The sequence below is a fragment of the Melanaphis sacchari genome, unplaced genomic scaffold (assembly GCF_002803265.2).
Source record: "Melanaphis sacchari strain LSU unplaced genomic scaffold, SCAv2.0 Contig32_pilon_pilon, whole genome shotgun sequence".
NCBI classification, from domain to species: domain Eukaryota; kingdom Metazoa; phylum Arthropoda; class Insecta; order Hemiptera; family Aphididae; genus Melanaphis; species Melanaphis sacchari.
The window spans coordinates 521,520-643,415 of NW_020271199.1; the positions used below are offsets into that span (position 1 = coordinate 521,520).

Below are 121,896 nucleotides of genomic sequence, written 5' to 3' on the forward strand. Positions count from 1 at the left end.
TGTTTTTACAGTGATGGGAAAGTTATTTTTTTAATTAGCTTATCAAGTACATAATTTTCAAAATTAATTAGTTAAATTTCAATTCATAAAATTTAAATAGTCGTAAATTATATAGTTGAATGTATTATTGCAAACAATAGAGATCCAATTTTGTGATTGTGTAAAAATACACAATAATACATAAAAGTACATTAAATAAAATTAAGTAAATCTTGTATTTACCATAATACTATCAATAACATAAAATTTATTTTTTGCATATGGAGCTAGTTCATATCCAATAAAAAATATTATAAAAATAATTCTAATTTAATTTAACTACATGAGTCATGCAATGTGATATTTTTTAATATTAATATATTATTTTATCTTATATCTTTATTTGCACTATTAACTACAAATCAATAAAAATACAAATATTCCGTTGACTGAAACATTTAATTTCTTCAAAAAAATATGGGCAATATTTAACGACATTTTCTATTTTAATCTATTCATTTAAAATATATTTTATTTATTATGATTGTTAGTTTGTTAATGAATAAAAAAAAAACTTTCAATTTATTAAGTAATAAGAGGTTAGTTTTTGTTAATTTCTAGTAAATTTAATCTGTTCATAACATTAACGTGCAGTTTACAAAAAATCAACATGTTTTTTAGAATATTGATTCACATGTCAAAATAAATTTAATTTGTTCCACAAATATTACAAAATGCATAATATGTGCTTGACTGTATGTTTTTAATCTGTTAGCTACTCTTACTCTTAGCCAAAGCTGGTTGTTTTCTTTCTGATCTGTATGTATACAATTTACTTTAAAAAATAAATAAAACAAATAGAACATATACAAAATGGGAGTATTTTAATTTATACCAAATATTGACCCTCAACTAACATACGTATGGTATTAAAGTTTAAAAATTTGTGTGTAACAATATTTGTTCTGCTTATAATTTATTTTTTTCACTAAATTTTTATTGAGAAACTATGATCTAATTTTTTTCAGTGGTGTTGCAACATTTATTACTGAGCTTGGATCACCTTTAACTCCAGATAGTCGAGTTAGTGAGTATTCTATTCCTTCTCCAGATGAATGTGAACCTGTAATGCCACCCCCGCCACCTTTAGCAAATTCTGCTGATGAAATTGATTTAGCATGTTGGCCATGGAGTGAAGAATGGGCAGCTGATTGTTCTAATATTGAATTATTTTCTGATGCCTGTGATACTACTGATTATTGCAAGACAGATACAAACATTGCCAACATTGAACTTGACCAAAATGCAATTGAAGATGTTTCTTGTAATGACAAATTAAACATTTTTCAAAATTCATCAAAAATAAATGACTTGTTTAATTCATTACCATTAGCTCAGTGTAAACTTATAGAGTCTTCAGATATTAAATCTGAATGTGACTTTGTTCCTGATAAAAAGTTTCTTGTGTCTGATGAAGAATCACCAACAAAATTTACACTTCGTAGTTCTGATGAACATTTTTCTAGTGACATCATTACATCTCTACAATCCAATATCTTAGATAATAAATGTTTACTAAAAGATGAAGAGTCATTGTTATCTTTACAATTTCCATCTTGTACCCCCTCGACGTGTTCAGATAGTTTTGATGAGACTGATTTTAAACTATGTGAAGATCATATGAATAACAGTATTTCAATCAAATACATAAAAGATGAAAGTGAAAAATTAAGTTGTAAAAGTTTAATTGATACACCTTCAACCAAGAATTTCAAATTAAATAATAATATTTCTGATGATGAAAATGACTCTAATAGTCCACATAAAAAATTGTGTGTAGATCAGACAATTAAACTACAAAATAAGGGCAGGTATTTTATGAGATCTTCTTCTGGTTCTTCTCATGATTTATTCAAATCTAAAATTCCTCACTTGCTGGACCAAAACAAAAATGTACAAGATAATTTAAAGTCATCATCAACAAGATTGAATTGCTCTATTCGAAATCCAATAAATAAACATCAGCATTGCGACATTAATGGTTCAATAAAAAATAATGAACAACTTAATTATTCCTCAACTGAATTAACTTCAGTTGGTTTTGATTCTAATAAAATTAGATTTCCAAAGTTGGATAGTCATTGGATTTCATTGAGAGGAAATATTATGTGTCGTTGGAATAATTGTGATAGTCATTTTACTGCTACTGCTAAGCTCATTGAACATCTCCAGGTTAGTAGACATTTTATTCAATGTTTTTTTTTTGTTTTTATATTTCTTAATTGTGTATATTAATAGCAAAACAGATAAAATATATTTAATGTAAAAAAATTATGAAATACATTTAATCAAAGTACTTAATTTTATTACATTTTACTACCATAATTATTTAACTTGATATATTTTTACTTTCAGGTAAAACATGTTAATTCTCAGAAGTTTAGTGAAAGTTTTGTATGTTTATGGTCAGACTGCAAAGTATTTAATAAACCATCTTGTTCACGTTCATGGCTTGAGCGTCATGTATTAAGTCATGGGGGTAATAAACCATTGCAGTGCATCGTTCAGAAGTGCAGACAACGTTTTAGTTCTCAAGTAATTATAATTTATAATTTACTACTAAAAATAGTATTCAATCTACTTTTTATTTTTAAAAATTTAAGTCTCTAGTAGTGGAAAAACTGAAAACTTTCATTCAAAAATTCTTTATGTAAAATTTAATTTATCTTACTTGAAAATACTAATAAAACCAATTTATTTATTTTAACTAAATGTTATTTCATATTCCTTTTTTAACATTATGTTGATATTGGTGTTTGAAATACTCATAATTAAATAATATTATTAATAATCAATATAATTTTGATATATTTATTTATCATAAAATATTTTTAAATTTTTTAATAACTATAATTTTAATATAATTTTTTTAATTTTTTAGATAATGCTTGAAAGGCATGTGAATCAACATTTTAAGACTTCTAGTAATAAAGAGGATGAAGGTGGTATAAATGGTAAATTAATAAGAAGAAAAGGAAAGAAATTACGTCTTCGTAGGCAACCATTCACTGGTAAATATAATTTAGCTCTTAAGAAGTAAAATTAATTTAAACTTTAATTCAACTATAAAATTATTATTTTTTTAGCAAGAAAATTTGATTACTTTGATCAAGCTACAATGATGGAATTACAAAACCAGTTATTTTTAAGTACACAAAACAGTCAACAAGATTTTATTGATTACAGCAGAAGAGCTATTAAATTTCAACCTAATGTAAGATTATTTTATCAGAGCTACTAATTTTGAAGAGTATATTACATATCCTCATTTTGATAGTGTTACAAATTAATATTTAATTATTTTAAAAATTTAAACATGACATTTTTAAAATACTAAACTGGTAGGTGATATTTATCTTAACACTTGTAAATAGTGTGATATTTAAAATTTAATATCATATTATAAAATATATAGTACTATTTAACAATTGCAAACTACTTTTAATGTGTTTTATGAGTAAAAAAAAAAATCAATGCATGTCTATTATTTTGAAAATACTTACAATACCTTCATTTAAATTTATTTGAAATATAAATTGTATTAAAGGAATATCCTGAATTATCTTATAACACTTCAAAGCTAGAGCTTAGAAGTAAACAGCTGTACCAAATGTGTTTAATACTGTAATTTAAGTAAAGTTTAATTTGTTAGTATTTCAAACCTAATAGAATACGAAAATAGTTATAATTAATAACTTATGTTTTTACAATTTTATTATACTGTTATAAATTTATTATTTTTTAGATTATTGCTAGAAGAGTATTAGAAGGAAGTAAAAAACAAGAAGTGCTGATGCGATGGTTTCCTCCTAACATGTATGTTTCTGCTAAAATCAATTTATAAATTACCTATTAAAAATATTGATATTAATATTATTTTCTTTAACTATATTTAATACTAGATATAGGCATATAGGATACTAATTTTATAATATTGGTTATTATATTACATATAAATTAGTTTTCATAAATGTATATTTTATTTTAAAAACTAAATATTGATTAATAGTGGATATTCTTTGAGTATGGTCAGATGACTGTATTTGGTCGGCCTGTCACCAGGACTTCATTATTTGTTATATTTAAGAGAACTTCACATCCGTATGTATTATCCCCGTCTTACACACGTACGACATGGTAAATTTTCGTTCACTAGTTTCAATAGTGTGCTTTTAGTTTTGATATTAGAGTAAATTGACCTATTATCAAACTTTTAGGTAAAAACATTATCTGTGTTTTCTTCTTTTGTTGGTTTTTCACGATATTTTAATTTTTAAGTGAATTGTGAGTATTTTTATATATTTCTATTTTTCATACTCATAACTCACTTAAAAATTAAAATATCGTAAAAAAAACAACGAAAGAACACAGATAATGTTCTTACTTAGAAGTGTGATTATTGATAATTGGTCAATTTACTCTAATATCAAAATTAAAAAGCATAATATTGAAACTGGTGAACGAAAATTTACCATGTTGTACATGTGTAAGACGGAGACAAAACATGCGGGTGAGACGTCCTCTTAACATTACAGATTAGACAATGAATATATTAATTTATTCTAGTAGTTTGGTAACAGATATTAGGCATTATAAGGTACACAATTCAAGCAATAAACGTTTTAAGTGACATTAAATATTTATGAAAAATTAATTTTAGTAATATCAATTATTGGTTAGACTTTTATAGACTTGTGTTTTGTCATTGTGCAAATTACAAATCACTGTAACATTGCAAGTAGAGAAAAACAGATTTCTGGCCAAAGAAATTCTTGAGTTAAGATCTTATGAACTGTAACAACAATGTTACATCGTTTTAATTAACAAAATTAAAGTTTTCTACCTTTTAAAGTCATAAGTTTTTGTTATTGTAACCGAAGTATAAAATATAGATCAATGAGATCTCCAAGTACTTATTAAACAATTAGATATAATTAGGTACTTAATATTCCCAATTTTATGATAGTAAACTTTATAATAATTAATATTCTCTTTTTGTACATATTAATTATTAACTTTAATTTCTAATTTTATTATAAATTTTGTATTTGATAACATTTATCAAAGTTTACTAGTGATTGCAGACAATCATTAGTGTTATTATTATTATCTTTTTTTTTTTATTGATCCTATTTAAGCCTGGAAACTAAGGCCATTAGCGGCATTAGCTGTGGATAGGAACAGTAGGTTTTTTTTTGTGAAAGGTTTTGTTTGTAAGGTTTGATTAGTAGTGTTAGAACACGTGTGTTTATGTGTGTGTGCCATCAGAGGTGTTCCCATTAATTTTTTGAGAGTATACTAAATTATCAAATATCAAAATATAAACATTTAATATAATAAAAATATTTTCTTATGGTTTATAAAAGTAAAGCCGGTAAAGAGCATGTTATTTAAAATGGAAAAATTTTAAATATCCTCTTTATATTATTTCGTCAATATTTTCAAATATTAAAATAAATATTTAAGATATGTAAATAACGTAAATATGGAAAAATTATTTAATTAAAATTTTTTTTGTTTTTTCCTTTGTATATGATTTGAGTATACTCATAATTTTGTAAAAATGTTTTGAGAGTTAAAATTGCAAATCGATTGAGACTTGAGAGTATACGTATTACATCCATAATATTGAAAAAATATCTTGAGAGTATACGGCGTATATATAGTATACCCTATGGCCTATGGGAACATCCCTGTGTGCCATAGAATCGTAACTAAATCCCAAGCTAGTGACGCCGGCTGATGCTTGATCTCATAACACATTAGTGACTGAGGCCAATCATCGCGCCGTACCAGGCCACTGTGTTATTATTAATGCTATTGAATGTATCACTTTATTAATTGAGCATTAAGAAATATATTATTCTGAATTTCACCAAATTGGCTGGTATTAAATCAGCTCTCACCTAACTATAGATATTCACTGAAATAGAATTTATATTATTATCTATGTATTACTGAAAATATAATTAAGTAGGTACTATTTTGAGGAATGAGGGGCTTATATTTTATTAAATTATATACTTATGAGGATATTTAAAACTTAAATTTTAAAATGTTATTTTTTATATAGGTAGTTATTACAGTTTTATAAAAATTTATGATCTTATAATATTTGCTTTGATACTACATTATTTAATTATAACATATATTTTTTATATTATAGATTAGAAGACGAATGGATCACTTGTGATAAAAAAACAAATTTCAATGTGATTGAACGTGTTGTGCCTATTATGTCAATGAGCACAGAAAATCGGGATTCAATTACTAAACTGTTTGGTAATATTTTCCCACCTTCATCTCGACGTTCACGTAAATGAACATTTTAATATTTCTACTCTTTTGTAAAAGAATCTATTTTACAAAAGATGTCCTTAGTTTTTATTCTTCAACAATTCTTGTGATATTTTAATTTAGTACCTAAGTAATAATTTTAATCTACCTATGTGTCTTGGTTATACAAATTTTATAGATAAATAATGGTACAAATAAGTGCCTCGAAATAGATAGTAATAATTATTATGTGATACAAATGTGTTATCACCATAATTTAATTGTCTATAAATACTAGTTCATTTAACACTATACATATCATTGTGGTCAATCAGGCAAATCATTAGTATATCATAATATACGACCGATAAATGCAGAGTACTTACATTTATTTTTACTCTAAAACGTGTATTATATTAGTCATTTTGTTTTGTATATACTAGTCTAAATGTGCTCTGTAGTAAAAGGTGTATATTGTTATATCTCATGCATTTGTCTACAGACGTGAAACATGCAATAAGAGTGACCATAAATGAATCAAGATATATACTAATTTTGTACTTTAATAATTATTATATCTATCACGTTATTCGTATCTTCTGTTATCTAGAATCATAACATTTATATTTTTATAAAGATATTTAAATATATATTTTTTTCTAAAAACATAGGAAAATGAATACAGACTAAATATTTAAATGTGGTACTGACTTTTTAGTGCCATTAAAATTTCAATGACTGATGGAACTATTTCTTAGACATTTTTACAGTAAAATTATAAACCATTTGTCAAGTATTTTAATTTATTCAAATGAAGACATTTTTGTATTTATTTATTTTTTTCGTAAAAGAACATTGTATTACTAATATTTAATTTATTCAAATAATATTTCATGACAGATCTCAGTTAATTGTATTTGAAGTAGTATTAATGAAATAATTACTCATCAATAATTTGAAAAATTTATCATACCAATTCCATGGGTTTTATAATTTGCTTATTAAAATAATTTATTTTAAAAATAAAATACGATATGTACCTAATACAAATCAGATTTTTACTAATAGTATTATTGTTTATTTTCTTAACTACATAATTAGTGTGTACAGTATAGGTAAATAATTTGTTATTGATTAATTAGAAAATGATATTTTCATTAAAAATAAATATTTATGTACAATACATGGGCGTAGCTAGGATTTTAACAGGGGAGGGGGGCATTTGATAACCTTTTTTTTTTGCTTTTTCCATTTTATAGTAAAACTTATACGTTTCTTATAAGTTAAAGACTGAATTTATATACATTTTAAATCGTGAAAAATATGCAAGAAAAATATGCATAACATTCAAAATTAAATTTTATATTTGATATTAATTTTGCAGTGATAATTATTTATTATTTTACTTAAATTTTCATAAACAGTTTATGATGTATAATATAGCAAATATACAACACAAAAATGTAATTTATTAAATTGTAATTTAATTTTTAATCATTAGGTAATACATTGTAAAAAATATTTTATTAAAATTAAATAGTAGATACATTGGTTTATAAATAGGGAAAAAGTACGGTTTAATGTAGTATGTTAAATTGAAAAACAATTAGTTATCAAAGATTATTTTTTAAGACGTAAAATACTTGATATTATATAAATGTACCTATAATCTGTTTTTTTGCTCAACACCTTTTCAGATCGTTTGGTGTATATTTGTACGATTTTTTGTGAAGATATACAAAAATATGCAGAATATGCATTAACGTTAGAATATGCAAAAATATGTAGCATACAATTTTGATTTTTAATCATTTAATGATTTATGTACACTCATTGACTGCATGTATATGAAAATAGCAACATGCATTTTATGCAAAACAAGGTCTTTAGGTATAAGAAATAGAATTTATTTTAAAGTGCATGGTGGCACTTGTCCTCCCCTGCCCCACCTTTGCTACGCCTATGATATAATATATACGGTTAAATTTGTTTACTGGGACTAAACCAATTTAGATAATATAATAAATAATGTAACGTTTTAACCATACTTCTATAAATAAAAAAATTAATATGTAAAGGTAATATTCAATAAAAATATATTTAAGATAAAAATACATAATATAATCATTAAATACAAAATTGGGATTAGTTCATTTGTTGATCATTTGTTCACTATTTTAGTCACATTTTATCAAGACTGCAAAATGTATCTTATCACACTAATCTCATTGTAAAAATTATAAGATAAACAAATTTTAATTGTGTAAGCTATATATGAAATTACTCTGTACAACATTTTTAGAATTTAATTTAATTCAGACACTATTTTTTGTGTCTCATGATATTTTATTTATAAACATTTCTATACCAAATGAATTTTTAATTAATTATTTACATACAAAAAAAAAACAACATCACATTATTTTGATTTATGTTTTATATACATTTGAAATAATTAATTTTTGGTCAAACTTTATTTGGCTGCTAATTTTTCATAGAATTTAAAAAAAAATTGTAGGTATTAATTAATTTGTTAATTTTTTAGTGATTTTTTGATTTTTTTTCAATCGTAAATATTTTAATGGAAAAAAATATTAATTTAATTTTTGTTTACTTATATTATTTTTAGATTTAATTGCCAGATTGTATTACCATAATATAATCATTTTCATAGATCAATAATATATAATTTATGTGCAGACACTTTCCTATATATTTTAACACCAATAGTGTAAAATAAATGGTTACAAAAATATATTATTTGTATCCATGACAAAAAATGTATTTAAATTATCTTGTTAACATTTATAATGATGACAATAATTCATTTATTAAAAGTTTATTTTCATAATTTTTTTAACGAACCGTCTCTAAAAAACATTTTATACACAATTTTGTTGAAGTGACAATGGATTTTTTTTATATATTCATGATTTATGATTATTGCATTTATCTTATTTTGAGTTAGATTTCTAAATTAATATTAATTGCTTATGAAATTGTATTTATTATTTTAAATGTATGGTATTCAATTTACCAGTCGTACCATGGCCAAATGTAATGTTCATATTATAAGGTCATAAGGTTTAAAAATCATTTTAAAATCTATAATTTAAATTATTTATTTATATTTAAGAAAAACAATTATTAAATTAGGTTAATATTTATGCATCAAATATTAAAATTGTATGTTTTGAGTCCTTTTGATTTAACTAAAGTAATTTTAAATTTAATAATATTTTGAGTGAATTTAGTGAATTATAATTTTTAAGTGTCCAGTGTTTAATGGTTTTAGTTTATTTTCGTTTCTTAAATCTCTATACTTTTCTGTATTTTTTTTTTTTTATTATTTATTTTTTTTTTTTATTATGTAGTAGTATTTATTTTAATCTATTCATTTTTCATTTTATATTAAACTATAATTCTAGTCTTAGTTAAAATTGTAATTTAATTACTGCTTCATTAGATATCTTTAAATACTATAACATTCAATAGTATCTTAACTATATATTGCTTGACTATATTGATTATTAATGCCAATAACAATTTATTAATATTCTTCTATAAATTTATAAAATACAATAATGACAAACTAATAAAATTTATCCATGTCCTACATTTTAATAAATAGTGTAATTTTACTATTTATACTTAAAGACTGAATAACACTGCCAAATTTGTTAAAGATCTTTAACGTAGCTTAACTCAATATAGTTATAAAACTATACTAAAATACATTTTATTATGATTGAACGATAGACTCTACAATTTCCAAGGTGTTCATTTTTAGTACATCAAAATTATTTTTAAACATTTAGTATATACTAATTAAGTAGATGATTAAAAATTATATAATTTTGTATTAATTATATTAAATTTTTTTTTAAGACATTTAAGACTTGCTAAAAAAAATTAAAGTATTACAAATAGGTATAAATATGATAAACAGTGAATAAGTAAATTAATTTTGGACAGGTTCTTATCATAAATTTGTTCAAAATGTAATGAAATGAATATTTTATTTATGTATTTTTAAGCTTTGGCAAAAGACATGTTACATCTGAAATTATTTAGAATAATATTGTATTCAACATTTCTTCCTCTGTATAAAACAAATTGTTTAAATATATTTTCATGAATATGAAATTTTATTTTGTATTGAAATATTTTTTTAAGCTGTGTGATTGTTTTATGTTACTTGTAAACATATTAAGAACTTAAATATTGTCAAAGTAGTAATATTAATATATAAGTAATGGTGTGATACATACTTTACTGATACTGATTGTATATAATTATTTATAAATATTAAACATGTATGTATTTGTATACATATTTAGTTAGTTGTGTTCAATAGTAACAGTAATTATTTTTATTTTTAATTTGTAAGAACTTTATTAACATTAAACAAATACAAAATAAATAATGATAGATTTAATTGAATGTTTTTTGATGTTGTTTTTTATAATTCCTTTCTATATTAAACTTTTATTAAATTCTAAGTTTGGTAATACATTTTTAAAACCAATTATTACAACATGACAACAAAGTGTTTTTAACTAAAAAAATATTATTGTTAAATAGTATAAATCAATTTTTTTTTTTTTTTTTTGAATATTTCCAAAGTTCATAAAAAAATTTATATTTACAGTCTCAATAAATATCTATGTTTCATAATAAAATATAGATTATGACACTTAAATCATCAAATAAAAAACAATAAATATGTGATTTTTTAACAAAAATAAAGTTTCATGTTTTTTTTTTTTTAAATTGACAAAATATTATGTAATTTTAAAACTCATCATTATATAGAATAGATATCTAACCTAAGTCTGCTATAAGCTGAAAGCATATAAAAAAACAATGAAAATTCTACAGAGCTTTACTATTAATAATTATTCATTTAAAATCTTAATTCTACCTTATTTACCGTTGACTGTATAATGCATCTGATTAATTAGGACACTTCATATTTAATGAATTTCAATATTTTAAATTATTAAATTATGCTATATACCATATGTGAAAATTAATTTGTGTAATCTTTATTAATATTATTTTACTTTTCTAGATCATACATGATTATTTGTTATTTATTGTATCATGAAAATTTACTGTACTATTAAACCACTGTCTGTAAAGGCTGTAATATATATAAAATAAATAAATAAGTAAATATCTTCAGTAAGGAAATATTAAATTAATCTAATTATAGAATAATATTTACATACTAGACTAATATCGTACTTATATTATTGATTTATTGTTCAGCAGATGTCAAGTGAAACTACTAATAAAAAACCTCGCAATATCAATTCATATTTTATAATTTATAGAAGTATATTATTTTTAAGGGCTTTAATTCAAGTTGATTAACATTAAAGTACTATAAAGTAAAAAGTACAACAATAATAGCTGATATACCATTCATTTCATATTTTTATACTGAATATTAGTGATGAATAAATGGGAAAGAAATAATCATCAATTGAGATAATTGGATTTTATTTTAATATTTTTGCCTTAATTTAAAATACAATAGTTAATTTTTCTAATATGTTAGGGATTTATTTAAGTATATATATTCATTAGTCAATTTAATAAAAATTAAACTTTCAAAAATAATTATTAAAAAATTAACATAATTATTAAGATGTATAGTAAAAAGTTATGATATCCATACTCGGGTATTTAACTGTGAACAATGAATACTTAGAATTTAAAATTAAAAATAAAATACATAATAATGTTTAGGTATTTATTATTAATTTTGAGTTCATTCTCATAATATTATACTATGACTAGAACGATAAAAAAATTTGAACAATCCATAGTTTTATTGTAATAAGTAAATGTATTTGACGAAATAAATGTTAGTTTTATAGTTTTAAATAACAATTTATAAATATTTGATATTTAATAACTATAATTAGGACTTGGAACTTCAAACATTTGAATATTTCTTAAGGAAACTAGGTACCCATTAAAATTTGATTTATAATAGTAAAAAATTTCAAAATTGATGTATATTTTTACATATTATTTATATTAATGCATCATATTAATAAATTTATAATTTATTATTAATGTTAATTTATAGACATTTTGATTTTTTAAATCAATATAAAATTCAATTTAAAATAAGAAGCATTTATGGTCATCTCTCATCTCTTTGTAATTTTGAATCATATTATAGATTGAAAAATAATTTTTTGTTTATTTATATATTATTTAATTTAATATTAATATTTAAAATTCAATTAAAACTAATGGGTAATAGGGTACAGTAGATATGATGGATGTGTTAAACTTGAATTGAATGAGGTATTATGATAAATGAAAAATAATTCTAAGTGGAGACAGTTTAACAGATTATACCTCTAAGTATATTTCATGTTATTGCTATTAAAGCAATAAATTAAAATAATTTATTTTACTATTAGTTATATAGTTGATTGCCTTAAGTCTAGGTTGAATATATTTTCACCAAAACGTCATCATATGTAAGAATAGGTAGATATAGGTATTTAAGTTTTATGTTCTCGAAATTAATGAATATTTTTATTCATGTTTTAAATATATTGGTTCAAATTTGAAATTCAAATGTCTTTAATAAAAATGTGTTAAGATATTTTTAAATTTTTTTGTTTTCAGTATGAACACTAATGAAAGATATTGTTAATGTACTAAATTTTCAAGCTTTTTGACAGAACAAACAAATTTATAGACATTTTTAGAAATAAAAATAAAACAAAATGAAAATATAAAATATTTATAAATAACTCAATTAGAAAACGTCTTACAATTATGTATTTTCAAGTAACTACAAAAAAAGGGAAAAATCGATTTTATCAAAAGCTAGATTTACATAAAATTCGGAATTTCTTATTCATTTTTTTGTTATTTTGAAAAATACTGGAAATTTTTAATTTTGCTCTCTCTGAAGTTAAAATACGAACTAATTTCAATTTGTTATTTGAAACCACACTCAAAATTGAAAGTCAAAGTACTTTTTCGACTACTTCAAAATATTTACATCATTATAAAATCATTACGTTTAAAATCTAAAATATAATCCAATTTTTTTTTTTTTTGGTAATAATAAGGATAATGTATATTTTATAAATAAATAATTGTATGTTAAATTGATTTTATTTATTCAGTGTATACCTAGGTACCTACCTATTATATGTATATAAGTAAAATAAGTACCGACTACCTATTTATTTTTAATGCTTAAGGTTATAAGACTTGATTACATCACTTATGGAAAAAAAAAAATTGATGATCTAAAACAAGCGCCTCAAGTCTTTTAAGCTCTTTTAAAAGAAAATAAAAATTTTAAAAAATAATTGTAAATTGTAATATTATTCTTTGTAGTTTGTAGTTTGTACACGGGCGTCAGGCAATGAAGTATAACTCGTTTCTTCCATGGCGTGTCCGGGCAGGGCGCGATAACGAGGTATGCTGACTACTGATAACGAAAATACCGACCGCCGAATCGTCACCCGTCGGTCATCGCGCGCGTACGTCTCGATTTAATTTAACAATTTGTCGGTTTTACTATTTAATAATACTTATATAATTATACGCGAGCAATCGGGTAGAAGGCTAACAGAGTAAAACAAGACAGCCGCAGATATCGCCATGATCGGTGGTCTGTTTATGTACAACCACAAAGGTGAAGTATTGATATCGCGAGTGTACCGCGATGACATCGGCCGCAACGCCGTGGATGCATTCCGCGTTAACGTTATACACGCGCGCCAGCAGGTCCGCTCACCGGTAACCAACATCGCGCGCACCTCGTTCTTTCACATCCGCCGGGCCAACATTTGGCTTGCCGCCGTCACCAAGCAAAATGTCAATGGTGCCATGGTATTTGAGTTCCTCATACGGTTCACTCAGGTCATGCAGTCGTACTTCGGCAAGATCAACGAGGAGAACATCAAGAACAACTTTGTGCTTATCTACGAGTTGCTTGACGAGATACTTGACTTTGGCTATCCGCAGAACTGTGACACAGGTGTACTCAAGACGTTCATTACACAGATGGGCGTCAAGTCACAGAGTAAAGAGGAGCAAATGCAGATCACGTCCCAAGTCACTGGCCAGATTGGATGGCGCCGCGAAGGCATAAAATACCGCCGTAACGAGCTGTTCCTTGATGTGCTGGAGTATGTTAACTTGCTAATGTCACCCCAGGGTCAAGTGTTGTCAGCTCATGTTGCTGGTCGCATACTCATGAAGTCCTATCTAAGTGGCATGCCGGAATGCAAGTTTGGTATCAATGATAAGATAGTCATGGAGTCCAAGGGCACCAAGATTCTTGATGACACTGGCTCAAGAACAGCTTCTGGTAAGCCAGTTGTCGTCATTGACGATTGTCAATTTCATCAATGCGTGAAGCTTTCAAAATTTGAAACCGAACATTCCATAAGCTTCATTCCACCTGATGGTGAATTTGAGTTGATGCGTTACCGTACCACCAAAGATATATCATTGCCATTTAGAGTTATACCGTTGGTAAGAGAAGTAGGTCGTACTCGCATGGAAGTTAAAGCCGTATTGAAGTCTAATTTCAAACCCTCCTTGTTAGGACAAAAAATTGAAGTGAAGATTCCCACTCCCTTGAACACGGCTGGTGTTCAATTGTTATGTCTAAAAGGAAAAGCCAAATACAAGGCTTCAGATAATGCAATTGTATGGAAAATTAAGAGAATGGCAGGTATGAAAGAAACACAGTTATCAGCTGAAATTGATCTTTTAGAGACTGACACTAAGAAAAAATGGACAAGACCACCGATTTCAATGAATTTTGAGGTACCATTTGCTCCTTCAGGATTCAAAGTTAGGTATTTAAAAGTATTCGAGCCAAAGTTAAATTATTCTGATCATGATGTTGTTAAATGGGTTCGTTATATTGGGCGAAGTGGATTGTATGAAACTAGGTGTTAAACAAATTAAACTACTATACTTAATTTATTATTCCAAAATTGTATACATATTGATTAATATAAAGTATAATATTATATCATTATTTTATTTTTAATTTATAATCCATTTCATAGACGTGCGCACAAGAGCATATGCTGCCCCTGGACTTTCTTTGGGGCTACTATGACCTATAAATTTTAGATTATGGGCCTCGGTAAAATTATATTCTACAAATAGATGATCATTGTAGATAAGAAAATTATAAAAAAAATTTTACTTAGTAAAGTATAGATAAATATTTTATCATTATATAATTTACTAGTATAAAACTAATAAACCTGTTTACTATAAAAATAGCCATGATTTTAAATTGTAAATATTATTATTAGGACTCTGATGTTTATGCACTTAAAATTACTGTAATATGCATGCATTTATGCACTAAAAAATTATGAAATATGCAATCAAAATATGTGCTAAAAATTATAAAATATGCATTTTTAATCAATAAAAATGCCAAAATATGCACAAAATTTTTTATTGTTTATTTTAATACCATTTCAAGTATATTTTTTAAATTTACATAGAGTTTTATTTAATTTACATTATTATTTATTAATTAGGGATTACCATTATTATTTATTAGCATTTTACTGTGCTACTATAGTTTTTTTAATTTATTCAAATTTCTAATTGTGTCTATTATCATTGAGTTAATTTTTATAATGTGAAAAGCTTCGTTCTACATCAACTGATGTTATCTTAGACTTTGTCCAATAAAATACTGTAATTCTGAACAAACACGACAAGTTGATAATAAACATTTATGTTTTACGTCAATACTTGGTAGATTATAGACTGTAGTTACCATCTATAAAATTTATTAAAATTGTGAAATTAATTGTATAGTTCGTTAATTAAATTGTTTAAAAAAAAAAAAAATGTTCTGAAATATGCTTTTTTATTTTTAAAATCTCAAAATATGCAATAAAATACGAAACCATAAAATATGCAAAATAAAAATAGTATTATTTGATTCAGTATAACATGAATTAAATTTGTATCCAGGTTAGCATTAAATTGGATAAATAGAAAAAAATATGCAATTTCATAAACATCTGAGCCCTAATTATTATTTACTATAATTTATAATCAAGAAATCTTAAAAAACTGAATTTTTAACGTTATTGTCTAGTGCATCGTATACTAATATGCTATGATGCTTGCAAAAAAGTACTCCTTTAGTGGCTAGTACCTTAGTGTACAAATTTTTAAAAGTAACCAATATAATTTTAATTTTGATAGCCAATAATAAAAAAGAAGTAAAACTATGGGCTAGTTTTAATAGTGAATTTGAAAAATGGGTGGAATTAATCTCCTGCTACCTCTGAAACCAGAGACTGCGCACACCTATGGTCATTCAGTATATATTATATGATTAAATACGTTTGTTATTTAGGCTAGTCATTTTATGTACATTTTAACTAATATTTACATTTAAATGTAATAAGTTTATAAAAATATGATATTTATTATAACTATTATTATGGATACTTATATAGTTGATTTATAATTTTATATAATTTTTTTTCTACTTTATTTGATCTGCGTTTTTTTTTTTTTTTTAGATATTTATTATTTTTAAAGCTATGGTTTTTAACCAAGTTTAACATTTAGGTACTTTAGATGAATATAAATTAATGTAATAATTGAATATGTAATAAACAACAGTTGATTCATTACTGTTAAAAAAAAATATTGATTCTATTCAGGTAAATATAATATGTTTTTATGTGATTTATTATAATATAATATTATATAAATAATTTTGTATTTTTATTTATTTATATACAATTTCTACTATTATGTGCTGTTAAGCAGTTCGTGGGTTGAATTTATTTATATTACTATCATTGAGTGACTAAACAATTTTAAATAAACAGGAAATACTATTTTGTTGTCACTTAACAGTATTATAATATGTTTATGTATAATTTGTTTCATTTAATATGAAATACATTGGTTGGTTTATTAGAAGTATAGTATTGCTTATATAGGAATACATATTGACATAATATAATAAGTATTAAAATTTATTTCTAAAGAATTTAACTAATTCTTTTTAATATAATTTAATATTTTATTATATTGAAAATAAACTTGATTAATTATAATTTATAACAATTATATTATCTATACAATCTCTATGGTAATCAAGTATTTGTGTAAATAATTTTACAAGATGCTGTAATTTTAATAAAAAATATTAATTGTTTTGTTAAAATAAACCTTTAAGTAATTTATATTAATTATAATTTATGAATGTTACTATCAGTTAGCTTTAACATGTTGTTAATTTTACATCACACCATACTGATTCTTGTGTGGAGCACAGTATAATTTTTAAAGGTAGAATGAAGACCCCGACATTCTCAATCCTCAAAAAAATATTCAATCAATTAATCAGTGAAATTTTAGGAAAAATATATTTGATAATATAACATTAACAATAAGAAAAACTTTACAGTTTATATTTAACATAAATAAAGAACAAATAATAATTTAAATTAAGGATTTTTTTTATTAAACATAAATATCACTCTGTTATATAGAATATGTATTTCTTCATCATTAATTAGGTCACTGTACATAGCAATGAATTAATGAATGTGTTAAATTTGAATTCAATGATATAGGACTAAATAATAAAAATAATTCTGAGCAGAGGTTGGAGATAATGATCAAATATCAGCTATTATTATTCAAAAAATATTTAAATTACTCATTAATATTATTATAATTTATAAAATAAGTAGATACTTAACTAATTTTGGTAACATATATATTATTAATTAATAATTATTTTGATATTGTATCATACAATGTTGTTACTAACTTATAAGTCAATACACACATACCATAGGTTGATGTAAGTAGTTTCATATTAAATAGCTTGAAATTAGTAAAATTATTTAAACTTAGTATGGTAAATATTGTAGAAATTTTCAAGTTTACATCAATATAATTAAAAATTATTAAAGAAAAAAATCTTAACTGTTACTTTTTGTTTAAATGTGTAATTTTATCAAAACTAGGGTTTAAATTGCCTATTAACATTTAATAAACATTGTAACTATAATGGTGATTTACATTTAATTAATTTATCAGTACCTATGTGGCTATGAATTATTATTTATAATTTTTTAAGGTGAACTTAATGTTAGTGGTTCATTATCAAAATTTATTATCAGTTATCACTTATTTATTTGGTTAATACTTAATACAAAACATTTACCAAACATGAGCATTTAAATATTTTCAATATTTTTAGTAGGTATATAAGTATGAAGTGGTTCAACATTAACATGATATATTAAATTAATTTAATAATTTACTATTTGATAGGCTCAGTCCTTCTCCCTGTCCATGGGGTTCGAAATTTTTAAAAGTTAAAAATAATATAATTTTATATAATATTAATCATGTAAAAATATAAAATCCTGGCTATATGCCTGATTAAGATTCATCGTTTAAAAATTATTGTGTTTGGAGTATACATAGCACAGTATACAAAATGACATAACACAAACAAATTCTATTCTATATATAAAAAGCAGTATAAATGTAAAAATAGGCACCAGTTTTAATCAAATCTTCCGACAGTTCCGACTTACATAATATAGACACGTTTCAAACATAAATAGTAATTTTTTGAAAATTATAAATTGAATGATTTATAAAAAGTTTAAAAAACAACTTTACAATAATACACTAAATTGATATTAATTATTTTAATAATTACGAAACTGATAATAAATAATTTTTTGGTAAGTTATTACTTGGAAGATATTAAGTACTTACACATACATTAGTAATTTTAATTTGAGTCTAGGAAATGGTTAAAATTTATCATTTAACATCAAAACGATTGATCGATGGCACACACGCCTAATGTTATAAATGTTATAATTTATTTATGAAATTTTTTAATGAATTATAATGTCATATCAATTAAGACACGACTGGCATCAGTAGTTGTGGCATCAGAATTCCAATGAGATCCTCTGGAGAAGTCTCATTGGCGTAACACGATTAATCATTAAAGATCATTAAGTTACTTCATCATATGAAATGTAATGGTTAAGTTGTAACCACTACTGATGCAAATGTACAATTGGTCGTCAGAGTACTTAAGCAACAATATTCCAGAAGTCATCATTAGAGTTGTATTCTAGTTGCAGTCACTTTTATGGTTATAATCACGCTGGCATATCGTGACCAGTGGTTCAGTTGAATCAGTAAAACTTCCAAGTTGTATTAGTGACTGGCGTAAGTAGGGCTGTGACTAAAATTCCAAAACTGACGCTGAAGCTTTGCGGTCGACGGCTGTCGATGTACTGTCGTTAAGCCAACGCCATCTATTAGCATCGATGATCGTCACGTCTTCCAGAATTATTCAAGACGGCGAGAAACGTCACTTTGGCGCGCTCTAGTGTTCATTATTTGATATTACTTATTATTTTCAAGTATGGGAATACTTGTTTTCAAACAAAACACGAATCGATTTCAAAATAATAGAATCAAATTCTTAATTGTTGTTCTGTTGTAAAGAAATATTTACATTTTAGTGAGACATTTAAACACGCAGTAACTATTTTTATTTCTTCACTTAATATTATATATATATATATATATATATATATTATAGTATTATTACGTACTTATTATTTAAGAAATATTGATGGGCAATAACTGATACTTGGATGGATTAATTTTGTACTACTCATGAGCAATGACTCTGTAATTGGTGAATTTTTATTATTTTATAAAATATCTGATTTAATTCTACTTTTTTAATCATTATTTTCGAAGACTACTTCACCGAGCAGTATTATTGTAACAGTCATATTGATGTAGAGTAGGTATATACAAGCTATAACATCGCAATTTTGCAGTATTTCTAGAAACAATATTTGTATTTTTACCTTTGAATTTTGATATTATAACGAATTGATGATTAATCTATTAAAATCTAAAAAAATCTAATATGACATTAGATGAACATTTAATCTTTTAAATTTTTAAATGAAATATTGACATTAGATTTTGAGCGGAGTGATGAATGTAAGTATTGATTTTATAAGTGTGTTTTTTTTTAAATTAATTTTTATTTCAGTCATTATCTTTTGGAGAGGTAAATATTTTAATATTTATCTTTTCGCATGATTTCTGGTAGCAAATTGGATCTAGTTAATACTTAGGAGAAGATAAAAATCTAGAAAATTATGATTTTCAAAAAAATATAGTCTTGTATTACATTATTAAATACGTCCCTGCTTACTGCATTAACAGTTTTTTTTATACTAAGTAATAATTATGACAACATAAAATAATTTTATGTGTATTCTATAAATGTTAGGTATTGTAGTTTATATGCAGACACGCAATTAGGTTAACTACGGATAAAACTAATTATAATACAATAAAATGTTGAGAAATATAACGATTTTTTATTGTAAATAAATTATTTATTTAATTTGTCATTTCCGCTCTATACAACATATATTTAAAATATTAATGACTGATAACTAATAAATAATGATCTTATTAATACTAAATGGATATTTGATTACTTTAATTAAAATTCTTTTTATATATTAATCATAGATTAGTATGAGATGGATAAATAAATCTCGGGAAGTAATTAAAAATTGAATATATATTAAGTACGCTATTTAGTTTTTTAAATTCTGTAATAGACAATTATATATTATTATTATTTTAGGCTTTGACATTTTGTTTAATTTCGCTCTAAACATCTAATAACGATCAAACATCAGAAAACGGTAAAACGTATATCGGTTATGATAATAATGCAATTAAATATTTTCCTGAAAGGGTTCATAATATTATACATATTTTTGTTTTGTACTTATTATTATTTCTCAGTAAGAGTATTAAATACTTCCACTGACAAACTTTTTCATTTTTCACGAACTGCTTGTGCCGACGTTAATTGCCTGCCACTATAATTTTGAATACAATTATAAAATATACGTTTAGATAAAACCATTGCCGATCGTCATGGTAATATTGTGATCCAGAACTATTCGAATGTACATATTATTATAATGCAAATATTGAAATACACGTCGTAACCATTTTAGTATTTTACGACAAACAAATCGTGCATTTTCGAAATGAAATAACTCGTTATGAAAAAATCATAACACATCGTAACGATGTTTTTATCGTGTTCAGTTATTTGTTAAGATGTACGTAATAAGCTCTTTCACCCTTCCCACTAAGATCGCGTCTATAATTTCCGCCTAAATCATCCCGCCGCGTATTACACACGTGACAATTATTAATATTTTCCATTCGAATACATTAGGTCGACCTGTCGTATTAACGATATCAGATCGTTCAGTTTTAGTTATTACATTCATTATATTCCCTCAATCGTGGTGTAGCCCGTGTAGGTATGTACAGTTAACGCGTGCCCGGTGCCGCCAAAGAGGTCGACCGGCGGGCGGCGACCTTACAACCCCATGCTTTATTTACACATGACTTGCCGGGCGCCGCGAAAACAACTCCGCACAACCACCGCCCCTTAGAACTCGTCCGTGTGTGCGTGTGTGTGTGTGTGTGTGTGTGCGCTACCGCTGGGCGTGAGCGCGTGCGCACATCGTCCGCGCGTACCGTGCGGCGACTATATTTTGTTATTTACGGTTTGTTGTTTACATTTGGCGCGTCCATAGGGTCTCCGTCGGCGGGCCCGCCTTATCGCAAAAAAAACAGATTTGGAATTTTAAAGAGCGTGAATAAGTATAAAAAAAAAAAACAAAAAAACGACACAAAATAAAAGTAGCACAGTCCTGAGAACCGTGTACGCTTGATTATTGTTGTGAATGTTGTGATACGTTCGTGCGACGCAAGTCGTAAGAAAAACTATCACGCCGCAGTCGTTGACAACAACATTATTATAATGCACAATACACCTCTGACCTCTATCCGGTGATACCCCGTTTTGTTGTTGTTCCCGACTCGCTCTCGCTCGTCTATTCACGCTCGCTCGCTTGCTTGCTCGCTCTCGCTCTCGCTCTCCCCCTCGCGCCGCTTCGCGGTCCCGCGAGCACACACACACATACACACACACACACACGCACACACACGCGCGCGCACACGCACACACAAACGAACGCACGCACGCACACGCACACCTATGTGCACGGACACACTCGCGCACGCGCACGCGACGGCGCACACGTACGCGGCGATGACTGATGACGTATAACAGAGACGACCGCTTTTCCTATGATAATACGATATTGTTTTTAAGCGCACACGCCGACGTCGCCGACGCGTATTTGTACGTGAATTTTTTTTTTTTTTGTCGTATCTCTCCGCTGTTAACCCCTAACTCGTCACACAGTCCGTCACCCGGTTATCGGGCGCCCCTACATCGGCCGATAGCGCGACCGCGATGCGTATGACCCGTCGTCGTCGTCCGTCCGTCGTCGTCGTCGTCGCTGCCGTCGTCGCCGCCGTCGCTGCCGCTGCCGTTGTCGTGTAGTAGTGTGTACTAACCGCTTCGGGCAAGGAGTTTCGCGCGCCCCGTCGACACCGCCTCAACAGACGCCGCCGCCGCAGCCACGCTCCCGGAAACTCCGCCGTCTTCCGATGTGTCGCCGTCCCCGGTCCGCACCATCCAACTGATGCGCGTCCATCGCTTCTCGAAAACGATGATCCGTTCCCGTTGAAAACTTCGTCGGACTTCACTGCTGTTGCTACAAGGTACGTGTTACACACATTTGTCCGTCTCTGACCCGTTTTCTCGACGGCGATCCGTTTCCCGTTTTAGGCGTAGCCCCGCCGCCAACAGTGGGCGTCGCAGCATGTGCCCTAACCGGCCTCACGATTAATCCGTCCCGTCGTCAATTGTTGTTGCACGGTATATAATATCCTGTCCCTGTGTCCGGCGACCCTTTGGCTGCTGCGTTCTGCCTTCATGACAATCCTATTGCACCGGGCTTGACTTCTGAGACTGCACTGTTTTATCTGTGTTAATTTCACATCACACTCCTCCTGGTTCTAATGCTACCCATGTATCTTTCTATTTTTAGATCACCTATTCGACAATAGCCCGTAATGGCATGAATTACCTAGACATTTTTTTGTTTTCTGTTCATTTTCACTATTGATCCACACGAGAATGTGATCTTATGTTTATAGACCAAGTGTTTTTCTCCAAAGATATTTATGATTTGAGTATACTGTTTATGTTATTGGCTTATTTTATTACAAATATACGAACACGATCATATTCAGATCAGTTAGGTTTTATTTTTAAATATAAAATTTAGTAGATGTTTTTTTGTAGTGACCAACTCCCATTAATGAATAGGTACCTATTTTGAATAGTTATTATAAGTTCAATCTGATTTAAATCTATAGGAAATATTTCACATAAATAATAATAATTACATTATGATGTAGTTATTTAACATATTTAGTGTAGGGGCAACTTGCCAGACCTGAGATTGTTGACTGGGCCCTCAGCTTATTGGGTCCTAGTGCCGTCTTGATGTTAAATAAACATTTTTATAAAATTTTTAATTCATAACTTAAATCAATCTTCTTTCCTTTCTTGATTAAAAACTAAATATCAATTTTTAAAATAATTTGAAATATAATGCAGTAGATATGTATATGTATATTAGTAGCTCCATAGGTAGATATAAAGAAAGTATTACTGTATTATTTATAAATTAAATAGATACATTATAAATAATACATATTTAACTACTTTATTTGAGTAGATATCTATGATATATACCTATCTATAAACTGCAAAAATTAATTTACCCCCACTTTAATCTTCAGAATTAGATAAAACATTTTGAAAGGCAAAAAACACATTATTAATCATTTATGGATAATGTGTTTACATAGCTGAGTATTGTATTTTACAACTTAAATTTGTATAGATAAGCCAATATCTGTTTTGAGTCTAGAATTTAACTTAATTTTTTTTTAAATTTTGTTTTTGAAAAATCATTATTAAAATGTAGGTACATTGTAATTTAGATATATTAAAAATTTTAAGTAAAATATCATTTCCAGATTAAAGTTTTCTTTCTATCTATTATATAAGTGTGTAACCTTATCTAAATTATTTTATAGATTTTTCATAGTTTGTTTTGGCAAGGGATAAAGAATATAACCAAATTAAAAATTGTGATTAAGAACAAGCAATTAATATTGATTTACAATTATAAATAATTTAATTAGGCTGAGCTTTATCTTCACCAATGAATACTTATAATGCTAGGCTTTTTTATTTTTCAGCAGACCAATTAAAATTTAGCTGAGCTAATTTAATAATCAATAATCCGTGTACATTAAATTGAGTATCTTTTTACCTATAAATTGGTATTGTATACCTGCAGTGTATTCATAAAAAATATTTTTAGTTATATGCATGACCAACCTAATTATCTGGACATAATTTTAACTGTTGTAATTTAGATTGATATTTATACTTAAATATCAGAAATTATAATGCATGGTGGAACAAATAAAAATTAGAATGTAAATATTCAGATAAATATTTAATAATTGTTAGCTTCAAATAAACATGGATATCAAGTTTATAGTTTATACTGTTGACTCATAATCAATTATATTAGTTGATATTAACATTATTACTCTTTAGAATTCTGTCTGAACCTATCTACATATTATATATTTTTTATAATTTTATGGTAAAAATCATAAAAATCACAACTAAATAATATTTAGTAAAATAGGTAAGTAGGAATTTTAAATAGTTTTTTTTTTTAATTTAATCAAATATAATATTATCTAGATGAATATTTTAGGCAATTAACATAATTTAAAATTTCTATGCTTTCATTATTATTTAATTTTATGTAAATAGAAATTGATTTACATACCTAATTATTATTAATATTTACACCTATTTACTCACATCACCTTAAATGTGACAAATTTCTTTTTGATTCAATGTTTTAATAATAGAGTATATTTTATTGGATACACAAAAAAGTAGACTAAATCTTATTTAAAATCTATTGATTTACTACCTATCTTACTTTTATTTTCTTATTTTTGTTTATACATATTTTATTAAAGTATCTAGGTAGTTTTTGATTATTTTAATAGTTACTTTTTGTGATCTATATTAAACTGTTGTGAGTGAAACAATCTTTTAATTAATTGTTTATTACCCATGCTTACATAAACAATTTTATATCTGGAATTATGGTAAAGAATGTGCTATGTGGACTAATAAATAAGGACTGCTGAGTCATTTAAAAAAAAAATTAGTTCATCGGTTTAATATGGTCACCATTTATCAGTATAACACCTACATAAGTAAAATATATTTAAAATGAAATTTTAGCAATAGATATCTAAATCAATAATTGTATTTTGTAACTACCTATCTAAAGAATGTGTGTAATTAATTGTATATAATATTTATATTTAGTATTATATTTATATTGCATTTGTAGAATTAAAAATGATATATTTAAGCTATTGAGTTAATACTTTTTAATGTTTATAAAATTATTATAATGAATTAATATTATTAAAATATTAGACAACTTGATAGTAAATATAAAATGTTGTTTGATGATAAGTTTTAAAAATTCTCATTTATTATATTTATATATATTATATATCATTATTTAATAACCATGGATTTTTTAAATGTGTTTTCAGGCGTTTTAAGTGTCTAATTATCAATGAGTAATCAGCTGGTCGACTCATGTTTGTAAGTATATTTTAATGGGAATAGTTATTTTTTTAGTTTTAATTTATTTTATACAATTATTTTAAGTTCTATTTTGCTTACAAGTGTATACTATATTTCATGTAAGATAATATTAAAAGTATATCATTAATTAATTTTTATAAATCATTAAAATAAACTATTAATTATTTGCTTTTATCATAATAATAATTTTATTTTACAATGGTATTTATCAATATAGTTTTATTACTAGCATTCATACATCATATTACATAATATTGTATTTAATGTATAATAATATATTATTACCTATTTCAATCTATTTATATTATACATTATTTAAATGGTATATTTATCATTAAGACACTAAGTATAATGCAAGTTGTACTTCATGGTTTATGTAGGTACACTTTAAATATAAACTTAAAATATTAATTACTTAAAGGGTTTGCGATTATAGATATGTAAAAATTCATATTTCTATAAATATTTATTTTAAAATATTCATTTTAACAATTATCACTAGCTTCTATCTAATATCATAAATTAATATTTTATAGAATATGAACTATTTATGTACTCTATCCAGCGAGAGAATGTGTTGATTCTGCTCATCCTCATGCGACATTTTGCCTTTGTGGAACTAACGTCAGTGGTTGGATGTCGCATAGAGATGCATGGAAGAACCGATTTTTGCCGCACAGTAGTGTGTTCTCTCGCTTGATAGAGCATAAATAATTGCAATAATGTTGAATTGGCTTGTGTAAATATAATAAACACATTTGTTTCAAATTTGCTTGGGTGACAGGTTGGTGAACAGAAGGGTGGAGAAGCTTCAAGAGCAAAGCTTCACTTGCACTGAGATTACACAGAGGTATATTTTTCTTACAAAAAATTGCCATAATTTCATGACAATTTTTAATTATTTCTTTTTGGCTTCTATTTTTATGCTTTGTTTAGACATTTCATTGATTTTTGTTTTTACTTAGTCTTAAATATTAGCATCACTATGTATTATTAGTTATTTTTGCCTTTTTTTATTTTAATACATAGTAAATAATAAATTTAACGTTCAGTATTGTTAATAGTTTATGAAGGATATAATTATATATTATTTGAAGTTGTATGAATTTTATAAAAATTAAATGTGCATGATATTTTACTTAAGAGCCAATTATCTAATATATTGTATTTATACATTTACTAATACTTATTTTTATACTATTATTTATATTATGCAGTAGTTTGCTTTTATTTCAAACCAAATAACAATCAAATATTATTATACTATAAAAAAATTGGCTTATTTTACAATTGGTTTGAAAAAAAATTAAGTCAATGATAAATATTTGCCATAAGTAGTATTTGCCATAAGTAGATACACACACAAATGTAGGTATTTGCTTTTAAAGAAATATTTTGTTGATAGTTTATGAATATTAGCCACATTAGGTATATAGTCAATAATATAAAATATCTTTGAAAATTCATATTGCTAGAGCAAACTGATAACAGTAAACAGTAGTTAAACAGATTAAAATTAAAATAATTATTTGAATAATTTAATATTTAAAATATGACTAGTTGTAATAAATAAATAATAATTATACTGTTATTGAATATAACATTTCATACTTTAATTAAATTAAATGTTTCTAATTGTGTATTAAATGTGGATTATAAATTATAATTATATTGATAATTTCAAAAAAAAAGATGTCTCTAATGTGAGGTTTCCTACTATGCCATCCTTCATTCTTAGATTTTCTTATTTATCATAAATAATTACTTAATGTACACCTGTATAGATTGTAATATTTTTAAAATAAAGTCATATTTTTTTTTAAATATACTTTTGAGTTAAATATTATTAAAGCTTTAAAATTTTTAGATATTTAAAAGGTTTGAAAATTAAAAATTTTATTAGGTGAAAAAATCGTTTTTACGTGTATTTTATTTTAACATTTCTAGAAATTGTATTTGTTTATAGTTAATTAATAATTACAGTAGTCGGTAAAAATATGAAAAAATGGATTCTATGTAATGTTTTGGTAATAAACACAACAGAGATCAAATTCTCTTAAAAAATTAAAAATATATACTTAAGAATTATATTGATAATTTGTATTTCATTTTTTGATAATATTGAAAAATTTTGTTTGATATAAGAATAACCATAGGCAAAACTAAACATTTATTTAAGGGTAGGTCAAAGTATTTTAAAATTGTGTATCTCCGTAAAAAAATATTAACTATTAATTAATGAGGTATTTGAACAATTATTAATATTTTGAACTTTATTTCTTATATTATTTAAAACAATAAACTGATAATTATTAAACATCTTACCCTATTTGTAGTACGAATATCGTGTCACCGTAACGAAAATGCGGACTATAGACGTCGGCCATCAATGCTATTCTTTTACTTAGATATATCTATAAATATGCGTATATTTAAGAATAAAAATTGGTATAAATCTCTCAAAAATCGAACATTTTACATTATTGAAATAAATATAGACAATTAAATTAAACAGAAATAAAAATACCTAAAAATAATTTTTATTTGTTGAGTTTTATAAAATATTTCATAAACATAACATTATTTCTTATAATTTATTAATAATTACATCTAGATCTGATAGAATAAGCTTAATAATATGCGTCCCATAGTATAGCAATGATAAAAATCTACTGTTTTCGTTTCTATCACAACATTTTGGGAAAATTACTACAAAAACGCTATTTTAGATATTTTTAAATACACATTTTTAAAACAATATAATATTATTATGTAGGTAACCCAACTGAATTATTTTTTCTATGCTGATAAGCATTTGGTCAGGCTATAATCTTACTGGTTTGACCCGTAATTTCGCCCATGAAAATACTATACTTATAATATGTTTGTCTGAGATTGAAATTATTTCGTTCATATAAGGATTCTAAGGGTTATATTTCTTATCTTAATAATATTATAACAACAACAGAAAAATTCTTGATCAAGTACCTAATTATAGTACGATAATTTATGAATTATTATTAATACCACAAACACTATTGCATCTATCTAATGTATGAAACAACTTGTTATTTGTCGAAAAATGTTTACCAGAAAACTAATCTTTTTACTAAAAGTATAAAGATATGCTTAATAAAGTTAAAATATGAAGTTAATTCTGAAAAAGTTGTCAAAACGTTTTTTAAACTGAAACATCAAAATACGCATCTTAAAAATTAGTCATATTAAAATTTATGAAAATTCGTATCAATTTATCCTCAATTTATTTCGTTTATTCAAAAATATATTTTCTGTTCTAACATTTTGAACTAAATGTTAATTGGCAATTTCAAGTCTTAATAGTCATATTTCCTGAACAGACTTGTATACAATATTATGATACACTTGAGTGATGACGTACCAATTGGTATTTCCGGGCTATGGGGTTTTACATTCATAATCAAACTTTAGATTGCAAACTGACTGTTTTTAAATGTATCTATTTCCGCTTAAACGTACCGATCTCTCTATGGCCTATGGGCATTGGGCGCAGTTTGGATAATGAAAATAAATTAGAATTTTTCACACATTTTATTATAAATGACTCCATAGTTTTAGTAATTTTAATATCAAAATTATCTGCATTTTATTTAAGAAATGTATAAATTCACGAATCTTGTACCATGGATTACATTAATTAAAAATGAAACAATAAATAAAAGTCGAAATTTCGTTGTTTTTAAGTAAACACAATGAGGAATTCTAATTTATTTCCAGAATCCTTATCTGTTACATGAGTGGGAGTGGTACATGCGGGTGAGTCACTTTCTAATGATCGTTTACTACATACAGTATACGCTAGCAATGTACGTACTACGCACACACACACACACACACACACACACATACATTAGATATTGCTTATACAAAACTCGCGCAGTGGCTACTTTTAAAATGCACTCTGTTCGCAATATTTTTAACACATCTTCCTCAGTTCTCTAATTATAAAAAAAAAAATAGGTGTTGAAATTTACAAGAATTAAGAAGAATAAACTAAAATAATTTAATTGTCATTGTATTTTTTAACAACTAGGTATTTATTAATAATTATAACTTAAATTTATTATTTATCAATATGTACGCAATTATTATCTTCTTTTTATATTTTTCCTTAACAGTCGTCTTTGCGCTTGTATTTAAGTTTTAATATTCGTATTAATGATTCTTTAGTGATGACATTTCTTTATTATTGAATGTTTTATACTAAATAAATCATAAACAATGTGGTTATTTTTTTTTTAATTGTATGGATTAGAACTTAATTTCAGGTATTGACATGTAGATGGTCCAGCAAAAATTTGTATTTTAGTGTTTAAAATTTAAATGCAAAAATAAATGTCATTATAAACCTGTTAGGTTTCTAAGCGGTGCTGTGTTATTTTTTTAAAATTTTTATCCCTTATTATAATATATTAATTAATTGTGATTTGAATTTAATTTAATTTATATTTTTAGTTTATTGTATTAATTATACTCTCAAATCACAGACACATAAAACATGTCTATGACTATACTATTTGTAGACTTGGTTCAATTTCTAAAATACATTTATGTATATAATAAAATCATATATGTGTTAAATATGTCAAAAACTGTTAGACATGCATGCACTTTTAGATTGAATATGGTTAAAATTTAAATTAAAAACTCAAAATGTCTAAAACACATTTTTTAAAATTAAAATCAGACAATAGTTATTAATTATAATACAAATTTATTTTTAATGTCAGGTTGTATAAATGTTCATTAAATATTTAATGAATCAATAACACCTAGCTATTAAATAAAAAATAAGTTATTCATTTATTAAACATTTATTAAATGTACGTTCAATAGCATTATTGAGTCATTAAACTATTGGTTACTTGTTAATTAAACTAATTGTCTGATTTTGACTTATTAAATTTAAGTTTTAAAAGTGTTGTCACTTTGCGCTTTTACCTATTCTATTTAAAACAGTTGAAAATTCTCTATATCACTTTTCTTGTGATAAGTTCAAACTTCAATATAAACTTTGGTATTATGTTTAAAATCAATATATTTTTATTCAACTGTTTGTGCAATTCAAATGGCTCAATAAAAATATTTAATTGTTCAATAAAATATTTCATTAAATAAATTTAAAGAATGGTAATTTTATTTAACCATACATTAATATTGTTTATTGATCTATGTTAAATAATAATAATTAAATTCAATGTATAATGACTTGTATATTATGTAATTTTATTAAATGAAAATTGATAAGCACTATTGGCTACAACAAACTAAAAATATTTTGGCATGTATAAAATAAAAATAAAATTACTTGTCTGCATTTGCAAAAAATAAATTTTTGGGTTAAGAAGTTAATCATAGTTTCCAAATTGTAGAAAATAAACTTTTTTTTTTTGTTTTTTGAATTACTACATTGAGGGAAATAGTGTGAGAGTTATATCTCTTCCATTCAAAGTAAATAAATAAATAAATTTGAAAATAATTTGTATTCTATTATGTACTAGAAATTTAAAAACAATTTTTGATAAAAGTTTCCTTCCATCTAACAAAAAAACTAAAACCATCTAAGTGCACAGTCATGAATTTGATTATATTATTACTATAATAGTAATTGTTAGTAAAATTGAATAGGTGACTTTACAACATAGATGGCTAAATTTTTCTAATTATTTTTTAGAGCTCAGTCAGACCTCTCTCAAAATAATTCATACCCAAATGACGTCACATATTCAAACAACGGCCTTCAAGAAAATCATTCATCTAATTCATCTGCTCAATGTAGTGAAAAACCTGTATTAGTATCCCAAACAAAGAAACATCAAACAACACAACAAGTAAATAATATTATTTTATTTTTTTGATTGAATAAAACTTTTATTCAAATTTAATGTGATAATTGATGCTAAATTTTAAAATATTTTTTTAATTTTAGGTTACAACTGTGACAAAAGTTGTCCGAGAAGTTCATCATATGATTCCTAATGGTCATTCATTAGATTACATCCCTTATACATTAGGAGTGTCATCTTCGTCAACTTCATCAACTCAACCAAATAATCCTGCTCATATGTCAGAATCTGGTTTGTACACATTCTATTTTTTAAATGACATAGTAAATTTATAGTATTAATTTCTAATTATTTTTGAGATATTATTGATTCATTTATTAAAATAAACCATAGTAATATTTTTTGATTATAAACATTAAAAACATTAAAATAAATCTAGAAAAAAATAAATAGTTAAATAATAAATTGATTAATGGTAGTTAAAAATAATATTTTCAAAAGTGTTTATATTAAAGATTTTATTTTTATTTTAAATTTTAGAAAATAATTACGTGGTTATTACATAGTAATATTTGTATTATTTGTTTATCAATTTTAAATTCTTGAAGATTTAGCAAATTTGATTACTTTTATAACTGTAAAATACATTATTGTTAAACCAATAGATTTATTCAGGTGCATAGTCAGAGTTATATTAAAACACCTAAAATATTATTAGACATTTTATTGATATATGATGTTGTGTCTCATGGACACTGATAAAAATATTTTAATGATTTTGTATTTTTATTAATATTTAATTTTATATCAAAATTTATGTTATTTAAAGAAATATTCAAAACTTAAATGTATTTTATAATAGGCTCCCTTTCACCATATTTCTTTAAATATTAAATTAAAATACTTCTCTTTAAAATTTTTTGTCTATGCCTTTGGAACTATTACTTATTAAACAATTTTAAATTTAAATAATTTTAAGTTCTTTAAATTTCTAAAATTAATAAATATTTATACATTTTTATACATTTTGTTTTGTTTAGGACATTATAATAATGACTACCAGAATTACAATCCAGGTTGTCAGGATTATGACCATTATGTTGGCGTACATCCTGGACTTTCGTATTACAGTTCCAACAATATACCTGGACAGCAAGGTGCTAAAATAGATGGAAATGCCTACCATGTATATGACACAGGATCATCCCCTAACCAACTGGGGCATGAATATAATGAAACGATACCCACACCACCAAGTCCTAGTGCGTGCAGTGAATCTCCTCCACCACAACAGCTCATGGCTCAAGGTAATTATAATTTAATGTTAACAAAATTTAAAAATATCAGAATTTAGAACAAATTAATATAGTATATTATGGTTAATATTTTTTGAAATTGACCTATTTTTAGAATACATGAGAAAAGGATTACCATATCCTCCTTCTGGCTATGAAGAACTTGATGCTACTCAATTGCATCCAAATCATGATCATTATCATCGAATAACACCATCACCAGGCGATTGTTATGGTTAGTATTAATTTTGTATATTATGAAGTAAATAATTAAACATGATATTATGGATGTTTCATTAAAAAAATAATACTTGAAACTTTTATTTATATAGATCAAATGAGTGGATCATGGAATATGGATGAATGTGGAGATCAAATGGGTCAAGGTATATTTTCATTTAAGAGTTACTATAATATTCGTGTTTGTTATATTTTTTTTTTTATTAATTTTTTTTTTTTTTAGGTCTTAGATGGAGAGATCCTAATTTGCCTGAAGTTATAACATTCTTGGCTAACCCAAATAATTTAATTAAAGCAAATGCTGCTGCTTATTTACAACATTTATGTTACATGGACGATCCAAACAAACAAAAAACTAGAACATTAGGTGGAATACAGGCTTTAGCAAAGCTCTTGAATCATGATTGCCCAGATGTTTACAGAAATGCGTGTGGGGCTCTTAGGTATATATTAAATCAAATATTTTGTTTGAATTGAAATCCAATAGTAGGGTACAAGTTTTCTTTTTTTTTTTTAGAAATTTATCATATGGAAGACAAAATGATGAAAATAAACGAGCCATTAAAGATGCTGGTGGAATACCATTATTAATCAATTTATTACATAAATCTGCTGATGCAGAAGTTAAAGAACTCGTTACAGGGGTTTTATGGAATTTATCATCATGTGAAGTATGTATAAAAAAAATTAGTTAGAATTTCATATTTATTAAATATTTTTTTATTACAACAGGATTTGAAAAAATCAATCATTGATGATGGCCTTTCGACTATTGTGAATCATATTTTACTACCTCATTCAGGGTGGAGTCCTACTGTTTGTAGTGATATCTGTTGGTCCACTGTATTTAGAAATACTTCTGGTGTATTAAGGTATATAATTATTTTAAATGTTTGATTGCTATAGTTTAAATTATGTTAAACATACATTTTTTTAAATTAGGAATATAAGTTCAGCTGGTGAATATGCACGAAAAAAGTTACGTGAATGTGAACATTTAATTGATTCGCTTCTTTATGTTATTTCAACTGCTATTGAAAAGTCAAATATTGGAAATAAAAGTGTTGAAAATTGTGTATGCATATTAAGGAACTTATCATATAGGTGTCAAGAAGTTGAAGATCCAAATTATGATAAACACCCTTTACCAACTCAAAGTAGAGTTGGTCCTCAACCAAAAGGTAAGCTAAAAAAATTATTCATTATAATATTTGATAAATTATATTTATATTACCTTTTCTGTTTTAGCAGAAAACTTGGGGTGTTTTGGAGCTAGTAAAAAGAAAAAAGATATCCAAGTGGTTTCACCCAAAGAAAACCCTAGTAGTCGTATAATTCCTAGATCAGAACCAGCTAAAGGAATGGAGCTTTTGTGGCAACCAGAAGTATGAATTTGCATTGTTACTTTGTTTAAAATCTAACAACTTTTTAATATTATTTTAGGTGGTTCAATCATATTTAGCGTTGCTTCAGAGCTGTTCAAATCCAGAAACTCTTGAAGCTGCTGCTGGTGCAATTCAGAATTTAGCTGCGTGTTATTGGCAGCCTAGTATTGAAATTAGAGCTGCAGTTCGGAAAGAAAAAGGTCTCCCTATTCTTGTCGAGCTCTTACGAATGGAAGTTGATCGTGTAGTATGTGCTGTAGCCACGGCTTTAAGGAATTTAGCTATTGATCAAAGAAATAAAGAACTTATTGGTTTGTTTAATTGTTTTAAAATATTCTAATTTATTATTGAATATGTTCAAATTTTATTTTTAGGCAAGTATGCAATGAGAGACTTAGTGCAAAAATTACCATCAGGAAATGCTCAACATGATCAAGGAACTTCAGATGATACTATAGCAGCAGTTTTAGCTACACTGAATGAAGTCATTAAGAAAAATGCTGAATTTGCTAGGTATTTAATACTAGGGATTGAATATTATGATTTATGTTTTATAAACATATTTATAGAGTATTGTATAGTATTATTTTATTTGTGTTATGAATTATAAATAAAATGTACTGCATTCATTTTGAAATTGTATTTTTATATCTATATATACATTGTGTAGGTCATTATTGGATTCAAGTGGAGTAGAAAGATTAATGAATATAATCAGACAGCGTCAGAAGTATACATCAAGAGTTTTGAAATTTGCCAGCCAAGTTTTATTTGCTATGTGGCAACATCAAGAGTTGAGAGATGCATATAAAAAACACGGTTGGAGAGAACAAGACTTCGTTACAAAAACTATTGCAGCTAGAAATGCAGCAGGTGGAGTAAATTCACCAAATAATGCAAACAGTACACTGAATCGCCCAATGGCGAGTCAAGGTGGAACTCGGTATGAAGATCGTACAATTCAAAGACAAAATCCAAATCTTTCACAGATAAATCATTCACTGTCAAACTCTAATTCAAATTCTACTTACCAGGCTGTAAGTTAAAAGATATAATATTGTGAATATAAAGAGTCATCCAATTAGTTACATAACTTTTGAGAATTTTAATGTATACATCCCAGTCACTTTTGTAACACAAATTGTGGATGGCTCTAATATTTTTTTTAACTAGTATAATATGTTTTTTAAGTAAATAAAAAATTTTACTCTTTGAATATTAAAGTATTGTATATTTTAAAATTAATTGAAATAGGTGATTTTATTGATAGTAATTTTTTTAAACTTAAATGGTAAAGAACTTTTTTATTAAAAAATATACTTGGTGTACAATGGTTTTTGATTCATACGCCTATGTTGTGATGATTTCAGTTCACTGGTCTACAATAAATTTATTTCATTTGCCATTAAATATTATTTATTTAATGTTAAATGATGATAAATTCAATATAATGGTGGTAATATCCAGTGAATATTGTAAATCTTACTTCACAATTTTTTTCCTAAGATGTTAATGTTAGTAACTAAAAAGTGTATGACAACTGATTGTAAAAATTATATTATTTTGCTGTAATTTAAATAAGTATTATTTTATAAATTTATTAATTGTCGAGAAAAATTGTTTTTACAAAATCTAATATTAATAAAAATAAATTTCATGTTCATTTTGTTTAAATAATTCAATTTTATACTTTTAATAATTTTATGCAGTTTTACCTTATTAACATTGTCTTAACTGTTTATTAGGTTGTATTTAAATGGACACTATTCTTGCATTTGTTATTTATTTTCTTTTACGTGACATACTAATTATTATGTTCTAAATTTTTGCCATGTTATTTTTAACATAGAGTAAACTTATCTTTTATGAAACTTAAAGATGAAAAAAAAAAGAAACATTTTTTACGCTCTTTTTTTAGTTTTTTTTTAAAGATATTTTAATTTCAAAGTAAGATATATGTAGATAAAACATATTAATTAAATAAAAAAATGTTATTATCTTAAAAATATTGAATAAAGCTTTTCATGTTTGATAATGGGTTAATTCATTAATAAAATTATTGGAAATGTAGAAGGTAAACTTAGTGTGTGTTGGACAGAGACAATGAATGCATTAATAGTGTGCTTTTATAATTTTATTTATCTGGGTAATTAAGTTCATGACAGGAACATATTAAAATTCCCATTTCATTAAATATTTATAATATTCACCTTTGAATATATAATTAATAATCTACATTTTATTTTCACATTTACATTAAATTATAGCATGTATACACTAACTTGTTAGTTATATTTTAAAATAAACAGATTTCATAATATTTGAATAAAAAAGTCTTATTTTTTCATTTAGTTCTTTATTTTATTTATGTACTTGATATTTTCAGAATGAAGATATTCCATTAGCTGATATGCCATATCCTGAAGTGTCTAATCATACTCCTCCAGCTGGTGGAGTATTAATATATCCTCCTGGACATGTGAGTAGATGAAGTGTTGGTAATTTATTGGTGTTGTTTTCATATTTTATGTGTAGTATTCATAGTTACACGAGAATTATTATAGTTAGATTATTTGTTTTACTTATCTTATTACTGCACATATGATTTATACTATGTATATTTATTTGCATTAATTAATAGAAGTATTAGAACAAAGTTTTAGAAATATACCAATATGCTTAATTAAGTTGAGCAATTTAAGATCAAAACTCACTTTCTAATTAATTGTATTTAATTATTTATGAACATTAATGAACTCATCTTTATTATACAATTTATTTTTAAATATAAACATAATATTCTGCTATGGTTATTAAGTCCTAAAAGTATCAAAAAAGTGAAATATTCCATGATATATATTTATGATGATTTTATTATTATATCATGCATTATTGAATAATAATTAATAATAAGACATTTCTTAATAGTAAACTAGATAGTTAATGAATATATTATCATGATTCATTTTATATTTTATTGATTGTTTAAATTAATAATTATTAAAGTTTGAGTGTTGAAGATTTAATTATTTAACCAGCAGGTGCATTGATATGATTTTCAATGGATTAGCATTAGTATTAAAGAGGTAGAGTTACCTATCTTGTAATAAATTCAGGTACATAATATTTTTAAAGCTTTATTGAATCTAAGTTTAATATTTTATTGAATTAATAACTTTTCTAGAAACATCTTTGTACAAGTTAAGACTTGTATTTTATCATGCAATTAGTTTTTCAAAACTTGAAATATTGTCAATTATGTTTGTTTCCTGTGTTAACTTGTTTATTATATTACATATTATGTATATTTTGTTTTTACTAAATTTAAAAAAGTAAAAGTTAATTGCTTATTTGTTAATATTTCTTTTATAAAATTTGTATTTATTAAAATATGGGAAAAAAATTTGGTTTCCTATTTTTAAATCTTATTTAGTGTATATTTAATTTATGTCTTTTTTATAGAATTATAGTATTAAACAATAAATATTAATGCTGTTTGATAAATATCAATAATGTCCTAGAATATTCAAGTATTTCAAGTATATTTTTTTTATTTAATTTTTTATTTTTAGCCATTGAGACCAGGTGAACCACTTTATGCTCAAGTTAACCGCGAGAAAAAGAAAAATAAACAATATGACCCATCTTGTTCAATGGGTGAAATGTGGAACTATAATGAACAAGCGCAACCAAAAGTATCATCTGTTGATGTATCCACTGCTCAAGGTGGTGATTCATGGGTATAATAACCATTTGGCTGACTTTTTATGCATTTTTTTTTTTTAGTATCTTAAATATACATTGTAAGTATTTGTTATTATGACGAGGTGATATTATTATTATTTCCGCATTTGTGACACAAAACCATTTTTATATTTAATTAGTTAATAAGGATATGTTAGTTTTTAATAATTTATAAAATGTAAATTATAACATACATATTTATCCATTATATACACACATAACACATTTTTAATTTATTATTTTATGTACAACTTAATGCACACAATATTTGGAGATAATGTTAATGTGCCAATAATATGATAATGATAATTTTAGACTTAGTGTTATATCAGTTTTTACTTGAATATTATTAAGTGGGGCTCACATATCTTTTCTTACATACTGATTTGTACTCATGTTATTTTTAAAATAACTAACTTTGTTTCTTCAAATAATGAAATTAAACTGATAAAAAAAAGTGGTTTAGATTTGGAGAGTTTTGTGTTAGAAGTGCATTGTGTTAATATTGGAATATATATGTAATAAAAGAAATGTTAACTTTGCTTAAAGTAAGTCAATTTGAAACCATTATGTGCAATGATTGTTTGTATTTATCATTTGTTTAAAAAAACTAAGGCGATATAGTTACTCAAAGTAACTAAAGGTATATATATATATAAACATATATATTTACCTTTTTTTGGGAGATTTTATGTCTACTGAGTATTTGGTAATGACCCACTATTTTTGGAATTCTTGATAATAATAGAATATATTTATATACATACATAAAATAGTGTTTCTTTGAGGACTTAATTTAATTCTCTCATTAGTAAATTGATTTTATGAATTTTTTCAGGTTCTTAGAGTATGATACAGATGATAAAAGAGAGAAATAATTAAACCAAAGTAAAAATATTAGTAGATATAAAATTTCCTGAAAAATAATTGTAAAAATACAATGTAAAATTTAAATGTTTATTCTATAATAATCTGTTTGAAAATCGAAAAGTTTTTTTTTCGTATTGTTAGAAGAAAAAGAATAAATGGCAACCAAATAGTTGTAAGTGCTTTTATGTTCCTGACTTTAATATTTTTGTTATACATACTTATTGTGGAAATTTTTTACATACATACATTTATATACTATTATAATAACATACCTACTATTAAAATAAATTTAAGATACTTATACAATATTCCCCATAAGAATTCCAATTAAAAGTATACAAATATATTTATGTACCCTAATTAGTCAATATACCTTTTGTCAAATCATTGGATAACTATTATTGATGAGTTTTATATATTCTCATTGGCTTCATTATTATATTATAAGATATATTTTGAATGTTTTGGTGTCTCTTTTGGTTAATAACTTTACCAGTAAAATACAATTTAATTTATATTTATGTTTTTTTGAAATACTTAAATGAAATTTAAACCTTTTTTTAATGACAATATTATTAGTTTTCAGATGTAGAAAAATATTTAAAAAGGCCAAGTGTCATATCTATGTTAATTATTATTATTAGGAATAATATTCTTTATAAATATTAAATACACATAAATGTCAAACAGAATCAATAAAGTAGTCTGTATAGTGTCTGCAATCTGGATTTATTTTTTTTTATTTTACAAACCTTTTATAGTTTAAAAAATATTTTATCCATAATTAAATGTTTGGTAATGGACTTGACTTATGACACACTAAGTCAATTTTGGTTGCTGGTATAATGGTAATTGAATTATTCATATTATTTTAGTTAATTGCATTTGTATTGCAACAGTTTTTTAATATGAATATATTTTAGGCCTACTTTATAGTATCTTGTAATATGTTTCTTATTATTTTGTTTTTACCCAACAAAAAATAAATAAATATATAAGACCTATTCTTATCCTATACCCAGTATACCTACAATAGTCATAATAAAGTATTAATATTATTAATAATAGGTAGGTATTAATTTAAATAGTTTAAAAGATATCAAAGTCATGAATAAAAACATTTTTTTTTCTTACTGTTTTTTGTGTACATATGTATGTATATATATAAAAACATCAATATAAAATCAATAAATTCATTGTTCCGTTCAGAATCTAAAATGTAGCGAATAAGACTTCGAGCATATTTAATAAAGTATTTTAACTGTAGATAGATACATTAGTCATCAGTGTTACTATGATTAAAATTAATGAATAACATTAATTTAAAAAAAAGGTTCCCCTTCTTAGAGTTTCTCTTTGCTGCACAGTTTAAGTATCGAGTAATGGATGCATTAAATTTAAATTCAATGATATATTATCATTATGTACAAAAAACGATTCCTAGCGGAGACAGTCTATCAGTCTTTATTACTAAGTATATTTCATGATGCTTTTATTTTATGTCGTTATTAAAGTTAGCCATTAGTTGAAAAACTTTGTAATCATTTTATTATTTATATTAAATTATTTTAATTATTTTAATGATATATATAATATTATTTTAATTTTTATAGGTACCTGTTGAGTGTTGAGTCAATTCCATCTTATTTTAAAATAATGCGAATAAGTTCATCTTTATCTTTATCATTATATATTACTAAAACGTAATGCGATTTCTTAGGATAGTTATAATTGAAGACTTGAAGTTCTACCGAAGCGATTTGCGTGATTTTTATTTAACGTAAGTGTTAAATGTACCTACAGATAAACTATTTAATGAGAAAAGTTGTTAATTAAAAAGTTATTACTTATTAGAAATATTAGTTTCCTGTATAACTACATAATGACGTGCGTTGCCTGCCGTATGGCATACTCGTAACATCCACTATGTCTACTATTATCTTGACTTCAGAATGGGTTTTCTAAATTCTAGTAACACCCAAATTAATTAAAATTTTAATTTGTTAACATTTTTAAGTGAAATATTTTCAATGTTTCCGATAATTATAAGCATTATTAAAACAATAGAATTCAAATTATTATTATTTTATTTTTAAATTTAATTTGCTATTTAATATTTTTATGTAAGGCAACGACGGGTATTTCAGGTAGTGCGATATAGAAAGGCAACAGCTCAAAATTAATATATTTTAAAAATGTAATTATGCATAGTAAAATTCATAATATACGAAAATATAATGTTACTATGAATAATGTTTTTAAATTATAATAAAATAAACTAAAATCTTTATTATTTGTTTAAAAATGTCATCTAAATTCAAAATTTAACTACATTTAAAAAATAATTATGTTTATTTATTATTTTGATTTATTGGTTCCAACATGAAAAATTTTTGAGGAACATACATTATATTAAATTTTTAAATCTTGGATATAAAAATTTAAGAGCTTATAAACTTATACTACAAAATAGTTTGTATATTTTGTGAATAATGAATTTTGACAAAATTTGAATTTCAAGTGTATACAAAAAAATATTATGTTTATTTATTTTTAATGTTCTTACATGGTTATTACAAGAATAATATAAAGTTAAGTGGGATATTGAATTTAATTTTCTAGGTATTTTCTTAGTAACATTTCTGAATTCTGATAATATATCTATAATTCACTTCTATAAAAAGAAAAAATGAAAATCTTATGAATAAAAAATGCTAATACAAATATTTTGCACCCTAAGTTATTCACTTTTGAGTTCTATAAAAAACAAAATTGATTTTATTAAACACTGGTTTTGCGTAATAATTTTCCTTTTTTTACATTTTTTTCTTGCTATTTTGAAAAACACTAGGAATTTAACCTCCATAATAAGATTCTAGCAAATTTGAGTTCAATAAAACTTTGTTTAGTTTGCTTTAAATTTTAATGATATAGATTATAGTTAATTAATCTATTATAATAGCGGTTCTCAAACTTTTTATTTCGCGTACCACTTAAGTATATTATCAATCAGTCGCGTACCACTGAAGATTAAAAATCCTACCACCATGCGGCCTTCCGCAGTTCCGCGTACCATCATGTAGTCTTTCGCGTACCACAAGTGGTACGCGTACCACAGTTTGAGAACCGTTGTATTATAAGATTTAATAGTAAGAATATTTTGTGTATTAATGTTAAATTTTCTTATGGTATTTCAGTTTGTTTTCTTTATACAAGTTCATTTAAAATTTATGTCTTATTTATTGCATAAAAATTGAAATATTGTGTAAAGGCCAACGTTTAAACGCAGATAACGTTATGGACTTTTGTTTGATAGTAGGTCAATTTCATCTAATAAGAGATTTAACAACACAAAATTGGTACTGCAGATTGCAATTTTCAAATTTGCTATGCTGATATGTAAAAGTGGGCCAAAATGTGATACCAAATGGTGTGTTTACATCACTACTCTTAATAATCAAAAATATAAATGTGTTAAATTTATTAATATCTCTGGTCTTTTTTTATTGCAGTTTTCAACGGGTTTACTCTACAAGCGTTACTTATTTGTTTCACATTTTCACATGCGTTTTATTGTCTCAATAATACAGTTTTATATTTTTGTTTATATCAATGACGATTAAGTGCTAAGATTTCGTACAACATCTATAGGTCGATTGTACTCTTGTGATCACGAGCAATTGGAAATTAAATGACTGTAAGAGTTACGTAACTAAGCATCGATCTAGAGACCGGAAATGAGAGAAGTCTACATATTTTAGAAAAAATACAAATGGAAATTTATAATAGATCCACGGATTCATATCTGTACTTAACCTAATATTTTCTTGGGCATGGATAATAGATCTTTTTTAATATTATAAAGAATATTCACGGATCCCTCCCTCTTCAATATTTTTGTTGAGATTTTGATTTTGATTTGGTATTATTTAATAATTTCATTTGATTTAGTTTTTATCGAGAAAACTTGATTAGAGTGGAAAATCCAGACTCGCAAAGATATGTAGGTTAGGTATAATGACAAATAGAACAAAAAAAAATATAATTTCCTTGGAAAATAATCCGCGGATGTCTGTGAAGATATTTTTATATTTTTATTTCAGAACGAGTTAAAAGTAGGTAGATATAAAATAGTTCATTTTTTTTCCAAATTTATATCACTTGCTGAAAAGTAGATTTATGAACATAACGTCAAAACCTGTTGCTTGGACACTGTATCCATATTTTTCTCTAAAAAGTCGATCAATTATAAACTTAATCTAATATTAATTTATCAATAAGTTATAGTCTGTAGCAAGAATACAGTACGTAGATTTCTTATATTATCTGTGTATAAGACATATTAGTTTTTATTGTTTGTTCATTAATATTTTTTGTTACTGCTGGACAGATCCTTAGTTATTCCTTTGTAGTGTTATCAAAATGATTAAGCAGAGGGTTGCAAGTTTTTAAAATGAATAATTTGAAATAAAGATAAGCATCACGAACAAAGTAACGTTATAGTAACACGTGATTTTTGTCATAATATATTTATTATGTAATACGTAATACGTTTCGTGCCCTCGGTAACAACGGTTAGTCAAAACGGTGCCATCGGATCACACTATAAATGGGTAAAACAAATTCAAATGTAATAAATTTTTATTAATCGTATCCTCTGTTGTTTTCTAAATATTTTTTTGAATCGATCACAATTTTGTTGACCAAAAATATAGTTATATAAATATCTTAGTATCTACGTATTCAATATAAGCGAGTAAGTACATAATGTTAGTTATATGGCTAATTACATGTTTTGTCTTTCTTTAACAAGGTTAGTAATAGATTAGTTTGAAAATCTATTTGTAACATTTTGATTGATGACCAATTATTAAATGTAAATAATGCAATGTATGGACAAAAATAATCTTTCACAATATATTCATACAGATACACGTTGCATATATTACTATAAACATAATTTTTTATTAGATTTACTTTGATAGTTTGATAATGTTTATTTATTTATATATTTTATATCTCACACTCAATACTATTTGATTATTTTGATTACATATTGGGTAGTTACAATTTTTTAAAATTTTTTTCTAGTTTTTCAGTACTATGCAAATTGAAGATGCTATTTAATAATAATTAATTCAGTTATGAGTCAGGTGTTATAGAAAATATGAGTTAACCAATTTCTCGAAACAAATCAATTATTAAACTAAAAATTGAAAAAAAAATGATTCGTTGATTATTCTACTTTATTTTATTGAACGAGAGATAATATCTTCAGTAAACAGTAAAAAGGAGTTTAGTTGAATTTTGAGATTTTATCGTTTTTAATTTTAATAAATGAGGTAAAAACAGATTTAGTTAAAGACTTTTCTTCAAGATATAGCATTTGTTTTTTTAAATTTAACTAATTTTATTACATTTATGGTACATACATTTGATTTAAGTATCAATATTTTGTAATCTATACAATATGATTTTAATAGGTTTAATTAACAAATAATTGTGTTATTCTTCTTATATGCAATTGATATGTTATGATAAAAATAGATTAAGCCACATAACGTAGAATTATGACTTGGTGGATTAGTTACTAAAATTAAATAAAAAATATTGACGGTTTAAAGTATTGAAACTGTATGTATATCCCATAATATTATCTAAAACTAAATTATAAAAAGCATAATTCAAGTTTAAAAATCTATTTATTATGAATTTTTTTAAATTTTAATGACCATACTGAAAACTTTAATTTGTTGACAGGTACTTAGTCCTTTTAGCTAGAGCACTGAATTGTCATTTTTGATTTTATTATTGTTCAAAGTTTTATAATTTTATGTTGTTTAAATTATACTTATACTTAGGTACCTATATTATACTATTTAATATTTATATTTTCATTGGTTTTCGATTGACGATTGATGAAATAATGAAAAATTAGAGAAATACGAAAAACATTACGTCTATTATTATAATTAAAAAAGTAAGTACTTTTGAACCATTAAAAGAAAAAAAATATTCAGTACTCTTTAAACTATTCAGGAAAATAAAAATATTTACGACATCAGTTTTTGATAAAACCAATTTTGTTTGTTTATTATAATTTAAAAATGAATAGCTGTGTAAACTTTAAATATTTACTAAATATTTATATAAATATTTTCCAAACATAATAATACATACAAATATCAAAATATTTTGGCTTTTTTTAAGTTATTAATATGTATAATTTTTTTTTTTTTATTTATTTCGATAAAAAGATTTGTAGGTATAAGAAAAAAGCTTAAAAGTATAATACAATGTTCCTCATAAGTTTTTTTTACAATAATTAAAATATAAAGATACGATATTTTATAAACTTTTGAAGTTGAAATTTCGTCAAAATTTATAAAATTTTCAATTTTAGTTGTTAAATCTTTAAATTTTTATAGAAGGTTTCATAAAAGAATTTCTTACAAATTTTAAAAATATTGTAAATATGCAGGTATGTATATTTTTTTATTAACACGAAGTTTAAATTTTGACGAAATTCGATAATCAAATAAAAAATAACGCAATTTTTCTTGCAACAATTTTAGTTATTTTATTATTTAATTGTAATTTGAAAAATATAAATTTTAGGGGCTTGAAATTATTCACCATTACGTTTGTATCGTTATTTTTTATACAAAATTATTCTTTTTATTTTTTATACTATTTTTAAACTATTTTTAAACTATTTATTTACTTTTTATAAATTCACAATTTTTCATTTGATGTAAGTCGGTATCGATTTATTATAACTTAATAATAAATATAACAATATTTATTTAGGTACCTATTCAATATTTTTAGAAACATTTTAATCTACTGGAATACTAATGTTTAACATCTAACAATAAAATAAATTAATGTAATATAAATAAAAAAAAATATTTAAAAACATCCTTAGGAATAAAGTTCGTCTCTGCTTAGAACCGATATTCGATTTGATTTATTGTTAAATTCAAATTTAACACATCTATTATAGTGACCTACTCAATTACAAGGCACACTCGCAAGTCGTGACCTACACTGTACAGCCAAATGACTTTACCAGGTTTTACTATTTTATTTTTGAGACATTGATTTTTTTATTGTGTGCAGTTTAAAACACATTAACCTAGCTGTAACAATTATTATATTGTTGTCTTATTAAAAGTGCAATAAATCCTCGACCCCTCTATATTGTAGAAATATTATTACAGTACTATTATTACTATTATTATTATTAAGTATTTACGTTATCTGTGTATTAAATTTATCATTGTTGTGCTAATTTATTCCCTATAACCCTATATGTTAAAAATGATGGGGTAGATTGAATGAAAATTAAATTTTATTTTTTCTAATTTTAATTTTTTTACAAACATTTCATTTGATAATTATATCTTGTAGTCTAGATGTTTGTAAATAATATATGACTTATTACAACCTTACATACATGCAATAATTTTTACGATTTATAATTTTAAAGTTTAACTTATTTTTATTTAAATGTATTCTACCAGCAGATTTAAATTTTTAACATAAACTCACAGTAAAATAAATAAAATTGTTTCTTTATATCAAGTATAAAAATAAGTCAATTTAATATAGGTAATAATAAATTTTGGGCAATTGCTTAAAAAATTTAACAATTTAGCCTATAAGAACATTGTTTAATCTTTGTAACAACTCTGTGCATTTTATAATAAATAAGGTACCTATATCTATTTTTATTTAAACACAATTTAAAATACCCTTTAAAAATTCAGGATAAAAACTTTAAAAAAGGTTATGTTTAAACAATATTTAAATCCATTTCATGCCAAAATTATCAATAAATAACATTATACAATATATATTTTAATATTTATAAATAAAGTATCTTCAGTAAATAAAATACTAAGCAACACAATTTAGGATGAGAAAACATTTTTCAATATTTACGGTTTTTATATTTATAAAAATCTTATGGAAAACAAACCTTATTTTTATTAACAAGTAGATGAGACATTATTTTTATTTATTATAAAATGTCTGATATCAAAACACTGTATGAAAAACAGTGTGACTGTATTAAATTATTTGTTGTATTCATTTAATTCATCAATAACGAAATATATCAGTAAAATTCAAATGTACCCTGCTTTTGAATCTGCCTCATTTTCCCCACTAATAATATATTTGTTTAGCAATTATGGAATGTGTTCGTTTATGGATAAATTATGCGGTCATAACTTTTTGTCAGTTTAACTTCGTCATTATATATAATATATAAACTATGTAGAATTTTAGGTAATTTTTTATGTTTGTTTTTATTAAACGAATTAATATTGAAGAGATATTTCATGCTTCTTATAAATAGGTAAGTATATAGATAATATTGCGTTATTAAGAGTATCACTAAAACGAATGTTTATTTAAAAAATAATTTAATAAAATGTACATAATATATAAAAGTTTATTTTTATTACTAAAAAGTAATAAATATTAATAATTAAAAATATATTCACAATATTTATTCCGTTTGTTACAATTATTTTCATTTTTTAAATATTCCTCCTCCTTATTATTATTATTATTATTTATTATCAAATTATATATGGTGAAACGACTGAATAGCCGATATTTCACGATATCGTCAAATGGTTTCTATCATATAAATATTAATTATTAAATTATTATAATTCAACTAATACGCGACGTATTGGTTCATGATCGAATACCATTTTCTCAAATTTCTATACATTACACACACAAATTGTACCATAATATTATAAATTATATTATTATTATTTATCATAGGCATTCTATACTGTCAAGTGTTAAGGGTTCCGCAGGTAGGTAATGTTGTCACTATCCTTACTCATCTACTGGCTACTATTATAACGGTTTTGAGAATTTCTTTTTTATGAGTAACTTTAGGTTATGTCGTTTTATTTTAATTTTATTATTAAGATTTGTCATCTTACATTAGCGTACATTAATCTAAATTATATGATTGTACTTAATTGACTTAGATTAAAAAATGTATGCAGAAATATTATTATTATAATTAGGTAGGTGTAATATAATTTATATTTATATTATATTAATGTTTTTAATGTTAACTATTGCCGCTGTGCGTGGTATGGTGTAATACTTAAGGGAAAATGGTAGAATTAGCTGCGTTATAATTTTAAACAAATTTTAAGTTAAATTAAAATATATCTTGAACTATTATATTGACTAATGAGTTTTGACGTATAATTGTGTAAAGAATTCAAATTATCAAAATAGAGGGGGATGTTAACTTGTACTGACTGATATTGTTAACTAATCTAATTGAGACGTTTGTAGAATTAAACAGTTATTTTTTTATGTTTGTATAAAAACATGACTTTTAATCAATGAAATGTATAAATATTATAAAATAATAATTTGCCACGAGTAATAATTAAAGTGGATATTATTATTATCATTATTACTATACATTTTATTTAACTATTCATAAACTTCAGTAAAACCTATCTACTTATTAGTTATTAATAATTGTCATAGTTATGTATCGAATAGCTAGGCAAAATTAAACTCAACAGTAAAGTATATACAGTATTTTTGTATAGTGATCTTGAACCGAATATAAATGTACATAGATTGACAAGTGTATATTATTAGAAGTATATTGGCAGCCATTGTAAAGAGTTTACTTGACAAATTTACATTGTGCATTTTGATATAGTACTGCATTCATACTTTCACCAAATACAATTCAATATTATTTACTAAAATCTTAAACCTATATTATTATGTTTGTAATAATAAAAAAAAAAATAACCAATATTTTTTTACAAATATTTATATATGTTAATAATTATCAAACTAGGAACTTGTCTACTTCATATTGTACTTGGTTAGTACAAGTATTCAAAAAAATAGTAACGCGTTACCTATATTTTTAATTGTTAATAAGTATATTAGTAGATTCAAATTGGTAAATAACAACTGATGAAATTAAAAAAAAAAAAAAAAAAAAAAAATTAGGACATAAGTTATAATTTTAATTTGTATTTTATATTTTGAAATTCTTATACTAAAAAGTAGTATTTCAAATATTTTTAAAAATTAAAGCGCAAAATAGGTATTTAAATACTCAACAAGTATAAAATAAATAATATCTTTAAAAATAACAATACTAACTGTACAAAATAAGATCGATTTAAATTTTTTGGTTTCATTTATTTTCCTTAACTTTATTTATGATTTATGTAAGTGTAAATGTATAAGTGTAATTTATAATATTCTTATCTATATTAAAAGCTGTTTACTTACTTCTTATGTTATATTATTATCTCCAATGAATTTTAGAATTGACATGTCAAATATTGATTTTTGTGTGTTGTATACTTGTGTCTGCTTGCTGTTGTATTTGTCACATTTCACTTTAGTAAATAAAATAAATATTCGATTGATTGTCAATGACAAGTTGAGCTCTTTAGACTTTATTATTGTAAAGCTATATGATTATTAAACCATCATAGTATTTAAAATGACAGTTATAGTACAATTTTATATTGGTGTCTATATAGATCTTGGTAAAAATATTTTATTTTTTGAAAATATACTTACATTTATGAAAAAAAAATTAATTAAATCTTTGGTTTAATTATAATTTGCCTGAAAATTGAGTATTTTTGTTACAATATTATTTGTAGTTTTTACGGGTTTTTTTGTACTAATTGAAAATTTAAAAATTAGCTCTTTAATCGAAACGCCTGAAATAACTATTTCCCATCTTGAGAGCTCAAGTGCTTTACTGTTTCAAAAAGTGGTGAAACAAAGAAAATAACAAATCACCACCATCATAAGTACAATATCATTTCTCGTTCTACTAACTACTTCAAGTCTAAATAACTTTTTTATAGTATAAAATGGTTTATTTATGAGCTTAATAAAACCATTTGTTACGATTAAATTCTTCCTTTGTGAAAAAAAAATAAAAAACAAACCATGACATAGAGCGTTTTTAACAAGTGAATATCAGTGGTGTTATTTGAATTTTATTTTTAATACGAACATTGTCGTGCAAGAACTTTGAACATACGCCACAGATGAATTAAGGTGAAATAATTTATTCATTTTACAACCGTGTATTATGTTAATATATATACATTGTTTCATGTGCACACGTACATTCGTGTTCTCAGGAAGAAGCTAAAAACCTATTTTTATTGTTGGCTTTGAAATGGAACGGGTATCACAAAAATATCTACATTACCTACTAAATTTTTATGGCATTGTGATGTTGAAATATGTGTTCAAATTGCTGAAATAAAATTTTGCACACTCTTTACTTAACATATAATATAGTTACATAAGTACTTACATATCCAGCTGATTTCATAAATGACACAACTGATGAATATTCTTGTGTGGTTTTTATTTATAATAATACGTGTTTACTTACCATAGGTAATATTTGCAAATGTATGATTCTTTGGATATAGTATTCATTAAAATATTTTGGGATTTGGCAATCGTTGACGCCTTAGACCAGAGAAATACAAATTTTCACGTCAAATTATATGCATGCCTCAGCTGTAGTTTGTCAAGAAAATTACGTTTGTTAGATGTTAGATAGCTAGATAAGTGATTCGTAGCTATATTTGAACACATTTGCTATTATTAATAAAAGTTTGCATACAAATGAGGTATGTACAGTGTATACGTTCATAATAATTATTATTATACATTTGTTTTTACCCGGCTTGGCATCTAGGTATAGGTCACCATTTTTCAAACATTTATCTATTTATATCGATTCATTTTGAATCTATTAAAAAGCGTAAGACAGTTAGAATAATTAAGTGAAGGTACTAATAAAATTACATAAATCTACTTACATAATGACAAATTAAACCTACTGGTTATTCGTATAAAATAATTAAGATGACAAATATTTTGCAGTTTAAATTTCGAATAAATTTTTATTAATAATTTAACTATTTAGTATTGGTATGACGAACTGAAAATTTCTATTACTAAACTTAATAAAATTAAAATTTATGCTGAATTTGATGAAGAATGATAGAAAAATATAATTGATTTATCATCATTTGGGTGAATACAATATACATTTTATTTGTATTTTTAGTTTAGTACTTTATATTGACATAATGATCTTAATTTTTATTTTTTAAATTTGTTTAACGATTCGATTTATATACGGCGTGGTATTTGAATAGTTTTTAAACAATTAGGTTTGAGTTTTTAAACGTATGAAAAAGTTCAGTCGGGTTTGATTTGTTAATTTGTCATTTTACAGGTATCTTGTACTTACTTAAAACTTTGGGCTTGTAACATCATTATAACATCGATTTATAATTTATTTTGAGTTATAAAATATTTTGACATAATGTAATAAATTACTATTTTTTTTTTTTTTTTTTTTTTTTGGCTAAAATATATTCCAATAATCCCTAGTCCTTAGAAGATTCAAGTAAATCCCATATGAGATAAATCATTATTTATTTTTTTTTCGGATTATACAATATTTTATTTAGTTAAGACCAATATGATCAAAAAGAAATTCGTTTTATAAACGTCCATAATGTTTTTCGTTGTGTTCGATTGAAATCAACATCATATCTATAAGGGCTCAGCTAAATTGTAATTAAATCGTAATAATATACACAGAAATTATTATTTTTCTTATGATTTTTATTTAATCTTGTATTATTTATAGCAATATGTCATTTTGTATTGTAATTTAATTCTGAAAGAGGATAAACAGTTTTTCATGTTTTACTTATCTACTACCGTTAGTCCTTTTATTTCATAGGGTTCACAAAGTATTGACATTTTTCTTAATTTTTATCCATGACTATCATTCTTGACCTACATCCTTCGGGTCTTTTCTTACTTTACTAAACCATTATACCTATACAGTGAGAACACTTATCTTATTATAGTTAGTATTTTTAATTCAATATTTCATAAAATCTTTCCACTCATTTTTAAGTGTCTGTATCGACATAGTCTATCATCTAGCTATTTCCTAAAAATTATATTTCATAATCAATGTTATTATATTACATTTAATTGAAGGTGTAATGATGTAAGGTACAGTAAACTAAAATACTATAATAGTATCAGTTTTATAGGTATATTATAGGAGCGACATAAGTAAATTCTTTTTTTTTTTTAAGGAGTAGGTACTGCTATAAGCCATATCTAATTTTCATATGTATTTCTATTGACTATTACTATTACCATTTATTATCACTGATATATCATTTTATTATTCATATTTTCATACTTTTTTTCATTCATATATTTTCCACAGAAACTCCAAAAAATAATATTGTAAACATTTTATCTTTTGCAAGTTTGTAGCACATAGTTTTAATTGTGGTATATGTTTATGAAATTATATCATAAGTAATAAAAATAAATAACACATGTTTGCGATGATAGATTTGTATTCTTCAAAAATAATTAAGAAATAATTATTTACGCGAATTTTTTAAAAACCATATTAATTATGTAATTTAAATTTTCAAGCTTATTTTTTTTTTTAATAAAGCTGTAGAGATATTCAGAAATTTTAAATAATTATTGATGTAGATTTAAGTCTATAACAAAATCATACATTAGGACATTAGAAAAATTGATAAAATATGTGAGCATGTCACATCATGTCACATGTAACATGTACATAAATTACACCCAAGTACTTACTTTACTGAATGAATTTTCACTTGTTTATATAGTATAAATATTAAATACATTTATAAAATAAATGTACCATGAACAAATTGTAGAAAAATGACTCGTCATTCCTAAACATTTTGATACATTTTAAATTTAATATACCTAGAAGAAAAAATATTGAAAAATACTTTTGTGCGCGTTTAATAATATGAAGAATAATATTTAATGAGGAAATTAGAATTTATGAATAATTTAATAACACCGTAGTATTATATTGTCATAAAATATAAAACATGGAAACGTGGAGTAGTAGAAAAAACTTTTTATTTATAATTATTTAATCAGACAAGTTTTTAATTTTAAAGTTTATATTCAGTAACTACCTGACGATAGATGGTTAATACCGTTCGTGAAGTTGAATAAAACACTGTAATTTTAGTGGTCTTGTAAAATTTATATTTAGTTATATAATTTTTATAAAAATTCATCAAAAGTGTACAAACAGGAAAAAAAGTTTTGTTATTATTTGCTTTTTAGCTTATGTAAATAAATAAAAAATAACCTTACAAATATGTTTACACATGGAAAAATAATTTTCATCGTTGGTTTAGTTTTTAATATTTTAATTTATTACCTATTATTTAAGTATTATGTAGAGTTATAATTAATTTAAATTTCATTATAATTATGTAATACTTAAACCGTTTATTTTTTTAAATTTAACACTGGCTAATTCTAAATTAAAAATATTTAATGGATTCAGTCGTTTAGAGTTGGTGGTATAGATATGTAAAATAGTGGTATAATTGGTTATTAATTAATTAAATTAAATTATTTTATTTTTAATAATATTAATTAAAAGATATTATTTGATAATTATTTACTGAAACTTATAGTAGAATTTACGCAACATATAATCTAAATAATTAACAATTACAATATTATAACTATTCAGTGAAAAAAGCTATGTGATTTTCTACAAAATTGATAAATGTATAATATATTTATTTACGTAGTATCTAAATAAATTATTCAACGGTTTGTTCAGCTATAATATTTTTCAAAATTTAAACAATGAATTTATATTATATTTATAGAAGGTTCTAATTAAATTGATATTAAATGTGCGTAGGTATGTAATTGGAATTTATTTCCGTAAATAAATTATTATTATTATATTTGTTCACTGAAGCTAAAATTTCTGTATTGTTTTAGTAGCTATGTAGGTACCTACTATAAAATATAAATCAAATATAACTTAATAAAAATATGAATGATAAAAGTAGACAGAACATCAATTATTTTATAAATTTAAAAATATCATTATATAGTTTTAAGAATTATTGTATTTTATGTTTAACCTACCTATATAAAAATGAATAGAATTTTAAAATTTATCATTATCTGTTTATTTAAATGTCCGTGACTTCGTTTGGGATAGAAATGAAGTACACAAAAAATTGTTTAATAAAGCCTCATCAATCATCACTTGTCAGTACCAAATTGGTTAAATATAATATTTTATAAAGATATTTTTTTTCAATTTTCAAATGTTCCAGGAAATTGAAATATATTTATAAAAAACTGCGAAACAGTGAAGGTCACGAGAAACCCTTCATAAAACTTATAAATATAAACAAATTAAAAATTATGTTAATAATCTAGGTACTATTTAAAATAATTGTAATAAAAAAATAACATTAATTTTTACTTGATTAATTATAAGAATGAAATATTATTTTTATTAATAATTCATTATATTTGTAACATATTTTAATAAAATAATAACTATAGTAAACGGGATCACTCAAAACTAATTTTGAATGTGATATAACTCTTTCTCTCACACACACACACACACACACACACACACACACACACACACACACACACACACACACACTCACACACACATAGTTGGTTTAAAATTTAATATGATGGCTGGAATAAATATTCCTAGGGTCTTGAAACATTTAACATTGCAGTGGTCAATAATGCGTGCGCAGGAAGTCAACTTCATTTGTTTTTATTTTGTTCGGAGCAATATTATTTTAAAATGTCTCTGAAAACTATGAACAACGCTCTTCACATTTTCGGAATTCCTTAGCACAAGAGAAATAGGAAAAAAAACAAAACTGAAAAACGAAAATAAACGGTTCATATATAACCACGTGCCGCATGGTTAACATATTACAGAAAACTGATTAATTTTGTATCAAAGTCCTTCTAGCAATAATCGTGGTACCACAATGTTTAATTTCGTTTCCGGGGCTGTTAGTATTTTTAACTCTTTCAATATATTGGACATTTTATTGTCGAGTCAAGCATTGTACGTAGACGCATAATGTTCGATACTCGTATATAATATATATTATATATATATACGAGTATGTAATATTGTATAATATATGCATAATTAGAATCGAGTATAAGATACAAATGTAACTAAACATTAATAATTTTCTTGTCGACCTAGTTGTTAGCCAATTTTAAACACATTGCATAAAAACTAATAAAGGTTGTGGTTATCCATACTTACTTCAATCAAAAAAGGTTGTGATTATCCATACTTACTTCATCAAACAATAAGCTGTGCTTATATCCAATAAAACACAGAGTACGTGAGATTGTAGTATACTTTATAAATTGGATCGACAGGTTTTCCAACGATAATATCTTACACTATGTTATGATATCACGCGGTTTTAAACCATTTTATCTGAAACGATCCAATAAAATAATTTTCAAGAATTTTTACTTGAAAAGAAACATGCAGAGGTAAGTACAAAATAGAATATAACAACGTTTTCAGGAATTTTTTTTATTAAAACGAAATAACCACTTCTAAATTCGCATTTTTAAAAACAATCTATACCATTTAGCTGTTGTATAATATATTTTATAAACAATTTGTAATTTGCTTATTTATAAAAAAAACATTTTTTTTTTTTCCATTTAGTTTTTTACCATGCTTAAACAAATTGAATGTAATACAAACGACTATATTGATGAAAAATAATCAGAATGGTCCGAAAAGATGACTGACAAATGTATGTCACATAATTTGATCAATTAACCAATCATTAAAAATAATAATATGCAGCACGTTTGATCAAATTATATAAATTGAATATAATGATATAAAACAATGTTAAACAGTTTTATTAACAGTTATTTGATTAGATTTTTAATGACGCTCAAAACTTTTCGGGCCAAGCTGACAAATGTTTCAGACGATCCTGGCCAAATTATACACGAAGACAATTTAATTCATTTAGAAATTATTAGATTTAAAAAAATATTCCATAGATATCTATTTAAATCATAGAGTATAAGAATGTAAGGTTTAAAAACTGTTATAAAGGGGTAATGCATGAAGCTAAGCAAACATTAACGTAGAAAAGTAACTTACTGGTATTTTAAACTTAAATTGCACATATAATTTAGATATACTATAGCAGTATAGGTATATATTATATACACACACACATATCATATATAAATAAAAATAAAAATAAATGGTTTTATTTACGAAAAAATGTAGGTAGTATATAATACACTGAATTGGATCGAGTGATAAAAACACGTTTTATTTGATAGGTATTTGATAACAAATAAAAATCCATAAAAGGATATATGCTTTTAAAACCGATGTTGTTAAATAATTTGGCCAGGATATCTCAAAACACCCTGATACAATATTATAGTAGTAGTAATAATAATAATAATAATAATAATAATAAATATAATTAATTGTAACATTAATAAATTTGTTCGTCTTTCTAATATTGTTTAAAACATAAATGCATCAATATTATCTGTTAACAATAATAATTATAATAATTAATGCACTGTTAAAAATTAAATTGTTCTCTTATTTAACTGTTTTCAAATGTTATAGGCATATAATAATAATTATTCAAGATCCATTATTTTTATTAATATAAATCTAAAAAAGATTAACAAATTTTACTTAAAAGATGTTCAATTGAACAATCGATGTCCAATAAGACAATGGAAACACACCTGTTGGCTGTTACACGTTTAAACTGTTTAATGATCCAGGTGATCTATGGCTAAATAGTATCTATCTATAATACATTCATTTTATGTATTATTCATATTAATATATATTTTTTTATCTATCCGAGAATTAGCGCAAGTAATAAAAAATACTAATAAGAAAAGACTAACGATTTTAAACAAGAACGATGACAATTATTATGATATATATGATATAAAATGTTTGTTATGAATAGTATTATACTTATTTTGAGGTTTAATTTAATTTCATATAATATAATAATATATAATATATAATAAAGACCCTTTAAAGGTCTAGAAGACTCAAATATATCGTACAACAAACTCGTAGATATGGACAGACAGACGTTACGTTCAATATCAATAATAATAATTTAAAAAAAAAGAAAGATTTAGAATATTTTCATTTAAACGCTTATTTTAATCTACTACACACATGCTTCGGCACAATTATAGATGTTTAAAAAGGTCGTTTATAGTTTGGGATCCAATTCAATTGTTACGTAGCGTCGTTATTTATTCTAATAATATTATGATTGTGTTATTCTATATCAATTCGTATAATAAGTGTTTTCCCACGTAAACTGTTTCATTTTCTTTAAAAATAGGTCGTTTTTTTTTTGGTTTTTTACACATTTGTGTAGATTTTTTTTTAGCAATAAATTAGCCACTAATTAAAAATAAATATACCTCTAATATTACTGTTCGATATGATCAAAACATGGTGTTTTTAATTTGTCATTATTGAGACGTATTATATTGACATTTAATAATATTAGTATAAGTAATAACCATCATTTTGACCTATGTGTTCAGGGAAAAATTTCTAATACATACAAAAAGTATAGCATATAATATTATATTATTATGTTATATACGATTATATCTCGAATTTTAAACATATTAATATACGATATACCTAATTAATATTATTTGATTACAATTGTTTTAATCACAAAATTTGAGTAGGTAATTAGTTGATTCTATAATCGACGAAAATGTTTTATACTATTATCAATTAAGATATTATAATTACGAAGTAAATATTTTACTGTGGTTCTATTATTTATTATAGTAATAATATGACAACTGTACAGACTTATCGTAAAATTAATTATTATTATTAGGTTTGAATGTAGGTATATTATAAATATATGTTACAAAATTTTGGTGAATATATTATAATATAGGAACAGCTATCGGTAGGTATGATTAAAGTATTATGATAATAAATATTATATGTTTTAATAATATCGAGAACAAATAGGTCGAATGATGCTCTTGCAGTCTTTCGCAATTTTCTAAAAAAATTCTTGGGAATTTCTCACTTTCAATAAACACACATGCAATTTATGGAGCCTTAATAAAAAAGAAAGCGTATTTGAAAAAAACCACATAATTGTAAAACTAATAGCTTTTTTGCTCCCGCTCAGGATCTATAATAAAGATAATTGATGGTTTGTATTAAATCGACGTTCAAATTCTCATATGGTCGTAATAATTTAATTTATAAATAAAGTAATAAAAAAATAATAACCATAATATATTTACAAAATATGGACAGCCTAGTAATGTAACAGAAACATTATATAACTGGTGCCCAGAGTCCTTGGCGAGAACAGGTGTTACATAGGATAAGTAAAGTAAATTAAAATATGCATACCGAGGGCAATGTGCCAATAAACCACATTGTTTTGGAATTTTTCCCAATTTTTCACTCTAGTCGATAACATTTTGTGGATCGTGTAAAAAAAAAAAAAAAATATAAAAAGGGTTCTAAATCGATTTTTGTATATCCAAAGAGCACTTTTAAAACTTGATAATAATATACAGGTAGCTATTATTAACAAATATAAATTTTCTTACGATACACTATTATTGAAGGAACATATCGTTTTCAGTTTATATACACTCTAATTCTAGATTTTGTTAGATCATCAGCAAATCCTCGCATGCTCATATAAATTTAAATGATATACGATATAGATTTAAAAAATTGACGGTTAAAAATAATTTCTCTGCACATTAAAAACGATATAGACTATATACTCAATTCTAAAATATAATATAATTACGTTTGGACAAATATATTTTATGAGTTTAATTTAATTTAGACTACCTTTTATGATTTTAAAGTTAACAAATATTTAAAAAAAATATATCGCTACATATTCAACACGTTGAGGCTTCAGTAAAAATTAAAAACTAGAAAAGTAATCAGTTATATTTTAGATAACGCCAAAATTTTGCTATTACGCAAAAAACAATCATTTTACTATAAATTACATTCATTTTTGATAAAAGACGAACATGCAAGTTAGTAAATAAAACGTAAGCTGATTGTCCAATGGCTCAATATATTTAAGTATAGATACCTAGTATATAATTTAATAATATATTGTAGTTGAAAACATTTTTAAAATTTAAAGAAATCAATCATAAGCTACAAAAAACTTTAGAAGTATCTATTAATTAATTTTAATAATGTGCTTTTTTGAAAAACATCGATTTAGAACCACATAACAATAGACCTACGATTAAATGTAACATATTAATAAAAACAGTTTCCAAAGTTTACGTATTATCTAGATAATTCTTAATCGTTAATAAATTTAGGTTCTTTGAAAATTAATCTCAGACGTTTAGGTACCGTCATTAGGTGTATAATATTTAACATTCGCTGGTCGCCTCTGAAATAACCCACCGTAACTTAGAAACTAGCTTTTTAAATTATACTTAACAGAAAATTATTATTATTTACATCTTACATTGTTGCATATGGTATTATTATAATGCGGATTTAGTTGGTTTATCATCATGCTTATTTAATTGCGAATCTGTGAATCTTATACCTTTGCTTATATATCTATTATATGTTACACAACAACAGTAAAATATGTCCACACCTTTTCAATATATATTATATATATATATATGATGTGTTAATGAGAATTTAACCTATGGTAAGAGCATCTATCTACAAGACTTATATCGCAATAAGGAGTGCGAAGGCTGATTTTAATGGTGGAATGGAAAGACAAATCAAATCGTCCTGATATTATATTGCTATTACATTGTCGAGGCGTAGAGTCTGAAACTGACAGAAATAAAATTGTTTTTTAATACTTTGAGTTATGTTACTGAAAAATATGAAAAGATGTGTTTGAGTCAACAAATTTGAATTTTTTTTTTGAACCAATAACCTATTCTGTTATTGTTACTTTTTAAATTGAATTTTTGTTTTCACATTTTTTCACAAAATAATCCTACGAGAAGGGAATGGGATATTGCGATACGTTGTAGGTACCTATACTGATTAGTTTATATTATCTACAGGTTAAATAACAGTATTAAATAATAATACGGCAGAAAAATATTGAGCTGGAGATATGATGAGTGTGCGTTGTTTAAATACATTTTAATAGTTTTTGTTTTATAATTTTGAACAAGAATCATTGCTATTAGCGTTTCGGTCATTAGTTTAAATATGAAAATGAAATCATTGATTTTTCCCGATTAATGTATGAAAAGATTGTTTGTAGTAATTTAGTAATTAGTAGTTCGGTATATGTTTTCGAATAGACCCTAATAACGATTAAATATGTAATGACGCGGAGTAGTCCGTCAACGGGTTTCAGCTGTTACTCAACGCATTATTATTTCAAACCCCGCTTTATTAGTGCACACACCACTCGGACTTTGCTCGATTAAAATTGCATGTACGCAGAACGAATAGAAACTGTTGATGTGACCGGGACTAAGTTCGACTAGATACCACACGGCACACTGTATTTCTTTGCGTACAAATAATAATTGTATATATCATACGTGTTAGACGTGTTCATTATTCGGTTCGCGCACAAGCCTTATTATTATAATCACTGTTTATATACGCAGAAAGGACGGTATGCATAGTCAGTAGGCAAAACACTCAATAGAGTAGAGGCGAGAGGGAGAATAGGGTAGCGGGTTTGGTCTGGTGGCGGAATGAACGACTTTACGCGACAAACCGTTGTTCGTGTGTGTGTGGGTGTTGAATGTTGACTGGATAGAATTTATGACGAGCGTAGGTAGCTACAGGTAGTTAGTCACTAGGTACACAAAAAAGGCGACAGTGTCACAAAGTTTGTTTTTCTTAATAAAGTAATATTAGCATAAATTATTATACTTCGATCATTATACAGGAAGTAAAACAGATTAAATGTAAAGCCCGTGTTTTAAAAAAAAAAAAATATTTAAAATTCGAATCATATACCTACGCATAAGCCAAGGCGTCTTATCATCATCATAGTCGTCGTCTTGCAGATCATCGTAATAACGTAGGTATTGTACAATACGCGAGCGTTTGTGTGTGCTTGGAAAATTGTTACGAGGACGCCACACCCGAATATGTTGTCTCCAGTCGTGTATTGTTCTAGCTTTGATATTAATGCGAACAGATCTGTTATCAACATCAAAGGCAAGAATACTGTTCTCCGTGCTCGAGCTGATGTTTGAAAATTTAATTCGATTCACTCCAACGCATTGACGCAAACAACAGAAAATCTGTTCTACTCGATCCGAATTCGCCTTGTCATACATTATTAATTATTACATATATGTTTGTGCGACGGCGACAACAGGTCTCGCGGGTATAGCGTCCTCTTAATACGGCATACTGTTTTTGGATTTCAAACGGAATCGTATACGACCATCGGCGCGCTGGACACACGATGTGATCGGACGCCTTGTCCACAATCATGCCTGTACAAACGTATGAACACTCTGAACAGTGTCTATACCTTAAAACGACGAGTAACGTAGTTATTATCGCGGCGGTGGAGGTGGAGTCGACGGGGTTGGAGGTACATATTTTAAGGACATATTATTATTATCATATAAGTACACCAAAATTGCAGTTTATGACGTTTACACGCGTACACCCTCGACGGGACTGCAGGTCGGACTAATGACTTGGGGGACGCACGCGCCTATAATAATACACTAAGGGTTAGCCAGGTAAGTATGTACACACATATTACATATAATATGGCGGTAACAACGATCACAACGACCATAAAAACAACATCGACAACGATTTTAACGAATGACGATTATCATAATATTAATATTGTTATTACGTCGCCGTGAATTAATGTACTGCGACCGTACACGGCGCAGTGCAATGACGGAACAATTTCATTAGTGTGCGCGACGACGGACAAACCGCGGGAAACGACGCGCGCAACTGCAAAAACGGAAACGGAACGGTTAATGTGTAACAAAAAAAAAAAAATAAAAAAAATATCATAATAACATTACAACGTGGTTCGGAGTCGGACGGCGGTTAGAGGAACGTGATGCGCACTTGCGGCTTGTCGTTGTTGGAGGACAGCGACGGGGACGGCGGGTACGAGGCCGACCCGTAGTCCATTTCCGAGTTTGGATAGGACGCGGGCAGGTTGACGACGACGGACGACGTGCTCGAGTTGGGGTTGTTGCAGCCCTGCACGGACACCACGGAAGTGGATCCGCCCGCCGCTCCGGCGCCGACGCCACCGCCGCCGCCGCTGCTTCCGGCCACCGCCGTGGTCGCGGCCGCCGAAGCGGACGCCGAGGACGGCGAACCGGCGGCCGACGACTTGTGGCCCGCGGACGCGGACGGCATTTCGCAGCTGTTGTAGTCCAGTGAGTTGCTGGACTTGCCGCCGCCGGGCGCCGCGGACGCGGGACGCTGCTTCATCTGCACCTCGATCAGCTCCTCTTCGTTGATGGGTTCGCCTATCGAGTCCGGCGAACTCTCTCGCTTGTGCTTCTGAAACATCAATATGCGATCCGACCGTGTTAAATACCAAATATATGTATTATATATATATATCATCATCATCATCATAATATATCTACGCATAACAAACGCCTCGCGCGCGCCTTTGAACGCGGATGTGCGCCGAGACGCGACTTTTGCGCGTATAACCACACGTCATTATAATAATTAAAATAATGCGTAGGCGTAGGTATGATATTACACTACGTACGTCATAGAACACCACCGACGTCATACGTTTTTGTCCGGTGGTGTCATGGCGTGTACACTAAATATTATATTACAGCCGTGCATCTAGGTATATGATATATGTGTATATAATAATAATTATAATATGTATAATGTACATATTGATCTACCAAACGTGTACAGCGAAACGCTCAAATGCTACGTCACCGTCTACGCCGTTACAGTGGCATTTTAACGGTAAGAGTGTATACGATGCGAATAATAATTATTACACCGGACAAACAGATAGATATTCACACGAGCTCGTCGTCGTGACGGTGTTTATTATAATAATATAACTTATAACAACTGTCGACGTCGCCGGGGGACGACGTCCGGTCTTATAAACGCGTTTACGCGCGCACACAACGGTAGCCATTCAATATCGTGTTCCGGTTTAGCGAGATGACGGTCGATAGTATAATGAACCGGCCGATTATTTTGTCGAACGGCACACGTCGTTTCAAAATCTATTGGCGCTTTTGAAAATGTCTCGCCCGGCCACCCCCTTCTCTCCCGATTTTTAGTCCGAGTAAAACGACATTTTTTTTTTTCAATAAATATTTTATGTCGTTATGTGTATATATATATTTATTAGCTTATTACTTTTTTTTTTTTTTTTGAATGATTACATACCAACATTTTTAATTTTGAATACTTTTCGGAGTATTCCGACACGTAAAAATCGAAATTCGGACGAGTGGTTTGTGAGTTATAGCAATAATATTTAAAGTTTAAAATTAGCGGAGTGTAGTGGTACGTGCGTACCTCATGAAATATTGGTTTACTACTCGGATCGCCTATATTTATTTTTGACTATCAAAATACTTAGAAAAATATTCTGTCCCGGAGTATGAAATTAAAAATGCATGTTTTCATTCAAAAAAATATTTAAAAAAAAATTTTGTTTTATTTTGACTGGGAATTATGTGAGGAAAACATTTTCAAAAACGTTGATAGATTTTAAAATAATGAGCGTTCGATAAAAGGATTGCCCTCTTGGATACACATTTACGCATTCGCACTATAGACCGTAAAACAATGTTATTGACGAAGGTCTACGTTGAAATTGCAATACGTAGGCAACTATATTATTATTATTATTATTATTATTACGCCTAAGGAACGCATATAGGTATTGTGAATTGTAAACATACGTGTTGTATTATGTACGCTTGAACGTATTATAAGTATTTATTTTTTTCGAACGATTCAACACTATTCGAGTGTATCGATTAAAATATTAAAAAGAAAAGAATTATAATTTTCAGAACGAGTTTTTATTATTAGCAATTTATTACGAAAAGAAGCGTTATGGCTTAATCTCCATGCCAATCATTCATACACCACTTTAATTCAAAGTTCTTAAATATAAAATATATTGTGTCTGGCAATTCGAGAGTTCGATTTTTTTCGATCGTTGCGAACACTTTATTATACTGTATAGGTATAATTTTATTGTTCTATAATACATATATCGATTTCAGCAATGCATTTTGGTGGGATTCGCGTTGACTTTTTGTCGACAATAATTGTTGCCAAGTCAAAAGTTAAGTTTTTGGCGAACGCCGCACGTTTATAATAATAATAATAATAATAATATATTATATACAACTCGGCGGATCTGCTAATGCATACCCGTAATTACGCCAACACCTGCGCACGTTTATATAGCGTACATAGGTATACACGTATATAATATATATTATTCGCTTGTGAACGAGTTTCATATATTCTTATATAATGTCCGTGTTACTGGGCCTCTCCTTGCTTTTGTTTGTAACCCTTTTTTTTTTTCACCGTCGAAAATACTCGCCACATTTTTTTAACGTATACGCTAGCTATATAATATTAGAACTTTATAGCGCTTTAGGTCCCAAAGTCACCGCGTACATGGCACGACGGGATGCTTTTTAATCCGTGTTATCATCATATCTACATGTAGACCAGTGGTGTAAATTATTATTACAACCAAAATACTTTGGTTTTTTTTTTTAAGTATTAAAAATATTACTTTAATTATGCAATGTTTGCGGAATGAATTTTCTGCGGTACAATACGCATTTTTAATTAGAGCGGTTATACTTATAACTTATAAGTAATAACCTTTTTCATATAAATTAATTTGTATGTAGACTATATAATGAAGTTTCACGTTGTACATGTAAATTTCTAAGCATGATATGGAAAATAAAATCAACATATTTTATACATTCTTAGAATGTATAATATGAAGTAATCAACAGTAGAAAAAACGTACTTCATTTACATCGTATGAAAGAGGGTTATAATATTAATTTCAAATACTTCTTTATTTATTGTCATAATTACATAACAGTAACAAATAAGTCATAATTAAGTTAAATTCATAAATAATATCAGCTATCGCTATTCACTATTCCTGATTTTGTATTTTTTTATTGTAGTGCCATAATAATCATCACTGTATCTACCTATTTATAACAAGTTAATTATTAGCTTAAAAACCTCATATTTATAGTATATTCTAAATTATAATAAAATTATATTGTTTCTAAAAAATTAAAATAACAATTTTTTTTCTATTATTAAATAATAGTTTTCGGTATAATATTATAACTAAAACGTCTAAATTATGATTTTTTTTTAAATTCTTTTTTTACATGTTAGATTAATAAGATAAAAAAAAGTAAATAATTTTTTTAACGTTAAAGACATTAATTCAATTCTAATTAAATTGTTTATTAATATCTTACAAAAATAAAATAATTTTACTAAAATGTGACTCTAGGCATTTTTAGTATGGTGGTTTTGATTAATACAGTTAGATACAGCTATATAAATAATAACTATTATAGGTGATGTTTAAGAAAAAAAAAAATACTAACTATATTTTTTTAAATTTCTATAAGCTGTTATGTATTAGGATTTATTTTAAAACATGCAAATAGTTTTTAGAAGTATAGGTATTCGCATTTTTAAAAATAACTTATGAAGTACAATAAAGTATAATTATTCAGATCTACAAAATTTTACTACTTCAATTTATTTAGAAAAAAACTACTAATTACAATATTATGCTTTAACTACCTATAATTACATAATAAAAATCTACGTTATTTCATGTAATTTATTACTAAGTGGGTACCTACCTATTCATAATAACTATTAATAATGTGTACTGTTGGTATTTGTATTGTATTTTATATTAAGTATACGATAAACATATTGTTCCATAGTGTTTACAATTAAACCTATTCGTATAATTATATTTAATTGACTAGAAATTTCTAATACAGCATAATCAAATTTAAATAGCAAGTGTATTGTGCTTTGTTATTTAAACCGTAGTTTCCCAAACTTTTCATGATATGATTTATCAAAATAAAAATATTTATTTTTTTTTTCAAAAAGATAATTTATATTATATTTAATAATAAAATTGTAAAAAGAATGATTTATTTAATAAAAATAAATAAATAAATATATTAATGATTGTTTACTGTTAATTAATTTAAAGTGAAGGCTGCATTTTTTTGGGTACAACACGATTGCGAACGTTTTACCTTTTTTATAATACGATTGCGAACGAATGTCACTTATCAAAAAATTTGTTTTTTTTAGCCGAAAAACGAACGATTGTGAACGTTTTTATAGGCTACGTTGCCAATTTTATAATTTCTGAATATGTTTTATTTTGTTTGGGAATTCAATTAAAATTTTTTTTAAATAAAAAATATTCGATATTAATAGTACAATGTCACATAATAATTACATTACAAACTAAAATAAAATAATATGAAGTGTTTAAAATGTTGATAAATTAAAATAATTTCGGAGTATAAATATTAATAATATTATTACATAATGTATAAACTGAAATAAATGAAAAAAATAATAGTTTTTAAAATTTGTTTCTACATTTTTTTATCATTTTTTTCTTATTTAGGAATTTTCAGTTTTTTGTAAAAATAAAATTAGATCCTTGTAGATTTTATAAATTAGAATCATTATAATTTTTTAATGTTGATTCAATTTTAGATTTATCTTTTTTGGCCATAGAGTTATGTAAATTGTTTTGATAGCGTAATAGTAGAAAACTGTTATACCTACTATTCAATTATTTTAAAAATTTGTAATTGACTAACACCAAATCTGGCAACACCATTAAATGCAAGTAAAAACGTTCGCCATCGTGTTACGGGAAAAGGTCTGTTCGCAATTGAATGTCACCCATTTTTTTCATAGATTTTTTGATATTTAACATATTATTATTTAATATTAATTCCAACTCGCATATGAGCATTATCTTTATAGAAAAATAACATTAATTAATTGAATCCAACGAAAGTATACCGAAATTCCGAAATATATTGCGACAGATTTTTTCACATAAAATAAATTATTTTTTTCTAAATATTTTTCAATTATATATTATGAATTTTATAATACAGGTCTATTCAAAATGCATCATTCGATATTTTGCATCTGGCTTCCTGGGTCACCTGATCTTACGCCATGCGACTACGTATTTTGGGAATATGTTAAAGATACTGTATATTTATTACTATATCATAAACTTAAAAAGAACTAAAATTTAGAGCAATAATTTACAACGGATATGTATGGAATGAATTAGAGTTCTGACTACATAGTTGTTATTTATGTGATCAAAGGAAGCCACTGAGAATATTTATTGTTACCATTACATAAATTTGAAATATTATTATTTTATTTAATCTATCACATTTACACTAAATCTAAAAACTAAAAACATATAATCTTTTGAAATCAGATGAATCATTTTGAATAACCCTGTATTCTAATTATTATATTTAAAAAATATATACACTAACATTTTATGTAACCCATAGTTTGGAAACCTTTGGTTTAAACTAATTCAGTAATTTATAAATGAACTTTAGTATCAAAAATTAAAACAATTCTACTTTTATGATGACTATCGACATTCAAATGAACTTTTTACTAAAGATTTACCTAATATAAATGAAATAGAAACTATCAAACCTGATACCGTTGATTACAGCATCTTGTACAGCATGAGCTTAAGAAGTTCACCCTGCTTAATGCCGAATGGCTAGGGCTCAGTAGGGGAGACGGTGAGCATGGCCTTTTTGATTGACCATTATATGGCACTTCGAGCTCCACAAACTCTCTATCCTAACATAAAAAAAAAATTAATTCTAAAAATAATTTCTTAAGTGAAAAAAAAAAATCGATAACTAAAAGAATAAATATAACAGAAGAAATATCGAGTATGAATATTACAAGTATGATTAAGCGCCTAATTAACATATAGAATAATTAATTAAAAAAGTTTTGTTTTATAATAATTCGTTATCAAAGAATTTTATTTTCTATAAAAGTTAATCTCATTTAGTACATTATTACGCTGTTTTTACAATTTGGTATTAGATAGATACATAATAATATTGAAGAGAAAGAATTTATATTTTATATTTTGTTAGTACTTAGCTTAAATCAATTAAAACCTCAAATAACAAGTAATGTTTTCTTTTCATACAAAAAATAAAATAAATTGTAAGGGTAAATGTATACAATATATGAAACAATATATATATATACGTACTGTGTATGTATCGTATATACTATTTACCTAAATTTATTAATATAGTATTAATGTTTTAAAAATGCATTAATGCATTTGTAAATACAAAATGTGTATATTATATGTTTGAAAAAAATATTCTTTTGGTTTTTTGATGGAGTGATTAAAATTGAATTTCACGTTAAATTGATACTTGCATCACTGAAAAGCTTATTTTATAAATTTAAGATGTAAAAGTATTTTCAATATTATTAGAATAGTATGGAATAATATATATAGTTACAAATACCTACGTCACTTTAGCTTTATTCAAATAATCTCAAAAATATATAATTGTAAAAGTTCAAAATGTCTAACTTACATTTTTTCTAAATTGTTTATATTTATTTTGAAATACTAATTGTGTTATTATACTCGTAATATTTAAATATAGTAAATAATCAATTTTATATACCATATTACATCTAGTTATTTAAATACAAAAAAGATTGTTTATTCTGTATAGATAAATGTAAAATTGATTCATTTTTATTTATATCTAGATAAATGTATACATACAGTTATTTAAAAGTAACTAGCCACTTAAGAATCTTATCATGATGAGATTATAGTTTCATATTAATTTTAACATTGTGTTATTTTGTTCGGTTGTTTTTTGTTGATGATAGATTAATTGTTTATAAAAGATTATTTTATACGTTTTTCAAGCTTTATTAAAAATTAATTTTCTTTCGGAAAGTATGATTGTTTGAAATTGAAATTTCTTTGACAATGTATATTATCCCGGATAATAATTAATTCTTCTCAAACGATTTTTGTTTTAATTTAAAAACGAATAACCGTAGATACTTGTAATTTTATTTTTATACGTGGTATTGATTCTTTTTGAACTACTTGTTGGCATGAGAAATTTTCGATATTTTTAAATTTTAGATATAAAATTGTTTGCTAGTTTAAAATTCTTGATTATTTAATACAAAGTTTCTCATAAGTATTTCATTCTGGAACTAAAATCTGAAAAATATACAACACCATTATTTTTTATAGATATTTGTTGAAGTTTAAATGTGAACAAAATTATGTATTTCAACAATGAATAACGATTTTAATTATTTTGTTATATGAATGAATAAAAAATATTCGTGACGACTTAAAATTTTACGTACTTAATATTATTATGAATTTTTCCACACGAAATGTCATTTTTAATTTATTTAAGATAGTATATATTTATATTATAGTATAGGTAAACCTATTTTTACTTTTTTATGGTGTTTATAAAAATATATTATGACATTTTAAGTTAAATAATCGTTTTTAGTATACAATGATATATCATTGAATTGAAATTTAATATACTCATAACAGCTGTTATCCACTCTTAATTTTAAGTACAGCAGAGTGGTGAAAATTTGCTTACCTTTTTTTTTAAATTTGTCATGTGATAAGCTCTTCATTATGGTAAAAAAAAAAAAAAAAAAAAAACTAAACTAAAAGTTCTTTTCGATTTATTCTTGTATAAAAACTATACGTTTCATGAGATAGGCTCTGTATATATATACGTTTTTATATTTTAACATAAATATTTTTATAGTAGGTAGTTGTTATTAATATATATATATACATATATAAATATAAAAAAATAATTTTCAGTGTTATTTGATGTTATAATGATTGTAAAAAAAAAGGTGTTCGAGTCAAAATTAAAGCTCTATTATCACCTTACCTAACATATGAGAATTATATACAATATAAATATGTAGGTTTTTTATAAACAAAAAAAAAAGCAGAATGTTTGTTTTAGTAAAAAACATTTAAAAACATAAAGTATATAATTTTAAAATGCCATTGCACGAATGTAAGAGGTTTAAAGTGTATTAAACAAGGTAAAAGTTGGTATCTAAACTTCTTAGATTTAAAACTAATGAATTTATATTTGTTAAATTGTTAATACTTATATAACTAAAATCGTTTGATTTCTACATAATCAGAAACTAGAAACTTAACATAATTTAATGACAGCAAGTGTAAATTAAACAATAAAGTAAAAAGTATTAAGTGAAAAATTTTATTATTTTGATTACGTTGCATATTTAACAACAATAACACGACAAACTGAGTTAAGATCACACAATACAGCCTTTTTGTTTTTTTATAAAACTATAAAAGACGTTACTTTTGTTATCGATAACTTGTTCCTCAGTATGTGTTGAGTGCACTTAATCAATTTTTAAGCTTTTTAATTATTAATCTAAATACTTTTATTTTTATCTTCATCAAGATATTAGGTGTCTGAGTTAAAATTTATTAATAAAAGATTTATAATTTTATATTTGCTAAAATTATGAAAAATTAAATATTTGCTCAGTTTATGGAATTAATTTGATAGATATTACACGAACTGTGAAAAAACTGCTGTTAAAACATTGACATTTAAAAAAAACGGAATGTAAAACATGAATAAAAAACATTTAAAATGTAAATTCTCAATAACATGCAATTATTAAAAAAATATAATTGACCCAATGAGTGTTCTATTTAAATTTTTGTTTTATATAAAAATATGTTACTTACGAGTCTATATATAATATATATTATACATACAGTATACTGTAAAGTTTTGCTGATATATATATTTTGAAGATCATAAACTGAAAGTTGTTAGGTTATTTTACAAACATTGGAAAACAGAAAAACACAGATGATAAATTATTAAATTAGATAGCAAAATTAAATAAAGTTGATAATAGTAAGTAAAAAAAAAGTATTTATGCTATCATGGGGAAAACAAGTTTTTTTTAAATAAATATTATGTTCTTTTTAATATAAATATAAGAATATCTGGATTACTTACATAGTATTTGGCTTTGAAGTAAAATGTTGCGTATCTATGGCAGGATTATAAACTTAAAATAAGTAATTAGAATAATTAATTATAATAACTTATAACATTAAAAGCATAAACATTTTTTTATGACTAAAATGTTTTTATTAACTGATCAATAAATACGAATTATTCTTTTTTTGATAATTTTTTTGGTTAAGTAAACAACTGTTATTTTTGTTTTTCCATGTAGCAAGAAGTCAGCTTATAAAGATAGTAAAGTTATGACTTATGATGTTATAAGTGTCAATTTTTTGTGGATATACTTTCTTAATTTTTTTCTTTTAATTGTACCTAATTTTATTTTAGATTTAAAAGGCGATAGTATAGTTAAATGCATCAGCGTTACTAATATTAAGGTTAAAAATCGTAGTACTATTCTCAATATTCATAAAAAAATAGGTGGTATAAACCATTACCACAAGGCATAGCTATAAGTCTATAATATATTATTTATTTATGATAGATTTAAGCTAAAAAGTGTTTTTTTAATATGTATCTTCTATCGACATAATTTTTTTTTTAAAGTTTGTATTTTTAAAAAAAAAATAACAATAAAAACTGTCGAGTATTAATAAATAAATTTAATATAATATTTAGAGTTAAGACTTAGATGGGAATATGTATTGAGGAAGACGTGGTTTTTTTTTGTATATTTAAAGCAGTAAACGTTGTTTAAAATTTCATGTAGACTCTGTAAATTTTAAATCGACAATTGTAAACAGATGGTTAGGTACTTACAAAAAAGTATTGTGAAATCTCAGTAGTTATAAAAAATAGTAAGGAAATGTTCGTAAGACTACAATATTTCTTATTATGAATTTAATATAAAAAATAAAGGAATTGAGGTCTATTATATTAATATACATAATTTTTAGTTTTTGTATTTGTATTATAAAAATATGATATAAAATTTATGTTAAATTAAATGAAAGAAAATATTGAGAAATCGGAGACAACTTTTTTAGCAACTATTTTTTTAGATTGCAAAACATATAATTTACAATCACTTTAATTTGAATTATTTAAATGTTGAAATAGTATTTTAACCATTATAATTAAAGAATTAAAAAAAACAAATAAGCAATAATATAATAAAATTGTTAAATAAAAACAATTTTAAAAAATGATATTAATTATTTTTTTCTATTAAACTTGTAGCTTTAAGCTTTATTGCGAAATAATCATATACTAATTGAAATATTTTTAAATTTAAGCAGTGTAGTAAACAAGCTTCTCTTAATTTTTTTTCTTTTATTAAGACTTGGTATTAAAATTATAATTTAGAATATAGAATTTTACACGTTTTTTTACTTATAATATATCTACAACCTATAAGTACGAGTGATAACAAGTGCCAATAATACACGGCATCTGTATCATTTTCGGTATGCCGTTATTCTTCATTTTCTTTTTTTAAACGTATTATTGTTATTTTTAAATAGGTTTGTTTAATTATATTATTTATTTAGATTTCATAGTACACGGTTGAAGTATAACAAAGTATAAATAATTTATAGTTTATATTTTTGTAAAATACCTTGGATAAATATTATTATTTATGGTAGGTATAACAGATGTTAAAACTATAGGTATAGGTACTTAATTCAAGAAAAACAAACTGATATTCATGGTGATGATGTTAATCATTAATAACGGTTGTTATTCCATTGCATGCTGTATAACCCACACATACCTAAATTTTAGGATCCTAAATAAACATAGCCATAAAATAGCTGGAACATGGTTCAATAAACATATATATAAATATATAATCAAATAAAAAGTATAATAAAAATAGATTTTACTTTTGCATTTTATAAAATTATTGTCAGACTAAATAGTAAAAATATACCGTTTATGGCCTTGTATATTTTTAATGTTGTAGATGAGTTATGTAGGTACTAATACTACCGTTATGAATTAGGAAAATTGTACTTTAACAAAAATTAAATGTACTTATATGAAAAATGTGTTATGATATTTTGTTATTTATTTTGGATAGTATACAAAATATTATGATATGTATCGTAAAAATATATTTTTGTTTTAAAAATATCTTTGGGGAAATCATATAATTTGCACAGTAGAATGAGCATCTTAAATTATGAAATGAATCGTCATTGGTAATTTGAACTCTAATGATTAAAATTTATATCGAAGGGATAAGAGTGTCATATAACAGATATACATGCCAAACTATTAATGACATTGTTTATTATTACTGCAGACTGCTTAAAACGTATTGATAAAATGATAAATTTTTGTAAATTATAGATTATTATAGATTAATGTCATATATTATATCAATATATCATTAATGGCATGTACGTTTATGCGCTTTAATTATAATTAATTTAGTTATGTTTCTATAGTACAGTATTCATGAATACTAAGTCCTGAATGATATTATTATCTACCTACTATAATCCTTAATAAATCTACCATAATAATACTATTATTTTAGGATGTAGTAATTCCTAGTTAATTTCAATCGAATAATATTAATACTTAATATGTTTTTACATATGATAATTAATTATCTAGAGTATTAAAATTCAAAACGATGGGTTAGTTTTTAAAAAAATCTCTAGTTATTTAGTACATTAGTTAAAAAAAGAACTTAAGTATTGGGTATGGAAATAAAAAAATATGAAAACATAATAGATTTAGATATTATAATATTAAAGAATAACGTGTAGAATGTTTTCACATACATATTATATTTTTATGAAAATTATAAAATGAAACATCAAAACGTAAGGTAATTCAAGAACTTTTGATTTTTAGATATCTTATACATTTTTATTCAGATATAATTTCTTATGTATGTTTATTAACATCTTTAGCAATTAAGAATTGATATATTAAAACATTATTTAACTCTATGCATGTTTTCTTTGTTTTAAATCATAGTAGGTAATATTAAAGTTTCAAAATAAACTTTGTTGATGAAATCCTTTGTTGTTCTATATTGTACTTTATCAAAGACAACTATGAACACAGTATAGTTGTGGCTTTATACTTAATGACAATCTATACGATCTATAGAACTAAGAACAATGTGCAATAAAGGGAAATGTAATTATCTTTTAATTTACTTATTTTTCTTTAGTCCTTATAAGTTGTGAGAATAATTTTCGTTCGGAAATTATTCTTGTTAACTTTTCATTATTTTAACACGAAAACTGGTAATTTAATGCATTTATACAACATAGAAGTCAAAAGTAAAGATGAATACATTTTTGAATAAATTAAACTTGAAAAATTATACTGTTTTATTAATAAATGATAATCACTAAATGGAATAATTTTTTTGGCTTTTGTTTTTTTAATAAAAATAACAATGTGGTTATAATTGTAAAATATCTAAATAGCATAATTTTTATAATTGAAGTAATTTTACATAATATATTTGTCATTTATATTTGATAAAAAATTGGAATTTTTGTATGAAATAATAATAATTACGGATGTCATTATTAAAAATATTTTTTTAACAATAGTTTTGGTTAAATCATTAATTTACACTAATATACTCGTAACATAAATATCATAAACTAAGTAGGTATTTATATTTTAATATCAAGATTTAAGAAAATTGAGAATGTGAAAACAAATAATTAGAAGTTATAATCAAGATTTTATTTTAGAAATTATGTAATATGAATTTCTTAAAGTTTTTTTTTAAGGATCTCTTGCTATTAGTCCTATATATTAAGAAAGGTAATTAAAATGTGTTGACCAATAAATTGACCTAAAATATATTTTTTTTATGGCATTTTGTATAAGACAAACAAACTCATCTGTGTACAGAAAAAATGTAAAAAGAATGAATGAGTGGAGATGAGGAGTAAAGGAAAAAATAAACACTATTCAATTTACTTACAGTCGTTTTTTCCAAACATCGAAGTAAATGATGATGCTGCAGTTCAAATATGTCTTCTTCTCTGTAATTTTCATCAAGTTCTAGCCCGGATTCTTGAGCCGCCATCCTGGCTTCAGCCGCTTTTTTTTTGCTTACAAATGCGGCACCTGAAGAAGCCTTTGCTATCCTTATCCTAGCTAGCCGTGCTTTCTGTAAAACATCAAATTAATGTGATTAGTGTCACGAAACAAATACAGATAAATAATTTTTTTTTTAAGAGCCTATACATAAGTCTTTTACATTACTGTATTATATTAGGTATACCTTTGAGAGGCTTATTTAATTTAAATAAAATTAACAAATTAATAAATTCTAAAAATATTAAGAGCACTAATTACTTATAGCATTAACAGTAATTCGTTTTTAACTATAATTTTGTAGCTATATATTATTGTAAATTATAAAATTAATATATAATTAAAAGTATATAATTCTTGGTCTAATAATATATTACTTACTGTATATACCTAATGTCTTTAGTGTTTAATTATATGTATGTTATATTATGTACTTTATTTATTTTGTACTTGAATGTGATTTCGTTAAATTAATTATTAATTATTAAAAATTAGAGGATAAGTAACGAATATTTATGAGGGTATACACTTTATAACCGTGTTTATATTCTCCTCAGTTATTGTTTTTTTTTCTAGATGAACTAAATCATAAGTAAATAAAAGTTTTAAAATGAAAACTAAAACCATAACATTTTTATACAAAGGCTATTTTTAAATTCTGAATGGGGGTAAAAAATAGCTATTGGTTTTAGGTTTTATTTAATTTTTTATTTAACAGTTTCAGGGTGAGTAAAAATATGTTCAAAAATTGTAAGCGTCATACCGTTATATAATTCGATTGAAAGTATATATTTACACTGTATAGAAATTTCCATTAAATTATTTTTTATTATTAAGAAATAGTCTTATTTTTCGTAACAATAATGTTACCTTATATTCAAATTTAATAAGGATTTACATACAATCATTTTTTTAGATTTAAATAAACAAAATATTTGCAAATAAATTTGTTTTCCCCGAAAATGTAATAATTTTTAATATAAAAAACATCTGTAGGTACTCACTTACTTATTTATTTTAATAATAATTTTCAAATGTTTAATATGACAACATAGATCTGTTATAATATATATATATATAAATATAATAACAAAAGGTAATGCTTGTAGTTTGTACTATACTTTTTGAATTTATTTTTAACTATTCTTATAACTTGATTAAAAAAAGTAAATGTGTATACTTACTATTCATAATAATAAATAGTTTGATTTAAGTTTGTTTAAATTTTTAAAAAATATTTTAAAACATTTAAGATATCTTAGAATCAGAGATGTATTTAAAGTTTAGATGCCACATGGAAAAGCTCATTAGATGTTGTCCTTATTATCTCGGCTATCCCTTAATAAAAGGGATTGCCGATAATTATTTGGATAAAAATTTGTTGAAAAATAGTTTACAAGAACTTTCATTTTACATTTTGTAGATACATATCAAATTTTTAGGTTTATTATTATTACTTTTAAAGTAATTTTATAATTTAAGAACTTTTTAAAATAACATGTAAATTTTTTAAATTATCTCCTATGGTAAATTTTTTAGAAGCTACACTATTTAGATTTATTGACTTGCCATTTATTTGAAAATAAAAGTAATTGAAATTGAAAATCCAAGTATTTTCACTACTAAAGGTGATATTAGACACAAAAAGAAAAAATAACAATATCATTGTAAAATCAAAACACTCATCGCTCTGTTGAATATTTAAAATATTTATTCTTGTATTTAAAAATACATTACGCAATAGCTGATTTAAATTCAATAAAAATACCGAGACTTTAACAAAATGCCATTATTATCATCAATGTACACACTATACATGTATAAATTTAAGTAATTGATAAAATTAAGTTTTTATTTTTGTTAATTATTTATCATCTCAAAATGTAATTTTGTGGTATTTCACGTAGTTTTCAATTATAAATTTGTGTCAAATCAACTTAAGATTACTAGTGAGGTGTTCAATTAAGCGTTAAATTTTAAACCGTCGTTATGCGAGTTGCTGGTCAATATTATTATCTATGAATTAAACTTATCTTTTATTTACGTAATAAATTGCTATAGTGACTGGTTGGCAGTAAATTTGTTGGCACTATAGGTCACAAAAAAAAAAAAAAACATAAATATCGTTTAGATCAAGTATTGAAAATCGCTTACGAAACAACCAGTACTGCTATATTATATATTTGATTACTATCAAACAATGCAAAATATAAAATAACCGAGTAAAAATGAATTATGTTCATAAATTTAAATTAATTATTTGATTTTCTAGCAATACAGTAGCAGTCTGGTGCATTATTAAACATAATAAATCCTAAATTATATGAAATAATTAAGTATTATTTGTGATTATACTAATAAATCTTGATTTTTAAATATAATTGTAACATGATACAAATGTTAATGTGTCTTTTAAATGATGATGGACGATGATTGAAGGCTGTGGACAGTGATTTTTCCATCCTTAAATCTCTAAAAAGATTGCCGTTTGGAGTTGATTTTAATTCTTCCCTCATCTAAATATGTTCCTGATTAGAATTCAATATTGTATAAAAAACATATGCCACCATATGTCCTATGAATTGCTTTAATATTGTTCTCTTATTATACAATCGCGTATAAAGAATATCATTTTTACTTTTTATCGTTAACTCCGTAATTGTGTTGTTTTGTTTAAAAAAAAAACATTTCAATTTTAAAGAATTTAAAAGTGTATATAACTTTTAAGTCTTTTTAACTCAAAACCAACATTTTAGGTAACATCCACTTAAAAGTTTTATTTCATTTGGATGCATTTAATTTTTTAAAAACTTTTGAAAAGGTTTTTCAATATAATTTTGTATTTCATCATGAATTATTTATAAAATTATAACTCATAACAGTCAATGAATAACAATGATTCAATTTTATATTTATTTAAAATTTAATTTGTGAAAAAAAATAAAACTTACTCTTTGAGCTTTTCTTTTATCTGCTCGCTGATTTTGATGGTAGATGCGACTGAAATTAGACACGATTACTGGTACAGGCAGTGCAATAACAAGCACTCCACTTAGTGAACATACGCCACCAACAATTTTTCCGGCTATTGTTTCTGGTACCATGTCACCATACCTGTACAAATAAATATATAATTTTTTATGTTTTGAATTTAGAGTGTGTTTAGTATAAATGAATTATTAATTATTAGTTTCAATTTTCTTTCTTAAATGATTTAGTATTTTAACTACAGTATACCTGTATGACCAATATAAATAATAACTATCTATCAGTGGCGCAACCAGGATTTATTCAAGGGAGGGGGATCCTAAACATTTATTTATCTACTGTTTTTTTATTCTTTTTCTTAAGTAACACATATATTTTATTGCTTAATAAACAAAATTATATTATTTAAAACATACATATATATTACATTTTTAATTTTATATTTATAATGTATATTAATTAATTACTATTATTATTATTATTATTATGTCAGTTAAATTATGTATATCTATACATCGAATTCGACGTGTTATTAACAAAATACCAAATCTAATAATCAATCTAATCAATGAAATTTAATGAAAATTTCAGTGTAACTTTAAAAAATAAAAATAAATACTGCGATATAAGCTAAGGAAGTTCCGGACCCGGGGTCCACCCCCCTGGGTTTGCCACTGCTAATTATGTAAATGTATCCTATATATTTTGAACAAATTTAACTCAATTAACTTTAAAATATTAGTATTTTATAGCCATAATCAAAAATTACTTCAAAGTTATATTTATATAATGGATTTTGTATTAATAATTATAAATTATGAAATAATTACACTTAAAATTAATTATAATTTCAATATCTTAATTATTATATTATAAGCATAGCAATGTTCAGCTATATAATATTATTATAGGATAAAATATTTTGATAAAAGTTCATGGAAAAAGTAAGTTCTTAGAAAAATATTGTATTACGCTTAAAGTTTAAAACGTTTAAGAATTATCTACTTTTAAGACTTAAGTTAAATATTAAGTAGGTATCTTGTATATTTTTTAAAATAATTTTTAATTAAAAAAAAATATTTTTTTTTTAGTCAAAATAATTTTACTTACATAATATGTATGTAAAAAAAGGTTGTATAAAATAATTGGTTTTTATTTTTCAATTTATGCATAATTTAATCTTTCATGTATAATATTATGTTTATGTTCATAGTGATATACATTATGTAATACATACCTATAGCATACACACACACAGACATATATGTATATATTGTATATAACGTTAAATTAAATAGGTATTTATATTCTTTTATAATTATTTTCGATTACAGACTGTATAAGTAAAATCCTTTGATGATTTTTTGATTTTTATGTCTAAAATACCTTTTTATATTGTAATTTTATTTTTTATTCAACTATTTATTCAAAGAAAATGAAAATTATTTTAAAAATAAAATAAATAAATACTTTGATGGATTTAATTACATTATACCTCGGAATTTTGAGTTTTTTTAATAAATGTGTTTCAAAGTTTTATAAGATAATCATTTGATAATAGCTTATTATTTTTGAATAAAGTGTATACAATTCGATCTCTCAAGAGTTTGTACTGCGTATCGTTACTAGTAGCTTAGTACATATTTTATATTTTTATCCATTAAAATGATTTTTTTATATTATTCATAGTTATTTTGTGTTAAATATATGTATACATATATATATATACACGATATCAGATTAAAAATTACGTTAAATTTACTTATGAATTGAATATTTGTAGAATTAAATAAGGGAGTCACAAAATAAATTATAAATGTTTTAATAAATATATTTATTTCTTCATAAATTACACAATTTCTCTTAGTGGGGCTCAGTACTTATATATACACAAGATTAAATATATATATATGTACCCACACTGTTAATATTCTGATTATTTTTACTATAATATAATACGTAAATGTATTTTAGATTTTATTCCTTCATAGTTAAATGTGTGATTTAATTATTATTTATTTTTTTTTAATTTCACATATTAGGTATTACTTTATTGTGCCTAGTACTTACACCATTTGATTTTTAAATAATTATTGATGACGTTGACGTAGTAATTTTTTTGAGTACTGTATTAATTTTCTTATTACACGCATGTAATCAAATATTATCAGGTTATTGGTAGAGTTAATTAAAATATAAATTATTTCTCAATTCTCAGCTTAGTATAGATTAACAAGAATCATACACGTATGATGTGTTGATTATAGTTTACATTTCAAATAATTCAAATACAAACTTAAGTTTACTCTTTAGCAAACAGTTTACCATGTTCGGTTAAAATCTGACATTGATATATTAATAAATAATAATACACTACCAGAATAGAAATTACCTAAGGGAAATAAACGTTGTATGGTTATGACTGCGTAATAGATACGAACAGTTAAAATCATGTAAACATTAATTGAATAATATTTTGAATATCAACGACGTCATATTAATTAAATAGGAACTTTTTACTTTATATGAATATATCGAAGTTAAACATTTTGATTATATTACCTGCAATAAACAAGTATAAAATAGTATATTGATAAAAGATAAAATTAAGAATAAAATTAATTTTGCATTATCAATAGGTATGTATAATAATATTAAAACAACTAAAAAAAAAATTTACCTTGTTTTTAAATAGTTAAATTAAAAGATAAAAAGGGATCAAACACCAATAACTGTATTGATATTGTCAAATAAATGTCTTATTTCACTAATCTTGATACCTACAATACTTATATATTATTTGAATTACTTATATTTGAAACAATAATTATAGGTACTTTATTCTTGCATAAAAAAAAAAAAAATTAAAAAAACCAAAAGGCGTAAAATTAAATGATTATTTTAGATTATTAATTTTATTCTTACAGTTATTATCGTGATTATAAATAAATGGACTTCAATTGTCAATATTTCCATAAATAATTTAAGTAGTTCGAATTTAACAACAGTAACATTTATCATACATTGTCTCTATAAAATTTATTAAAATTAAAATAACACATTTATAATTTTAATATTTTAAAGATTAATTATCTAAGTTTTTTTTATAAGAACTTGGAAATTATAGTAATTATTATTAATATTTTATATTTTCACTACTGCTCAATTTCTAGCACATAAACGCCACGACCCATATGAATTTTTTTTTTCACTTATTATATTCAGAAAAGTGTTGTACAATCATAAAAAAATACATTATTGCTACTTAAACACAAAGAGTTATCGTCGTTCTATTATCTCTAAATATAATTGTAGATAAATCTTATTATTATTAAGCTAAATTTGTTTAAAATAAATAAATTAAAATTTTTTTACCAATTAAATATTAAGGAAGAATGTATATAGAATTTATTAAAAAAATTAAAAATATTATAAACAGTTTTAAATTGATTTTTATTTTCATTTTAAACAAGATTTGTTGTTGACTTCATTGTACAAGAAATTTATGTAAAGATGACTGGGTTTACATAATATTCTTTTCTTTGCGTAGTTGATTAATATTTTGTTTTTTTTTCTAAAATCTATCTTCTACGAGAAAATTATTATATGTTGTTTAAAATATTTAAAATGTAACTATAATAAATAATAATACGACATTTATGTTGTTTGTAAACTGACTTATATACATTTTTTTGTGAAAGTTTTAAGTTTTAAAAACGAATAAAACTCAAAATTATTTGAATGATTATTAAAAATTATTATACTATTTGAATACGATTAAAATAAATTTTAAATTGAATTTGTAAGTAAGTGATAGAATTACGAGTATACCCACGTGTTTAAATAAATTGATTACTTGACTACGTGAGAAGTTAACATTGTCGTAGGTAGGTTTTGATTTGTTTTTATATTTGAAGCATATAGATACACTTTACATTGATTTATTTTTGCCGGTATTATTAGAAAAAGCTTTTTGGATCAGTAAGAATGTTTTGAAGGAAAGGTAAGGACGGAAATAACTGTACTGGCAAGATACGAAAATACAAAATTGCAGAATTACGGTAAATCTAAGAGGATTAGAATCAGAGATTTCTATCTTTATCTAAGATACGTGCTATATGGGAATTTAAATGTGTTCTGTTTTCGATGTATCAATTGATTTAGTGAAGCTTAGTGGATTCTAGAAAAATACAGTTTTTAGTTATAATTCATATTCAATTCAAATTATTTAGTAATTATTTTCTGAGTAATCAAATATTAATTTAGTATCTACGACCTATACCTACCCAAGCATGTTTTAATAAAATTAGTTCCCTAAGTGTACTGTTTATAGTAATAGTTAATAAAAAATGTATCTACTTTAATAATCAATTAGTATGAACAAACTAATTAAGGTATATTAAAAGTTAGCGAGTTACTCCAAACTTCAAAATATAATCTAATTAGTAGTATTTAATTCTGTCAATTTATCTGAAATAAATTTAATGTAATCAAATAATAATTAATTACTTAATTAATTGCTATTCATTATCTTACAATTTATGTTTTCTACAAGTAAAAGGAAAATAAATAAGTTATTATTTCTTGCCTTTTGAGTTTTGTACTACTTTTTTAAAGTAAATAATTATAGACACATTTCTTTGTTAAAAAATTATTGTATTTTCAATAGAAAACAAATTTAAACATAAAAAATGTAGGAAATTTGGTCAAATCTTATCTAAAATTAATATGATTGGAAATGTATAGAATGGTCTTATTCATGGGTTAAAATAATACCAAATATAATTGCATATAAAAATAAAATAAATTTAGGTATACGTAAGTACCATAAATATGGAAGGTCACAATTTGGGCGTGTTTCATTACGAGGATATACCAAATAGTCAGCTATCTATGTTAGACACGAATAAAATAAAGGGTGTTGACCATTATGAGTCGACCAACTATGTTTTCATTTTTTAGCGATGAAAATACAATTTTATTTTTTATTTTTTTGTGATATGTGTACAATTATTGTAATCCGTTTAATTTATCACTTAATAAATAAGTAATAATCGTAAAAAAATGTATTTATTTTTTTAATTTTGATTAAAAGCTTATGAAATTTTTTTAATTTTGATTAAAAGCTTATGAAATGCGCTTATTGGAAATGGCAGTTTGTTTGCAAAAGAAAGGAAAGCCAAAATTGTAGAATAGAGACCGGAGTTATTTACTCCTCCCTTTTCATCTCATATACTTGATTGACGTTTAAATAAATACAACAACAAAAACATCTAAATAAGAAATTATTTTTTCTGATTAAAAAAAAAATAAATATTGTTATAGTTATTATTATCATAAAAAATAAAGAGATTATGTTAGATAATAAAATTAACCGATGCTTTATAATTTACAACTATACTCGAAAGTAGTGGATATCAATTATACAAATAATAATAATGATATTTTGTTTTTAAAAAATAATTTTATTTTTTGAAACAGTTAACTAAGAATTACTGAAAAAGTAAACACGGTATATTCAATATTGTATGTGAGATATAAAATTGTTTACATAAATTTAATAAAGTCCTGGTAATTACGTAGATTACATCCAACTGTTTTATACGAGTACGTATAATTGTATTTTTAAATATTGAAATTTAAAATAAGACATACCCTTTTCTATAATTTAAGCCAGGTACATTATATTTATAAATTATTTTAATAAATACTTCTGCAAAATTTTTATATCAAATCTATTAAAATATATCTTTAAATTCTGAGTAGAGCGTTAAATATATTGATTTTACAATGATGTACAGTGGTTTATTTTGTGTCTGTCGTTTACAGTAATGAAATTGCAAGGGTTTTAAATTTTGAGGGTGATTTCTAGTAAAAAATTGGATCTAGTTTGTACTTTGTAGACAAGGTGGAAGGTCAAAAGTAAAAAATATAGATAAAATGGGAATTTTTACTCAAGACCAGTAAGTATTAAATAAAATTGATTTTATTTTTTTGTTAAAATTTAATAACGAATAACTGTAGGAATTTGAAATTTTCACGAAATGTTTACGTAGTTTTTATATTATCATTTTATATACATGATTTAATTTTAAAAATATTTTTGATACTTTTTGAGCTATTCATAGAAATTTTAAATCAAAATTTATTTTGATATTACAAGTGAGATTAAAAGATTATTCGTTAGGTTAAAATTCATAAAAATTGTACTTATACAAAATCTCACATAAGCTAACATGAGTAAAAATACACAGGTAAAGTTTTTATTTTTACATTTAAAGTTCTAATTTTTATATAATTCGTACAAATTACTAACATTTACAAACTATGAATATTTTTCAGTAAAACATATTTTGTACAATTTTTAATTTAGATAACCTATGTTTAATAATTTAATATAAAGTCTCTCATAAGTAGTTTATATTGAAATAAAAAAATAATTAAAAAATATGTAATCATTAATTTTTTTTTATGGATATTTAAAATTAAAATTTGGATAAAATTACTTATTTAAATTATAACTAATAATAATTTATAAATACTCATTATTTTGTTATACTTAAAAATATTAATTGTGGAGACATAGACATTTTATGTACATAATTAAATTTTAAACACATAATATTTTCATTTGTAATTTTTCAGCAAAAATTAATCAATCTACTATAATACTAATATTTAAATAAAGTACTTAAATATAAATAAAACATATCACGAAATTTTCCTGGTTGGTAAGTACTAGGTATGTTATTTCATAATATTTTTACATTATTGTTTTCTATAAATTATATTTAATAAATACTTATAAATTAATATAATAATGTACCTAATAATTATTAAATACTAATTTTTATTTTTATTGTAATATTTAAGTGTTAAGTATTTTAAGTCTTTTATAAAAACAATAAAAATAGTATTCATTGAGTGATTTTTCCGCGTAAAACAAGATAACTGTGATTCTAAAAAGTAAAAACCATAATGTATGTTAACAGCACTTTTTAACAGGGAGATTTTTTAAGTTTAAGTATTAATTATTATTTGAAAATGTCTCGATAAAATAATATTAAAACATTATTAGCATCATAAATAAATGTGTACAATATTAATAGGAATATAATGTAGTATAACCCAAATACTGCAGAAAAATCTGATGATTTATATAAATGCTTGTCAAATGATTGAAGGACAAGTGGTTCATCGCCAAAAATGTATATAACAGTAGAAAATTATAATTTAATGAGTGACTTTAATCTTTGAACATTAGTTATTAATCAATAAATATACCTAATTTTTTTATAATATATTATCTAGAACTATTATCGTACATTTTAAATCCGATTATTTTTAATTTATCTGTCTTCAAAAAATATTTTTATTTTTAAAAGATTACCTATACTCAATAATTTTAAATGATTATAAAAGCAGTAGAGTTCACTTTTTTTTTGTAAGTAAAAAATTATTCGAGTTGATTACAAGATAATTTTTTTAACAAAAATATTGTATTTTTATTTGTATCTGTGTTTATGGTAATTAATAAAACATGAAATAAATAAGTTACTTTATAAAAGTTACTAAATATGCATTTATATTGCTATACTCGTAATATTGTGACTTAGAAATCTCCATGGTTTCTAAAACAAAACATAATAAAATTTAAAAAATATATTTTTTGTAAATTTATAGGTATGTCTTAGGTATATTTTTAAATTAAAACATTTGATGAATAAAAAATATGAAAGTATTCGCTTGATAAAGTATTATTGAGTGTTTTTATACTTGATTCGGTTGATATATTGCACGTTATTTAAATAATTTAAAAAATCAAACGTTTAAAATTTAAAAACCAAGATTTGTTACTCAGAACTAGTTTAAAAATAATTAAGTTGATAAGTTATTTTATTTTCATAGTCAAAATTTAAAAAACTCGAACAAATAAGAAAGTAGACGTGTATTTTTGGAATTAGATGTATAGGTTAATGTAAATGATATAAATTTGTATTACTTATTCGAAAAATTGAATAACAAAATAAACTGTATTAGTATTTATTTAAACGTTTCAACTACTCAGAGATGTATTATTAGATTTATTTTTAAAATAATCACCATAAAAAAATCTCAAAATAATTTAACAAAAAATTAGAGTACTTTAAAGTTGAAATTGTGTGTGTGCAACTATACTGTATATATTACTTATAACCATCTGACAAAATTTCAATATACGTTGTAAAGTGTATAGTATTCGTAAACGTATTATACGATGATATGGAGGTAACGATGACCTGGTTCTAATATATAGTTGTATACTTGTACCTATACGTTAGTGACGTAAAACTCGGGCCTCGTGGTAAAACGATTGCTATAGGTACGTAATATATGCTGCGTCGGTGGTATAATGTGCATTAGCAAGGTAGGTAAAATAATTGAATACGTGAATACACACACACATGTATATATTATGTGTCAGCCGTGCGCGCGTGTTCTTGGTGATTTTCCAATTTAAAGTTAACGAGGTAATGGTGCGGATGTTTAATAAACTGAATACATATATAAGTTTAGATATAGGTATGTGTATGTGTGTTAGTACATTATATAGAACCGGGTTGGAATTCTAACACAAAAAACAATATCAGGGTGTATGCTTAAAACTCGATATACGAAGTGATTCGTTATAAGCTTGCATACATCATTTTTGCTTTTAAATAATACAGTTATTAGATAATCTGAATTTTGGAATTTTTCATATTTTAATATTCTCGAGATGTATGGCATTACTTTAAAGAATATCCAGTGGAAATAAAATTCTGTTTTTCAAACGAGAACGCATTCCGTTCTACTGTAAATTATTTAGTCGATCATTTTTTTGAAACTTTTGGCGTATCTGAACCGAAATTCAAACGAGTGGTATTTGAGTTCTTTAACTTTGTGCACTATGTGGATAATGGGTGTATCAACAAAAACCGTCCATTACAAAATAAATACTTATACAGTATAAAAGGATTCTGAAGAAGAAAGTTTGTACGGCCTCACGACACTTTAGATGTACGCACGAAAAATTCCAAATTACAGAATTTGAATAAATCGATCGTCAAAGGGAAAAATGGGGGTGAGTATGCGGTCGGTGAACATTCGCCCCGTTTACACTCTCGCGCACGGCCCGCAACTTGCACGACTGCAAATAGACGCCGTGTCGTTGCGACGGATAAAGGGCGAAACGCCGGCCGCGGAGTGTGTGCATGCCGTAGTATATTCACTTAGGATAACCGACCGGGGGCCGTATTATGTTACGAACGCGGCGTATATGAGAGGGTGCGCGGCGCGTGTGGGTGTGTTTGGGTATGTGTGGGTTAACTACGCCGATCGCTGCAGCAGCTAGCAGGCTCGGTTCGAAACCGTTGGACCGTGAATACATTAGTTACACGAACGGCAGCGGCTCATTATTTCACATATAGTTTACCGCGGCACACATTAACCGCTCGGTTCACCGCCCGCATCGCTCACGGCGAAACTTTATCGAGTTGCGCGTTTTCCCCATATATAGAAAGCGGCCGCGAGACGACTTCGCAATAACGTACGGTTTTTCCGACACCGCGCCGTGACCGTTTCCGGGTTCTCATACATTTTACCGACTGAACCCAAATCACCAATAGAAGGCAGTCGGAATAGACAATAGCGGACGCCATGTCGTATTTTTACAATACTAATAAAATACCAGCTAGGTACGCCGTTCGCGCAATCGGCGAATTTTCCCATACTATACATATATACGAAACGATGGTTAATAAGTTATTGTAGAGGGTCAAGAAGCTACAGCTGATTGATTCTATTGTTTCCAGTAGCTACAATTACAAAGTAAACACACTCATCGAAAGTTCAAAAAAAAAATCGACGGTAGTACGTTTCTTTTTTCGTTCGCGAAACACACGCTCGAGAATATGGCTGGCACAAGTGGTCTATTAATACCGAGAGTATTGTGTAGTATATACCACTATATATATATATATATATATATATATATATATATATATATATGTCCAAACATCGCATTCGCGAGGACGTCCGGAACGAACCGGATTGAAACGGGAGAAAAGAGATAAAGAGAGTATGCAAGTGAGACTGCACTGCATGCACAGACGTACAGATTTTACTTGTCAGTGATTTTCAATCGGCGTGTAACGGCACACCGGCGTGTCGCAAAAATACCGATTTTTTTTTTTTAAATAAAGCTCGCGATAATCACTGTTAAAAAAAAAAAATAACTCGAGAATACAGACAAAAATGTATTTCAACGTTTTAGTAGAAATGGTATTCAAATGGTTAAACACCCAAAAGCACTCGTTTATTCAATACCCAGATACGTCTGCAGAAATACGTAGGCCGCGACTTTTAGTGGCTTACACGACGATGTGCCGAGAAGAAAAGACGTTTGGGGACCAATGCATCATAAACGCGCGTGCGGAGAGACAGACACAGACTTAATTTCGCGGACTGTGCGCGGTATTTGATAAATTATCATCAACAACGTTTCATAAAGCGTACTATATACACGCGTGTTCACGCGAATAATAATAAATAATATGTTTGCAGTTTGTACGTCTTTACACGTCACGTGTACGTGTCTCGGCGGTACCGGCGTCGGAGGCGGCAGTTATGAACTTTTGCGCGGAATTGACGAACCACTACCCGCCGCCGCACGCAGTCCGTCATAAACTTTCGCCGCGCGGTTTATTTCGCGTGTACGCGGTGCGCACGCGCCGGCGGGCAGGGTCGACGACGACGAGGCACACAATCGACAAACGACAACCGTTTTTTTCCCGTCTAAACGTCCTTTTTCTCTCTCTCTCTCTCACTCTCTCTTTCTCTCACCTCCTCCCCGCCCCTTTCACGCACTCACTCACTCGCTCTCACTCGCTCTATCTCTCTCGTCCTCTCGCGATTCAATTTTTTTTCGTCCTATACAAAGGACGCCGAACCTGCAGCACGTCCGTTGCGGTATTGTTTTAGTTTTTAGCGTGTCCCGCGACCGTCACTGACCATTCGTCCGAGCACGGCGGTAGCTTATCTTTTTTTTTTGTTTGTCCGATTGCGTAATGGAGGTGGTCCTGTGTGGATTTACGGAGGCAACGAGGAGGAAACCGACGCGAGAGCTTATTATACATGTATACACGTGCCTGTTGTATGCGTGCGTGTGTGTGTGTGTGTGTGTGTGTGTGTGTGTGTGTGTGTATGCAGTAGACATTTATAATATTAGCCGCGTTCACGCAACTACCATAGCGTAAAATACTGATTTATGTATTACGCGATCGTCCAGAACTGCGTTTATACAGGACGATAGACGTGCAGAGCAATGTCGTGTTCCTCGAGTCGGCCGCACTGCAGTAATGATCCCGCGATGGCCCTGGGGGGGAGGTGCAATGTGGTGGCGTACATAGCTACACACGTGTACGTCTTACACGAGGATCTCGCTCACCCTGTACGCACATAGCCTCGGTATAACATTATAAATGGCTATTAATAATATTGCATCAAGCGCGCGTATTATATTACGACGGATCGTCGCGGATCGTTGTACAGCTAACACGACTTGTACACGCGCGCGGTATTGGGTTGTAATATTGTATTACACGAATAATTGTGGGTAGTCGTATATCTTGGCTATATATATTTATATAAATTATATGCGTATATGGGTGTAGACGCTTTAGTGTATATACCGGGCTGGTTACGCGCTCGTTTAGAAAAAGGATTTTTTAAATATTTTATAAACGTACCCTATTTTTTATAAACATAATGTATACGTGTATAATATAGGTAGGTACGTATAATAAATAGAGCCGTATATCTTGTACATGCGTCGTTATTCGTTGAGTATAATATATACAATACATCTACGCAGCGCGTTGTGTGCTTTTAATTAATCTGTGAAACAAAAAGTGTAAATTTCGATTACATTAAAAAACACGAGTTGCCTACTTTGTGTGAACAGTTTTCCTCGTATATGTTTATAATTTATTCATTTTTAATAGTTCCAACTCGTTTTTTACGTATGATTAACACCTATTAAGCATTTATATTACTTAGTTTTTTAGTGGTCAAAATCATAAATAATGAATCTTTATTTTACATACTTTAACTTTCCAAAAATGAGTAAATTAAATAATGATTACCATAAAATTAACTAGAATAATATTAGCTTATTTTGCTTAAAATATTTTATACTATAGTTAACGATTAAAAAAAAAATTAATAGCTGAAGGTATTTTAAATTACTGACCAGATTTCAACCATTTTTTTAAGACACATTACCTAGATGATGTGAAAAATATGTTTCCATTCTGCGAGTTTTTCATTTAACTATTAATAGTTAGAGTTTTCAAAACTACTGAACATTAAAAAGAATATATATAAATGGACATATTAAAACAGGTGGCGTTTATCATTGTTTAATAAGTTACTAAAGTATATTTTATTCCAAAACTCGCTTCACTTAGATTTCGTATTATCTATCGAATAGCATGTTATTAGTTTTTATATCGCCTTCATTTTTACAAGGTAATTATTAAACAGCAGTTTTTAAAATTCCATGTAAGCCTTGAACTTGTTTAATTAAAACATTTATCTAATGCAGATAATAATATTACTATACGGCTATACGATAAATCAGTAGTAAAATATATAGCAGAGCACCACAATTGCCTACACGATACGCCGTGCAGTATAAATGTATATAAAAAAACTGTGTAACTGACTTTTGCTGCGTAGTAAGTTTATAGTGTATCTCATAATTTTTCTGTGTATAAAAGACGTGTTAAAATTATGAATTTATATGTTAAAACCGTTGTAAAACATGCAATAAACACATTTTAAATAACAACTCTCTGCGAAAAAGAAGGGTAGATCAACATCTATTTTTAAGGATAGTTTAAATTATAAATATAAGTATTTAGTTTACATATATAAACTATAATATAATATATGGATTTATAATATCATATTGATTTTAAGTACCTTTAGTTATAAGATTCAGAATTACAACATAAAATAGCGAAATCAAATACATCTAAAAATTGGAATTGCGTAAATAGTTTTATTTTTATAATCATTAAGAAAAATACTAGGAATTTGATATTTTTGACTTCAAAGTAACGATAAACCAATTTTTTTTTTTTATCAAAAACCAACTTATTATTAAAGATAAAGTACATTTTTTGTTTCAAGTCTTAATGTCTGGCAAAAAAAAAAAAAAAAAATAAAAATATACATTGCAAAACCATTACTTTTTTTGTTTTACTTACAATATGAAATTGATCTGCAGGTGTTGACATCGCATTTAAATTTTATTACATTAGTGTAGATTACAATGATGTATTATAAAACTATCAAAATAATATGGTTATAAGTGGAGCTTGGTTAACTATAGTAATCATGGTAAGTTTAGGTAAAATAAAATAAAAAATATGATTGATATTTTTGTAAATTAATTCAATAATTTATAGGACAATTAAATCAAAAGATTAAGTTTTAGTATAATCCAAAGCTATATATTTTATTAAAAGAAATTTAAAAAAATAACATTATCATAAATAATCGATAGAATTTTAACATAAAAATGTTAATTTATGATTTGGCGTTTAAATAATACTCAAATAAGCTAATAACTGGTAAAAGTTTCTTGTTTTTAGGATAACTCATTGTTGTAACGAACTATAATCAAATATATTTTGTTGAAAACGGATATTATGTTATAGAAAATTTAATATTTTTTTTTTAGCTTTTAAGTTAAGGTTTAGGAAAAACTATAATACTTCGATGATTAAAAAAATACTTTTCACAAGTGCCCTCTTAATAAGAAGAGAAATTTAAACAATTTCAGCATATTTCCTGCTAAAAAAAAAAAATTTTCAACAATGAAAATATATTATACAAAAAATAAATTTCCGGTGTACTGTTAAAATATTTTAATGTACTGGATTTAGTAATTTCGAGCATTTATAACTACAGTTATTTTTTGAAAAAAATATGGTTAATTAAAATTCAGATTTCAGTTTTAAAAATGATAGTAATTAGACTCCGGAATAATAAATTAACAGTTAAAAAAAAAAAAAAAAAAAAAAAAATGATGACTTTTAGTTAATTTTACCAAACTTTAAACAGTTTGTGTTGGGTGATATCTATAGTAGCATGACTATAAGAAAATATTTATGATTCCAAAACAATTAGAAAGCGTACACTGCTATAGGATTAATTTGTAAACATGAAAAAAATTAATAACAGGACGTCTAGAAAAAAAGAATTTGTGTTTTTACGTTTAATCGAAATCGCATTTTTCGTTTTACAATTATAAAAAAAAAACACAGCTTAACGCGCAATAATCCTCGTAATATATAAGTATCTAATACGGTGTACTTAAGATCGGAAGTCGACGATAAATAATACTGCTTACAGCGATGTTAAATTTTTATTTTTTCGCTAATAAAAATATAAGTTCAACAATTTGGCATTTGCTATTACGTTTTTATTTATCATAAAAAAAATTGGTTTCATCTTGGATATTTTAATTGGTACTTATTACGCTGCCTCAAGCGACCGAACAATATATTTCAACTTTATTGGGTATTGTGATAAGCGTTTTCAACATTAATAATTCTGTTACAATATACGCGGTAAAAGCTCGATGATGCGATGCGTATACAAATTGCAAGCCCGGCCTCTTGTCAAATAGAGGAACGCAAAACGTCAATTCATTATTCTCCCTTGGCTTTCTAGTTTACTACTCGATGGTAACTGCGGGCCGACTCGTCACATGATCGCTTTTTATCGATTAATCCTGCTTTCAGTGAGTCTCACAAACATTAATTTATTGTAATTTTTCATACTTATTTTATCTTTAAAGTCTACATAACTTGTAACTGTAAATTCTCGTGTCTTGCCGGTAAGAAATGTAAAAAAAATAAATATATTAAGTGTCCATAACAAATTTAATTAGAAAAATAAAACTAACTACTTTCCTAGCAGTTCTGTGAAAATAGTAATTTTTCACATACGTTGAAGTGCAAATATTATTTCATGCGATAAGTTTTGCAATGCAAGCAGCTATAAGCAGTGTTTCTCAAATTATTGGTCATAACTTCTTTTCTTTCTTTTTTTTTTTTTTGGGGGGGGGGGGTCTTAAGTATATAATCATAAAATTAAAATACTAAATTATGTAATCACACCTGAACTTATTAAATAATTATGACTCTTGTATGATGCATGTTTTTTGTATCTAATAGTGTCTAATAGTGGGTTGCTATATAAATAAGGTTAGGTTAAATATTGCAAGCAGAAGTACCATAATACAGGTAGGTACTAGGTACTAAGTATACATCTGAATAATATATTCTACATTTATTTATCAATTTATATTTCAAAACGGGACGAGCTTAATTATTAAAATATTTATAACACTTGAATAAATTAGAATCATTACGTACATTTAATTAAGAATTTGACATTAAAATACATGAAAACTAAGATATTTGTTTACAAAATATTCTTATAGAAATGATTGGTTCTCGTTAGTTGATCACGTAATTTTAACGATAAAGTGATTGGATAACTATAGTTTCAATACATTTTCTAAAGAAATACGTGTTTTCGTCTTTCGACTGAGACGAAACAGATTACTGGAACTGAAGGCTTTTGTTGTTAGTGGTGTGTTTTTATTATATTCAAACGAGAATTTGAATTTGAAATAATATTATAATTATTACTCGCAACAGAAGTGAAAAGTATTAAATTTGATAAACGACACGAACAATGATAATGCCAATAAAATTCATAACTTTGTAGACCATTACAAGCTTACTGAATAATTTTCCTTGAGTTAAAGTTTTAGCAAGCCATTAAAAATCTTTCGCCTCTCGATATTTTATGTTGTGTAGACGATTTATTGCATATTAATGTAGGTATGTATAAAACTTGTATGAATGAATATAAATACCTCACTTCTACTCCTACACACAGCATAGACAGTTTGGTAAATTGTTGTCAGCCATTTACACTAAACGTTCTGAGTATATTACCAGAAATTTGATAGATAGTTTACGTAAATATTTTTATTTAAATAAACTCTAATTAATTTTTAGTTGTATGCATCGAATAATACTAAAACTATTTATATATCTCATAATATTATTTCTTAATTAAAAATCTTTGAAACGATAAACAAGAAAATAATATTTTCAAAAGTAAAAATTCGTATTTACGTCATTTGTGATTTGTATATATTCTGAATTAAAGTTAAAAAAGTCTTTTTTTTTCTCATGATCTTAGAACTGACAAAACTAAATTTTGGAAGAACATTGTACAAATAGATAACAATGTATTATATAGTATCTATGATTCTATGATAAAAACAAAAAGGTGAATAATGAACTATAATATATACTAATATGCCTAATTAATTACCAATCTAATATTATGTTGCAACAGAGTGATGATGCCAGTGAATCGACACTACCAATGAATTAACATATTATTTTACGATGTTAAATATTTAATAACTGGGCAACAGTGACTTTTTTATAAATTTCATAAAAAAAAAAAAAAATGAATAAATAAACAAATAAATAAATAGAAAAATGATTTTGGTTTATATATTTAATGTATATAAAAATAAAGTATACAAATTGCTTATTAGTCATATAACTATAGGCAACAATGATGATAAATGTTTTATTTTTATAAAATTAGTTAATTTAAATGTGGCTATTGGATTTCTAAGATAAATCATTTGATATAATAATATTAGTAATTAAATATCAAGAAACATGAATTTTCCATTTAAAGTTATCTAAGATAATAAAATTGCTTAACTTTACCTTGGTGTTCATTCATTGAATTAGAAAATAAAAATAATTGATTACAAAAAGATTTTATGTTGTTTTATTGTGAAATTCAAAGGTATAAGGAATTGAAAATGCTTAAATTGGAATTTAAAATCTGAAGAGATGGTTGTTATTATAGAAATGAATTTATTTTCACCTGTGGTATGTCTTGTTATGATGATTGCTTCAGTAATATTCGGTATTAGTTTCTTTATAGAAATTTGTACTCATTGCAGAATGTATGCATGTATTAAGATTTAAGAAAAGCATAATTTTCGCTTCCAATTTTCAACTATAAAATGTTCAAAGGAACTTTAATTGGCTTCATTGTGCTCATAAATTCTATCATATAGTTAACAGCTTTATTTGTATCACAGATAATATCAATGGGTTTGTAAACGTAAAGAATACATGGAAATTCTTGTAAAATTAGCTTGTTGATTACGTGAAATCTTAGTTTTTTAGAGCATGAAAATAGAGCTTCTTTGGCTTTTTGGCATACCTTGTAATGTGGTGAGCTACATATTTTGAGAATACTGTATTTTTCAGTTCATTATAGATTTTAAAAACCTTTTAGATATTACGCAATTTAATAATTTGAAGTCATAGTACTAATATTAAGTTGAAGTAAATAAATTTATCTGTTAACTGATAGCCAGAGAGATTACTGATAATATAAGCTAATATGTTTATTTATAGATAAAGTCTTTAAATGTTATTTTAAATGTAAGACAATTTTATACGGGCATTTTTTCATTCATTTTGGTTCTATAGAACATAGTAATAACCAGGAAAGTCTTGCGAAAACTGTCTTCTTACATCATGTTGATTATTTTTATAATGTTATCATTACGTCGAAGATCTTTCAAAGTGGCATTCAGTAATTAAAATATGGCTTCGAATAGTATAGTGCATTAGTCCCATATAGTTTGCTTAAAATTTTATATGACATTGGATTTTCTGAAAGTTCTTGAAATGTTGCATATTGGAATATTTGTTTTTATTGAGTTAAGGGTAACTCAAAAGTTGAGTAAGCTATCCTCTCCCCTATCGAGAGTATAGCTGTAGCCTGTAATTCTCAACTTTTTAACTGATCAAGATCTAGAAAAATCTTATTTTTCTGTCTTTTTTTAGGTAGAAAGTTGATCAAAATTCTTTTCGATACCGCTTAGTACAGTGTTTCTCAACCAACGTTTCAAATAAGTCCAAATGTATCACAAAGTATAATAAATGAATTACCCATTATTCTTAATTTTTAGTAGTGTATCACCGTAACATAAGGTTGAGAAACACTGGCCTAGTGCATAAAAAAAAATATGCCATAACAATTATCGAAAACTGCCTTTCTGCCTTTGTAGTCTTCTTGAATGCTTTCTTTTGATATCAACCATTTCGACTAATTATTCTATATGTATACTGTCAGTAAATTTGTATTGTAATTTATTTTTCTGAATATCTAATTTGGAAGAGCTAAATCATGATTTAGATTTGATTGGTCTGTTATACCCAACGATATAATCTTATCTTCAATGCAGATTAGAGCTTTGTATTTTAATCCATAAATTTTGCTATTGGACTTTTATAATGTATTCAGAATGGTTTTTTTTTATATAATTTACTTATAACTGTTTAAGACTTGATATAGAACATATTTGCAGCATGATTATTTTGAAATTATCATAGAGTATATTGCAGTATTATTTATGGAATTTTCGATCAGACACATTTAAGAAGTTTTCACTGAAACATTTATCGGTAAAATTCTGTGAGGTTCTAAAAACACGTGGCCTGACTTAATAGCAAAGGTACTTTTCCACTTTTCTCGTGTTTATGCTACCGTGGTAAACGATACTCCCTAATTGGCCAATTCATGCGATTGACTTAATTAAACAAATTGGTATCACAGATTACCGTGAAGTTGAAATACTAGTATAAATGACTTGCCTATCTGCAAAAAGTATATAGAAATGCGTATATAACTAAAATTAAATTAGTTCTACTATAAAATTAAAAAAAAAATTCTATATCTATTTATATTCTTTTATATGACGGTAAATTGTATGTTATATATTAACTTACCATCATATTATAATTTTATACAATGTTTATTAAATAGTAAATACTTTTTTATAAACTTAATCCATCAAAAAACCCATTTCTATTATAAGAGCATTAAAATATAAAATATAATATTTTAGATTTTAAATATAAACGAAGAATGAATTAACTTTAAAATGATGTGTTTTTTTTTTTTTGATATGTATATCTTGTACTTCTAACCGAAAATATATTAGATTGATCTCCCTCGACTTTCGTGCTTATTATATTTCCGGTAGGAAATTATACGAAGATGGTATTTTAAGGATATAATTTTTTGATTTTATCACGTCTTTGCGTATAATGTGCACTTACCTAAGTTAAGCCCACTGAAAATCGTGAAAAATATTTTCATTTATGATACCTCAATTTCCATAGTATCTTAACATTTAAGTTTTTTCATTGAATTTAAAAATAATCAATTACTAGATAGTTTAAATTCTCATAAATTATTTAAAATAGTAGTATATCTACAATTAATAGGGTTCAATTTTATAAAAATAATTTAAGAATTTTTGTACTTTATGTGTATTTCATAAAATTCAAAGTATTTATTTATTTTTCAATTTAATTTTTAACAAAATAAACGAACAATAGTTTTTTTAAGCTATTGGAATTATATTTTTATTTTTAAAAATACATATTTATTCATACTTTTGGAACGATTTCATTAACATTAATCTTAGTCTAACTATAAATCAATGAAATTAATAAATTAATGTAATTTGAAATATATTTATGCATATAATATTAGGAGGTATATGAAAGGGTCAATATGACATTGTCTTGTCTATTTTTATAATGCCCCACTTTATTTATCTTGTTTAAATTAAATAAGGTCTATTAATACATCATTGGTTTATTGCCTATTCCATGTATATATACGTACATAGCAAATTCAAGAAAATTATTATTTATCTGAATTTCAAATAAAAAGCTTCTGTTACTATAAAAATTCTAAAAATAAATCTAATAAAATGCGTTAAAAAAAATCCAAAAAGTTTTATCACTATATGTCAAATAAAATAATGATTATTTATAAAAAAAAATAAAAAAATTAAAAAAATGGATATAAATTGCTTCTTGACCAAAATCTTAGATCACTCTGTGTATACTCATTTGTATTTTGTACTTAACTATACATAACATATAATTTAGTTTGTCATAATCAAATAAAAAAAAATTTTCTTCACCCCTGCAGTGGTTAGTAAATCCAATCGTATTAAGCTTCATATAATGGTAAATATATCACAATTATTATAGTTTGGCGTTTATTACTTATTATTTACCAAGTCGATACTGTGATGAATTTATACTTGCATATTGTTTCTGCAATGTATTATGAAACGAAATGAAAATGGATATCTAACTGTTATGAAGCCTTATCTAATTCAATGAAATAATAATGCCATCGTAAAGATAAATTGCAAATTGTATTGGTATAACTTACAATTTTATAATGTATCTACTCCGAGAAAACATTAATTTATACAATTTTTAAAAATAGCGAAAATGTATTGCTAATTTAATCTTTGACTTTAGATTCCGTTTTATATTTGTTTTTCGTTAATTAATTAGTTATATTTTTTATTTGATTTTTTTTTGTTTTGACTACAAAATTTATTAGCTATACCTATTATTTTTTTTTTTTATATTTTTACAATGGTTCTTTATATATTATGCATTAACTCGCATAAACCATAATTATCATATTTCTTTATTATCAAAACTTTTGAAAATTGTTTGTATTTATATGTTAATTTTAACTATTTTATTAAGAAATACTTAAAACTTTTTTATAAGTATTTAAAAAGATAAAAAAAAAAAAAATATTGATAGTTTAAATTTATTATTTAAATTATGTACAAAAATTTGAAAATATATAAAACTATCTTTTTATAATTGTATATTAATGCATTTTTAATGTTTTGAATTCGAATTACTTACCTACTCACACTTAATACAATATCTATATCGTACTCCTTTATAATATTGAAGTTTTTATGCCTACTTTTTATTTATATTGTATTTTATATCGTTCTTTTGTTTAAACTCGATAATTATTTTAAAGTGAATGTATGTATCATGAATATTACACAGATAAAATGATTATTTTAGTAATAATTCTTATTATTTCAAAACAATTTATCTTTTAAAGCATATCATTTTTAAATCTCGAAAAATTAATGTATATGAAATTTGTTTAATGACTAATAACTCATGAGTAATGAGAAGTAAGTGAAAAAAAAAAACTCTTAATACTTATAATAAAAGAAATACCTATAATGTTTACAATCAACTTCTATGATGTTGGTATATTCTTTATTATCGTACGAAGATAATTGGTTTTAATTTTTGTACCATATTATATAAATGCGAGTATTAATAAAATATTTATAAAAAAAAAAGTTTCATCAGTAAAAATTATTTGTATTCATATAATTATCCATTCATAGGCAATTAATCAAATCATTAATTTAAAATTATTACATTGTTTAACTTGCAAATACACAGTTAACTGTTATTAAATATATTATTTTTCATCTTGTATATTATTAATTTGAAATATTAATAATTTATAAATGTATGTTAATAATTGTTATTAAAATTGTAATTTGTTTTATTTTGGGTTCTTTTATTATATAATATTCTTTGTTTTCACCTTTTGTAATTGTTGGTCTATCATAGTCTTAACACTAGCGGTTTATAAATAATAATAATAAAAAAATAAATAAATGTATGTATTATTTCAGTGGAGTTTCTTGAAAAACGATTAATTCTCTGAGTGAACTAAACAATAATACTAATGTATTATGGTTGTTTTTGAATGTGAGCATTTATCGAATAAAAAAAAAAAAAAAAAAACTAATGCTTTTTGAATATTAGATTTCAGTGGTTCTTTTTAATGAAATGTTCATATTTATTTATTAAAATAAATTATATTAGTAATTAAAAAAATGATATACATGTTATTATTATAACAGTTTAATGTAGTTATATAAAAATAAGATTCATCACAAACATGTAGGTTAAAACACAAATCAATATATTATTGTGATAATTTATTTTTTTTCATGAAAATAAATATGAATTTATTATTAATGTTCAGTACTGCGGTGTATATGAATTTATATTATAAACAGGTAATTATAAATACTACAAATACTCAATTATTTATTATTTTATTGTTTAAATATTATATGGGTACTTATATAATTATGTAAACTCCATTTAAAAATAATATTTAAGACAGTTTAATTGAGAAATTACAGGTATTTTCAGCAATTCAAAATTTTTATTAAGCATTCTTACCAATATTTGTAATAAATAACAAAAGCTGTTAAGCACGTTGTGAAAAGCGAAAGCCAATATTTTCTTATTGTGTTACTCAAGTTAAGCTTAAAAGGCGTATATTATGTGTTCAATCAACTCAAAGTTTTTCCAACATGAATTTAGTTTACAGATATCCATGAGATTACTTAAATCCGTAACGAGTACTGAGTATAGGTATAGTATATTTATTTAAATTAATTTCTTACAGATAAATTATTTCTTAAAATCTATATACTGTAACTAATTTAATGAGTATTTTACAGAGAAACTGAATTTCTTGGCGTCATGGTCGATTGATTATGTTGACTGTATACATGTGGTAATTGTACCTCCAACAATAAATCTGAATCTAAATCAAAATCCTCTATACCTTATACTTTGAAACCGTATAAAGAATATCACTCAATCAATGTCAGAATAGATATCGACTATCGATTTATACATCATCATTGTGCTGTAAGGCTTGCTATATAGTACTAGCAGTGTAATATAAAATTGATGTATGTTGTATATGTTTATTTATAATGGTGTATATAGGTATCGTATATACCTACTAAATTGTAATTGCTTACGTATATGTATACTTTTATAGTTCTATACAAATATAAAGTAATAGAGTATGTCTATGCATATAGTCAATGTATGTATTATCATAGTATAAAGTACTTTATACTAGCGGCTAGTGTAACTTGATTCCATTGTTTGCAATCCATACTATATAGATATATTCTATAAATTTACGAACTGGATCTTAAAATAAAAATAATTTAACGTGAAAGCTTTACTTTCGTCAGCATACGTCCGGCATAATACTCGTACCTACTGCCATACACGAAAATATTTCAATGTTCTTTTGGTATAGCATAGTATATCTACGTACGTATTAAGTATTTAGATATTATTCAATTTTTATTAAAATTAATTATTAGATACTATTTTTATTTTATTTTATTTTTTTTTTTTGAATAATTAAGTGCTCTAAGCTCATAATGTATTATTTATTTAGTTATTATAAATTTATATAACATTTTATGTACCTATTAATTATTTAAATATTAAAATTATACTAAATTTGTTAGTTTAAAATAACTAAATTTGAGCAGGAAACATAATATGTTTTAAACGTTGTTCATTAAAATTATAATTAAGATTTAATACCATATCTTATTATTTTGAATATTAAATTTACTCACGCAAAACTTTATACTTTGGCACGCGATAACATATTAAATTTGTAATGAACTATATTGCGATAAGAAAACTAAGACGTATACTTTTAGAAGTTGCCACATTCATTGATTCATTGGCTTATATTTATATATTATACATATACGAACATATTGAATAGATAACTTTGAAGATACAAAAAACGTACTATGTACTATATTTTAAAGTTTAAATTAAATAATTGAATTGCTTATATTTTATATTGTTACTTATTTGAATGTACGTGTTTCATATCATGTTTAGTTAAATAAATCTGTGGTTAATTTAGATAACTTAAATTAACTAAAATAATTTTTGTAAGGAGATTGTTGATATGAATTCAAAGCTTAAATATCGATATCCTATAACCTAAAACGTCGTGGTTCTTATAATTAATAATAATAAAAAAATGTTTAATCCATTAAAATTTTGAAAAGTAAATTACAAATCATTCTAAATATATTGAGCTTTAGAAATTAAATAATAAATAAAGTGAGATTCTTTATCAGAAAATAATATGGGCAGGTACAAGCTACAGAAGAACATGTAATGTAAATGAAGTTTAACTCTAACATGGACATATGATTATGTCGATTTGGAACATACGACAAGTTAGACAAAGTTAGTAATTACATTATAGAAACGTGTAAAATCTTTGATAAATGTAATATAATACGTATATAAAATATATACGAGTAAATCAGAATCATTTAGATAGGTACTTGTTAATAGTTAATTGTTAGAATATATTTGTTATCAAATATTTGGTATTAATAAATGTAAAAAATGGTCAAATATATTCATTCATAAAACATTTATGCTAAAGTATTATTAAAATAATAACATTTTATTTTTGTTGCTTGTCGGTTTAAAAACTATATTGGCACTTACGTCAAATTAAATAAAAATAGAAAACATTTTAGAATTTAAATGAGCGAATCGAAACACTTAAGTGTTTTATGTTAGTTTCACACGATGAATTTTTTCATAATGTATATATGATTTAAAACTATTACAGTGTTATATCTCCTGTATTAAGTAGATTTATATTAGTAGGAATATTAAATAATCTATTCGTGTTTATGATGTGTTAATTTATTTTTTAGACATTGTCATTAGAATTAAGAAATCAATGACATGGAATGTATGTATATAATGTTAAATTTATTAAATTAATATTTGTAAAATTAAGTAATTTAAGTACTTTTGATTTTTTTACTGTTCCATCAACATGAATATAATTAATATCAACAATTTAAAATTTTATAATTCAATCATGTATACCAAATTATTCTTAATCCTTACCAATTATTTTCCTCAAATAATAGATTATGTTTTTAGTTATCAACAACATATAGTTAATTTAAAAATTTTAACATGTATAGGAAAAACAATTAACTATGATAATTTATTACACTTTTATCATAATTTTAGTTATAAATTATAATACATTTCAAATTATATTAAACCATATTTTTTTAATTCAAATTAATATTTCTATTTGTAGTTATATACGCCTTTTTTCAATATTTACTGTTCAACACAAAGCGTGTAAAGTAAATATAATAACACATAGGGGAAGTTGAAACAATATACCTATCGACATATTATTTTACAATATTTTCTTAAGCTACTATTACCAAACATAACAATATATAACAATGTTTGTATTTTATGTTCCTAATTTATATTGTTTATAATCGACTTCATCACTCATTGCATAAGGTCAAGTTGTCCAAAGTTCTAATCATAGTTATAAATTTTATAAGATATACCTATTAGTTTTGAAAAGGTTTACCTTTTTAAAAATTAATAATATTCTTATTAATAAGAATTATAATTTAAACTGTATTATCATAAAAATATCGCAAAAACTATTAATAACTATGAGCTTTAAAAATATAATATATTTTCTAAAGGTTTTAAGTTAAATAAGTATACTAAGAAAATCAATTGTGTAATTTAGATTTATTGTACCAAGCAAATATTTTATGTTTATATATAGTATGGTACATTTTGCTATTATAATTTTATTTTGTTGACGAATCAAAAGTATTGTTATGAATCAGTTAACTATATTTATTTAATCTATATCAGAATGTACTATAATCAAACAATAAGTTTAAAAACAACCTTATACGATAAGTTCAATACTAATCAGGGATATCTAAAATTTCTCCATAGTAATATGGTATTGGGAGTACATTTAACAAAAGTAGTTGTAAAATAAAATTATCTTGGTAATGAAAATAGTATATATGTGTAATAATAATTAAATAAAAACAGTTAATCAGTATACAAATTTATTACATTTTTTAGATTTCATTTAAATTTTTTCTTTTTTTAGATTCAAAAATATTTTCTCTTTAACTTCGTAGTGCCTAGATTCCTGTTTAAATTAAAAATGTACTTTTTATTAGTATGAATAATAATTACTCCATTATATGGAAATTGCAACATTTTAAATTACAGTTTAAAATTAATACAGATAGGTATTGTCAAATATTACTTTAAATTTGTTAAATCAATGCAAATACTACTATTTAACATATTTACTTTAATTTAATTTCAAGTAAAAATTAAGTGATAATTATATGCTGAATATACATAAAATCAAACCCTATAATACAAAAAAGTTCATATCTTCGTTGAGAGGGACGAAAATTTACTGAACACGCAAAAAATCTATAAAAAGTATATATATCGTTCACTAATATATGCCACGTTATTAAGGTCAAAATGCTTGAGAAAACAAATTCGATTTGCATGGATTTATATTTTGACCTGAAGCCGTTGAAAGTAACATAATATATTAGTTTATTATTTCAATTTTAAAAGTAATTCATATTCTGTATCATTAGTGTGTTAATGCAAATTTTAATAATAATAATAGTTAAACATTTGTTTATAAAAAAGTGTATAAGTGAGTAAAGTTTAAGTATCGAGTGGGTCACTAGTAATGAATGTATTAAATTTGAATTTAATGATAATATCACTGTACCTATACAAAAAACGATTGTGAGCGAAGACGATTTGTCAGCCTACATCATTCAGTAAATTCCGTAATATTCTTAGCGATAATGATATTAATAAAAATTAATTTTATTACTCTGATATTACAGTAGGTACCTATTAAGTTGATTTAATTTTTCTGAAAATAAAGTTCTTGTCTTATTAATTGTATTAGCTAATATAGTAATATATTAAATTTATATCAAATTATATTATGGTTATTAAATTTTGAGTCAAACCGTATCTTACTAAAACAGTCTAAATAAGTTCATTATATAAAAACTCATAAAGAACTCTACCTTATATTAAATTTTTAAATTTTATTTATAAATATTAATAATTGTATGAATTTATAACTATAAAATAATTTGCTAATTTTTGTGATTAAAGCTTTTTAGTTTATAAAAATTTTGTATATTTATGATCATTTTTTTTTTTTTATTTCTGTTAATAAAAACTTATGAAAATCCTTTTAATTTTACTTTGTAAAAATTTTAAATTATTTTATTTTTTTAAATTCTCATTTTTACTTATTTTTTTTTTTTTATTATTTCTCGGTTATTCTGAAAAGCAATGTGTACTTTATTATATGTACTTTTTTTTATTGACGATCCCTCAAAGTATTAGCTAGATCTAATTTTCTATCAGAAACCACACTCAAAGTTTAAAACTGAAGCATTTTTATTGGCTCAAAAGGTGGTGATAGACACAGAATAAACTATACATCGTAAAATCAATACAGTCATCATTCTGTTTAGAACTTAAAATATTGTTGTAATAATAATATACAACACACTGTGATGTGAATATATGAAGTAAGTAGGTAAACGTCATCAAAGGTTAAACAAATATATTATTTTATCATAGTTTTTAAATTATAGTTCAAAATAAAGATTATAGGTACTTAATATTTAGATCGTGTCTTTGTTTATAAACAGTAAGTTAAAATTGGTGATAATTAAGTTTTCTATTTGCTGTGTTTATATGAATCAAAATAATGTATTATTGACTATAATTAGTGATATCACATCATAATAAAGAATTTGATTAAGCACATGAATACACATACACGATACAAACATTTCACAATTTAAAATACAAGTGTATTTATATTAGAAATCTAGTTAATAGTAGTTATTATATGAATTATGAAAATTGATCTAAGTTTCGTTTTAAAGTTTAATTAGCTCGGCGAAAAATAAGGAAATATAAACATATAAATATCTATCTATCTATCTATATATATTATGATAATGTTAAAGTAGTTCGACAGTATGAAATATATTTCATAGTTTTATCTTGAATTTAGTTTCTATACAAGTTTATATTAGCATAAATCGAATATTTTTTATGCGAGACTATAACTCTTATCGCTGTCAGATAATCTTATCTTGCCAAGGAATAAATTAAAACTTTCACACGTTTAGTTTAGAAATATGAGCCTTGCTGTTAGTTTAGTTAAGTTGTTTGAGATAAAAATATGTTCTCAATATTAAGTTTAAAGAATAAACTTTAGAAAAAAAAATATTAAATTTCACAAATTAAATTAATTTAAAATTTGTAAATTAGATATGTATATCTAAGTTTATTTGTTAAACTATAAATATATTAAGAAAAAATTTTAATAAATAATCATATATGTATTAAGTTATTAAGTGTTAACAATTATAAAGATGTTGGGGTCAATGACAACTCTTTAATTATGTATTCAGTTTTCTTATAAGTAACTTAAATGTTTAACTTGTGTCTTATTTTAAATTATTAATCATTATCCATCAGTAAATTGATAAAATAAGTTTTTAAAGAATTTCAAGAAGTATATTTTTATATTATCTGAACTTAGAAATAAAAACAGGTATATTTAATATAAAAAAAATTAGTATGGCTCATAACTAAAGTAATTGATTTTGATACGTTACATTTGTAAGCAATCAACATTTCTCTTAAGAAAAATGATTCTTTATTAAGATAAAATTTGATATTATTTTGGAAACATAATTTATTTTATATTATGTTATAAATATGTTGCAGATACATATAGATTTTTAGGTAGCAAGTATAATGTATAAATAGTATGTATAATAAGAATATTTTAATTCCTGTTATTTATTTACTCGTCAATCTACTTATTAAATATCGTTTAAAAATGTTAAATAATAATTTATTACAATCAATGTAAATGCTTGATAAGAGTTTATGGACGTAAATCTATAATTATGTACTAGCAAATGCAATAATAAATTCTGAGTAGTGTGATAAATGTATTGATTTTAAACGATAAGTTTTTTTATATTAATTTTATTTATCTTGCTGTCATCACCGTCAGGAGCAGTAAAAATACTTTTATTATTAACATTTAGAATAGTGCTTATGTAAATTATACATAGTTGTTACTATTGTAGGTTAGTGCTAGGAGGTTAAAAGAAAAAATTCTTAGAATTTTTCAAAATAACTGGGATTAACATGAAAAAGAATTAATGAAAACCAGGCATTTTTACGTTTTCATAGATCGATTTTGTTTCTTTTGTTATAACATAGAAATTATTAAATACAGACTTTAAGTATTCATTGAACATTTAAATTAGCATTTACCAAATATGAAATAAATTTTGATTTTTTTACGCTATTTATAGGTTTTATATTCTTATTAGATCAATATAATCTTTTATTATTTTTTTTTCGATTTATATGCTATGAAAACTTTTTCTAAATAAAAAGCTTGAATTTTTTTTTTTTATTCATATATTGATTAAAAATATTCAAAAAACATGGCTACAATTTTTTATAAACATTTGAAAATTAAATTTTTATAAAATTCATCAAAATTATCTAAACTTTCAAAGTATTTTGTAGTATAAAATTCATAACATTTTTATTATTCTTATCTTATAGTTGGAAAAAAATACAAAGTTCTTGTTATTATTGCTGGTATTAAAAAAAAAAAAAAGGCGTTGAGCGAAATTCCACAAATATTTTTTATAAGTGTAAGAAGCTTAAATTTTGACGTGATTAAAAAATGAAATACAAATAATTTTAGTTATTTTGTTTTAATTTAAAAACATTTTTTGTAGATTTTAAAATTTATCATTACGTTTATTTTGTATAGACAAAGCTATTTTCAAAACATTTAGATTAATTTTATGCTATGCCTATTTGGATTTATTCACAACATTTTAAGTATTGGTATTAACTCAAAAATTAATAAAAATTATAATATATATGATTTTATTATAATATACTATAATAATTATATAATTATTATATAAATAATAAAATTAATTGCTTTAAAAGCAATATATATTTATTTATGTATCATAAAATGTATTTAGCAACATAGGCTGAATGACCGTCTTCGTTTAGAATTAATATTTGTATGCAATGGTCTATTATTGAATTGAAATTCAACACATACATTATATTATTATAGTGATATTTACTCAATGATGAGGTAAGTGTACTCGTACCTGCTGTACAGGTGTAAAATAGTAAAGCAGTTACCTTCTGTCCTCTCTTTTTAATTTAATTTTTGTATTGCGACTGTACTTGTGAGTTTGTTACACTCTAATATGAAAAATATAATTATTTTAAACATTTATAAACCATTATTTTATATTTCGTATAATTACGGTAAGCTTGTAACCTTGAGGATTATGAAATATAATACTCTTTAAATTTCCAATCAATTACACAGGTTACATAAAACGCAAACATTTAAGTATATTAAAAAACCATAAAAAACATTTTCAGAAAAAAGTATTGTAAAACCAATATTCTTTCCACTTTACCCTATAGGATTTAAAACGGTCTTGGTGGGTATTACTCATAATATGAATAGATTCCACAATTTAATGTAATAATAGTGCCAAAACTATTTTAAACTTCTTCTTTTTTAAGAACAACATGTATTTTATGTATATAAAAATAAGTACTTTATAGCTTTAATGTTTGTATTTCAAATTCACTAATCATAATCAAACTTTTATTATTTTTATTATAATTCATAGGTATAAAATAAATTATGATTATTGTGGTTATTAAGTGTAATAAGTATAGCTGTATATGTTCTAATAAAATTATATTACAGTGACTAGTCACTGTATTATTTTGTAAGATATAAGTATAATTATGATTTTTGAGTGTCTTTAAATCATATTTTTCAATATGAAAGTTTTAGTAAAAAATTATGCATAATATTTTGATTAAACAGTAGTGTTAAAATTAATGTGAATGGAAAAAAATTGATTTTTACGAATATTTATATTGAATTAAAGTTCATACGGTAATAACCTAACCACGTCCCACATAGAATCAAGTGACTACATGTGGGACTCAAGTGCATAAATTAATTAAGTAATAATTTAACGATACACTTATGCTGTTATTAATATTTACATTATGTAAAGATCACAGGAACATTATTAGGTATTCAACAAGAAATAGTGTATTGAAGATGACGTAAAACAGTACTACTATAATTAACAATAGTGCAATTATATTATTGTTACATCAAAAGATTGTTGAACTATAACATAATTATATTCAATTTAAATGATAGTTAAATAATTTTCAAATAATTCAACAAACATGACACAGAGATAACAAAATATGATCGATAATTATTTATATATTCGTATAGCTAGTGCAAACTAAAATACATTCATTTAAATTTTAATGAGTTTTGAATTCTTGGTTTTTATATGAAATTTAACTTTAGGTTAGTTGATATTAAAATATGTATAAATAGAATAAATATTTTGTTGTTTTTTTTCGTACTTTTAATTTGTTGCTAAGAAGAATTTAAATTCATTTTATTCACGTACTTATAAATATTTTAAAAAAATTGAGTTCAAATTTTTGCAATGACTAGAATAGTTTAAATTATACTGTAATTTTGTTGAAATTCACAATTATAGCACTAGTTTTAGTAAAATGAATCAATAGTAATCGTTTAAACTCGTACATATGATACGATTAGATCGCGACTCGTCAGACATCTAATTCCATAATATCTTTGTTATTTATTTTATTAAATATATACAAGATTGAAATATGATAATGTAACAACTATGATATAGGTAAAAATGAAATCAAATACATTCTACAGATACTACGTTGATTTAAAGTGATTGTGAGATAAATTATTCTTTTTAAAAATAAATTATCTGATATATTATCACTACTTGCAGAGGTAATAGTTATATGGTGAGGTACATAGCTTGAGACTACATCGTTTTATTCCAAATTTTTCAATGAAGTAAAGCGTTATGCAAGAATATTCTGATAAGGCCGTTTCAATAAAAAATATTATAAATTGCAATTTTTCAGGCTTCAACTGAAGCCTATTTAGTCTTCATTCTTCAAACTACAGATTTTTTCTGGAAATAATTTTAAAATTATAGAATTATAGATTTTTAGTGATTGAAATAATTAAAAATTTTAAAAATGAATAAGGCAACAAATTTTTTGAAGTTGAAATTTTAGTCAACGAAAAGTTCTTAAGAGTTTTGAAAAATATAATGCATCTGAAATAATAAATAATATATATTACATAATTGATTGGAGAAAAGAAATTGATAGATAGTTTATTTGAAGAGTTAACAGTAACTATACATTAAATAACTAATAACAATGCGATACTTATCAAAGAGTATTATGATGCAGGGCCTTTGTAAAATGATAATTTAAATTATTTTTATAATATTATGACGTATAAAAGTAAAGAGCGCATAATAAATACGAGTATTTAGTTTAAATTAAATATATTAAAATATTTTATTAAACATACAAAAATAATATAATATTTTGAATTTAGTTTTTGAGCAATCTGAACTCTGAGTAAACTATGATTTCATAGTTATAGGTTTTACTAATAAAATAATAATAATAATTAGTAAAAGTAATAATAATTTTTCTATGTAAAGAACTCTAAAAATAATGTAATTATATGCTGTACTTTCATAGATTTTAAACTAATTAAGATTGGATAGGTAAAGTGAACTTTATTTTTCATATAACAATTGTTCTAAAAAAAAAAACAAAAAAATGTGAAAATGAAAAATAACAGCGAAAAAATATAAGCACTATTTTTTAATAAAATAGTGAACATTAATAACTACCTAGTTCATTATTTTTTATGTTTTCAAATTTAAATAAATCTAACCAGTGGCCAACAAAACTCCTTTTTTTTAAATTGTAAGTACTTACTTGAAAAACAAAATTATGCAAAAAAAAATGTTGAGTATAGTTAGAATTGGATACAAACAACCTCATATAAATAATAAATGTTAAGTCTTAAAAACTTTTAAAAGAACAAAAATAAAACTGTATAAAAACTGAACAAATCATATTTGGCCCCATAAATAACTCTTTAGCTTAAAATATATTTTTTTAATTATTACTATAATAGAATGCTAGTGAATATTGTTTTTTGCTTATTATTTCTATATGTTCAAATAAAAAAATGTATGAAATATAACAAAACATCATAAACTTTTTTAATTAATTAATATTTATTATGTAAAAATGAAAGTATACATGATTATTAATAACTATTAAGTTAAGATATTTTAATGTTAATTTATAAATACATAGTGAATGAGTCAATCTTTTTATCTTCGTTTATTTATTTATTTATTTTTTTGAAACAATATTTCTTTAATATACATTTAATCTAAAATAACTAAATTATTATCTTTATCATAAATTAACAAAAAACAAAATTACTTAATTTAAATTTTCAAAAATAAAATTAATATTTTAAATGTTTAAATACGATAAATGTTTATAATTCGAAATTTGAGTTGTTATTTTAATGAAAGTGGATTCCTGAACAATCAATAAAACTTTAAAATAATACGTCCGTGTGTTTCTTGGTACATCCGTCAGGATATATTTTTAAACTAAGGAAATGTTTTGAAAGTTTCAGATTGACTTTTTATAACTCGGAAATTAAATATAACTTAAACTTTTAAATTTTTTAAGTTATACAAGAAGTATCTCATACTATGTATTTGTAAAAATCACAAAAAAGTGACATTTTTAAATTACCGAAAAGTAGTTTTAAAGATATCAAAATGTTTGTTTTGTTTTAAATGGAAATTTTAATTCTAAAATTTAACAAATCTACTTTTTATAAATAATTATTTCTTAGTTAAATTATGCAACTACATATTCGATTTTTGATAGTTTAAATATACGTTTTTAATTCTAATAAAATATATTATATAATCGTAACATACTCGTATATTGTGAATATTATTGAATAGTAGTAATTTAGTTTTATGATAAGTAATACGGAAAATGGTGGTTTAAAAATGTGATAAGAAATGAGAATTAATCATAAAATAAACATAATTCGAAATTTATCAGTTTGGTATTATAAAGTTTAAGTCACTAATTTAGGTGTTGTACGAAATATATACATAATTTTTCTTTTAAAATGATTTATGTTGCTCATAATGGTGTTTTATATTTGAAAAAATATTCAAAATTCCTACAACATATTTATAGCTTATGAATAATGCTGGTCTCCAGGTAATAATTTTTGAAATATTTAAAATATAAACATAGTTGCATTATTTATTAATACAGTATGATATATATTTTACTTGAACTTTAGCATTTAAAATGTAAATATTTATAAAATGTACCTACTTAAAATTTCATATGGATTAGTTTAATAATTCGGTATCAAAAAAATAAAATAAATATTGAAAATTATTTTTGAGATGTATTGTAATAATAATTTTTTCGGGGTTTAGTTGAGACAACTACCACAACAACTTTTTTCAATCTCACTTTTTTAAATCTTTTTTGTTTTTGAAACCATAATTGAATTCCATTTCAGTAATTCAATAACGACCACAATTACGTTTTTTTTTTCATCGATATTCGAAGAAAAAAATTAATTTTATCCTTATCACACTATTAAAACATATTTAAGTAGACAATTGCGGTCGATTTATTGTAATTCATTTATATTAAAATGTATTTTTAATATTTTTTAAGTAAATTATAGATATTTACATATTTTACGTATTGAATAACTAATGTGACCTAACAGTTGACTGTTATTGTCATGTTTAAAATTTGGAAATTAGTAACTAGATAAATACTTAGTTAATAATTAATATTTATAATTTAACTTTTATATTTCTAAAAAATTCTGATTAAATAACATAAAAATTTTAAATTAAGATGAATAACTAATTAAGAAGTAATTAAAAAAAAAAAAAAAAAAATTGGTCATCTGTGGCAATCCATCAATAATTTTGATTATTATTTCATTTTTCAAACAATATTTTTATGTTTTGCTTTTTCATTATAAACTCTGATAAATGATAACTTAATAATTTGTTTCGAATTTATTTTAAATAGAAAATAACGAAATAATTTCATTTATAAGTACTCATTTTTACTATTTATATATTTATGTATAATAGAGTTATAATATAGTTTTCTAAAATATTATAAGTGTAAAATATAAGATATAAATAAAGGATAGATTTATATTTAAAACAAATTTTTGATTTTTATTTAAATTTTTATAGATCATTAATTACCTCTTATTATATACGTAAATATATATATTTACACACACACACACATATATATATATATATATATATATATATATATATTTGAAGATAATCCGTCTCCCAGCAAATGTTTTATTGTTTTGTCTTAATTGAATAAATAGATACTTAGCTTGAAAATGAATATTAATATATAATATTTTATTTGACTTGTATATTTTAATACTATTACTTAAATGTTATTTCAAATCATATTATACGAATAACTCTATTACCGTATAATCGAGTTCAGATAATAAGATTAAAATATTTAGTAGGTGTATATATTGTATGTGGTATAATTGTAATATTAACAACGGTCGTGTTGATATACATATTTTATTTTATAATTTTAAGCTACATTTATGTAGAATTAATCACTAAGGTTTAATCCTATACTAGGAACCCACAATAATTAAACATGTAATTCGGATTTAGTATCTTTTCATTGCATCTATATAATTGTCATTACACAAGCAGCCAGTAGGATAATATATTAATCCTCTGTCGTCAGATGGACTTTAGTAGAGGATTTGAAACATTTTTAAAATTATTTTTAATATGAACTATAATATCAACCTTACAAATGGGAAGTATTTCTGTTTACCGAAAATTTACTTTATAAGAACCTCGATGGCATTTTATTTTCAGTATTTGATAATTATAAATTATATTTTATTAATTTAATTAATTCAACATTTTCAATGAATAAAATAGTAAGATAATAGTTTAAAAAAAATAATATAAGTTGTAACCATTTATTAAAATTTATTTTTAACAAGTCACTAAAAATAAAAATGTATCGTTTTTTAATAACAATAATATTACATTGTTATAAATTTATTTTAGTTTTTTATTTAATTTAATTTTTAATTTTTTTATATTTTATATTTCATTATGTGTAATAAATATAATTTTCCTTTAAAAAAAATATATGTAGGTATCAAGAATAAATATAAATGATGAAATATTCTTATATAAATAGATGTTTAATTTAAATTAATTCAATTACGATATCATAATTTAATTTGCATTTAAAGATATATTTTAGTTGATTTTACTTTATTTTTTACATCATCTAACTTGAAATATTTGTAAAAGCTATATACTTTTCAATTTAATTTATTGAACAGTTATAAATGTAAATTAGTATTTTAATTTGAATAAAATACATTAAAGGTACATTTTAATTAATAATTGATAATTATATTATAATTACTTTTTACTATAATAACTAGTATAAAGCTAAAAAAGGTGGGCAAGTGAGTACCACTTTACCGTACAGTAGGTGTCAAATAAGTCATTGTAATGGATGTGTTAAATTTTAATTTAATGGTCTATTATAAAACACAAAAAACGATTTTTAACGGAATTGATTTGTCAACTATATAACCAAGTACATTTCATGATAAAGTTTTTGATTTTTTAACTAAATTAATTAATTTTACAATTAGCATTACGATGCGTTGATTTAATTTTTTTCAAATATATTGTATTTATTATGTAATATTATCATGTATTTATTAAATTAATATAGTAAATAATATGATTTTATATATGATTTTAACTTTTTAATTAATAAAACCTTACCATAAAACAGTGTAAATAGGTTTCTACTAATTATCTAATGTTATTCGTTTTTGAATCACAAAAAATGATAAAAATCAAATAAGGTGAAATAGTTATTTTTAAATGAATATTTGATGTCATGAAAATTTGAACTTTAAATATTCATAAATATACTATATACTTTTTGGTTGAAAATTTTATTTTTAATATAGGTAGAAAAACTAATAAAAAGTTGTGTATTAAATTTTGAAATCTTTGGTAAGTATAAATATTTTAAATTTCATAAATTTTTAATCAAAGAATAATTTACTAATTTTCGAAATTTTGATGAAATTTGTTAAAATTCTAATTTTAAACACTTATAAAAAATTTAATTTTTTTAAGGATTCACGTTCAATTTTTTTTCTTTTAATAATTGAATTTTTAAGAAACCTTGTATTAAATTTTCAAGGGCTCATACAATTCACAATTATAGGTATTAATACGTATTATACACGATCGCCTTTTTTAAATAAAAATGTAATTAATGTAGGTAATACACACTATAGAAAACCATTTGAGGTTTCAGTTTTTGTAATGATGCCAATTACCAAATACGATGTACCATATTAAATACAATTATTTTTTTTTTTTCATCGAAATAAGATACCACACTCTTCGAAAACGAATACATAGCTACTATAATCTTATTTAATAAATAGGTTCTGTAAATGTCTTTTATAATAAAAAAAAGTACCGGTAATACGAGACCTAAGTAAATTATTTAGGTCGATATTAAGGGTGATTTTGGTGTATAGAAGTTTCTAACAAAACTTTCAAATAACTTTGTTATGGACATTGTTGAAAATAGTAACAAGTGAACAGCAAATCGCTTTAATCGTAATAGGCAAAATTCCATAAAACTTTCATAACCTGATTTCAAGTGATAACTATTTGCTAAGTTTACCTGATTAAATTTGAAATTTTTAATTAATGTACGAATATTAATGTATGTATTTAAATTGTATGTTTCATATTAATTTTAAAACTAACAGGTAATTTTTTTTTTCGTTAAATAAGTTTTTATAATTGAATTAATTTTTCATTTCTTTTTCGATTAGTTTTTATGAACCTTTTTATTTTAATAAAATCACATAGCCAGTGAGCATCTACTTGTTAGTAAAAACATTTTCAATTGGGAATTATAAATTTTATTGCAGTACCTACTTAAGTATTATAAATTTTGTTTTAATTTTTTTTTTTTTTTTTTTGTCATTAATTTGCTATTCAATAGTACCTACATAATGTATAACACTAAAAAGTATTATTTTCATTTTTTGTTTATATATTCGTATTCTATTATTTAAATTGTATACTAAATATATATTAAAATATTTAACAAATGCATATTATTATATTATTAATGATTGATAAATACGAATTTTTAATATTATATAAAACATTTTAATATTATAATATTTTATTATTTTTAGCGATTGCTTTACTATATTATATGAGTATAATTTTAGTAATATCAATTTCCATAGTTTTAAAAATTTTAATTATAAGCCATGTACTTATACCTTTTATAATTTATTAAGCTGGGAAGTGAATTAAAATGTAGGGAATTTACATTATGTAAATAATAGCTGATATGATATACATCTTACAAAAATGTTATTCTATATTTTTTTTATAAATATTATTATTGCTAATTTAAAAAATATATTATTAAAATACTTATAATACGGTTTGTTGTAATATTAAAAAAAATTTTTTTTGAGAACGTTTTGGCAATACGTTTTTTTCATATGTTTTTTTGTTAATACAGTTTAATGTTAGCACGAATTTCACATATTTTGTCGTAGCAATTTTCCTATTTTACACCTAAGTTATGCGGTTAACACATAGAAGTATACAACAAATTTTAGTATGGAATTTTCTATTATAACAGCTTAACTACGTTATGATGTGTAAGTATCAAACACTTTGTCCTGTAAGGACTAATTTAAAATGTTGAGATATTGGAAATTCCACTACCCTATTTTTCAAATAAGCAAATCGCCGAAGAAAATAAAACCAGCTATGTTTAATAGAAATAAATACAGTTTTAATAAGTACATTATTTTTATTTATATGGAGAAGGATGTGATGTTTGCTACTATATCTACCTGTGTATTATATTGTACGTAATATCTAATTTGCAATTTGTATGATTATTTATTAGGATGATATTGAATTATAAAAATTATTAAGAGTAGAGTAAATTTAGCTGAGTTTTAAATTGCTATAGTTTATAAGTAGGAATAATATAAATTTGTGAATTGTATATAGTCTTCTTGTAAATCAAAAATTCAAATAATAAAACATTATTTTATTTTAAATGTCAAATTTTAATAACTATGGTTAATGAACAGGAAATGTATTCATAATAATAATAATTACGCTGTGTATTTTTATTACTTTTGCAACAATATATAATAAATATTTCACCATTTTCAAAATCACATAGCAAAGTTTGTATTTAATGCTGTGTAATATTTAACAATCCGCTCTAAAAACTAATCGGTGTAATAGGGTTAATAGGTTGTGGAATAGGATAATGGGGATGTGCAATTTATTGCAATATCAAATATATATGATTTATATTATACTTTTAATGAGTTAATTACTCATATCTAATTTATCACAATAGTTACTTGTTTAAATAATAAAAAAATTAATTATACCTATTTATAAAACCAAGTACCTAACTATGTATAGTATAATAAATCGACTATTCATTAAATTTATTTGAAATTTCTAAATTTAAATTATAATTGTATGAAACAGTATAAAAAACGAAAATACCTAATAAAATAAAGAATTTGAGTTTATAACTGTATATATTATAGACTTATGAAATACTAATAATACAGTTGGCTTTAGGAATATCGTTGAACCAATGGCCCGATTCCAAAGTAGCGTCTATGATTGTTATAAAACACATTAACAGATTTATCGAGCAATAAAATCAATACACACACACGTGCGTGCACAAACATACAAATTGTATGCTAATATATAAGTTACACATTTTAAGTCTTCAAACATAGTAATATATGTCCATGATTTACGTAAGACACTTATGTTATAATAAAAAAAAACTATTTTTATGATTTAATTTTAAAACTTTGTTTAATTTTTAACTCGAATGCTTGATTGTAATTTAGTTAGGTTTAATTAATAATAGTAATAATAATAATAATAATAATATTTTTCAGTGTTTTTATTAATTAATTATTATTGTCCTTACAATAATAACATTAGTTATTAAATTAAAATTTTCACTATTGAAACGTAATACCTTGTGTCTAAATATAAACACACTTTGTTCGTCGTACTGTTATTTGTTTGATATTCATAATATTATTAATTGCACTTCATACACACAAGGTAACAATAATTTAATACTTATACACAAGTTATTTATGTAAAATCAATGGATTTATTTCATTCATAGTTAATGGAAAGAAATCTTAGATCCTACAATTCCAGAAAAAATTTATATTTTGAAAAAACTTGGATGGACGTTTATAATGAAAATGAGCTGAAGAAGAACAGGAAATCTTCGCAAGGCGAACAGTTGACTTTCAGGATGTGACTGCAAATCGTAGACACATGTGTACAACCCTCTTCAACCCGTGCGAGTCGGCATTCGTATGAAAATCTAAACAACAGACCGTACTCGAGAACAGGTCTCACTAATACGTCTTAAAGGGATTTCAATGATGTGGGATAGCTTATAGACTCACCTGCTGCTTGCAGTGTAAAACGTTTTTAGGTCGTTTAAACGAACTAATATCGCTATGACAAATGCAGTTTAAGCCGGGAGCAATTTTTGTGACGAAAAATTGTTAAAAATTTCGTCTTACTCGTAAAAATATTTTAAAAATACCGCTTTAATAAGAGCGAGGGTTTTCAACGATTAAGAATCAAATCAAAACCACCGCGGTAAAACTGTTGAACCGTCTATATATACATCAGGCACTTCGAACGTGCATTTTGACTACATATAGTTACGTTCATATTATGCGTCCGTTTATCGTTTCAGACGGGTCAATATTTTTATTATTAGCGAAGTACAACACAGTAAGTAATATCATCACAACGTGGTGTTCTCTTTGAGTATTTTTAACCTTTTTTTTTTTTTTTTCATTATTTGCTGAAAACTTAATCATATATCGCACAATATATTGTATACACGTATATTATAATATTATCATAACATATGATAGTGTTTATATGATTCGTTCAGGATCGGTTTGGAGTTGATCCCACACACACAGACACAGACACACAAACACACAGACACACGCACAGGACACGTATGACACATCGTGCACACAGGTCGTCCACACTGGACTGATTAAGCGCGCTTACCCCAACGTGGTCATGGTGACGATGGTGTACCAAAAGGCGGCCGGTATGGACGTGAAGTTCGTGCCGTCCACATTCTTTTCGGCGTAAAACATTACCGTGGCGAATATGATGATGGCCATGGCCAGGGAGAACACCAAGAACCCGAGTTCGGAGGCGCACGACTTGAGCGTGTAGCCGAGTATGCGGAGTCCCTGCGAGTGCCGGGAGAACTTGAATATCCGGAACACCCTGAACACGCGGAGCGTGACGAAGGCGCCGGACACGTCGTCGTTGTCGGTGATGCCCAGGCCGATGTAGTACGGCAGGATGGCCACCACGTCGATGATGCTCATGACGCTGCGCATGAACTTGCACCGGTCCGGGGCGGCGAACAGCCGCAACAGATACTCGGTGGTGAAGATCATCACGCACGCCGTGTCCAGGCAGAAGAACACGATCTTGTAGCGTTCGCCGCACGGCAGCGTGCCCACGCGGCCGGGCCGGTGGCCGCACGGCACCGTCTCCACCACGTTGGCCATGACGGACACGGCGATGAAGAAACCGGTGACGTAGTAGAAGACGAGCGCCGCGGTGGACGTGTGCGGGTTGCCGAACGCCCGCCACATCTTCTGCCGGATGTTGGTGAGCTGCGGCAGGTTCTGGTCGCCGCTCTCCGACAGCTTGTCGTCCATCAGCCGCTCGGCGTTCTCGCGCTTCCGGTCCCGGTAGTCCTCGTAACAGCAGTCGCCGATGACGTCCGGCAGTATGCCGAAGAACGCCAGCTCCTCGTCGTAGCTGGTCAGGCACTCGTGCTTCGGGTAGTGCAGCTTACCGGTGCGGTAGTAGTTGAGTATGTGCCGGAATATGTCCGGGTCCCGGTCGAAAAAGTACTCCTTGCAGTCCTCGTCGTAGAAGAACTCCCGCTCGTTGGACCCCAGCAACGTGTCCGGGTACTTTTCCACCGTGTTCCGCCATGTCTCGAACCGGCGCCCCGAGACGTTGATCAGTAGCTTCTCGTCGTCAATTCTCCGCCGGTCTTTGGGCACCGGCGGCGGCGGCAGTGGGTGCGTGGCGATCGGCACCCAACCGATGGCCGCCGCCCGGGCGAACGGCAGCCAAGCGGCGACCGAGGCCATGCTGTGCGGTGGAATGACAGTATCACCGGCAGCGCCGCCGGTCCAGTTGTTCTCGTATAAATAGCATACTCACGCGTCGCCTTACACGCCGTCGCAGTCGCCACTATTGTACTGTCGTCGTCGTCTCAGATCGTCGCCGGCACACCGAAATGTCAGAGCGGCGTGTGCACGGCCGTTGCCGTCGTATCACCCAGCCACCGAGACCAGACGGCGAAATAGCCGCTTATTATTTTCTATTTCGGCAGTACAGCCGAGACGACGAACCACCACCGCGGAAATCGACTCGATTTACACGTGCACTTTTATTTATCTATTTTTTATTCCCCGTTTATAATATTATTTGAATTTTTTAATTTCTTTCCTCATTTGTTTTTACGTGTGTATACTAGCGGAAGTCGCGTCCGTTCACGCGCTGCGGCGTGCACCTCCGGTACGTTACTGTTGTGTTCGCGTCTATACACCGGTGACCGCACGCGCATACGCACAACCCTCTCACGCGTACGTGAATGCACACACACACACACAGTAGCCACCAATGTAGTCGTGAACGCGTGCTATCGCGGATTTCGGCAGTAGCGACCACCAGACACCCGGCCGACTCGCGACAAGCAGCTAAACTGAAGAATGACTGTGCGCGGCGGCGACTCGGCGAACTGCAGCCAATGTATAGCACCGCGGCGGTGGCGGCGGCGGTTTTCGCTCGGTCGAGTGTTTTATTTTATTTTTTATTTTTATTTTTATCAAAACGCGCCGCGACCGTCATCGTGCTCCGTCGCCGTCACCACCACCGCCACCGCCGTCACCGTACCCCGTCGCCGTGTATAGTTTATATTGTATGTACAGTGTATGCTGTACAGTTGCAACGCGTAAACCTAATGACCCGAGCGCAAGCGCTCGCGGCCCGCTCGCGATCGATTCGCGTTGTATTCCGTGGCGCGCGCCCCCCCGTTCAGGCGCTTCGTTTTGCCGGTACGGTCTCGCCCGACACACGCTATATGCCGCCGACGCTAGCGCGCGCGCGCGCGATTATCACCGTCGGTCGTCGCGCCGCACAACGGCTCGCTGTTAACCGACATCCCTCGATCGGTCGG

The 121,896-nt window shown here is 25.2% G+C and overlaps 4 protein-coding genes across 10 annotated transcripts in view; 3 read left to right on the top strand and 1 right to left on the bottom strand.

The window, feature by feature from the left end:
• The window catches only part of LOC112596598, an 11,406-nt gene extending 4,327 nt beyond the window's left edge, over positions 1-7,079 (top strand). For both annotated transcript variants that reach the window (XM_025342358.1, XM_025342359.1), the window contains exons 3-8: positions 1,008-2,211; positions 2,395-2,574; positions 2,921-3,050; positions 3,126-3,253; positions 3,785-3,855; positions 6,206-7,079. In XM_025342358.1, coding sequence (XP_025198143.1) covers positions 1,008-2,211; positions 2,395-2,574; positions 2,921-3,050; positions 3,126-3,253; positions 3,785-3,855; positions 6,206-6,362 — 1,870 coding nt within the window. In that variant the 3' untranslated portion in view covers positions 6,363-7,079. The remainder of the gene's footprint in view (positions 1-1,007; positions 2,212-2,394; positions 2,575-2,920; positions 3,051-3,125; positions 3,254-3,784; positions 3,856-6,205) is intronic.
• Positions 7,080-13,796: 6,717 nt separating this feature from the next.
• On the top strand, positions 13,797-15,452 carry LOC112596527 (AP-2 complex subunit mu). The gene has a single exon (XM_025342256.1). The coding sequence runs from the start codon at positions 13,966-13,968 to the stop codon at positions 15,274-15,276; it is 1,311 nt and encodes a 436-aa protein (XP_025198041.1). The 5' UTR covers positions 13,797-13,965; the 3' UTR covers positions 15,277-15,452.
• A 7,082-nt stretch (positions 15,453-22,534) lies between these two features.
• On the top strand, positions 22,535-38,646 carry LOC112596533 (catenin delta-2). 3 transcript variants are annotated; one of them, XM_025342265.1, is made up of 18 exons: positions 22,535-23,052; positions 26,008-26,059; positions 26,847-26,912; positions 31,776-31,932; positions 32,031-32,178; positions 32,928-33,194; positions 33,298-33,417; positions 33,515-33,568; positions 33,646-33,865; positions 33,940-34,093; positions 34,155-34,294; positions 34,365-34,603; positions 34,671-34,807; positions 34,866-35,118; positions 35,182-35,320; positions 35,478-35,844; positions 37,194-37,286; positions 38,380-38,646. In XM_025342265.1, the coding sequence occupies exons 2-18, from the start codon at positions 26,031-26,033 to the stop codon at positions 38,551-38,553; spliced, it is 2,757 nt and encodes a 918-aa protein (XP_025198050.1). In that variant the 5' UTR covers positions 22,535-23,052; positions 26,008-26,030; the 3' UTR covers positions 38,554-38,646. The 3 variants fall into 3 exon arrangements, with proteins under 3 accessions (XP_025198050.1, XP_025198051.1, XP_025198053.1); XM_025342266.1 differs by having other exon boundaries at positions 34,674-34,807; XM_025342268.1 differs by lacking the exon at positions 26,847-26,912 and having other exon boundaries at positions 22,536-23,052.
• Positions 38,647-59,546: 20,900 nt separating this feature from the next.
• Positions 59,547-121,412, bottom strand: LOC112596548 (potassium voltage-gated channel protein Shal). Of its 4 annotated transcripts, XM_025342291.1 has the most exons (6): positions 119,691-121,412; positions 78,598-78,760; positions 75,531-75,719; positions 68,196-68,348; positions 62,459-62,951; positions 59,547-62,384 (listed from the first exon to the last, which is right to left on the bottom strand). In XM_025342291.1, the coding sequence occupies exons 1-5, from the start codon at positions 120,803-120,805 to the stop codon at positions 62,484-62,486; spliced, it is 2,088 nt and encodes a 695-aa protein (XP_025198076.1). In that variant the 5' UTR covers positions 120,806-121,412; the 3' UTR covers positions 59,547-62,384; positions 62,459-62,483. The 4 variants fall into 4 exon arrangements, with proteins under 4 accessions (XP_025198076.1, XP_025198075.1, XP_025198077.1 ...); XM_025342290.1 differs by having other exon boundaries at positions 59,547-62,951; XM_025342292.1 differs by lacking the exon at positions 68,196-68,348 and having other exon boundaries at positions 59,547-62,951.
• Positions 121,413-121,896: the final 484 nt, after the last annotated feature.

Bases quoted from the DNA above. Each gene is read 5' to 3' on its own strand.
- LOC112596527 (XM_025342256.1), top strand. From the start codon at position 13,966: ATGATCGGTGGTCTGTTTATGTACAACCACAAAGGTGAAGTATTGATA.
- LOC112596533 (XM_025342265.1), top strand. From the start codon at position 26,031: ATGAGTAATCAGCTGGTCGACTCATGTTT. The intron at 26,060-26,846 runs GTAAGTATATTT...CTTGGGTGACAG, and splicing joins CAGCTGGTCGACTCATGTTT to GTTGGTGAACAGAAGGGTGG. The intron at 34,808-34,865 runs GTATGAATTTGC...ATATTATTTTAG, and splicing joins AGCTTTTGTGGCAACCAGAA to GTGGTTCAATCATATTTAGC.
- LOC112596548 (XM_025342291.1), bottom strand. From the start codon at position 120,805: ATGGCCTCGGTCGCCGCTTGGCTGCCGTTCGCCCGGGCGGCGGCCATC. The intron at 78,761-119,690 runs GTAAGCGCGCTT...TTATTTGTACAG, and splicing joins GTCACCATGACCACGTTGGG to GTATGGTGACATGGTACCAG. The intron at 75,720-78,597 runs GTAAGTTTTATT...GATGTTTTACAG, and splicing joins ATAAAAGAAAAGCTCAAAGA to AAAGCACGGCTAGCTAGGAT.